The 144179-nt window shown below is 45.1% G+C and overlaps 2 long non-coding RNA genes across 3 annotated transcripts; both read right to left on the reverse strand.

The window, feature by feature from the left end:
- Window positions 1-277: 277 nt before the first annotated feature.
- LOC142072587 (uncharacterized) lies at window positions 278-4668 on the reverse strand. The gene is made up of 2 exons (XR_012669080.1): window positions 3723-4668; window positions 278-795 (listed from the first exon to the last, which is right to left on the reverse strand). It is a non-coding gene; the product is annotated as an uncharacterized LOC142072587 (long non-coding RNA).
- A 12673-nt stretch (window positions 4669-17341) lies between these two features.
- LOC125638314 (uncharacterized) lies at window positions 17342-50599 on the reverse strand. 2 transcript variants are annotated; one of them, XR_012669082.1, is made up of 5 exons: window positions 50510-50599; window positions 38406-38506; window positions 32920-33088; window positions 22165-22286; window positions 17342-17994 (listed from the first exon to the last, which is right to left on the reverse strand). It is a non-coding gene; the product is annotated as an uncharacterized LOC125638314 (long non-coding RNA). The 2 variants fall into 2 exon arrangements; XR_012669081.1 differs by lacking the exons at window positions 17342-17994; window positions 22165-22286 and adding an exon at window positions 29474-31224.
- Between the last annotated feature and the right edge of the window lie 93580 nt (window positions 50600-144179).

A 144179-nucleotide genomic window follows, 5' to 3' on the forward strand; every position in this document is an offset into this window, starting at 1 on the left:
GAGTTACTAGAGGGATTAGTGGGGGGTGTTGTTATAGGGTGGCATTAGGTAGTTCTCCCATCAGACCTTCTCCCTACCCTGCCCCCCTTAGTTCTTCTCCCATTCTGTTTCCTCCCTCACTAGCACCTGCTTTTCCTTCCGTCTCTGTTACCCCCTCTCAGTGCTGGTACCCCATTAACTCCTAATGCTAATGTTGCCGGCACCCAGTGCCGAGAGGCTGAACAACAGCTTGAGTGGTTCGTTACCCGGTGTGCTACACCCAGTAATCACAACGGGGTGGAGAAGCAGAAAAGTTTATTTGCAGCTGCAAAAAGATACAGGGAGAATAAAATCTCAAATCCTGCACAACAGAGCAGGAAGTTACACAGGCTTTTATACATCCTTTTTCTCAGCATACTTATCCAATAGCAAGCTGCCCCAAGTATCCATATAGCCAGCCAATCCAGTTCCCAGCTAGTTCCCTGATTCTCTGTATCATTTGTTAAACTATACATAAAGCTGCTTTATTCAGCATTGTTCTTTCATATCTCCCCTGTTTGGCCTTGCTTAGTTTCAGGCAGTCTGACTCTGCAACATACTGTTGCAGATTCTCAGCATAACTGCTGTGAGTGATGGATCCAGTTCTTGTGTCCCTCGATCTTTGCCGCTGTATGGGAGACCAGCAGGACGGTATAGGGTCCTTTCCACTTTTCCTGGAGAGGCTCGTCTTTCCAGATGCGAACAAGCACAGAGTCACCGGGCTGTAAGGAGTGAACGGGAGAGTCCAAGGGGAGAGGCTGGGAATCCTTGGTATACCTGTGAAGAGACAAGAGAACAGCAGACAGGGAACACATATACTGTGACAAAAAACCATTACCCAACTCCCATTCCCCTGACAGAACCGGGGTGCCATTCATAGGCCATGCCCTTCCAAACATAATTTCAAAGGGACTGAGCCCTAATCTACCCTTTGGGAGAACGCGGATACGGAGTAGGACGAGGGGCAAAGCATCAGGCCATCGCAGTGAGGCTTCTTGGCACACTTTTGAGAGATGCCGTTTAAGGGTCTGATTGGTACGCTCCACTACACCACTGGCTTGCGGTCTCCAGGGCGTATGGAGTTTCCAGGGGATCTGTAAGGAATGTGAGATGCTTTGAATGATTTTTGACGTGTAATGTGTCCGGTTGTCAGATTTCATCCACAGGGGGAGTCCAAAGCGAGGAATGATCTCCTTAACAAACTTGAGGGCCACTGTTCTAGCAGTGCAGTTACGGCATGGGAAGGCTTCTGGCCATCCGCTGAACCGATCCACTATAACAAGGAGATATTTGAACCCTTGGGTCCGGGGAAACTCAGTAAAGTCTATTTGCCACACTTGTCCGGGGCCCGGAGTGGGTTCTAGGGCAGCTGGTGGCACAGGATGTCCCAGTCGGGGGTTATTCTTTTGGCAGACTAAGCAGTCTGCTTGTACCTGGGCAGCCAGGGGTCGGAGTCCGGAAGTGATAAAGTATTTTCCATTAGTTGGATAAGTGCTTCCCTGCCAGCATGAGTGGTTTGATGTAGTTTCTGAAGCACTGGCCGGATTGGGCCCTTTGGTAAGAGGACCTTCCCTTCTGGGGAATGGAGCCATCCCTCCTTTTCCCGGAGACCGAGTTTGTCAGTTAGCTGTCTCTCCTCCCCAGAGTACTGAGGGGTTGGAAGCTCCCCTACTGATGGGATAAGGGCATGCATATGGGCATTCTCAGTCTGAGGGGATGGCAGGGTGGCAGCATGCTTAGCGTCTCTATCTGCCCAAGCGTTACCTCTGGCCACATCTTGATCTTCCCTTTGATGGGCTTTACAGTGTACCACCGCCACTTCCGAGGGGAGTTGTACGGCTTCTAGGAGCCGGAGGATTTGGGGCCCATACTTGACTGGGGAGCCTTGGGCTGTCAGCATTCCCCTTTGCTTCCATAGGCCAGCATGAGCATGCAGCACACCAAAAGCATACTTTGAATCAGTAAAAATGTTGACCCGCTTTCCTTTTGACAGTTCAAGTGCACGGGTCAGGGCTATTAGTTCGGCAAGCTGGGCAGAGGTCCCAGCAGGCAAACCTTCAGCTTCCACAGTGTCATGGAGGGTCACAACAGCATAACCCGCCCTCCTTTGCCCATCTATTACAGTACTGCTACCATCAGTGTACCACTCATAATCTGCATTTGGGAGAGGTACATCCTTTAAATCCGGACGGCTGGAGTACTGGACATCTATGATCTCTGAACACTCATGTTTCTGTTCCTCTGTTTCTGGCAAGAGGGTGGCTGGGTTAAGGGAGGGGCAAGGCTGTAAGGTGACTTCAGAGTTCTCTAACAGCTTAGCCTGGTACCGAGCAATCCGAGCCTGGGTGAGCCAAAGCCCTCCCTTTGCATCCAATAAGGCTTGGACCATATGGGGAGTATAGATTTGCATAACCCCTCCCAATGTTAGCTTCTTTGCTTCCTCAAGCACTAGGGCAGTAGCTGCGACCGCCCGTAAACATGCCGGCCAACCCTTTGCAACCTGATCCAATTGCTTAGAAAAATAAGCCACGGGACGTCTCCATGCTCCTAACAGCTGTGTGAGCACTCCTAGACTCCTAGGACCACCCCCCTTCGTTCATGTACATACAACTGAAACGGCTTAGAGAGATCCAGCAGGTCCAGAGCTGGGGCTTCCATCAATTTTCTTTTCAGGATTTTAAATGCCCTATCAGCCTCTGGGGTCCAACAGAAGGGGTAGAGCCACTCCTTTTACACAGTCGTACAGGGGTTTAGCCCACAGTCCAAACTCTGGGATCCATATCCTGCAAAAGCCTGCCATACCCAGAAATGCCCTGAGCCGCTTACAATTATTTGGAGAGGAACTTGACAGATAGATTCCTTTCTTTTTTTTTTTTTTTTTTTGCTTGAACAGCTGACGCTCCCCTTGCCTTAGCTGTAACCTGATCCCTCTCCACCTCAGACAACAGGGTTCTCAGGAGGATATTACAGTCGTCTCAATCGGCTTGTGACTACTGAGGCACCCCTCAAAGACTGAAATAAACCTGTTTGGGTTCGTTGAGAATTCCCCAGCCTGTGTTTTAAAAGCTGCTAAGTCTATTGAATTGAATGGCACATGGGTTTAAACTTGCATAGTGGTAGCCCGACATCCATCTGCCCCTGGGCAAGCCACAACAGTCTCGGTAAGCAAAGGATAGAGTCCCACCGAGGGGGCAATCTCTGTAACCCGAGGCATCCTACCCTTATAAGGTGGGGGTGTGGGGGCCGAAGGGGACACCGGCTCTGCCATTACAGTGGAGGTGGGGGTCTGGGAACTAACATTAGCTACTACCGAACCAGTTGGAGTCAGATTACAGCGCTGTAAAATATCTGGTCGAGTACATAAAGTCAGAAACAAATGCGCATACATATGTTCATTCCATTTCCTTGTTCTCTGACAGAACAGGAGTAACTGAAGGATCGTGTTGTAGTTAATTGACCCTCCTGGTGGCCATCACCCTGGTCCTCTAGTTGATATTGAGGCCAGTCAACTGTACAGAATCATTTTAATTGGCTCTTAGTCATCGGATCTGCACCAAATACCTTCCAGTTTGCTAGAATGCACTCTAGGGGCGTACACCGTGCCCTAACCTCTGAGCTCTGTCCCTGTCCCATACCTACAGGGTAACTCTGGGCATCCCCAGGTTCCAACAGAGCATATAATCCGGATTTTAAAAGGTTCCTACCTTATCCAAGGGACCGGTTCTTCACCGTGGCCTGCAGCTGCTCCTCCCCCATGTCTAAGGGACCGGTTCTTCACCGCCGTCCACAACAGCTTCTCCACTATATGAGGGCATTGCACCGTTGTGCCCTCTGGGGTCGATCAAATCGCGTCTCCTCCGAGGCCCCCGATGAACTCACCGGTGTGCGCTGGGCGTCGGTTCTCGCCGCAATCCTCGACCTCCAGGAGGGGTCCGGGCAAGGCTAAATTGCAGCCTCGTCGCCCACCCAGGGACGCCAAAAGCTGTTGCCGGCACCCAGTGCCGAGAGGCTGAACAACAGCTTGAGTGGTTCGTTACCCGGTGTGCTACACCCAATAATCACAATGGGGTGGAGAAGCAGAAAAGTTTATTTGCAGCTGCAAAAAGGTACAGGGAGAATAAAATCTCAAATCCTGCACAACAGAGCAGGAAGTTACACAGGCTTTTATACATCCTTTTTCTCAGCATACTTATCCAATAGCAAGCTGCCCCAAGTATCCAATAGGCAGCCAATCCAGTTCCCAGCTAGTTCCCTGATTCTCTGTATCATTTGTTAAACTATACATAAAGCTGCTTTATTCAGCATTGTTCTTTCATATCTCCTCTGTTTGGCCTTGCTTAGTTTCAGGCAGTCTGACTCTGCAACATAGTGTTGCAGATTCTCAGTGTAAGCAGTGTCAGGATGAGCTCCACCCTGACATCTGGTGGTGAGGTGTGGCAAGTTGTGGAAAAGAACTTCAGGGGCCAATCTCATTTGCATAGGCACACCCACCACGCCTAGAATGAGACCATAGCTGCCCAAATGGTCACTTTGGCTGCTGTGGGATCCCCAGTGTCTCTGTTATTGGGGCAGAAAGAATAAATTGTTATTACCCTGATTATGGGAACTGTGCTTGGAACTGTATGTGGCCTTTTGTTATGATGGAGGGATTCACCATCAACTACGTAGCACTCGCTAGGCAAGAGTCATGGGTTCCAAAACTGTGTGACTGGAGAGAGGCTGGGGACAAGTATTAATACTTGGTGGCATAGGCCCCTTGGTGAGGGCCTTACATGCTAATTGCACTTCCTCCTCTCTCCACTGTGGAATATCAGAGCTAATTTTGATTTCATTAGAAGTCTAGTTATAGGCTGCTGAGCTCACTTTGGGCTGACAGTGCACCAGCACTGGGGCTCCCCTACTACAAGCTGAATTCACCTAAGAGCTGAAATCACTGAGTGTTGTGTTAAGTAGTGGGGGAACCGGAAGATATATTGTGGAGCAGTTTGCGGGACGGCTGGTGAAGCAGTTCGACGCAGAGCAGTTTGTGGATGGCAGGAGCTGCTTGTGGTCCGTGGAGCTGAGCAAAGGAGTTTGTGGGGCGGCTGGCGGAGCAGAGCGCAGCTGAGTGAAGGAGTTTGTGGGGCGGCTGGCGGAGCGGAGCGCTGCTATGGAGCTATGGGGCGGTCAGCTTCAGATCATGTAAGGTGCCTCTTACCCCCGTCCCATTTCCACCCAGGTTGGGAGGTAAAGCTCCGCAGATAAACTTTCAAACTCTGGGGCTGCCCTGACCAGGGACAGAGACTTTTGGGGCATTGGACTTTTGGGACTTTGGGTGATTTGGGGTTGCTGGACTCAAGAACCAAAGGGAAAAGGGCATGCCCCAATTTGCTTGGGGGGGGGGGTTTGTTCATGGGTTGTGTTATGAATCCTGTTGGTGGTGTTTCCCCAACATAATGCCACATTGTTTCTCTCTGTTATTAAAAGGCTTTTGCTACACTCAGACTATGTGCTTGCGAGAGGGGAAGTATTGCCTCTTGGAGGTGTCCAGCAGGGGTGGTATATATTTGTCCCAGGTCACTGGGTGGGGGCTCGAGCCGGTTTGCATTGTGTTATTGGAATGGATCCCCTAGATATTGAACCCGGCCCTTGTTGCTGCCAACTCTGATGGGCAGAAGGGTTACATCACCATAACTGCTGTGTGTGCCTCCAGGCAGTGGGGCCAAGGACACTTGGGCCTAGTACGCAGAGCTGCTGCGAGTGCCTCCAGGCAGGAGGGGGAGCCAAGGACACCGGGCCTAGTGTGAGGGGGCTTCATCAACACTCGTGGTCTTCCATCCCCTCGAGTTACCTAGTGGCCATGCCCCAGTGTCCCCAACACTAACAACAGCTCTTGAACCCCTCCTACGTCCCCCTCCCCAGCTAGTTCTCCCTATTAGCCCCTCACATGGGGCACTCACCCCCCATTGGACACCTCCTCTTTCCCTCTCCGCTGCACCATGTGGGCTGGGAACTGGCCAGGGACAGAGGCAGAGAAACTACCAGACTGCTTTCAGTGGCTATGAGGATCAACTTGCTGCTCCCCCCAAGCCCATATGAATGTGTGGAGCTGTCTGGGCTTCGGAGTACACAAGGGGGCCTTATAGATGTGCATGTCACACAAGCTGCCTGGCACTGACAGATCTGAAGTTAACAAGCTGCACCTGCCACAATGAGTCAACAAGATCTCCCCCCACCCCCGTACCCCCGAGTTCCAACAGCTGCTAACAGGGCAGGACAAGAGGAGAGTGCTGCTACCCACTCATGGTTTGTCTCACTGCATCCTGATGTAGTAACAATGTCTGCATTTAGATCTCTGCATCGTGAGCGCTGTGGTGTGTTGTTCTCGCCAGCTCCATCCCTACATTCAGGCTAATTTTGGTGCTGTCAGTTCTTACTACTCTCAAAAGGACGGACACCAGCAGGGCACAGGGATGATTGAGTGAAGAGTTCACTTGATTTGGCACCAATTTCTAGCTGTCACAGTCAAGGTTTGGGCCATCACAGCCCAGTGCACTGGCCCTTGATTGGCTTGATTTTACCAACTCATTCACTGACAGCTTTCCTCAACTCTCCTATTGCCACCCTTCCTTAACCTTCTCCTCAGGTCCCTCTGGCACCAGTGTTACTGGCGGATTCCCATTGTTATCTAAACTTCAACAAGCATGATGCTGATCTTATCACATGTCAAACCGTCGCCCAAATTCAGGCCCCGGCGTGTGTGTGTAGAACTCCCACCAGTTTGTTTCTGAGAATCCAGCAGAAGCGTGACTGTCAAGGTTCCTCCCCCACTCTGAACTCTAGGGTACAGATGTGGGGACCTGCATGAAAAACCTCCTAAGCTTATCTTTACCAGCTTAGGTCAAAACTTCCCCAAGGTACAAAATATTACACCCGTTATCCTTGGAATGGCCGCTACCACCACCAAACTAATACTGGTTACTGGGGAAGAGCTGTTTGGACGCGTCCTTCCCCCCAAAATACTTCCCAAAACCTTGCACCCCACTTCCTGGATAAGGTTTGGTAAAAAGCCTCACCAATTTGCCTAGGTGACTACAGACCCAGACCCTTGGATCTTAAGGGCAATGAACAATCCTCCCAACACTTGCACCCCCCCTTTCCTGGGAAATGTTGGATAAAAAGCCTCACCAATTTGCATAGGTGACCACAGACCCAGACCCTTGGATCTTAAGAACAATGAACAATCCTTCAGTTTTCTACAAGAAGACTTTTAATAAAAAATAGAAGTAAACAGAAATAAAGAAATCCCCCCTGTAAAATCAGGATGGTAGATATCTTACAGGGTAATTAGATTCCAAAACATAGAGAACCCCTCTAGGCAAAACCTTAAGTTACGAAAAAGATACACAGACAGAAATAGTTATTCTATTCAGCACAATGCTTTTCTCAGCCATTTAAAGAAATCATAATCTAACACATACCTAGCTAGATTACTTACTAAAAGTTCTAAGACTCCATTCCTGTTCTGTCCCTGGCAAGAAACAGCATACAGACAGACACAGACCCTTTGTTTCTCTCCCTCCTCCCAGCTTTTGAAAGTATCTTGTCTCTTCATTGGTCATTTTGGTCAGGTGCCAGCGAGGTTACCTTTAGCTTCTTAACCCTTTACAGGTGAGAGGAGCTTTCCCCTGGCCAGGAGGGATTTCAAAGGGGTTTACCCTTCCCTTTATATTTATGACACGCCCCCCAAATCTCAGCTAGGGTGAAACACTGGCTGGGATTTCTTCCTGGAGCTCTAGGAAAACAGAGTTAATAAGACACATGCATCTCTAAATATACTACCAAGTACATAAAGACTAACAATATTTTCCACATCTCAAGGACGATTTTAACCAGTTGATTCTGGGAAACTTTCACGGGAGAGTGCATCAGCCACTTTGTTAGAAGCTCCTGAGATGTGTTGGATGTCGAAATCAAAATCTTGGAGAGCTAAACTCCACCGAAGAAGTTTTTTGTTAGTTTCTTTGACGGTGTGAAGCCACTTCAGTGCAACATGGTCGGTTTGCAGGTGGAAACGCCGTCCCCAAACATATGGGCGTAGCTTTTCCAGAGCGTAGACAATGGCGTAACATTCTTTTTCAGTGACTGACCAGTTGCTTTCCCTCTCAGACAGTTTTTTGCTGAGAAACACTACAGGGTGGAATTCTTGATCAGGGCCTTTCTGCATTAAAACTGCTCCCACACCACGCTCAGATGCATCTGTGGTTACTAGGAACGGTTTGTCAAAGTCTGGGGCCCTTAGTACAGGGTCAGACATGAGTGTCGCTTTAAGCTTGTTAAAGGCCTTCTGACACTTTCCGGTCCACTGAACAGCATTTGGCTGTTTCTTTTTGGTTAGGTCTGTCAGTGGGGCAGCGATTTGGCTGTAGTGCGGTACAAATCGTCTGTAATAACCGGCCAAGCCTAAGAAGGATTGAACCTGTTTCTTTGACTTTGGGACAGGCCACTTTTGGATAGCATCCACTTTGGCCTGTAGGGGGCTGATAGTTCCTTGACCCACCTGGTGTCCAAGGTAAGTCACTCTGTTTAGGCCTATTTGACACTTCTTAGCCTTAACAGTTAGTCCTGCCTCCCTTATGCGCTCAAGGACTTTTTGTAGATGTTCCAGGTGGTCTGCCCAGGAATCCGAAAATATGGCCACATCGTCAAGGTAGGCGACTGCATATTCTCCTAATCCTGCTAGGAGACCATCTACAAGTCTTTGGAAAGTGGCGGGTGCATTTCGCAGCCCAAAAGGGAGTACATTAAATTCATACAGCCCGAGATGTGTGATGAAGGCTGACCTTTCCTCGGCAGATTCATCTAGCGGTACCTGCCAGTACCCCTTGGTTAAGTCCAAGGTAGAGATGAACTGGGCCCGTCCCAGTTTCTCTAATAGTTCATCTGTGCGTGGCATTGGATAGTTGTCTGGGCGAGTTACAGCATTTAGCTTACGGTAGTCCACGCAAAAACGTATTTCCCCATCTGGTTTGGGAACTAGAACCACTGGAGATGCCCATGCACTTTCAGAGGGGCGGATTACACCCATCTGTAACATATCCTGGATCTCCCGTTCTATAGCAGTTTTAGCTTGAGGAGACACCCGGTAAGGTTGGGCCCTAATTGGGTGAGCATTACCTGTGTCAATGGAGTGGTATGCCCGTTCAGTCAGTCCTGGGGTGGCTGAGAACGTTGGCGCGTAGCTAGTGCACAGCTCCTGGATCTGCTGTCGCTGCATACGCCCAAGGGTCATGGAGAGGTTCACCTCTTCCACACCACCAGCACATTTCCCTTCGTAGTAAACACCTTCAGGCCACTCAGCGTCGTCTCCTCCCTGGGCTGTAAACTGACAAACCTTTAATTCTCTGGAATAAAAGGGCTTTAGAGAATTAATATGGTACACCTTAGGCTTCCGGTTGGAGGTGGGGAATGCTATGAGATAATTAACAGCTCCCAGGCGCTCCTGGACCATGAATGGCCCTTCCCACGATGCTTCCATTTTATGGGCCTGGAGCGCCTTTAAGACCATGACCTGGTCTCCTACTTTGAAGGAACGCTCTCTGGCATGTTTATCATACCAGGCTTTTTGCTCTTTTTGAGCATCCTGTAAGTTTTCTCTAGCAAGGGCTAAAGAGGTTCGGAGGGTGTTTTGTAGGTTGGTTACGAAGTCCAGAATGTTAGTTCCTGGAGAAGGTGTAAATCCCTCCCATTGCTGCTTCACCAACTGCAATGGCCCCTTAACCTCACGGCCATATACAAGTTCAAATGGGGAAAACCCTAAACTGGGATGTGGTACAGCTCTGTAGGCAAAGAGCAACTGCTGCAACACTAGGTCCCAATCATTGGAGTGCTCATTTACAAATTTACGTATCATGGCCCCCAAAGTTCCATTAAACTTCTCCACCATGCCATTTGTTTGATGATGGTAAGGAGTGGCAACCAAGTGATTTACCCCATGAGCTTCCCAAAGGTTTTTCATAGTTCCTGCCAGGAAATTAGTCCCTGCATCGGTGAGGATGTCGGAGGGCCAACCTACCCTGGCAAAAATGTCTGCTAGTGCCTGGCACACACCTTTAGCCCTGGTGTTGCTTAGAGCTACTGCTTCCGGCCATCGGGTGGCAAAATCCATGAAAGTCAGTATGTACTGCTTTCCTCTGGGTGTCTTTTTCGGAAAAGGACCCAGAATATCCACAGCTACTCGCTGAAATGGAACTTCAATGATGGGGAGTGGCTGGAGAGGGGCTTTGACCTGGTCTTGGGGTTTTCCCACTCTTTGGCACACCTCACAAGACTGGACATAGGTAGAAACATCCTTGCCCATTCCCTCCCAGTGGAATGACCCCCCCAAACGGTCTTTGGTCCTGTTCACCCCAGCATGGCCACTAGGGTGATCATGGGCTAAGCTCAAGAGCTTGGCCCGGTATTTAGTTGGAACTACCAACTGTCTCTGAGGATGCCAGTCTTCCTGGTGTCCACCAGAAAGAGTTTCCTTGTATAAAAGTCCTCTTTCTATAACAAATCTGGATCGATTAGAAGAGCTGAGAGGCGGTGGGTTGCTCCGTGCCGCCGTCCAAGCTCTCTGGAGGCTTTCATCTGCTTCCTGTTCGGTCTGGAACTGTTCCCTTGATGCTGGAGACATCAGTCCCTCATTGGATTGTGGACCTAGGCTTGGTCCCTCTGGAAGCGATATAGGGGATGGAGCTGTTTCTGTTGACTGTGAACCGCTCTCCGCTGGTGCACTATGTTGGGATTCAGGCTCCGGCTGAGCCTCTTGTGTAGGGTTATCGGCTGCTGCCAGTTCAGGTTCAGTGGGGCCCTCTGGTGTTGAGGTTGCAAGTACTGGATTCAGTGCTGGCACGGGGTCTGGTGTTGGTTGTTTGGCTGGTTCCGGTTCTGGGACTGGTTCCGTCTGGGTCTCTGGGACTGGATCCACTACTGCTGTTGCAGACATTGGCCTGGGGTCCGGGTCCATCACCTCTGACTGGGTCCTGATAGAAGTTTCCGGAACAGAGCTAGGCCTCACGGCTTGTTTAGCCTGGCTGCGGGTGACCATTCCCACCCTCTTGGCCTGCTTCACATGATTGGCCAAGTCTTCCCCCAACAGCATGGGGATGGGATAATCATCATAGACTGCAAAAGTCCACATTCCTGACCAGCCCTTGTACTGGACAGGCAACTTGGCTGTAGGCAAATTGAAAGAGTTGGACTTGAAGGGTTGAATCGTCACTTGGATCTCTGGGTTGATTAAATTGGGGTCCACTAAGGAAGCATGGATAGCTGACACTTGTGCTCCGGTGTCCCTCCACGCGGTGACCTTCTTCCCGCCCACACTCAGTTTCCCTCCGCTCCAAGGGTATCTGGGAGGTATCTGGGCCTGTGGACCTCTGGTGTGATTCCGGTGCAATGAACTGTAATCTGTTGGGGTTCTTGGGGCAGTTGGCCTTCACATGCCCCAGCTCGTTACACTTAAAACATCGTCCAGCTGACGGGTCACTGGGGCGAGGAGGGTTGCTGGAGAACGGGGTGGTGGGACGATAAGGGGTCTGGAGGGTTCTTTGGGAGGTAGGTGGGGCTTTGGGCGGCCCCCGGTAATAGGGTGTGGTCTGGGGTGGTCCCTTCTGCTCTCCGCTCCAACTGCGACCAGTTTTCTTCTTCTCTGCCACCTCCACCCATCTGGCTCCAATCTCTCCTGCCTCGATTACAGTTTTGGGTTTCCCATCTAGGATGTATCTTTCTATTTCCTCAGGAACACCCTCTAAGAATTGTTCCATTTGCATTAGGAAGGGCAAATTTACTGGAGATTCAACACTTGCTCCTGATATCCAGGCATCCCAATGTTTCACAATGTGGTAGGCATGTCGGGTAAATGACATGTCTGGTTTCCACCTTAGGGCTCTGAACCTCCGACGAGACTGCTCGGGTGTTATCCCCATTCTGACTCTCGCCTTGGATTTAAACAGTTCATACTTGTTCATGTGTTCTTTAGGCATTTCAGCTGCCACCTCAGCTAAGGGTCCACTGAGCTGCGGCCTCAGCTCTACCATGTATTGGTCAGTAGAGATGTTGTACCCAAGGCAGGCCCTTTCGAAGTTCTCTAAGAAGGCCTCAGTATCATCACCTGCCTTGTAGGTGGGGAACTTTCTGGGATGGGAAGTGGTACCTGGAGAAGGATTGCTAGGGTTTGTTGGTATATTCTGCTGGGCCTTTATCTTCTCCACCTCCTCCACATGCTTCCTCTCTTTTTCCTTCTCCTCCAGTTCTTTGGCCCTTGCTTCCATTTCTTTGTCCCTTGCTTCCATTTTCAGCCGCATGAGTTCTATCTGTCTTTCATGTTCCCTTTGTTTTTCCGCAGCCTAAAATCTGGCTAATTCCAGCTTTTGTCGAGTCGTGGATTTTGTCATTCTAACCTCTCTGTTTTTAACTAACTTTACACCCGAGGTTTAGAAATAAACAAACAAAACGTGGCTGTAAAATTTTGCTGTGCTGGAATAGAATACCTATTCTCTGATAGTGACTGTCAGCCTACAGAAAAAAACAATTCCCTTGTCTCTGCTCTGGGCCCAAATTAAAGCAAAAAACCTCCAACTACTTGGAAACCTGCTTACCCAGCCCAAAGAAAAAGCAAATGGGTAGAACACACACCCCCTATTTACCTTTAGGAAGAAAAGAAAAAAAAACCTCTGGGTTGGAAGACTGTGAATTTCCCTGCAGGAGTTAAGTACCCTGCCTCCAGGCAAAGAAAACCTGCAATTCACAAGATAATCCCCTTTTGTCTCTGCTTGGCCACAGCAGAGAGAAACCAAGCTGCTTTCAGTTTCAAAGCTGCTTTCTGGACTTCCTAAAAATTCCTTTTTAAAATCTGTATTTCTAGTTCAAAAAATCTCAACTGGATCTCAAAATGATTTCAGGTTAATCCCACCACTGTGCCACCATGTCAAGGTTCCTCCCCCACTCTGAACTCTAGGGTACAGATGTGGGGACCTGCATGAAAAACCTCCTAAGCTTATCTTTACCAGCTTAGGTCAAAACTTCCCCAAGGTACAAAATATTACACCCGTTATCCTTGGAATGGCCGCTACCACCACCAAACTAATACTGGTTACTGGGGAAGAGCTGTTTGGACGCGTCCTTCCCCCCAAAATACTTCCCAAAACCTTGCACCCCACTTCCTGGATAAGGTTTGGTAAAAAGCCTCACCAATTTGCCTAGGTGACTACAGACCCAGACCCTTGGATCTTAAGGGCAATGAACAATCCTCCCAACACTTGCACCCCCCCTTTCCTGGGAAATGTTGGATAAAAAAGCCTCACCAATTTGCATAGGTGACCACAGACCCAGACCCTTGGATCTTAAGAACAATGAACAATCCTTCAGTTTTCTACAAGAAGACTTTTAATAAAAAATAGAAGTAAATAGAAATAAAGAAATACCCCCTGTAAAATCAGGATGGTAGATATCTTACAGGGTAATTAGATTCCAAAACATAGAGAACCCCTCTAGGCAAAACCTTAAGTTACGAAAAAGATACACAGACAGAAATAGTTATTCTATTCAGCACAATGCTTTTCTCAGCCATTTAAAGAAATCATAATCTAACACATACCTAGCTAGATTACTTACTAAAAGTTCTAAGACTCCATTCCTGTTCTGTCCCTGGCAAGAAACAGCATACAGACAGACACAGACCCTTTGTTTCTCTCCCTCCTCCCAGCTTTTGAAAGTATCTTGTCTCCTCATTGGTCATTTTGGTCAGGTGCCAGCGAGGTTACCTTTAGCTTCTTAACCCTTTACAGGTGAGAGGAGCTTTCCCCTGGCCAGGAGGGATTTCAAAGGGGTTTACCCTTCCCTTTATATTTATGACAGTGACAGGATACCGGGGCCCTGGCAATGTGGGGAGAAGCTTCTAGAAGAGCATGGCCATTAGTGGGGCTGAAGAGGTTGAGTGGCAGGGAATGCATTCCTCAGACTGTATAGTCAGGAAGTGCAGCCTGAAACCTCCACTACTTGATAGCTGGAAATCTGGGCCCACTTAAGGGAACTGTTGATTTTAAACCTTTCCTGTGACCTGCCAGTGTCATTTCTGCAGCTGAATGGAGCAATAATTGGCAGTGCTTAAATCTGCCTGAATGCTGGGACAGAGTTGGTGAGAAGAACAGTACTCTAGAGAGATGATGGAAGAGAGAGCCAAGCCTGAAAGACTAGGGCCATACAAGCATTTCACTCGTTAGCTTGACTTACTTCTATTATTTAGTGCTGTTACTCCTCACAGTATCTATTCTGTAACTCAAAGCAGAGAGGCCAATATAACAGTATATTAGAGACCAATGACCAGATTTTGCCTGGCACCATTGTAGGTGCACAAGAGGGTAAGGGCTCAAGAAGACCTCAACTTCCCTCTGATCCTCATGCAGCATTCAAATGCAACTACTGTCCCTGTGCTCCTCCAAGCTCAGGGCCTGCTCCTTCCTAATGCTTCCAAGGGTACAAAACACCCCAATGGGTACAGGGATGAGGTGAGGCCATCGCAGAGCTGGATGAGTGCAAAGGGGGGTTGCCACTTTTGGCTGGACATATTCCTGGAGGTTTCATCACAACATAATCCCTAATTAAAGATTAATCTTCAATTCCTGGAGACTCCAGGACAATCCTAGAGGGTTGAAAACCCTAGATGAGGAATGGTGCAACAGGCTTGCTTCCTGACAACATGATTTGACTGGTTTTGAGGAGGAACTTGTCTAAACCTGAGTCACTTCCAGAGGTACAGCTCCGCATTGGACTCAGCTGAAAATAATTTGTAGCCCAAAACATAGCATAATTCAACCCAAATTTGCAAAGCTGGGAGGACACAGAAATATGCCTTCCTACGGAGCTCTCCTGCTGACCCAACAACACCTTTGTTTTACATTAACATTTTTCTGCAACGAAGACTTGTTTCCTCACCCCATGAGAGAGACTCCAGGCCAAATCCTGTCCTGTGTCTGAGAGCAGAACTGGATTCAGTTTTTTTCCTAGGCAGCATCCTTGCAATGGTTAAAGTATGAGCTCCTCATTGGAGATTTATTTTTTACATTAAATACAGTTCATTTGGGTATCAAAGTGAATGGAGGTCAAGTTGGCCTTTCCCCTAGGGAGGCTCAAACAGCCTTCTGGATTCTCAACCAGTGAAAGAGAAGACAATTTCCTTCAGCTTCTATGCAGTGTATTCCTATTTAAAGGCCAAATTATGCCCTGACTGTGAAAGGCCCTTGACTTGAGTGGGGTATATAGGAGGTTGCTCAAGAAAGACTTTTTCCTGATGTGGCCTTTTTATGTTTGCAAAAGGCTGGAGTCAGTTTAGACATGCACAACTGTTAATAAGTTTCCTGACAAAGTGACATGTAAACAGTGTGGACTGCACAAAAAGGAGCCTATATTTTCCACTTCATTGATACCCTTTGCACCACCACAACAATCAGCTCTTCTGAAAGCTCTGGGTGGAGTGTGCCAGGTGCAGGGGTGGTCCGACATGCTCGTTGTTCTCTAAATAGAGAAGTGAGCCTATTCAATGAGAGAGTGGGAAGCAGAAATACAGCAAAATGGCATCTCCTCTGTGAACTTGCAGTACCTCTCAGTAACTATTGTTTTTGAAAGAAAAACACATCACATATATTGGACTGCCAGGTGAATGTTCTGCAGTACAATACCTCATAGCTCCTTCTTCATATACTGTGTATCACACATTGTCACAAAATCTTGTGGAGTGAGCTCCCATGCTCAGGGTCTAACTGATTGCCATACATGGGGACAGGAAGGAATTTCCCCCCAGGTCAGACTGGCAGTGACTTTGGAGGAGGTGGGGGGTTCCACCTTCCTCTGCAGCGTGGCATGCAGGTCACTTGCCAGGTCCCTGAGTGAATCTCACTTAATCATTTTCCTGCCATTGCCAGGGCCTCAGGCACTGTTGCAACTTGGTTCCTCCTGTTTTCTGCCTGTGGCATGTAATAGCCGAGGCTTCTGTGGGTTGTATTGCTTTGGTCTCATTTCACTTGTTGAGTTAGTGGGTGGGTTCTGGATGGTGGCGGCGGCCTATAATATACAGGAGGTCAGGCTAGATGATCAGGGGATCCTTTCTGATCTTAAACATTCTGACTCTATGAGTATCTCAAGTAGAAAATGAGATAGCACTGAAATAAATTGGACTAGAACAGTGGTCCCCAAACTGTGGGGCACAGCCCCCCTACAGGAGAGCAGAGGAATATTCAGGGGGTGCAGTGGGCCACAGACCAGCCCCCATGGGGGGCAGGGAGGGAGGGCCACACTCAGCCCCGCTCTGCCCCCAACCCCAGCAGCAGCTCCAGCCCCAGCCTCAATCACCAGCTCCTGGCCAAGTAAGGGTGGGGGCGTGACCAAAAAAGTTTGGGGACCACTGGCCTTCATGGGATGCATAATGTGTGCCACACTAGTGAGCTGCACTTCAATGATATGTGCATTTGATAAAAATATGTTTAAAATATCTAGAAACAATATTATTATTAGTAGGCCTAGAAATTTACTGGAAGTCAGGGCTCTATTGTGTCTGGCATCACACAATAAGAGACAGGAGCACTAGAACGGCGGGGTCAGGGAGCCATGGTCCTCCCATTTTTTGGAAGTGGACAGACCTGGCCCATCCACTTTTCACCACGGGTCTGCCCCTGCCCGTCCTCTTCCCCCCGAAGGCCCGGCCCTCCAGCCAGGCCAGCAACTGGAGCCCGGTCAGGGAGCGTGGGCCGCTGCAGACCCTCCACCTGCCCAGGGAAGGGGAGCCCCCAAAAGCAGCCCCCGGCCTATGTCCTCACCCCCAAACCTCCCACCCAGAGCAGATGGAGGGTCTGCAACTCCATATATCTGCCTGGGCGGCTCTTACCATGGCCAGGCTGTGGCTCCAAGGCCCGCCCCCTGGCCGGAGCTGGGTCAGGGTCAGAGCTGCACAAGCAGCTGTGGGGAGCCATGGATCCTCCGCCTGCCCTGCGTGGAGAGCCCAGGATGGGGACATGGGCTGGGAGCTGCTCTCTGTCCCCCCTGTCCTGGGCAGATGGAGGGGCTCAGGCTCCTCAGCCCTGATCCAGGTTGAGGCCTCGGGAGGAAAGAGGAGGAGCGGGGCAGGGCGAGGCGGGGCAGAGTGGGGCCATGGAGGGCCCTGCCCCCCCACTTTTGGGAAGGCTCCACCGCCCCTGCTAAGAGAACGTCCCTATCCCAAAGAGCTTGCAGACTAAACCAGCAAAGGATGGAAGGGGAAAAATAGAGGTAAAGAGGCTTATCCAAGGTCACACAGCAAGTCAGGAACAGACCCTGGAATAGCCAGTCCCCAACCACTAGACCACACCAGCTCCTTCTCACAATGCCATTTTATTTGGCACAACGTATTTCATTCCAATTGCATCCCAAAACGATATACAGATGTAAATAACAGTTACAGAATTAAAGTAAAACCTGATGGCACATAGGGGGGGAGAGAGAGAGAGAGAGATCTTGGCAAGGGAGGAAATACACATTTTCATGAGATTTGAAGAAAAAAAGAAGTGAAAGAATCCATAAGGTGCAGAGCTGCAGAAAAGCTGTTCCAGGTGGCAGGTGCTATGGCAGCAGCAATGAGATTGTTTGATGTACTGTCGTTCAGGTTAGTGATTCTTTAGCAGAGAGAGAGAGAGAGAGAGGCGGCCCGTGGGATAAGCTGGAGCAAGGCCATGGAGCATTTTAAAACAAGGAGAACGAATCTGAACTGGTTCTGGAAATGGATGAGGAGCTAGCAGCATTGTCCGAGCATGGACTATGAAGGAGAAGGAAGGCAGCAGCATTCTGCACATGCTGCAGTCTAGCGCACCGGCACTTTGGAAGAGAGCTGTGAAAGTCAAGGCCTCAGGATAAAGAAGAGATGAGGATTGAAGCAGGAGTACACCAGGGACAGCGGCAATAGGCAGAGCTGATGGGCAGACTGAGCTACAGAAGAGGAAGGAAAACAGAGGAGAGGATACGTTAAAGTTGCAAACGGTGGAAGTGAGTGGGATGTGTACAATGAGATGATCCCCTGGCCCAAGGGAAAGCATTTCAGCCTTTAAAATGCTTTGATTAAGGAAGCCAAGCTGGAACCATGAGTTTACTTGGTCAGACAAGCAAAGAGGATGAACACAGAAGAGTCATTTAGGCCTGATCCAATGTCCATTGAAGTCAGTGGAAGGATTCCCATTGACTTTAATGGGCTTTGGATCAGTTGGTTATGTACAGTTACACTGCTAGTGTGCACAGATAACTTCAGAAAAATGTCACAGGGATCATGCAGCCTTTTGATAAGATCCACAAGAGGGAGCTAAAAGTAAATTAAAACATTTGTACAGACATTGCAACATTCTGGAGACGAGAAGAAAGCTTCAGGCAATACTCTGTCTCCTCTGCCTAGTTAGCGTGCTGAAGGGGTTGCTAAGGTCCCAATCCAGCCATTTAGAACAGGCAGAACAGGGCTCTGCATGCATGCAGCAGCCCACCCTTGTGTTGCAAACTGCAGAATCAGGACCTAAATTTTGACAATAAGTTGGAGTGACTAGAAGAGATATTAGGCCAAATGAACCCTAATGTAAACCCACTAGCTTCAGGGGAGCTCCCCACAGAATCATAGAATCATAGAATATCAGGGTTGGAAGGGACCTCAGGAGGTCATCTAGTCCAACCCCCTGCTCAAAGCAGGACCAGTCCCCAATTAAATCATCCCAGCCAGGGCTTTGTCAAGCCTGACCTTAAAAACTTCTAAGGAAGGAGATTCTACCACCTCCCTAGGTAACGCATTCCAGTGTTTCACCACCCTCCTAATGAAAAAGTTTTTCCTAATATCCAACCTAAACCTTCCCCACTGCAACTTGAACACCTGTCTCAGAGAGCCAAATTCAGACTTGGTGTAAATGGATGCAGCTCCAATAAAATCCAAATTTGGCCATAACTTATTTTAAGAAAAGTTAAATAAGTGATTAAGTCATAATGATTTAGCATGAAATAAAAGAGATTGTAGACATATCTACTGACTTCCTTGGGGCTATACAGCGATGAATTTGGCCCATAATCTTTACTATCAAAGCTTAAAATGGATATGGGGCACTGATCACTTATAGTGTTAGTTGGAAATACCCTTCATTCCCCACTTAAAGCCCTTATTCCTGCTCCCATAATACTCAGATTTAGCTTCATATCTTAAAGAAATGAGACATCACAATAGAAAATTTCAGCATTAAGTAGTACAGGTGCGTTTTCATGTTATTAATTTGTGAGGTTGGTCAGAGATATAAATGTTCCATCAAATTCACAGCATAGCAGCAGGATTGAGTGATGGAAAGAACATGGCACTGTCCAGTGCTTTCTGAGACAGAATTGTTAGGACTATAAGGAGGACCTTTAGTAGGCCACTGAATCCAATCTTTCCCTCTTTGTGTGTGGATGATGAAGAAATTGTGATGAGTGTGACTTGAGAAGGAATGATGGGTGTGAGATGGTCCCAGATTCCTGTGCAGATTAAAGCTGCTTTTCGAGAGCACATTAAAACCAATGGGAGTTTCCATTGACTTCACTGGGCGTGAAATCGGAATCCAGGTAATGAGCCCTCAAGAGCCTATCCAGTGAAGAAATTAAGCACATGCTTAAAGCTATGTACATGAATAGTCCCACTGAAGTCAGGGGGATTATTCATGTGCTGAAATTAAGCATGTGCTATAGTGCTTTGTTGAATGTACAGCCAGACTGCTTAGCACTTTGCAGGACAGGGTCCTATATGTACAGTAGGTAAGGCTTCTCACTTAGGGCCCAGTCCTGTTCCCACTGAAATCCACAGAAGATTTGCTATTGACTTAAATGGCAGGAAGATCATTAGTCATTATGGATCTGATCCTGTAAGGTGCTCAACCCCTTCTGTGAAATAAGTAGGAGCAGATGGCACTTAACTCTTTGTAGGATCAAGGGCCTGTGGAGATGTTTCCCTCTGCATCTAGGTTGAGCCTGAACTGTTACAAATACAATCTGCATTTTTGAAATGTATAAAAAAAGACAAATTCTTATTTGAAGGTAGATATCTGACTTGCCTTTTTCTGCCAAGTATTGAATCACCCGTATACACGGTACCTTTTGCTAGAAGTCTGCTGCCACTCCCTAACATACAGTGACAGACTGGATAAATGAATCATCATCATTTTTCAAACCACTGTGAGGCTCCTTCTCTCTCTTACTAAGGTTGGGATCAATCTAGATAACTCACCCACTACAAAAACTAATAAATAAATCATGGAAATTTTGAAATACCATCTCCTATTCATTTCACAGTGGTTGTCAACCTTTTTAGATAATTCACCCACTACATAAATAAATAAATAAATAAATCTCATTATGTTGAAAAATATTTTGTAGTCCAGTGGTTGTCAACCTTTTTTCATTTGCAAACCCCGAAAAATATTTAAAATAGTGATATGGACCCCTTTGGAAATCTTGCAGAGTCTGCGGACTCCAAGGGGTCCCCGGACCATGGGTTGAAAAACCACTGTTGTAGACAAACATAGCAATTTGGATGATTAATTCAGGCCAGCAGGAATGATAGCTGCTGGCTAGAGAAGGCCTGGATACCAATTACTGCTTCCATGGATGGGGACTGGGAGAACACCTGCTATGCATGAATAATTCTCCCTGAGCTAATATGCTTTCATTCGGAGCTGATTAACTCTATACGACATATGGGGTGATGATAACAATGTGATTAATTCCTTTATTTTTGCAACCCTCTGATAAACTACATTTATTTTTCACCTTTGACCTCCTCCCTTGCACTCTGCCTATTAATCCTTCTCAGTCAGGACTGCTGCTAATATTCCAACCCCCCCACCCCCCAGCAGCCATCAAACAGTTGCCTCTCATTTTCTTTTATAGAGAACCTGCCACAAAAATTTAGGACCCGTGAAAGAACAGATTGCAAATTACAGCTGGAGGACCTTTTTGTAATATGTGCACATAGTGTCAAACATACTGGGGGCCCAATTCTTGATCGGGGACTCTAGGTGTTACCACATTATGTAATAATTAATATATATGCTTGTCCTATTCAGTCCTCGATCAATAATAGTTGTAAGGTGTATCATCTTGCAGACAATCAGGGCTGCAAACACAGGGCCAGACAAACCACTTGAAGAAACAAATATAACCATCGGAATCACTAGATATTAGCCCATGTCATGGAATGGGGGTATTAACCTTTATTTCCAGGCTCCAGGTACCTGACAGGACTCTAGGTTGCAAAGGTTAATGAGTCAGTGTTTATTCTTACACCAGGCCAATTTGAATTGACTGTAGCTATGGGCTGTGATCTTGTCAGCTCTCCTAAGATGAGCAGGATGAGACTTGGTCTGTGCATGGATGGGAGACCTTCAAGGAAAACCTGAATCTGCTGCAGAAAATGTTGCTTGTGACTAATCTGGTGGCATTTCTTCCTCCTAATCTGCACAGAACCAATGTGTTAAAGGCTGGAGGGATCACCTCTGGGTGAGATGTAAGACTGAGAAACTGCCCACTAGTGATCGTTAATGATACCATGACACTTTCCACCTGGGTAAGTGTATTGATCCAGGAGTTCTGATCAGATTCCAATTTGACTAACTATGTATAATCCCCTGAAAATTATAAACATTTCGTTTACTAGTATGCCCTGTATCCTGTTTAGTTTTTATAGTTCTTTCCCCTTGGACAGTGAAAGTAGAGAAGTCAATTTTACTTTTCTGTTTATAGGCAGCGTTGCTTTCCAATTCCCATGTTTTAGCACAAATATTGTTGTGTTTGGATTTCCAGCACTGTAGGCAAAACTTTAAAAAATTCATTTTACGGGATTCTCTCCTAATGGTGAGAACCTGGTTTAGGACCAAAACTATTTGCCATAAAATCTGTAAGAAACCTATTCTTTGTATGTTTGTTAAGTCTTCTAAGCATTCTCTATCCAGTATTAGTTCATATTCATCCAGTTCTTATGGTCTGATATAACAGATTCTCTGATCTATCTTTTAATTCCTATCCCTTCCCCACACCATCAGCTGTGAATTTTTTTTTTCTTTCCATGTTTGTATTACACACAATCTTGGTCTTCTGTGTACTCACCCTAAGGGTAAACTCCTTCTCTGAGTTCTCCTCTGACCATTGTTTGAAAATCTCTAGGGGGTTCAGCAATAGTCTCTATCTTGATATCCTTTCTTCTCATTCAAGGTTTCTGAAAATCTTCTCTAGGAATGAGATAGATAAGTGTCAGTATCTCAGTGTAATTTTTTTAACTCCCCAATCAACTGGTTTTCCTCATTAACCTTGTCAGGCTTAAATGCCATTGTACTCTTCATGTAGATGTTTCAAGGTAGCTTGTAGTCCTCCCTCTTCCAGTACTTCAAACAATATGTCTATTTCCAGGATGTCCTGGGTCTTTTCATATTCTTAGTAAGAAGCTATATTCAGCAGCTTGCTCTATTCATCTTACTTCTTCAGAACCAGAATTATTTTGGATGAGCCAGGGTTGAAGAAATAATTTGGTAAACTGCCAGCTGCCATGGTTGATTACAGTTCAGACACTTCTGTGGCCTCTTCACCAGTATTTCAGTGATCAACTTGTATCAGTCTAATAATAAACTGCTGTGTCAGGGCTTGTTGCACCCCAGCGTGCAGGGAAGTTTGGGGAGGGGTTGGGGAAAGAACAAGGGTGCAAGAATTCAGAAGGAACAAGGGGTTGGGGAAAGGTGCACGTAGATCTGTACGTGTTCGTCTCCTCTGATCATTCTCCACAGTGGAGGTGAAACGTGCCGGCTGCAAGGGTTACTGGAGTCCAGAAGTTGTTCTATCAGTGCCATTCCCTCTTTGCAGGCTGGGGGCAAAGATTCCTTTCCCTCAGGCCCGAGGAAGGTCCCTAGAACACAATCTAAAACACTAGGGAGTGAACGCTCAGTTCCCCAATTTGGCCCTAATGGCCTTTGCCTTGTTGGTTTGTCACATCGCTACGTGATGCCCATCTTTTATTGCTCAACAGGTTGGGCATTACAAATTGCCAGCTTTTCCTTTCTTACTTTCAGTCAATTCATCTCCTTTCCCAGTGTTGACCCCTTTGCCTGGAATGACCTCCCCATCCTAGTTTGCAAAGCCAATATCCTCCCCCTTCATTCAAAACCCACGCCCAAAACCCATCCCTTTTGCAATGCCTATATCGTGCAGGACATAAGTTACCAATAACATTCAGTTATTCCCTCCTCTGGAATCCCCAGTGCACCCTGCCTTTAGACTGGTCTTTGAGATTGTATGCTCTGCAGCACAGTTTGAACCAGATCCTCGGCTGGTGCAAATCAGCAGGGTTCAATTCAATATACCAGCTGAGGATCTTGCCTACGGTTTTTATCTTTCGGTCTTGAACAGCACAAAATCCATTAGTGCTGAACAGCCAACCAGTAAAATAATAGCATACAGCAGTTGGAACAGTTCTGCTCTCTAGATCAAGAGTCAGTAAAAAGATATGGATTTAAATACAAGCGCAAAAGGCCCTTAAAGTGGATTTTATATCATCCATCAATGACAGAAACGGTATGACTGAGAAAATTTTAAGGTAGGGACCATATATAATGTTAGCTAACTGATCAAAGTGGCCTGCAGCATGAATCCATTCAGATTAAACAGCATGTGGCTAATATAAAGCTAAAAGCCTGGCAGGACAAGACGACATCAGCCCATCAAAATGTGTTGAGCTTTTCACTTTAGAAAAATAACATCATTCACCAAATATTTTTGTGAAAGGTGGGTTGGCTTTCCCGGGCACTAATGCTTGTGTTGAAAGAAAGTTGTCAGTTCTGAAAAACATTTACATTTGAGAGGAAACAACTGTCAGTGGAGACAACAGAGCAATCAGGCCCATCAGGGTGGTAATTACTGAGAGTTCAGAAAATATTAAGAGGATAAAACAGCATCTTTGGGGAGAGGACACCCACTCTTCTTTCTCAAATCAACCTGCATATTGGTGGGTTTTTTCCCCTCTTCCTCCTCTTTCTGATTGTGAGTTTGTGATACACATTAAATATGGTTTCAGAATTTGTCTAAGTGGATTTGTCTACTGCAGCGTTACACAGTGTGCTACTGTGGGCGTTACAAATTGCTAAGCAGATTTAAAGTGTTCTTTTGAGTTGCAAACTGCAGAATTTCTGCACATACTGATTATTATTCATGTCTTCCAAGACACTCAGGGCCTGATCCTGCAATCTGCTGCACTCCTATTAAAGTCAATGTTAGGGGAGTTTTGCCTGAGTAAAGTCAGCATGATTAACACCCAATTAGTAGAGCTGTAGGGTATAATTCCATGAATCCTGAGAGGTTCATACACCTCCTCTTGTTTTTATAGGGCTCTGGAATGGGTTTACAAAGACAGACAACATAGATTGCATTTACAATGGCAACATGGTGCAAGACTAAAAATGTTGGACTAAACTGTGCCTTCAAGCGCAGAGATGCGCTATGGGACGTGGTCTCAGTGGGGGTACCTCTAGGCATTCTGACTGCACTTGACAGAGGTCGATTGAATGCCTCAGGAGCCACATTTACTGCCCATACAAACCCATCTCCTCCTAGTGCGCTGTCTGCGCAGGTGCAAGGGGTGGATGGCTCTGGCCCCACTTCTCAGTCACTCCCCTTTTGAGGAGTGCCTCTCAGCCACCCACACTAATGCAGATGGCACTACCTGAGCTACCTAGCTAATCTGATTGATCTCGCTCTCTAGGTTCTTCTATCACCCCCATCACTGCAGTATCTAAGTGCCTCTCAGTTACGAACCCCCCCCACAAATATCAGTCTCTCTCCCCGTTCCCCTGCAGGAAGGAGTAGATTGCTCGCTTTGATTCTAGGGTTGGAAATTAGGTTTGTTTTTTGTTGGTTGATTATTCAATTCTGAAAAAATGGAGGGAAAACTAATTCAAAGGGATGAGTTTCATACGGAGTCCTGATTGGGGTGAGGTCCGTGGTCCTTTTCATCTCCAGGGGGAGGGAGAAAGAGAGCAAGTTCCATAGTCTTGCTCTGGACCATGTGAAAGTTCTGTCTCCTGCACTTATGAGACTCCCCTGCTGGTCAGTTTCATTGTTACAGTGGAATGCAGCTGTTGTGAAAGGTCATGGTTGCAGAGGAGGAAGCTAGGGACAGTTCCATGGAGGGCTTTGAATCATAGAACAAAGACCTTGAACTAGATTTGGTATTGAATGGTGAGCCACTCCAGATAGAGGGGCACTAGCATGTGTTCATGGAAACATGTGCTGCTAAGCAGAGAGGATGCTATGCTTTGTACTAACTTAGATTGTGAGGTTTCATTCTTTGAGAGGAGTTCCAATAACTGAGCATGGAAGTCACAGATATGTAGATCCTATGGCCAGGTCTGAGTATGACAGGATGGGATGCAGTTCCCTTTTCCATCCCCAGCTGGCCAGAGTTTTCCCCCCAGCTAGGGCTGCATCCAATAGCAGGAGGAGTCTGAAAGAGCCTAAACTACACCCTTAGGGTGGGTCTACATTGCAGTTGGGAGGTGTAACTGCAGCACATAGAGATATCTGAGCTAGCTTTGATCTAGGTAGGTCAACGCTAGCTCAAAGTAATATATATCCAGGGTCCTGGGTGGATGGGGCTAGGTTGTGTCGCCAGCCATGCTGAGGTGGCTTCGTGGCTATTGTTACTCGCTAGATTCTTGGTATTGTTACTCACTATTGTTACTTCCTACTAGAACAAAGCTAACTGCGGTATGTCTACACCTGCTGCAGCCACATCTCCCCATTGCAGAGTAGACATGGAGTCTGAACTCAGGGTGTGCTAACAGTGGCAGTTGCATATCTGCTGACTCCTGTGTGGGGGCACTGAGGCCAGAGCAGATCCCTGCAGCATCCAGGTCTCCCCCCAGCCCAGCATGCCTGCATGGAAGAGAGCCTTGATTTCTACCTAATAATCACTTATTCAGAGAACATGTTGCGTGAAATCTTGGCTCCAGTGAAATCAGTGACAAATCTCCCATTGACTTTAATTGGGCCAGGATTTCACCCATTGTGTCAGCAAACACCTGTGAGAGTGAAAAATGCTCAGTCAAAAATGTAAGCAAAGAAGCAACTTTTAAAAGGTCACAATTAGTTACTTTTCTACCATGGGGGTGTTTAATAATGAAAATTGGGAGTGAGGCCATATTAGCCCTAATTATAGCTCATTAATATTTATAGAGCTTAATCTTTTCTAACCTGGCTAATTTTTGTTGCCATATGATGCGTCTGTGCTGCTGACCTATTCCTTCCAACTCACCTGTGTCTGTTCACATTATAGGGTTTTGATCAGCCATCACTCTTGTTTTGAAATGCAAGGGGTGGGAATGCAGCACCGAGAGGAAACCCAAAGAAGTGAGAACACACTGTCTAAAGAAAAACCAAGAGAGTTTATGAAAATTAGTCACCAGCTGTCCCCTTAGGAATCAACTGGGACAACCCAACTCCATTTTCACTGGTGACCTCAGCTAGATTGGACATGTCATGTCCAGAGGTAACAGGCTAGTGTGCCAGCACTCTCTGCCACCTCACCCTTTTTGTTGTTTGTTTCGAACAACTATATTAAATGTACTAGAACTGGAGGGAAGAGAGATAAGGTACACATGACAGGTTTCAGAGTTCCATATGGTTGCTGATACAGAGTTAAAACTGAAGTCCCTTTCCTTAACTTTTTCAAGTCCCCTCTTCAAATACCTATCTTTCAAGAGACCTAGAAACCCTAGTCCTCCTTCCAGAGAATTGCTAACAAGTTAGAGGACTGAAAATCCAAAAACAAAAACTGAAGTAGTAATACAACGAATGCTAAACTCCACTCTTCAGTCACACTGTACATGGACCACTTAGTTTGTGCGCTCTCTAGGACAGAGAGCTTGTATTTAAACAAGCCTGAAAAGCACTTAGCAAATCATGAATGGTATATAAATAAAAACCAAGAAAGAACAGCTAATATTCACAGCAGAGGGTGGGAAGCCCTGTGGTAGTCTTGAGTTGGTCACGTTGAAGGCTAATAGCATATTGGGCTGTATAAATAGGAGCACTGCAAGCAGATCGAGGGAAGTGATTATTCCCCTCTATTCGGCACTGGTGAGGCCACACCTGGAGTATTAAGCCCAGTTTTGGGCCCCCCACTACAGAAAGGATGTGGACAAATTGCAGAGTCCAGTGGAGGGCAACGAAGATGATCAGGGGGCTGGGCAACATGACTTATGAGGAGAGGCTGAGGGAACTGGGCTTGTTTAGTCTGCAGAAGAGAAAAGAGTGAGGGGGGATTTGATAACAGCCTTCAACTACCTGAAGGGGGGTCCAAAGAGGATGGAGCTCAGTGGTGGCAGATGACAGAACAAGGAGCAATGGTCTCAAGTTGCAGTGGGGGGAGGCCTAGGTTGGATATTAGGAAACACTATTTCACTAGGAAGGTGGTGAAGCACTGGAATGGGTTACCTAGGGAGGTGGTGGAATCTCCATCCTTAGAGGTTTTTAAGGACCGGCTAGACAAAGCCCTGGCAGGGATGATTTAGTTGGTGTTGGTCCTGCTTTGAGCAGGGGGTTGGACTAGATGACCTCCTGAGGTCTCTTCCAACCCTAATCTTCTATGATTCTAATATTTTATGTTTCCTGACTGGTTGTTAGCACTCATATTCCTGAACCTGTTATACAGTCAAAGAAATACATCTGTATTACAGGATGCTTCCAACATATTAATCAGTGCTAAGTTGAAAGGTAGATCTGTACCTCCTCTGGCTGGCTCATGAACTTCCCAGGGAAGTGGGAGAAAAGAATAGAGAAGGACTGCAAAATGAAAGCTATTACAATAGCTCAGAAAATGGATCCAACCAGTATTTGTTTTTCCACCACTGGATTTCTATATATTTATAGTTTTTCCTTTTGAATTGGCTTTCATACTGGGGAAAAAATGATCTTCTCTCCTATCAGTTTTATGTAAGAATAAATGACTTCTCTTTTACGATAACAGGTTGCTATTTAATATGCATAGTGGCATCACCAGCAATCATGCTGTTAGCTGAAGGTCTATAGAGAAATAATATTTTCTCTAAAAGCTTGTTCTTTGCCTGACACAGCACATGGATGAATGAGCCGTTGTTAAGTTGAATTCTTTACTTGTTACTAAGCAGCTATCCCAGTAATGCATGCTAAGATAAGGGGGATCAGATCTCATACTTCAGGGTGAAAGCTAATCACTAGACACATGATGAACATGTTTTCCTTCCTCTGATGCATCACGTATTGGCCACTGCTAAAGGATACCATTGCCCCTTTTCAACTTGAGGAGTGAGTCAGATTTTGGGGCCCTGTGGATGTTCCAGTTGAGAGGCAAAATTATTGATAGGTATTTCTTTGATGCACCTTTGTTTATTTACAAAGACATGCAGTCCTGTGTCTCTGCATTCCGAGATAACCAAGAACAAAGGGAGATGCATTTCAGCTTTTAGCTCGAAGCCTCTTTAGCCAACAGACCCAAAGCCCTCTAACTTTTTCCAAGGTCATACTGGGCTTACAGACTCCTGCTTGGAGTTTTTGCTTTGCCTCTTATCAGAGGGGAAGCCATGTTAGTCTGGATCTGTAAAAGCAGCAAAGAGTCCTGTGGCACCTTATAGACTAGCAGAAGTATTGGAGCATAAGCTTTTGTGGGTGAATACCCACTTCATTGGATGCTCTGCCTCTCTGTTCTTATCTGTTCAGTTTCTGTGCATTCTCTCACACACCAACACACAACCCCTACCCAAAACACAATACTGAGCCCAAAGCTCCTATGTTTCATGCACATCTTTTGTCTTAGGTGGGGGCTTATGCTTAGTTATGTTAATTGAAGGGTGAGTTCACATCTCGCAATCTCCTTGGGGATTTAAGTTAACCCATAACAAGTTTCTCCCAACTCCTATCAATGCCATATTGGTTTAATGCAATATAGCAAATCCAACTCTCCTCTGTTCCTAATAATGGGATTTTCTTCACTCTAATAATATGCCCTACTCCTTCCTTATGTTTATTATTTGGATTTTGAACTGGACTCTTTGGTATGTATCATTCATTAAGCAAAGAAATGAAATGACTTTGGATCACCTTTGTTTAAGGGTGAGTAACAATTGAGTTACTTGTTGCCATTTGCCCATGGTTTGCATCCAGTCAACATCTAGCAGCCTCTACCTTGTGAAGCTGAAGTTTCCCCACTTAAATCATGTTGCTTCAGAACAGAGCTGGGTGAATCCTATAAACGTCATTTCTGTGACTGTTCATCTGAATTTTTTTTAATGGCTATGCTTCAACGATGTTCCTGCCCCTTTCGTGTTTGCTTTCCACAAATGTCCTAGTAAATGAGTTTGCTGGTAGGAATAGTTACCAAGAGTGATTTTCATGTGACTATGAAGAAAAAAACTGAATTTATAATCAAAAGTACATGCACCAGAAAAACCAATTCCAAGCGTTACATTTCTGTTCCCTAACTGACAGAGTGTATCATGTGATCTACAGTGAAACAGCTTGAATATCAAATACTCCCAAGGTACTGCTTGCAAATTGCTAAAATAGAGAGTTATTCTCTAAAATTACTTAGCAAGTAATTAGGGCCCTACCAAATTCACTGTCCATTTTGGTCAATTTCACAGTCATAAGATTTTAAAAATTGTAAGTTTCATGATTTCATCTATTTAAATCTGAAATTTCACAGTGTTGTAATTGTAGGGATCCTGACCCTAAAAGGACATGTGTGGTGGTCACAAGGTTATTGTAGGGGTGTGTGATAGGGTGCTGGCTAAGGAAATCTGAGCCAGGTCTCTGTCACATCAGCGCCAATCAAGAAAGGGGAATTGGAGCTGGCTGAGTAAGCCCAAGCCAGATTGACAAACGGGGAGCAACTGCTGGCCTCGTTAGTGAGGGGCTACATAAAGGCTGGCAGGAAAGAAGCTGGGGGGAGAAGAACAGGGAGGCGGTAGAGAATTAGAGGGAGTACTTCTCTGCTGGCTCCAGGAGCTAGCAGTCTCTGAGGCTGTAATACTGAAGCTGTTTCTAGTTAGAAGGTGGTGGGAAAGTATACTGTAAATAAAGAGCATGGGTGATTGCACCAACACAGAGGTCTCTGGCTGGTCTGTGGGTACAGCAGGGGCCCAGTGACACCCTGTTACAGGGAGGTTGTACTACTGCTACTCTTACTTCTGCGTTGCTGCTGATGGTGGCGCTGCCTTCAGAGCTGGAGAGCAGAGGCTGCTGGCCGGGAGCCCAGCTCTGAAGGCAGAACTGCTGCCAGCAGCAGCACCAAAGTAAGGATGGCATAGTATGGTATGGTCAGCCTTACTTCTGCACTGCTCCCTCCGGAGCTGGGCCCTTGATCAGCAGCCGCTGCTTTCCGGCTGCCCAGCTCTGAAGGCAGCAGCGCAGAAGTAAGGGTGGCATGGTATGGCATTGCCACCCTTACTTTGGCACTGCTGCTGGTGGGGTGCTGCCTTCAGAGCTGGCCACTCTCTGGCCACCACTTTGAGAAATGCTGGTCTCCCCCATGAAATCTGTATAGTATAGGGCAGTGGTTCTCAGACTGTGGGTCAGAACCCCAAAGTGGGCCATGACCTCATTTTAATGGGGTCACCAAGGTTGGCTTAGACTTGCTGGGGCCTAGGGCCAAAGCCTGAGGGCTTCAGCTCTGGGGAGCAGGGTTCAGGTTACAGGCCCCCTGCCTGGGGCTGAAGCCCTTGTGCTTGGGCTCACCCACCTGGGGTGGTGGGGCTCGGGCAGCCTCAGGTTTCATTGCCCCCGCCTTGGGTTCATGTAGTAATTTTTGTTGTCAGAAGGCGGTTGCAGTGCAATGAAGTTTGAGAACCCCTGGTATAGGGTAAGAGCACACAAAAGACCAGATTTCACTGTCCATGAGGCTTTTTTCATAGCCGTGAATTTGGTAGAGTCCTACAAATAATTCTCAACACATGAATCTGAGAAAATTGTGATCTGTTCACATATAAGCCATGAACAGGAAGAGAAGCAAAATCAAATACAATATTTGCTACGTGAATAAGTCATAGGAGTACTCAGAAAATAACCAAGAAAGATGCAAAACAATTGGTCTTGGAGAAATTCACCCGTTTAGATGGATTTCTTAGGTTAGGTAGCTTCTTATAGGGAAACCTGGAAGAAAAAAAAACAAAAACACAAAACACCAGAATAGCTACTTCCTGTTGCTCACTGAAAAATTAAACATATTCAGACAACATCCTTGGTTTGAATTTTGGAGTGAAGGAGTAGCAAAGAGTCTCTGATAAACAATAATGATCTCAAATCTTAACTCTATTAATCCAGGCAAAGGGTATGTCATAGTCTAAGCCAGGGGTGGGCAAACTTTTTGGCTGGAGGGCCACATCGGGGTTCCAAAACTGTATGGAGGGCTGGGTAGGGAAGGCTGTGCCCCTCTACCCTACCCACCCCCTCCCACCTGACTGCCCCCCTCAAAATCCCTGACCCACCCAACCTCCCTTCTCCTTGTCCCCTGACCACCCCCTCCTAGTACCCCCTGCCCCAATGGCCCCCCGGGACCCCACCCCCTATCCAACCCCCCCTGCTCCCTGACCTCCCCGATCCCTATCCACACCCCCGCCCCCTGACAGGCCCCCCTCTAAAGCCCCTTTCAGAATGCAGCCTTGCAAACATGGGCGGAGGACTCAGGAGGAGCAGCAGCAGCCGGAGAGACGTGGCTGTTTCCCCTTCAAAGTGGTGCTTCTCTCTGGCCAGCTGCATGGCTGCCCGGTGCTCTTCCCGAGTCCTCCGCCCTCATTCACTGTGCTTTCGCCACCCGCACCGCCCGCCTGCTCCCCTGTGGCTTCAGGGGGGCCTTCCTCCCTGCTCTCCCCTGCCCCCGCAGTGCAGCCCCCTCCCACACTGGCGGAACCGCGAGCTGAGGCTGCGGGGGAGGGGCTGGGGGCTGGTCTGACCGGGAGCTCAAGGGCCGGGCAGGACGGTCCTGCGGGCCGTAGTTTGCCCACCTCTGGTCTAAGGTATACTGAGGCACTGGATGGCAAGTGACTAAGGACATAATCCAAACACTGTTGCCCAAAATTTCTGAAGAGATGCCCAAGACGACATGTACGGTGGGTTTTTTTCCTAGCACACTTAAGCAGTATTCTTGTGCTTCTTCATTTGTTCTCTTGTTGAGCCATGAACTAAATTTCCCTTCTCTTGTACCTCTGCTTGAAGTTAGATCACAGCACCCCACTAAAAGATTGTGTTCACTGGTTCTCTTTCAAACCTCCATTCAAAAGCCTCTGCATGAAAGGCAGAGCGCATCCCCCAGGGCAACTAAGTCTGCCATCTGGTAGGCTTGTTTTTTATAGAGTCATTTGGAAGATATTAAATCTTCTTTTGTGTGCAGTGAATTAGGTGGTAGAGGGACTTAAAGTTCTATTGAAGAAGGAAAAAAAGACTTTGTGTCCAGAGTACAAATTATAGAGGCATTAGTGGAAAGACAAAAGGCAAGCAAGCATCAATCCCTTTGAAAGCTGTAAATCACAAATGCCTCGGGTTGTTGGTTAAGTTCATAGTTTGCTGGGTAATCATTGTCCTGCGTTAGAACCTAAGCTTCCAAATAGTTTCTTTTGAAACTAAATCATTCAAAATGAGCAGCCAGAAAGTCCTAATGGTGTCAAAGGGGAATCATGGAGAAAATAACTTAAAGAAAACCTTTAAGCGAGCCCATATATTCTATTTATGATGCTAAATTGTTTATCATTAGAAAATTAGAATTGTTTCAGGCTGTTCTCTTTGGCCACTGAACATGATGCTGAGGATAGTTGGTTTCCTCAGGGGGAAAAAAGCCTCTTCATAACTTACCTCGTCACTTGCAGTAACTCCATGGACTGACGCTGAAGAGGTTTCCAAGTCAACAGCCATTCCAACAGATGCCAGCAGCTATGTTCTTGGTGTGGTGCCCCTCCAGTTACAACGAAATGATTGGAAGCTTCTCGCAGGTTGTTCCAGAGGCCAAAACCAGGAGGCCCAACTAGAGAAAGAACATTTGGCAAGTTTGTTACAGGAAGTTCAGAAAACTTTGGCAGGGTCTCAGTTTTGAGCAAGTGGCACATCACAATCCACCCATACTATTAATATATAGCAAAGACCTAGACAAGGTGCCTCTTCATGCAAGAGTTCTCATAATATGCACTAGGGAAGTAGTCTCATTGATTCTCCAGTGACTTAGGGTGATATAGTAGCACTCCTGGGTGCTATTTTGAGTGGCCTACCAGCCTGAAACTGCAAAGTTATTCAAGTTTATAAGCATGGGTGGCTCAGTTACTTACACAGGACTGTATACAGCTCGTAACCTCTGCATCATGAGAGGGAAAGTCTCCAAAAAGGAAGGTCTGATTACCCCATGGCAATCATATTGTAGTCCCACAGTTGTTGCAGGACAACATCTTAGTAAAGATACAAGAGGCCTCACAAAATGCTGGGAGTGAGCCTGACAGTTGGTCTGCTGGCTCAGCATAGGGCAGAGCTTAAAATGCAAGAGGGAATCAGGCAAGTCATGCAAAACGACCAGAAAAAGTAAACACAAAGAACCTCTCAGACCCACAGCATTAGTGGATAGAACAGCACTAGAATTAGCAGCAGTACAGCACTCTGAAGAAAAAGGCCATATCTATCTGGCAGTCATGGACTATTTTTTCTAGACCACCTGATTCTCACCAGATCCATGTCAACAGGTCAGAGAAATGTTTAAAGCCACTGTTTTGCCCTTTGGCATTCTAAAGAGGAATAGTCACTGACGGTGAGCTACCATTGGCCAGCTCTGAATTCTAAGCTCTTGGGATACACAGTAGGACTTTAAACATATTGCCTCCAGCCCCTACCACTTACAGAGAATGGACAGTATCAATTGCTAAGAGAAGTCTACAACACGGAGATTCCATATTAGCTCTGCTGAGCTATCGGGCAGTGCCCACATCAGTCACAAGATTAGGCCCAACTCAGCTGCTTGAGGGCCAACAGATCAAATTGGCCATAGTTATAGAATGTGGCTTGAGAGATGCCAGATCTAAGAAGTCTCAGGCTTTCTTCCCTTAATCATCAGAATGCAGCCCAAAATTTATCCAGGGTTAACCCAGGAGACCTATTTCTGATAAGGCTAAATGAAGAAACATATGGGAAATCCCCAGCTTTTGTCACTGCACTGTTGATTTGTTAATGACTCCAATCTGCGGATGTGATTGCAGAACCATTGGCCATTATTTTTGAAAACTCATGGCGATTGGGGGAGGTCCCAGATGACTGCAAAAAGGCTAATGTAGTGCCGTCTTTAAAAAAGGGAAGAAGGTGGATCCTGGGAACTACAGGCCCGTCAGCCTCACCTCAGTCCCGGGAAAAATCATGGAGCAGGTCCTCAAGGAATCAATTCTGAAGCACTTAGAGGAGAGGAAAGTGATCAGAAACAGTCAGCATGGATTCACCAAGAGCAAGTCATGCCTGACTAATCTAATTGCCTTCTATGACAAGATAACTGGCTCTGTGGATGAAGGGAAAGCAGTGGACATGTTGTTCCTTGACTTTAGCAAAGCTTTTGACACGGTCTCCCATAGTATTCTTGCCAGCAAGTTAAAGTATGGGCTGGATGAATGGACTATAAGGTGGATAGAAAGCTGGCTAGATTGTCGGGCTCAATGGGTACTGATCAATGGCTCCATGTCTAGTTGGCAGCCGGTATCGAGTGGAGTGCCCCAGAGGTCGGTCCTGGGGCCGGTTTTGTTCAATATCTTCATAAATGATCTGAAGGATGGTGTGGATTGCACCCTCAGAAAGTTTGCAGATGACACTAAACTGGGAGGAGTGGTAGATACGCTGGAGGGTAGGGATAGGATACAGAGGGACCTAGACAAATTAGAGGATTGGGCCAAAAGAAATCCGATGAGGTTCAACAAGGACAAGTGCAGAGTCCTGCACTTAGGACAGAAGAATCCAATGCACCTCTACAGACTAGGGACCGAATGGCTCGGCAGCAGTTCTGCAGAAAAGGACCTAGGGGTTACAGTGGACGAGAAGCTGGATATGAGTCAACAGCGTGCCCTTGTTGCCAAGAAGGCCAATGGCATTTTGGGATGTATAAGTAGGGGCATTGCCAGCAGATCGAGGGACGTGATCCTTCCCCTCTATTCGACATTGTTGAGGCCTCATCTGGAGTACTGTATCCAGTTTTGGGCCCCACGCTACAAGAAGGATGTGGAAAAATTGGAAAACATCCAGCGGAGGGCAACAAAAATGATTAGGGGACTGGAACACATGAGTTATGAGGAGAGGGTGAGGGAACTGGGGATGTTTAGTCTTCAGAAGAGAAGAATGAGGGGGGATTTGATAGCTGCTTTCAACTACCTGAAAGGGGCTTCCAAAGAGGATGGATCTAGACTGTTCTCAGTGGTAGCAGATGACAGAACAAGGAGTAATGGTCTCAAGTTGCAGTGGGGGAGATTTAGGTTGGATATTAGGGAAAACTTTCTCACTATGAGGATGGTGAAACACTGGAATGCGTTACCTAGGGAGGTGGTGGAATCTCCTTCCCTAGAAGTTTAAGGTCAGGCTTGACAAAGCACTGGCTGGGATGATTTAGTCGGGGATCGGTCCTGCTTTGAGCAGGGGGTTGGACTAGATGACCTCCTGAGGTCCCTTCCAACCCTGATATTCTATGATTCTATGAACAGAGGATTGAAAAAATGGAAAAACCCCAAGGGTAGGATGGGGAGAGACAAAGCTGTTAGAATCTGCTGTTAATAGGGAGACTCTCTCTAGCAAGGAGGGATCAGAGCAGAACCAGAAGAGAAGGTTGTGAAGGAGGGGTGAGGAAACTGAGACAGGGTATTCCATACAGGCATGTAGGAGTGTGCAGTCATCCATTCGCATCAGTCTCTGAGGGAGACCACACCCCTTAACTGTCAGGCCCCTGTTCAGGCAAGGGTTACTGGGGAATTAGCGATCTCAGAAGTGCTGGCTCTCTAAGCGGGGCCAGGCAGCAAGCAGTTCAGGGCTTGGGCCCTCAGGCTCCAAACAGTCTTATAACCTAGCTCTGGCAGACAAACGTAGAACTTCTGACTGAAGGTGGGGAGGGAGCCACCCCAGGTGTGGGGATGGCAGGAGGGGGTAGCAGGACCCAGGCCCACTCCACTCCACTGAGTGCCAGCCCAGGGACTAACAGTTGCAGATGGTTCTGCCACTGCGTCAGCAGGTCTCCAGCCAAACCACACTGACCTGGATTCAAGCAACAACGCAACTGGACTAAAGTCTGGTGTCCCTCGGCTACTTCCTACACTCTCCTGGCTGTGTACCCGGGTCTTGGGGTTGTCTCCCTAGGTATGTTGCCAGCAACAATCACAGCAGCCTCCTCAGCATCCTGGTTGGCTGGCAGCTCTGACGATCCTTGTGAGTGCTCAGCACGGTGGAGGTCCATCCTCTTCAGGTTCCTGCTCTAGCAGCAGGTAGAAGGCATCTGTGTACCTCAGAGTCAGTGGCTCCAGCCCAACTGAGCTACGGGACTCACCTTTTATACTTCCTGTCCCACCCTCTGCTTCTAGAGGGGCAGGTGTGGGTGTCCTGGCTCTGCCCACCAAGGGGTTGGGGGGGGTTCCTTCCTGTCTGTCTCAGAGGGAGGCCATGCCCCCTTGCTACAAGAGACCTGTATATCTCGTGCTTTGTGTATGAGTAAAGTGTGTGTGTTTTAGAAGAGCCTGTGCAAAGTGTCTGTGTTACTTACTTTAACTGTCAAAAAGTCATCAGAGTTAAATTAAGGTATCTCCACGGGTGGAGCTCTGGAGAGGGCATATATCAGCTATTGGGGAGATTTGGAGGGTTCTCACTAGTCTTGGAACCTAGGGCAGCTGAGGCATGTGTCCCACATCACAAAGGGTACCAGCATTGGCATCTTTATCCCAGGAGTGGGCCTGAATGGTCAGACACAGATCCAGTGTCTGGATGCTGCTCAGACTCAGTAAACTTGTGTCACGTGCAAGATTTGGGTCTGATACAACAGCATGAGGAGCATCCACAAGGGGAAACTCAGCCAAGGCTGTAACACACATATCTTGATGGCATTATTAGTTATTATTTATAATAATTGATTTTGATGATTCATTTGTGGCAATGATAAAAGAAGAGGTGATTTAAGCAGGACTGAAGGAAGAAAGGGTAGCTGGGGCTTGGTGACCAGACCTGGATGAGTATCTCCTAGAGCTGTATTATGAAAACAAGGCAGTTTGTTACAAACTTGGGTTTGCAATTTTTTCCAGGGAGGCATTTAATAAATAAATCTAATAAAATAAACAGCAACTTACATTATCCATTAAGGGAAGGAAAATCACCGGGGATGGAAAGATTATTTTATGGTTAAAACACAGGAGTGGAAGTTCAAAGAAGAGGTTTTGTTCCACCCTGTGACCTTGGGCAAATCACTATCTCTGTGCTTTGATTTCCTTATGTGTATTCCTTCACAAGATTGTGTGAGGTTTAAGGCATTATTGTTTGGAAAGCATTTTGAAAGTTTAACCAGGGTAAAGGAGATCACAAACAGCTAGATACTATGAAAGTTGTTTAACCACCACAACCTTCTCCATACTCCGATTTGAAAAGGGAAGATGTGATACTGGCTGATAATTAGCAAGACTGTCAATGCATCTCTTAGACAGAACAGGCTGCCTGTTGCTTTCCAGGAAGCAACAGGCAGCCTGTTCTGTCTAAGAGATGCATTGACAATCTCCACAAGTAAGGAACCCAAGACTTCTATACTGGCCTTCAGTAGCCAAGGAGGACATGGCTCCAAAGCACAAGTTGTGGGACAAAATTCTCCCAGCACCTCAGGGAGCATCACTGGCTGAAACTCCAGCCAAGACAACAAAGCTCTTGTTCCCTCAAGACCTTGCTTTGTCACCACAGAAGTGGACAGGGCATCCCTAATCTGATCAATTTGGACTGTAAAATAGCAAGTAATTTCCTTAGAACGGAAGGGACTCAGACAAGCTAGTGAACTGAGACAGACTGCATTTACCAGACTACCATACAAAACAAATCTGCTCTCTGAGATCTTGCAGATGCTACGGTAGAGGAAAAGAACTTTCTCCTTGCTTCCCACACAGCCACAGAATAAGAGTTTTAAAAAATCTCTATGCTGCAGTCAATCAGGCTTGGCATAAGTCTTCTGCTATTGGCACTCTAATCATCTTCCTTCTCGTTTCATTTATCACAGATAATCAGTAAACCAAAGTGACCATCAAGAACAAAGCCAGTGAAGAGGATGGCTAGGGGACACCTTATCAATAGTACAGAGTATTATAATCACCTACCAACCCTCAAAGGAGCAGTCTGTCAGTGTTCTCAGACAGGGCCAGATTTCCAGTTAGGCACAGTAGGCATGTGGCTAGGGGTGCCGGCATTCTAGAGGTGCCTAGAAGTTAAAAAAGGGTTAAAAGTTTCATTTTTTATGGAAAACACGAAAGTCAGCTGTAGGCCAGGGCGGGGCACTGAAGATGCTGTGGCTAGGGGTGCGTAAGGTTTAAATTCGGCCCTGTTCTCAGAGCTCTCTGGAACATTTCTTGTTTCCTTTAATCTTTAAGGACGGACCACCAAAACAGGTCTCTCATCCTGACTGGAGAGATGAGCCCGAACCATATGTGGTAATGGTAGGTCCATGACACCAGGTTTAAGGTCCAATTTACTAATTGCCAACTCCAGTCAAAAACCATATCCAAAGTGTGACCAGCTATATGAGTTGAGCAAATAACTACCTGGGATACCCCCATGAGCTGCTTCTGAAGATTCATCATCTACATGCAGACTGAAATTGCCAAGAACAGTCAGTATCTGTATTTCCAATGACGAATTTAGTCAACTCATGAAGCAATTTGGCAGTGCAAGCTTTTCAGTATGACCGGTCCCATTTTAGTCCCATCCCAGGACTCAGATATTAATGGACACAACTCTATAAGATCCAGGTTTAGAGAGGGCAGTGCCATGCTGAGGGTGTTTCAGCAATGGTTCAAAGACTCAAATCTGGATCCCCTTTCCCCCACCACAAAAACAAAATGAAAAAAACCCCACCACCAACAGTGCAGTCACCACTAAGTAATACTTTTACAAAGGGGCCTTCCTAGCTTTCTCTAAAGCAGTAGTTCTCAACCAGGGGTCCAGGGCCACGTGAGGGGGTCCACCAAGTATGGCTGGCATTAGCCTCGCTAGGGCCCAGGGCAGAAAGCTGAAGCCCCGCCATGTGGGACTTCAGCCTGGGGACCCGAGTCCCACCACCCAGAGCTGAAGCTGAAGCCTGAGCAACTTAGCTTTGTGGTGCCCCCTATACCATGGGGCCCTGGGCAATTACTCTCCTTGCTACCCCCTAACACCGGCCCTGGCTTTTATATGCAGAAAAACAGTTGTTGTGGCACAGCTGGGCCATGGAGTTTTTATAGCATGTTGGTGTGGGGGGAGGGGCTCAGAAAGAAAAAGATTGAGAACCCCTGCTCCAAAGCACCCCCATTAATTAGCTCATCTCAGTCTATCTGCCTTGCTTCCAAGTCCTCCATAGAAATAACTGCCACAGCCATTGGCGGCGGGTATAATGGGCAAGGGGAGGAACGCCTCTCCTAGCACAGCTGTCCCAGCCCCCCACCCCCAGCCCACCTTTTCCCCTCCCTGCTCTGACCCTTCCGTGAGGCTCTCACAGCTTGCTGCTGCTGCCTGGAGTGAATCTTCCTCCTCTCTTCCACCCCATCCCCTTCCGCCCTCGGAGGTTCAGGCAGCTGCCGCATCTCCTCAGCCCCCACCCCCAGTGGGGCATGGGTATGTGTGAGAATGCAAGCGGGGAGTCAGTGGCAGATGGTGGGGGGAGGGGGGCACAGTTTGAGGAGGTGAGTGGAGGGGATCCTTGAGTAACTTTACACATTGACAGGTTTCAGAGTGGCAGCCGTGTCAGTCTGTATCAGCAAAAAGAACGATGAGTACTTGGGGCACCTTAGAGACTAACAAATTTATTTGAGCATAAGCTTTCATGGGCTAAAACCCACTCCATTGGATGCATGCAGTGGAAAATACAGTAGAAAGATATATATATACACACACAAGTATCTAGGAAGTGGACCTATTGTGTGGACCAGTCCACACTGAGGTTGATAGTAGGGTAGAAATCAGGTGGTAGAGAAGGGAAGTGGGGGAGGGGTCCCAGTTTGCTTCTTGCTCTGAGTCCCAGCCCCTCTCAACCCCTGTGGGTTTCTTACCCTCAGTCCTTAGATACTGGGGGGTAGGGTGTCCCTTACTCCAATTCTCAGGTCTTCTAATTTCGTAACACACCATAAAGGTAAGTCCCCATCCTCAGTTCTCCTCTACCTGCCTGATGCAGGGGGTTTTATTAGGTTCCTAACAGGGCCTTAATTGACTGCAGGCGCTCCAATTAACCTGCAGCCACCTTCCCTAGTCTCCAGGGAACCACACCTTAATTAGCCTTGAGATTATATATCTAGCACTCTCCCACTACTCCCTAGCCCTCCTGTATTATAAAACCCAGTGTAAGTAAATGAGTCTGGTAGGGAATTCTGTGTAAGAAAGGTGATTAAACTTAATACAGGCTGTTAATGGCAAGCACTTTTTCCAAAGGAGAGATTAGGCTTCAGGTCTCTCTATACAGCACACACGGAACTCCCTGCCACGCAGAGGAGACTCTTTCTGGCAACTGAGCTATACCTCTTGTCTGTTCAGTTCCCTTGGGGAATGTTATTAGTGCTTTAAGGTGAAAAGGGGAGAGGGTGTCATGAGGGGGTGCAGCAGCAGGGTGAGGAGGTGAGCGTTGAGCCAGCTGCACAGCAGGTGGTGGTGGTGGGGTCTCATGGCGGTTGGGGAAAGGGTCTGGTGGGGAGGGGAGTTGTGAGGTCAGCAAGCGGGTGGGGGAGGAGGTGGGGAGTGGAGGAGGGAATCTCAGGGAGGGTGAAGAGATGAGTGGCAAGTCAGTGGTGGGGCCTGGGGCAGAGCAGGGGTGGAGTGTGGGTGGGGCTGTGGATGGAAGAGGCAGGACAAAGTGCTTGCCTCCCCCAGGGGAAGTTTCACCCACCAGCCATGGCCACATCACTTAACTTTTCCTGCCTGTGGGGGCTTGGGGCTCTCCTGAGTCTCCAGCAAACCCCTATCCAAGTTGTTCATAATGTCCTTCCTCTGTCTGTAATACACAAGGGGTTCTCCAAACAAACCAAAGAATGGTCCTTTTCTCTCTCTTTCCATTGAGAGAGAGGGGAATCAGAGGAAAAGAAAAGAAAGGCAAAGGTGGTCTGTCTCTTAGGCAGTCTTTTGGGATTGGCTTATCAGCTGATAGTGTATTTAATTAGGTTTCAGAGTAACAGCCGTGTTAGTCTGTATTCGCAAAAAGAAAAGGAGGACTTGTGGCACCTTAGAGACTAACCAAGCTATTACCACCAGGAGAGTGAGTTTGTGTGTATGGGGGGGTGAGAAAACCTGGATTTGTGCTGGAAATGGCCCACCTTGATTATCATGCACATTGTAGAGAGAGTGGTCACTTTGGATAAGCTATTACCAGCAGGAGAGTGAGTTTGTGTGTGTGGTTTTTGGAGGGGGGTGAGGGAGTGAGAGAACCTGGATTTATGCAGGAAATGGCCCACCTTTATTATCATACACATTGTGAAGAGAGTGGTCACTTTGGATGGGCTATTACCAGCAGGAGAGTGAGTTTGGGGGGGGAGGGTGAGAAAACCTAGATTTGTGCTGGAAATGGCCCAACTTAATGATCACTTTAGATAAGCTATTACCAGCAGGACAGTGGGGTGGGAGGAGGTATTGTTTCATGGTCTCTGTGTGTATATAATGTCTTCTGCAGTTTCCACGGTATGCATCCGATGAAATGAGCTGTAGCTCACGAAAGCTCATGCTCAAATAAATTGGTTAGTCTCTAAGGTGCCACAAGTACTCCTTTTCTTTTATTTAATTAGGATCTATCCCCAGCCGTCCTCTTTGTGGGATACCCTGTTTTATAGGTTTCAGAGTAGCAGCCGTGTTAGTCTGTATTCGCAAAAAGAAAAGGAGGACTTGTTGCACCTTAGAGCCTAACAAATTTATTTGAGCATGAGCTTTCGTGAGCTACAGCTCACTTCATCAGATGCATTCAGTGGAAAATACAGTGGGGAGATTTATATACATAGATAACATGAAACAATGGGTGTTACCATACACACGGTAACGAGAATGATCACTTAAGCTGAGCTATTACCAGCAGAAAAGCCGGGGTGGGGGGGTGGTGGAAACCTTTTATAGTGATAATCAAGGTGGGCCATTTCCTGCAGTTGACAAGAATGTCTGAGGAACGGGGTGGGGGGATAAACATGGTAAAATAGTTTTACTTTGTGCAATGACCCATCCACTCCTAGTCTTTATTCAAGCCTAAGTTAATTGTATTCAGTTTGCAAATTAATTCCAATTCAGCAGTCTCTCGTTGGAGTCTGGTTTTGAAGTTTTGTTGTTGAAGAATTGCAACTTTTAGGTCTGTAATCAAGTGACCAAAGACCACTCTGACTGGTTTTATAGCTGGTCCATGCAGTTTCAGTGGCTATGAAGCCTGCTACTGTCTCCCTCTTGGCTGATCTGACAGTCTCTGAGGTACGGCAGTCTTTTTCCTATTCACCACTCCTTCCTGTGACAGGTTTTCCCTTTAAAGTGTCTTCCCCCCTCCTTTCCAGGCAAACCAAGCCTTACTGGTGCACCCTGATAGTGGTGAACAAGCCCAGAAAAGCTTGATAGTCTCCTCTCTGAGTGAGCATGTGCCCCTTCACACTGCCCCATGGACATTCTTAGATAGGTCTTGATTAATTTTAGCTTGGTGAAATTCCTTTCATTAGCAGCCACGGTTACAGGAAGACAGAAAAAAATATGCAGTGCTGTTTTTATGTTAGGGAAACTCGCATCTAAAGAGCTTTTGTGAATGTAGCCAAGGCGATCAATGGGCACCTTTGTTTTTAAGTCATCCTTAAAAATATGCTTGCAAAAACTGGCAAAGAGTTCAGTATTCTTAATACTCTCAGAGTTTAAACCCTCAGGGTAGGTGCTTGCTAAGTTTCGAGGATGCCTCTTTAGGTCTTCCCTGTTGAGAAAGAAAGCAGGTTTGTATACCTTTGTCAATTGTGCAACCCTTTTCCAACCGTTCTGCAAGTTCCATCGAGCGAGGGACTGCCTCCATGTGGTCCTTCGAATGTTTGTGCTGGCATACTCACTCGCTAAATTGGAAATAGTCAGTGAACCCATTTTTATGGTTCACAAAGGAAGATGAGGAATTTGGCTAGAAAAGCAAACAAGTGAAACAGAACAAGAAGGCAGGAGTCAAACCGTATATCAACCAAAATCTCTGGCATAACTCCCTATTAGGAGTTTTGATAAAGAATCACAATTTTAATAATTGCCTTCCTCTGCATTCGTTAGATATGTCTTGTTGTAAATGAACAACAAGACTGTTTTCTACCAAAAAAAACAGTGAACAGAAACCGTCACTTGTGCCAAGTAGTCGTATCTGCCTTGTCCAAGTCAAAATTCTGCCCCACGCTTTCAGTAATCAGATCACTTTGTGTCTAAATCCATAACAGTACTAGCAACCAACAGACAACTTTCTATCCCAGAATCAGACTCTAGGATCAAACAATTTAATGCCAAGCTCTATGCTGGAATCAGGGACTCCGACACCCAAGAAGCCTGACAAACCAAAATCAATGTCCTCATGAGATAAGGAAGGCTCAGAAATGCGAACAGCAGAATTGTCTGTGGCTTGTTCACCAGGAACATGCTTGTATTTCACACATTTCAAGAAACTTTGTAGACCATTCACATTTTTCTGATCTTTTACACAGGCCTGCTGCAGCTTGTGCTTTTGACCACCACTTTTGTGCTTGTCGGTACTCATGGAAGGAATCATGGTTAACTGTAAGAATTCACCCACCAAGCCCTTCACGAATGAATTGCTAGGTTTGGCATGACTGCGGCAGTGTGTGAAAGAACTAATATCTCTGTGAAACTCAGAGAAATCAGGTGAAAGTTCATAATATCTCTGGTTTCAGAGTAGCAGCCATGTTAGTCTGTATCCGCAAAAAAGAAAAGGAGTACTTGTGGCACCTTAGAGACTAACAAGTTTATTTGAGGATAAGCTTTCGTGAGCTACAGCTCACTTCATCGGATGCATACAGTGGAAAATACAGTGGGGAGATTTTATATACACAGAGAACATGAAACAATGGGTCTTACCATACACACTGTAACAAGAGTGATCAGGACAGGTGAGCTATTACCAGCAGGAGAGCAGGGGGGGGGGGGGGGGGTGGAAGAGGGGAACCTTTTGTAGTGATAATCAAGGTGGGCCATTTCCAGCAGTTACCAAGAATGGGTGAGGAACAGTGGGGGGGGGGGGGGAATAAACATGGGGAAATCGTTTTGTGTAGGTTTCAGAGTAGCAGCCGTGTTAGTCTGTATTCGCAAAAAGAAAAGGAGTACCTATGGCACCTTAGGGACTAACAAATTTATATGAGCATAAGCTTTCGTGAGCTACAGCTCACTTCATTGGATGCACTCAGTGGAAAATATAGTGGGGAGATCTCCCCACTGTATTTTCCACTGAATGCATCCGATGAAGTGAGTGGGGAGATCTCCCCACTGTATTTTTCACTGAATGCATCCGATGAAGTGAGTGGGGAGATCTCCCCACTGTATTTTTCACTGAATGCATCCGATGAAGTGAGCTGTAGCTCACGAAAGCTTATGCTCAAATAAATGTTAGTCTCTAAGGTGCCACAAGTACTCCTTTTCTTTTTACTTTGTGTAATGACACATCCACTCCCAGTCTTTATTCAAGCCTAAGTCAATTGTATCCAGTTTGCAAATTAATTCCAATTCAGCAGTCTCTCGTTGGAGTCTGTTTTTGAAGTTTTTTTGTTGAAGAATTGCCACTTTTAGGTCTGTAATCGAGTAACCAAAGAGACTGAAGTGTTCTCCGACTGGTTTTTGAATGTATGAATGGATGTAGAAGCCCTCTACACCAACATTCCACACAAAGATGGACTATAAGCCGTCAGAAACAGTATCCCCAATAATGTCATGGCAAACCTGGTGACTGAACTTTGTGACTTTGTCCTCACTCATAACTATTTCACATTTGGGGACAATGTATACCTTCAAATCAGCGGCACTGCTATGGATACCTGCATGGCCCCACGGTATGCCAATATTTTTATGGCTGACTTAGAACAACGCTTCCTCAGCTCTCGTCCCCTAATGCCCCTACTCTACTTGCGCTACATTGATGACATCTTCATCATCTGGACCCATGGAAAAGAAGCCCTTGAGGAATTCCACCACGATTTCAACAATTTCCATCTCACCATCAACCTCAGCCTGGACCAGTCCACACAACAGTTCCACTTCCTGGACACTACGGTACTAATAAGCGATGGTCACATAAACACCACCCTATACCGGAAACCTACTGACCGCTATACTTACCTACATGCCTCCAGCTTTCATCCAGACCACACCACACGATCCATTGTCTACAGCCAAGCTCTGCGATACAACCGCATTTGCTCCAACCCCGCAGACAGAGACAAACACCTACAAGATCCCTATCAAGCGTCCTTACAACTACAATACCCACCTGCTGAAGTGAAGAAACACATGGACAGAGCCAGAAGAGTACCCAGAAGTTACCTACTACAGGACAGGCCCAACAAAGAAAATAACAGATCGCCACTAGCCATCACCTTCAGCCCCCAACTAAAACCTCTCCAATGCATCATCAAAGATCTACAACCTATCCTGAAGGACGACCCATCACTCTCACAGATCTTGGGAGACAGGCCAGTCCTTCCTTACAGACAGCCCCCCAACGTGAAGCAAATACTCACCAGCAACCACACACCACACAACAAAAACACTAACCCAGGAACCTATCCTTGCAACAAAGCCCGTTGCCAATTGTGTCCACATATCTATTCAGGGGACACCATCATAGGGCCTAATCACATCAGCTACACTATAAGAGGCTCGTTCACCTGCGCATCTACCAATGTGATATATGCCATCATGTGCCACTCTTGTTACTGTGTGTATGGTAACATCCATTGTTTCATGTTCTCTGTGTATATAAGATCTCCCCACTGTATTTTCCACTGTATGCATCCGATGAAGTGAGCTGTAGCTCACGAAAGCTTATGCTCAAATAAATTTGTTAGTCTTTAAGGTGGCACAAGTACTCCTTTTCTTTTTGCATAATATCTCTGTGAAACTCGGCACTATTCTAGGTGAAGCTAATAGCCAGAGCTCAGGAATGCGGATAAAATAAATAAAGGTGAAGAGAAAAGATAAGTTTCAGAGAAGACTAAGGCCCCACGGTGGAAGAAAAAAGCAAGAAGTAAAAAAGGGACCCTTTGTGGGCCCCTAATGGTCCCGGGCCCACTTCCATGGAACCCTCCTTTGCACAGCTGTAGGAGAGAGACCTACACTTTGGGCAGGATGCACTCAATACAGCTGCACCTCCTCTCTGCTGATGCCTCTGTTGGTTCATGATGTATGGCAGCAACTATGCCAAAACTGGCCCAGCAGCAGCATCCAAGCGGTGTCAGTAATAAGTGGGTAAGCCCTGTGGCCTGAAGCCTTAGAGGGAAGGGAGCTCGTCATTGTCACCTGTTTTTGAAATGGGAGAAAAGCGGCCCAGAGCTGCTTAAGAACGGCAGATAGGCAGGGGCTCCACTGGGGATGGAGTTCTCTGCCAGCTTCTGCGAGAGAGCAAGGGGAACTGACTAAATGGGTCTGACTTATTTGCATGTTAGTTATGTGACGGATTGGGGGCATTTTGGCTAAAAAACAGTTAAATTTTGAGTTTGGGGGCAACAAAATGCTTTTGACCTTGGCAGGAAATACGAGGACAAGACATCGACATCAAATGCAACTGGGGCCACTCTGACTGGACTGCTGTCAGGCACAGTTTGGTGAGGGTGCCAGAAGACAGCAGGGGAGGGACAGCTGTGGGAAGTGCCTCTCTGATGGTGAGGACTCTGTTAAGGATCCATCAGTGCCCCGATGCCTCTCTAAAGAGCTGAACGGAGACAGAGGATGATGCAGACTGGCAGTGGCAGCTTTGAAGCGACAGGCAGCACAAAATAGTTGTAGTGGCGGGCAGCAGCTCTGAGGTGATAGCTGACCCAGTGCAGCAAAGGCAAATTGGAGGCAATGGATGGAGCAGAACAGCAGGGGCTGGGATAGATCTGGGGCAGCTTGGCCTGAAGGCACAGACAGAGCAGCAGCCTAAGGATTATGGCCACCCTACCCAGCAGTTAAAGCTGAAATCATCTCAGCTGGGCCAGGTGGTAGAGCCTTCAGAGCAGCCTGGGCCTGCCAGGATCTTTGAACTTTTCCTGTTCAGGACAGCTAACTGAGAGTGGACAGCTGGGAAGGCACACCAACCAGACAAATCGCCAGGAGCACTGAGGTTGATTGTTATGGGCCCCTGGGAGGAGGGAGTCTTACCTCAGATAATTTCTCAATTTATTAATTGCTAGTTTTCCCAAGTTTATTCTGTTATCATCCCCCACCCCCTGGTGCCTCCTTTAATATAGTTTTCTTTATTTTAAACCCCAGACTCAATGCTTGCAAGTGGGGAAGTATTGCTCATCAGGGTGCCCTTGGGACTTGATATAGTTTCCCAGGATTCTGGATGCGAGTTCCAGCTGGTGTTAGTTAAGTCTTTACAGAAACCCCTAGAAAATGGAACTCAGCCCTTTTTGCTGCCGTCAGCACCTGGCACAGTCAGGTGTTTCACCTTTTAACAAACCATAGAAAGTTGATATTTTATTTCTCACTGACTAAGCCTTAATCATCATGAACGGAAGACCAGGATCCTTATCTCTTGACAACTAGACCTCCTGAGAGACCAAAGGAACAGAAATTAAACCTTTTATTCCTGGTTTAGAGTCTCCTTACAAATGTATTATCATCTGATCTCCCACTGCCAGCTACCACAGGGATTGAGGACTCCAAGCCCCCACACCACACCCCATGCTGGGCCTCCATAGTCCCAGTATTGTTCCATTCTCTTGGCCATTTGACAGTGGCCATCAAGGGGATACATCTGGGTGCTCCAAAAGACATCTCAACAAAACCCCTATCACACACACCACATCCTTTCCAACCCACCCCACATCCTTTCCAACCCACCCCACACTCACTATCTCACACTGAATATCCTCCCACCTTACGGTGCCAACCCTCTCAAAACAAGAAAAAAAATCCTCCTAATTTCTATAGTCATTAGGTCTTTCTCCCCATAACCACACTGTCACTGTGGCCAAATGGAGAGGAACATCAAGACAACCACTCACATGCCGCATGCTATCCACATTTCTGATGGCACCATCACCTATAGCCATAATCCCTGCCACAGAAGCTAGCCCATAAATTCCATCCTACAGGCGTCTCATTTTAATGATTTCTTACCCTGCTGGCCTTTCGTCCCACCATTGGAAACCCTCTCAATCACAACAAACTACTCCCAGATCTAAATCTCTCAACAAGAAGAATACACCATAAAAAAACAACAACCCACAAACAGGCCACCACCCAGAAGGTCTGAAGTTTGCTCCCAGCCCTCTGCTGAGTTCCTGGTGGCTGAGAAGAGGCCCCTGTTGCCCTTCAGTAGCAGTCTGCTCAAATGGGACATCAAAACCAAAACTCCCTCCTTAGCAGTGGTCCATCCCGTTAAAATGGGATGATGCTGGACTATAAGGTGGATAGAAAGCTGGCTAGATCATCGGGCTCAACGGGTAGTGATCAATGGCTCCATGTCTAATTGGCAGCCAGTATCAAGCAGAATGCCCCAAGAGTTAGTCCTGGGACCGGTTTTGTTCAATAGCTTCATTAATGATCTGGAGGATGGTGTGGATTGCAGCCTCAGCAAGTTTGCAGATGACACTAAACTGGGAGGAGTGGTAGATACGCTGGAGGGTAGGAATAGGATAGAGGGACCTAGACAAATTAGAGGATTGGGCCAAAAGAAATCTGATGAGGTTCAACAAGGACAAGTGCAGAGTCCTGCACTTAGGATGGAAGAATCCCATGCACCGCTACAGACTAGGGACCGAATGGCTAGGCAGCAGTTCTGCAGGAAAGGACCTAGGGGTTACGGTGGATGAGAAGCTGGATATGAGTCAACAGTGTGCCCTTGTTGCCAGGAAGGCTAACGACGTGCCTTGTTGCCAGGAAGGCTAATGGCATTTTGGGCTGTATAAGTAGGAGCATTACCAGCAGATAGAGGGACGTGATCATTCCCCTCTATTCAGCATTCGTGAGACCTCATCTGGAGTACTGTGTCCCCTTTTGAGCCCCACATTTCAAGAAGGATGTGGAAAAATTGGAAAGCGTCCAGCGGAGGGCAACAAAAATGATTAGGGGACTGGAACACATGACGTATGAGGAGAGGCTGAGGGAACTGGGATTGTTTAGTCTGCGGAAGAGAAGAATGAGGGGGGATTTGATAGCTGCTTTCAACTACCTGAAAGGGGGTTCCAAAGAGGATGAATCTAGACTGTTCTCAGTGGTAGCAGATGACAGAGCGAGGAGTAATGGTCTCAAGTTGCCGTGGGGGAGGTTTAGGTTGGATATTAGGAAAAACTTTTTCACTAGGAGGATGGTGAAGCACTGGAATGGGTCACCTAGGGAGGTGGTGGAATCTCCTTCCTTAGATATTTTTAAGGTCAGGCTTGACAAAGCCCTGGCTGGGATGATTTAGTTGTGGATTGGTCCTGCTTCGAGCAGGGGGTTGGACTAGATGACCTTCTGAGGTCCCTTCCAACCCTGATATTCTATGATTCTATGATGTATAGAATTTTGCACTGTATCTGTTTGCATGCTGTCATGTTTTAGCCCTGGGCAGATGAGTTCAAGCCATGAAATTCAGATCTGAAAGTTTAATGTGAACATCTCAAAGTTTATGGGTGTTTGTACTATGGTTTTTCATCCTGTTTATGATAAAGGTCGTTTGCAGGGTAAGACGACAAAACTCCCTCCAGCCCCAAATCTGGAGGTGTTTGGTCAGTGTCATCTCTAATGTATGAGTAATATAATTTCTCCTCCGCACAGAGGTGGGTAGAAATAGCTTTGCTGCTTCCTTTATGGAAAAGTCCTGTAAAATGTAAAAGATGTCTAAATCGAGAGGGTTTGGTACAAACAGCGGATTTTATTAAAGTTACATTAAATATCCTCTAGAATTTCACAGAGCATGATCTTCCGCTTATGTCTCTCTAAAACCCTGGCACCAACAGGCTACAACAATGTCTGCCTGTAGGCATTTTCAAAAACCATCCCACAAATTTCTATAGCAAAAATATATATATTTTCCCTGTTAAAGTCGACAGGACGGTTTAACACAAACCTGTAGCAAAGCAACCACGTGCTGCTCCGTGTGCTATGTAGGACTTTTCCGTGGGGCCTGCAGTTTGAAAATCACGTCGCTCAGTACCCTCCTGCCTGCCTTCCAAACTCAGGAGCTTCGACACGAAGCCTGGGCGGGGGAGGACGTGGGGAGCTGGGGCGGCTCAGCCCCACTGTTGCCGGGGCCCGTGGCTCCCGCACCGCCGAGTCACGAACTCTGCCGGCACTCAGCCTAGGGGAGGGGTTTCTTGGCCCCGGGAGCTCGTTTGCATGCGAGGAGGTGCGGCGGCCGCAGCAGCGTGGTGCCAGCCGCTGGTCACTGATGATGTGGATGTGCTGAGGAGCTGAGGCTCCCTCTGTTCCTGTGCATGGGAGGTAGAGGGCTGCCTGCCTGCCTGGAGCTCTGCCTCTCTCCTAGCGGCACAAAGCGGCAGCTGCTGGCCATTTCCTCGCAGCTTCCCTGCTGCACCGGGCAGCCCGGGCTGGGACGCGCGGAGGCGACTGGGCGCCTCGCACCGCAGCAGCAGGTGAGCCACCACCCCCCCGCCGCGGGAGCCGCTGCGCTTTCGGGGCTCGCTGGGGCAGCGCAGTGGCGCGGTCCCGGGCAGCGCTGGAGGGCGGGGGGGGAGAAGGTGGGTGGCGGCGGGAGGGCTGGGGCCGCTCTGCCCGGGCAAGGAGCCGGACTCCGGAGCTTCTCGTGCGCTGGGGAACCCCGACTAGGACTGGGGCAGGAACTGGAGTAGGAGGCGCAGGCAGGGAAGGCGCTTGGGGCAGGAAGCCAAGGCAGGGCAAGGGGGCCGAAGCAAGGACAGGACGCAGCCGTGGCGTGGAGGCAGCCCAGAGCAACCTCACTGGAGGGAGAATTCGATTCGATTTCTTGGCAACCCAAAAGGCTATTTTTATTCAAGATAAGGGCACAAAGTGGTATGGTATAAACAGAAAGGGGCAGGCAGCTCTCTTTATTTTCATTCTGTGTAGGAATGATCACGCACAAGACACTTGTGGCTGCGGTCTGCTACCCATCAGTTCACACGGACCTATAATTAAATACATCGGCCACACTTCCCCTCGGTGTATGGTAGATTTATATCTCAAACTCCCATTAATGGGAGTTGTAGTCATAGGTCCCAAATACTTCAAAGGAAGGAGATTACACTTCTAACAGCTCTCTGCAGTGGATATTCTGCACCACCTGGAAATAGAACCCCCCCTAGAAATCATAGAATCTGACAACACTGATAATGGCATCAACAACAGTCAAAAGTTTATACCTACAATTTCTGGGCAAAAAACACTTAAGGAATAATTGTAACCTATCGCTATTCGCAACCGTATGTGGTCTTCTTTAGCTCCAACTACTTAGGAGTTATGCAGTGAAATTTAGGAAGTGTGTATATAGATGAGTGCATATAATATACTGGAACATCTTAGAAAATGTCTTTTACTGCTTGTAAATAGTTACGTGCATCGTAAGTTGTGTGTGAAGGCAGGAATAACAATTGCATGTGCATTGCTTTCCCCCCTTTTAAATATAGTTCTTTTACCCAGCAAAGGAGGTTAAGCAGGATTAACTAAAGAATGGTTATTGTCAGTGCATACTTTTAAAAAAATCCCATTTGGTAGCTGGATGGCCTAGGTTTGAAGGAACCATGATGAATAACAATAGCATCAAGACAGGTTTCAGAGTAGCAGCCGTGTTAGTCTGTATCCGCAAAAAGAAAAGGAGTATCTGTGGCACCTTAGAGAATAACAAATTTATTTGAGCATAAGCTTTCGTGAGCTACAGCTCACTTCATCTGATGCATCCGATGAAGTGAGCTGTAGCTCACGAAAGCTTATGCTCAGATAAATTCGTTAGTCTCTAAGGTGCCACAGATACTCTTTTTCTAATAGCATCAAGAGACTTTGGTTGGTGATTATCTTAGCTACTCATTTATTTCACCATTTGCAAGATGAATTTTGAAAGGTAACAAAATGTAACTTTTAAAAGACTAGGCTTTTACTTGTAGTTTGGATACTCTGATTAAAAGTATCCTGAGTTCTGGTGCTTTCCATTAAATTAGCAAATATCACAATTATAATTTCATTTATAGAAATAATGAGTCTACTATTCCATGTAAGCAGGGATAATGATTACTCTGAGCATGAAGTGTGAATGTTTTCATATGATCCCAGAGATTGCCAAATGAAAAATACCACAAAAGTTTTCATTTATTTGGTACAGAGATCTGTTTGTATTTTTCTGAGTATGGCCTCAGTCACTGGGGGGAGTTAGGCTAAAAGTGTGATAGAATAAACCTTCTAGCTAAAAAAAGCAAGTTGTACTGGACATACGCCTTCAGGGCAGCTTTCTCTTTTTAGTAGGTTTTGTTGGCTGACATCTTTACTAAAATACTATGAACTAGTTGATGTAGTGGATTGGGACACAGCAGAGTGTACTCACATCATAGCCCTAATTTGTCTGCATTACAAATCCGCCCTATAGTTTGGCACTATAAGCAATCTTGAAAGAAGCCCAAGAACAAAATAGCCGTTTTCTGGACTGAAGCGTACTTGGCAGAGCTGGACACGGGGAAGCTTGCACGCTGCATGCCTGCACAAAACCCCTTCCAAAGCCTGTGTTTTATGTCCCTTAGCTTTATGAGCAATACATTTGGTCCCCAGAAAAGAATGCAGCACGTAGCTCAATATTCTAATAATTATTATTACATTTTAAATGCAAGAGTCAATCTTATGATTACAAAGAAGAAAAACAAGGAACTATCTGACACGGTTTCCTTGCTTTCCTGATGTGGCTTGACAATATGTCAATCATGTGGTATTTTCTCCAACTTCTCTGGTACATTACTTTAGTAGAATAATGAATGTGCAAATACAGTCACTATCTTCTCTCTTCCTCACAATGATCTCTTTGTATTGAGCAACATGTTTTTGCATAGATCAGCTATCAGATCTGCAGAGTATCATACACAGTGAAATGACTTCCTTGTCCTTTCTAAAAGTATGTGCATGCACATATGTGTGAATAAATCCACCACCCTTTCCTTTTTCAAATCCCTCCCCAAGACTCCCTTCTACTAGGAGGCCTATAGAAACTGGCAACTAATAATGACTAAATACAAGGAAAGTGGGGTAATTGCCACAACCATTTTTTAATTTGAACAGAAGTATGTCTTCTCCCTCTCCCTCATCCTTTGTTCTTTCTTTGATTGTGAACACTTTGGGGAAGGGATTGCATCTTATTATATGTTTGGAAAGCACCTAGCATATTGTGTGTGCCACCATAATCCAAATAACAACAACAGGAGATCTCTTGTCAGCAGTGTGGGCCAAATTTTGCTGTGCTACAACTTTGCAAGCCTGTTGCTGTCAATGGGGTTGTATGGGTGTACTGACAAAGAATCTGCAGTCACATTATGTTAGAAGTCAGTAAAGTTTTGAAAGTACAGCACATCTGTTCAAACCTCTGTAATATTTGTAACAAATTGCCTGAATTTCCAATTAATGTCTGTCAGTGTGCCCACAGTCTTGAGTGGGCATGTGCATTTGCCCATGCTGACTGAGTGACTAATGTACGTCAAACAGACCTGCAGATCTTTCAGGTGCATGTTTAGAAACTGGTTGGAAGGGTGGCCCTTTGCAGTGTTTAAGCATGTGTGCTTTTAGATTTCATGGCTTATTTCAAGACTCAGGCAGTGTTGTTTTTTTTTAAAAAAAAAAATAGTTTCCCTTCTTTATTTTTTCCATGTGTTGCCTGCTATATGCAACTGGACTACCCCTTCTGGGACAGCACATTGCATTCCCATGTTAGCCGACTCAGAATGTGGCAATGTTTAGTACTTTGGAAATTCAATTTAATTCTTGTTGCTGAGCTTTCGATTTTTAAATCAGAAAGAAAAAACTCCTCTATCCCTAGTGCTGAGAGATGGTATCGTGACACCTTCCATTCTTCTGTTAATTACATTAAGAGCCGAGTCTGTATCTTTGTTCTTGCATAGACTTGCATTGCATAGTCTCCTTTTTAAGGCCAATCTTTTACATTTCTGTTCAAATACTTTGGCTATATTAAACTCTGAACTAAAAGGCTCCTGGTTACAAGATCGTAGTGTAGTGTCTATCGTACCTCATTGCATATATCAGAGATTATATAGGGAATTATACAGAAATACCTAGTTTTCATCTTTTAGGTAACTGCAATTCCATATGTCTAACCTGCTCTTGTCCTAATTCTGTTATCTATAAATCTGCACTTTGTGTGATGGACAAACTGGAACATTCTTTCATGATGCCTTCCAAAAAGAGAACAGACAATTTGGAATCCATCTCAGACTACTTTTCCTTCTACTAATTGCCTAGTCTGTGCTGATGCTCTGACATGCATACATTCTTCTGCTAGTGGAAATGCTATCTAATACTGGGACAATCCAGAAGAATTGACAAGTAGTGAAGTACGGGAATCCAGTTTTCATGCTCTAAAGAACAGAAGAGTCAGCCAGCACAACCACCTGTTCTATTGATCAGAAGCACTAAAATTAGGACCCTGTTAAGTAGAGGAGGCGGAACAGAATCTTGTCTGCCGTCAACTCCCAAAGCTACTACAAGGTGTGGGACAGCCCTAATGCGTGTCCAGTATCCTGCCTCAAACAGTGTCAAAAAAAAGAAGTACCAGCTTCATTCAAGGAAGGTGCAAGAAACCCCATCGTGGATAATTATGGAATTATTGGAAGTTTCTCCCTAACCCCATTTAATGACCAGTTGGCTTGTGCTTTGAATTAGGAGGGTTTATATGCTCATTTGTAAACTGTTTGGTGTGTGACACTTCTTGAACAAACCAGGAAGCCCACAGTGTTCTCTGCAGTGACAAGTGAAGTGTAGGAACATGCTGCTCATTAAGGGCATTTTCAGATTCCAAAAGTAAGTTCTCAACAGAGATGTTATTTGTACAGCAAGTAACAGAACACATATCTGTAAAAATGTATCAACAGCTTGTTGAGGCTTATCTTTAGTATCTATGGGGTTGATTTTTAATGAGGTCCTCTCGCGTCAACCAGTTCCTGTATTGAATGGCAAAAATCCTTCCCTTGGCACAGATCCACAGTTCTATGTGGAGTCTGTGGAGATTTCCATGATACTGAGGCCTACTAACATTCAGAGAAATTCATTTAGTCACTCTTCCCATCTGCTCCATTTCTCTCTCCCTCTGCTCCTCTGCATATTGCTTCCCTGCTGCCTGGCCCTCCTCCTGCCTCTGCTCATGCTGGCTTGCTGCCCTTGCTTCCTCTCTTCCTGTCCCCTGCCCCTGTGGAGTACCTTCTTCAGAAAGCTCCTGTAATTAAGTGTTGAGATCAAGGGTTCACAAACTTAAGTGCCTGTAAAACATCTGGAAAAGAGGAGTATCAAGCGGTATTGCCAATCCTATGTGTTCAAAAACCATGAGTCAGGCCACCCCCAGAGGCCATGAGGTTTTTTAAAATACATTTTGAATTTTCCTTCTGTTTTATTTATTATTATTTTTGAGTGGTTAGGATTCACTTTTCCAGCTTTACTCTGCAACCGGGAGGGCTAAACACTTACTAAAAAAAAAGAAAAGAAAAGAAAGTTCAGATTCTCATGTAATCACAGGACTCCAGGAGCTGAGGCTTTAAGAAAAACACTAAATATCATTAGACTCACAATACAACCACAAAAACTAGTGAGACTGAGTAGAGTGACTTGCCAGCTCTTTGGAGGCCCCAAACCAATACTTTGTAGATCAACAGTGGCAAAACTCTGACCGAGTTGATCTTACACTGCTAGCTGATCTGGAGACTGGTACAGAAAAAAGTAAAAACTAGCTTTTCATGAAGTTAGCAAAGAGAGAGCAGCACACTCCAGAAATAGAAGCCTCCTACCCCCTTTCACTTTCTAGAACTCCATGCTATGTCTCATTCCGAAATGCTGCTCCTCCACATCGAGTCATTTTAGCTTGCTGCTGCTTTTTCAGAGAAATCAACATCTTATACCTAACACAGGAAGCTGTGAAGAGGAAGGCAGCTCTGGACTTGTGGAGAGGAGAACTCAAGTACAGTGTGGGAGGGAAGAGACCAGAGCACCTTCTGAAATGAAAGAATAGAACAGATATCTAACCTCCAGACTCTGACACACATTTCACTTGTCTCGGTTGCTTAGGAAAAATATTTGCATCCAAACAGAAGTGGGAGGTTTAAGCAAGATCTCTCACACATGTGTAAATCTCAATTCAGTGGTCCATGTTATAAGACTAATTTACATTTACATAGCTCCTTGGATCCCAAAGAACTTTATAAAATGCACATCCATCTATCACAGAAGTACAGCCAGAGGAAACAAGAAAACTGTCTAATGTTTCCCACTGTTTAACAGCTTAGGATAGGTGGAGAAGAAGGAAGTGGTCTCCATCAAAACTGTAGGGTGCAGGATCAAAGGTAGGTACTGATTCAACTTGGAAGTTTTCCAGGACACTGAAGCTAGTCCTCCAGCTCCTGCAGAAGTGCCATGAGTTTCTAATAACCACAAGTGGTCAGGAGTTTTTACATCTCATCCACAAGGTGATATCTTAGGCATCCAAGTGCCTAAGATACAGATAAGTACAAATATATAATCAGTGCTGATATGGGGGGGGAAAAACGTATACCCACACTAAACACACAGTACCACTTCCTGCAGAATACCTTGGCGATCTTCCATCCAAATACTACTGCCTAGCCCATCCCAGTCAACTTTATGAGATCAGACAAACTCCCTGCCCAAAGCAGCATGGTTGCAACTGCAAATAGCTTTCTTTGCACTTGTACATCTCCTGAACAACCTCATTGTGAGGATTCTAAAAGACCTTCCAATCAAATACTGTATCTGTCTACAAGCAATACTTGAACAGAAGTGGTGGAATGGTGTCCTGAGCTTGGGGTAGAAACCATTGATCCCAGAAGGGACACGTGATAGTGGTGGGAAGGCCCTGCTTGCACAGCTCAAAAGATGTTAAATTAAAATAAGTAAACAAGGTGCAAATGCAGAATTTCTCCATCTGCAAGAACCAAACCATTGAGTAGGCTGAATTAATAATCTGTTTAGTGATTACAGTACTTACTTACAATGAATACTAAGGAAAAGGGGAGCATTGTTCAAGATTTTAAACAGTGGCAAGGTGTGCGGGAAGAGAGTACAAACACCTGGAAATACAAAGAGCATAATTTGAAAGTATAAAACTGCATTTAGTGCTGAGAGGGGTGGAGATCAGAAACTAGCCCAAAGAAGAAATAGTTAACTTTTTCCAGAGTTCACCAGAGGGGGAATTATCTACTGGTTTCTTTCTTGACATCGGTAGTACACTGTCTGCATTTCTTCTTCCTTTCAAAGCCATGATTTAACATAATCTTCTTGTTTGATGAGACTTAAGAGAGAATTTGAATATTTAAAGATCATCAGTTAAGTGATGGATGGGAAGACAAGAGTGAATGGAAGTTAAAATACTGTTAATAATATTAAGCTTACATTCACATTCAGCTGTCGATAACACGTGTCAACTGAAGTTTTTAGACCTTAGAGGTGGTCTGACAACAACCACTTTTTGTTTCCTGGTCGGTATTGAGATTTTATAATGAATACATTAAGAAAGATGAACTGGGGGAAAAAAGCTTGTATAGCTGATAATGGAAACAATGCTAATGGGAAAAGATCAGTAAACCCAGAAGCTATCTAGGATAATAGCGTAGGATGAATCAGTCTTAAACAAGGCACAAAAGAACTGGCTATGCAGAAACACCTGGCACTAGAAAACTGAATGTACCCTCCTTCTCCTGGATGAGCATCTCATGGTTTTTTTTGTTCTTCATTTGCCACAACAATTGCAACTCAGCCAACGATCACTCCCAGGCTTTGCAAAATTGACAGACTTTACCTTCTGCAGAGAAATCTGCCAAAAATAATGCATCTCCTTCCTTCTTTTATTGAGTAAATTGGTTGATATCCAAATACTCATTTTCAGTCACTGTCCAAAATTCCCTGTTGTTTACTGAGGCTCTCCAGTTTGGACACACTTAGCAGCAAATCATGGCTTCTCCGCTTTAACGTTATATTTCCACATCAGCTTTATTTCAGTTTTCTTCTCAGTCAGTAGCTTTTTGTAATGAAAATGAAGAGAACACCCTGTTGGCCAGAGAAATGCTTGCCGTTCTATAGAGCTGTTAAGTGGGGTAAGGAAGTGGGAGGCAAAGGGCCTAGTCTTGAAATCATTGTGCACTCAAAACTCCATTGAAAGTCAGTGGTAGCTTTGTGTACAAGATAGCAGGATTGAGCTCCAAGATTACATTGTTTACAGTTAAACCATATATGGAGCTACTGTGCACCTTTACAGAAGGGAGAGGGTGTGGAACCCCTGAGTACTATTTAAATAGTCAGTAAAGCTCATGGTATGACAGCACAGTTCCTGCAGTGACTTTTTAAATTATAAAATAAATTTGCATGTCAAATAACTCTATACGGCCAATTTACAGCTATTTATAACAAGGTGAAACTTCAATGCAATATTGTTAGGCTGTTAATATTTCCATTACTGTTATATGGAAGATTTATTTACTTGAGAACCATAAAGAGGACGGAGAAGATGGAAGGGAAATACCTGTCCTGTAAAAGAGCTGTTAATCTGATGTTAAACTTTTATTTATTATTATTAAATTTGTTGGATGATCAGTCTTGCTAATATTCTTACAGGTCACTTCTGTAATAATCATTTTTCTATTGTCTAGGATACCTGGGAAGCTTTTGGTGAGCAGGCTAACAGTTTTGTACTGAGTTGGCTGAGGTGTGGCTGTTACGTGCATATCTAGGTGCCTAAATAAAGGTGGACTGACTTTTAGACATGTCAAGAATCCACAGCTCTCATTGAAATTAGTAGGAGTTGCAGGTGCTTAGCACCTGGCAAACAAGGGCACTTTTACTTAGGATTCCAACTTTAGGCACCTAAGCTTAAAAAAGTTCACCACCTTTTATTTCAATTGCATTGATAGAACATGAGTATTGGGAATTTCAGTTTTGCAATTTTCAATTAATTTACACATGAAATTTCAAGCCCAATAGCACAGATTTTTAATGAATCCATAAACTTTGGGGTCACACACTGTGACTGGAGAATTGTAAATATAGTACCAATATTTAAGAAAGGGGGCGGGGAGGAAAGTGACCTGAGAAACTACAGGCCCATTACTTTGGCATTAATTGTATTCAGGGTCTTAGAACAAATTTTGAAAGACAGAGTAAAGCACAGAGGTAAATGGTAATTGGGATAAAATACAGAATGGTTTTATGAAAGGTAAATCATGTCAGACAAACCTGATCTCTTTCTTTGAGAAGTTAACTGATTTTCGAGTCAAAGGAAATGCAGTAGATTTAATCTACCTGGATTTTAGTAAAGCATTTGATACAGCTCCACATGGGAAATTATTAGTTAAATGGGAGATTATGGGGATTAATACAAGAATTGAAAGGTGGATAAGGTACTGGTTAAAGGGGAGACTATAACGGATCATACAGAAAGGTGAACTCTCAGGCTTGAGGCAGGTTACTAGTGGACTTCCTCAGGGATTGTTCTTGGAACTCATCCTATTTAATCTTTTCATTCATGATCTTGGCACAAAAAGTGGGAGTGTGCTAATAAAATTTGCAGATGACACAAAATTGGGAGGTATTGCCAATATGGAGGAGGACACAAGAAGATCTGAAGGACCTTGACAACTGGAGTAATAGAAATTGGATGAAATTTAATAGTGCGAAGTGAAGGGTCATGCATTTGCAGACAAACAACAAGAACTTTTGCTATAAACTATGGATGTATCAGTCGGAAATGACAGAGGAGGAGAAAGACCTGGAGGAATGGGTCAGTCACAGGATGACTATGAGCTGCCAATGTGATGCGACTGTGAAAAAGGTTCATGCAATCCTAAGATGCATCTGTAGAGATAGGGAAGTACTGTACAAGGCACTGGTGAGACCTCACCTGGAATACTGTGTGCAGTTCTGGTCTCCTATGTTTAAAAAGATTAATTCAAACTGGAACAGGTACAGAGAAGGTCTGCTAGGATGGTCTGAGTAATGGAGAACTTACATTACGGGAGGAAACTTAAGGGGCTTGGCTTGTTTAGCTTAACAAAGGGAAGGATGAGGGGAGCTATGATCGCTCACTATAAATACATCTGAGGGATCAACACCAGTGAGGGAGAGGAGTTATTTCAGTTAAGGGCCAGTGCTGGATCAAGAACAAATGGATATAAATTGGCCATCAATAAGTTTAGGCTTGAAATTAGACAAAGGTTTATAATAATCAAAGGAGTGAAGTTCTGGAACAGCCTTCCAAGGGGAGTAGTGGGGGCAAAAAAACCTAGCTTATTTTATGACTGAGCTTGATAAATTTATGGAGGGGATGGCATTATGGCATATGGGCCATCCATGACTGCTGTTAGCAAGTATCTCCAGTGGCCAAAGACGAGACACTAGATGGGGAGGGCTCTGAGTTGCTACAGTGAATTCTTTCCCAGGTATCTGGCTGATGGGTCTTGCCCACATGCTCAGGGTCTAACTAATCACCATATTTGGGGTCAGGAAGGAATTTCCCCCCGGTCAGATTGGTGGGACCCTGGGGGGTTTTTTCGCCTTCTTCTGCAGCATGGGGCATGAATCACTTGCTGGTTTGAACTAGTGTAAATGGTGGATTCTGTAACTTCAAGTCCTAAATCAGGATTTTAGGATTTCAGTAACTCAGCCAGAGGTTATAGGCCTTCTGCAGCAGAGGATGGGTGAGGATTTGTGGCCTGCAATCTGCAGGTCAGACTAGATGATCATGATGGTCCCTTCTGGCCTTAAAGTTTATGAGTCTGTGAGTGTTGCCAACTCTCACGATTTTTTCATGAGTTATGGAATCTCAGCCGGCAGTCTCATGATGACATGAGAGGCTCCTGCCGCCTTGTGAATTTCAGCCTGGCCGTCTCCACTTGCCTGCCTCCTGGGGAAGAGCAGCCAATCAGAGCTGCTGCAGGATGCAGGCTGTGGTCTCTTCCTCTCCTCAGGAGCTGATGCTATTCTCCCAGAAGGGGGGAGAGTGAACAGAAAGAGCCCAGCATCTCCACACTCTCCTCATCTTCTGTGTGCAACAGGGCGGCTCCTTTGCTCCTGCTTCCCTGCAATGCCTGGCCTGAGAAGGGGGATGGGACCCTCTGCAGCTCCCCCATCCATGGGCCCAGGAGAGTGGAGTGAAAAACCTGTGAAACTGCAGGATAAGCAGATGTGAGGCAACAGGGGTGTCAGAACTGATTGGAGGAGTTGCGGGGGAAGATGTGGGGGCAGAAATGATCAGGAGCTAGTGGACAGACAGATGTGGGGGCAGAATTGATGTGGGGGGATTAGGGGGAGCAGGATTGATTTAGGGATTGGGGCAGAATTAGTTGCTGGGTAGGGGGATGAGCAGATGTGGGGGTGAGATAGGGTGAACCACTTTGCTGAATGGAAATAAGGGAAAACCACATGAAAAATAAGGGAGAATGCTTTTATTTTACACCATTTCCTTTAGCATAGCATGTATTTTTCTCTCAAGTGTAAATTTCTACTGCCCTCAAGTATACAATGCAATTATCATAAGCTTCAATTTACTGTTTGAAATGGTACTTACCAGGTTTAATACATTTCAATACATCTTAAATAAGGGATGGGTGGTCACCCTCGGGGGAAAATCAATGAAATAAGGAACAATCTCTTGAAATAAGGGATGGATGGATGATCGCCCTTGGGGGGGGGGCCAAAATCACCTTAATAAACCTGGGAGAGTTGGCAACACTAAGTTACCCACGCCCTGGGGATGGGCAGGGGGAGTTCAAGAATCAAAAGACGGCCCCAAAAGCACAGTATAATCTGTTGTAAAGATTGAATGATTTTTGGCCAATCTCATGGCATTTTGGTGTCCGGCTCATGACTTTTTGAACCTTCGGGGTTGCCAATACTGTAGTTAATCTGCCACAGACCATCACGGAGCCGCCGGCTCCCCCACATGGGAAGGCCAGCCCTGCCCCCACAGCTCTGACTGGTTAGGGGCGGAGCCCAAAGGAGCAACTGGCTTCCCCAATCCACCTGGGGAGGCTAGAGAGCTGGTTGCAAATCCCACCCCTGCTTCCTGCTGCCAGCTCTTTTCCTTCTGGAGGATGGAAATGCCACTCTAGAAAGCACCATTTGGGACAGCAGGCCCAGAGGCTGAGCTTTGGACCAGGAGACAGGCCCAGCCAGCTGCCTTGCTGTGTGGCCAGAGATGCTTGCTGGGCATTGGACGTACAAATCAGTCATGGCCCGAAGGGAAGGTGGTGACCTAATCTGGGCTAATGAACCAAGGCTGAAGGGCAGAGATGACCCATACCTGCTGATTGGGGGGAGGGGAAAGGGGGGGAGGAAGAGTGAGGGCAGTGGCTTCAGGAGATGTTACTGAGCATGCGCAGTACAAGCCAAGCAGCAAATCTGGTGGGGGGACATGTGACCCCCAAATACTCCCCCACACGTCGCCTCTGCTGAAGGAGCTGTTTGGGCTGTTTGTTACTGAGGGAATCAGGGCTCTTTTGTTAAGCATCCTGGATTGATGTCATTGCACTCTCAGTCACAGTGCCCATCGGGGACACTGTGGTTCAGCTCGCCATGCTGAGAAGGGTGTGTGAATAGATCTGTGCATTGGAGTGGTTCCTGAGTGAATTCCTGCCTCCCCAAAAGTTGTACGAGGGATATCCGCCTGCAGGCAAGGGGAGTTTGGAGTAACCTACCTTTCAGAGAAGAGCTGATTAAATCGTCCCGCTTGGCAATGCTGTAGGCATCATTCATATATTTATTATGTTTCTTGCAGTAGTGCCCTAAAGGCCCCAATCAGAATTCAGGCTCCATTGTGCTAGGCACAATACAACACACAATCCCTGCTCCAGAAATCTTACAATCGCATCTAAGACCCGGCACATGAGTATGACAAACCGCTGATGAGAAAGGGAGGTTGGCGGTAAGGATTACAGGCTCACCCAGTGACATAGCTCAGTTGCTGCACAACTTGGTGTTTTCAGATCAACTGAATTTTTTGGTTTCTTGTGACATAAATAAAATAAAATAGGAGCTATCCCAGACAGCTGCCTAGCTAAGTCATCATCCTTTGGCTGATCCCTTACAGGCATCACAGCAGAAGTTGTCTTGCGGAGGGGCATCAGAAGGGGACGGGAAATGGGTCTGCAGATTAATGCAGGGAGGGCATTCCATGTGCAAGGGGTAGCGTGGAAGAAAGTGCACACTTATTTGTGACAAATATAGACAAATTGGCACTCAAGGCTGGCATCAGTGGCACAGCAAAGGAGGTGCGGTAGTGTAATAAGAGACAAGAGCAGATCAACAGGGAGGGGTTTTATTGGAGTAATTTTCAGGCAGTGCTTCCACATCATTAAAGCTCACCAGGTGGCCTCAATAGCTGTGCCTTGTTTTAAAAGATTAAGCAATATTGCTGAAGGAAGGGTATTTGTTAATGTTTCCTTTAATGTAAACCAAAGAAGATAATCATGTCTATTAGCTGGATGAAGTGAGTATATCTCCACGCAGAGAATAACGGTATTCTGATTCCTTTGTACTTTGGAAGAATTTCCCTCTAAGACTTCTAGACTGAGAGTTTTTTTGTTTTGTTTTGTTTTAAATATGGCTTTGCTGGAGGGTTTGGGTCTCTTTCCACTGGACATTTTTTAGGTTGATTCTTTCTCATTATAATTTTCATGTGACTTAACATCAGAGGTGTGACTTAACATCTCCCTCAGAGAGCAGGTGCTGCACGGGCAGGTGTTATGTAGCCAAGGGGGCTCAACCTTGTTCTGGGCAGAAGTTCAGTGTCCCAGTCAGTTCAATCACTGGCTTCTCTGCTGAGACTGGACAAGTGGTAGTAATGATGGTGTTTTTGGTGAATTGTTCCGCAGGGAGTGGACTGAAGCTACTGGATTCTTATAAGCCACTGAACAGCTATCAGATGATGATAATTTCAGGGAGCTGCTGTCCTGTGCTGGATTCATAGCAATGACCTAGAGGAAAGCAATTCTATAACCATTTAATAATCGCGTACATCATTTACTCTGTCACTGATAGCTGACTCAGTGTATAATAACTGTCCTTACAACATCTAATCTTTTCTAAAGGAGAGATTTAACATAGGTCAGTTCTTGCTGCATTTTCATGGGTTTTACTAATAGCAGGATTATAGTGGTCAGTGGGATTAAAATCTTCCTACCGGTGTATTGGATCACTAGGTTTTGAATGCTGTCCAGTTTCCAAATAAGAGTAAAATATTGAGTACAGTCATGAATTTCTTAAGGGACAGAGTAACAGATTCTCTCAAGTTGATCTGATAATTGGAGAGGAGTGAAAAATCACCTGACAAGAATTAAACAGTTTTGAACTGAATTCTGGGGATATGAGAGGACTGTGTTGACTTGGAGAGAAATGCTAAGGTACGTGGCTTGCACCAGAAGCACACTGAGACTGTCTCCTTCTTTAAAGGCAATAGCCATGGGCTCTAGCAAGAGAAGAAACTTTAGAACACAAGAGGCAATTTTGCCTAGCCACTCTTTTTGAATAAAATCAGTGTGCAGTTAATGCAGGAATATAAATTCTGGCAGAAAGGCCTCCAGAACAGGTAGGTTTGTTTAATCACTTGGGTCAGAATCCAAACCACTGGAGGGTATAAAATGTATACACTACTGCCATTCACGTCAGGGAAAATGCCTTTTTCACGTCCAAAGAAGTAGCTGTGGCTGGCATAAAAGTAGCTTTGGCAAATCATAGGGCTAAATGTATTTCTCAAAGTTTGTTTAGTTCAGCTATGTACTGTTTTTCATCACTGTAACTTTTCAAGCTATTTAGCTAATATTTTACACCCAAAACTAAGTAGAAAAATGGGTGATGCATGTTACTATAATGGGAGCCCTATCTCAGTTCACCAAGCAGCCACTCTGTCATTGTTCAGGGCATCACCTTCTCCTCATTCAGATTCCTCCTAAAAATCACTTCTTCTGTGATGCCCATAAGAATACAGTAATATAGATCTGCCCCCCAACCCCTAAATTATCGCCTTCTCTGGGTTTCCCAGTATGTGTCTTCTATGTTTCTTGATTGATGGCTCTTTGGGCAGGGAATGTCTTTACTTTATGTTTTGTACTGCACCAAGCACATTGTCAATACTAAACTAAATGACTTACACTATTGTTGCTACTTATTAGCTGTTTTCCCTCATAAAACCAAAATTCCTATGTGTAAGAATCAAAGCGTGTCCCAGTTTCAATAACGAGCATGTGGCTTTGCTTCTGATTAGGGACTAAGGTTCTCTAGTCATGAAGAGTCAAATGCAAAGCTATTTGAACCAACAGCCTTTGGGGGGCTCTAGAGTATTAACTGCCTCAGTAATTCACTAGGATTTGCTAATAGCTGTTTCCTAATCAAGATTGATTTCCATTTGGCATTGAAAATTATACAAGCCTCCAAAGTAGGAGTTTCTGCCTCCTCCCTCTGAAGCATGAAGTTTACAGTAGTAATCTTTCATACCGGGCTCTGCCAGCTTTGTCATTTTCATTGCATTTTTTGATTTTCTCTAATGTTGTCTCTTTCAGATACATTTAGGATTTGACTCTGAGAGACACTTCATCACCAAAGTGAACATTGGCAGCAAAGACAGTTTTTGGAAACGACATCCATTCATGTGATTAAAGGTAATATACTACTCATTTCATTGTCCTGTGTTTATTATTTATCACTCCAGTTTAGAAGCTGTTGCTGTTATCTTGCTCTCCCTTCCTTTCCTGTTTTTTCCTAAGAATCAAAAGACCTTCCTGGCATTTATCTCAGGGTCATATTTGCTCCTATCCTGACAGTCTGAAAGCCTTTGCTCTCAATTTCAGTCTTAGCTTTTTGTTAAAAAAAAAAAAAAGAAGAAAAAAAAAAAAGAAAAAGAAAAGAAAAAAATCCTCATTGAGTCAGAGAGTGAACTATATGGTTCTGTCTGTCAACTGCAAAAATTTGGCAGTATCATACAGGGTCTCTTCCTGAAGCACAATGAAATATCTGAAACAGATGACTGTTCACCCTCGAGTTTGTCTGAGTGCCGCAAACAAATGCTCCCAGTGTCGGTACTGTAATCTTCTGGAATGGCTGTGCCGCATCATGGTCCCTCTCTTGAAACGTGTTCTAGTGGCACTGGTATACAAACATGTAGTGGGTCTAATGCTGCTCTTGCACTCTGGTGTAAATCTGGATTAACTTCTTCGAAATCAACGGAGGAAGTGTTGATGCCAGCGAGAGGAGCATGAAGTCTGAGAACTCTACAGTTATTTGAAGATTCACTGGACTGTGACACCCTACATGATACCAGAGAGCCAGATACTCACAGAGTCATGAAATGCAGCTGGGAATTGCAAGGGGAGGCCAAAGCTGATTGATGACAGGTTTATAGAGGGGAACTAAAACCGCCATTTCAGTTCTTCTATCGAGGTACATGCAAGTACAAGTCTCTAGCTTTCATTCATCTTTAATAGAAACGTATAGTATACGTACATCCAATTTAAGAGCAAGGTTCCTGGCAAGTTGCCAGTGATACTGAGCTATTTCTGTCCCTGCCCTAGCTGCAGCCTCCATTAAACCAAGTGTACAACCATTTCAGAATTGTTTAGATCAGAGCAGCGGCCCATCCAGTCTGATATCATATATCCAGCAGTGACAGGTACCAGATGTTTCAGAAGAAGGTGCAAGAAATCCTGGAATGGACAATACCTACTCATGGGGAGATTTAGTCCTAATTTGTGGTGGTTTTTGCCCTGAAGTGTGTTTACCCTGTTTATGAAATATTAACATGTCTTATGTGACTCTGGATGTTCTTATTAGCCATATAAGTGTCTAATGTTTTTGAAGCTGAAGCTCTTCTTGGCCTGAGTGCTATCTTTTGACAGTGAATTCCACAGGTTAACGCCTGTGTAAAAAAGCAATTTCTTATATTGTTTTTAAACATAGTTATGACATTCTCTCTATGTATTCACTCATGTGATAAGAGGCTCATCATTTGTCAAACAGTTTAGTGCTCTTTACCCCACTGACCTTTTTAAGTAGCATCACCAGCAGAAAGACAAAGCTTGTTTGTTTGCTAGTGCCTCCAAAACGAAATTGGGACGGGATTATACCAACAGAGTATGGAATTGTTGCTGTGTCTTCATCACATTTAGTTTAAAATTTGACTGATTGTATTTGAGAGAATGTTCTCTGCATCTAGGTTTTTCACAGAAAAGCAAGAATAGATTCTGCTACTTTTTTAATTAGTACATTCTAGCTCAATTAAAGCCAAGGGAATGTAAATGTATCTCTTAATTCATCGCTAAAAGAATTTTAAGGCTCAGAGTAGGTGACTCATCCATTAGAACAGAATTTATTCCCTTTGTTTGTAAAATGCTGTTTATCACCTTGCTTTGCATTGCTATGGCTACTGTATGTCATTGGTGATGTCAGCACATAGAGTACTGTACATAAAATGAAATCAAGACCCCGTGTAAAAGAGTATGCAGTTCTTATGATAAATGATAAATTTTACGTTAATTACCTGTCATTGTGGTTTAGAGCTACTTATATAAAAGCAGCAATAAAACCCACCAAGATCACCTCAACAATAAAAATTTATTTTCTGTTAATATCATGTCACAGCCACAAAAGGTCTTTCAGATTCAGCAGTGCTAGAAATCATTCTCCAGTGTCCTGCAAGCGATTTCCATCTTTCAGCTGAATTGATGTGCAGCTGCATTTTCAGTTCTCTTATTGCTAGCTATTAATATTAAATACTTAGTTAAGTGTGTTACAAACATCACTGCATTCCCTAGACTATAGAGAGAGCTCTTGCTCTCCTTCAGTGTTTATAACCAGAGCTTGTGAACAATTAATCTATTTCAGTTAAAACCTAATTCCTTGCCAATTCTATGGCCCTACATTCTTTTCTGAAATGCATGAAGTACAATTACTTCTGCCATCCTATTGAACCAAATGCTGAAGGTCCATAGATTTTTTTGAAGGGAATGAACTGGACTTCAACAGCTTGAGTTCTGATTCACTAAGGCATCTTTTGTGACGCTGGCACGACAGTCTCCACTTTCCCAGCCAGAATAATTTATCTTAGTCATTGAGAAACAATGTGCAGGGCTTACCATGGTCTCAGGGAAGTACCAAGTCAGTTATTGACCAATAATGAGATTTCATTATGTCGCAGTGACATTTTTTTGCTTAGACAACTCATTTAAATATATGCATAAGGCTATTGCTCTATGGAACAAGGGCAGGGAAGTGTTTTCAATACTGGATAGCAGAAACAGAGTGAATAGCAAGGTGAAATGTCTGTCAATCTTCCTATCTCCTTAGGATGGGTCCAAGTCCCAGATTAGAGCCCTCATCTTGAACCTCTATCTATAATGGGCAGAATCTGAAGATTCTTGAAAAAACTTGAAGATTTTGATGTGGATTTAGAACATCTAAGCTTAGGAATGCTCAGATTCAGGCTTTTGGTTCTGCCCACTGCAGAGATGATGGGCTTGATTCTGCTCTCATTTACTCTGCTGTCTATCAGAATAAACACCATTGAATTCAACTGAGCTAATAGCATATATTAGATCTAATCTGGCCAAAGAAATTTTTGAAGCCAGAGAATGCTTCTGCGATTTTGGTTCCGGCCCATGTCTAATCTCAAGTTTGTAGCAGATCTGTGGTTTGGTTTGGTTTTAAAAACATGATTCAGTGGGATTTTACAATCCCAAAGATACCATGCTGTTCTGTGCTGCTGTTAATTAAAGTAATTGTGAAGAGTTTTATATTAACTCCAGAGACTGTATGTTTTAGATTCATGGGGCAGTTGGTCACATGGGCCTGAAAAATGTTCTCCTTAAGATGTGTTAGTTTGTTGTTTTGTGTGGAAATAGTCTTAACAATGTAGTCCTCAGTTTGAGAGATGAGACCAATAGGACTAGTGGCATTTCAGAATGCATCAAACAGTCTTTGCTGTAGCAAATAGCAGAACTGTGTAACTGACAGTGCCGGCATTACATATCCTAAAGGAGTCTCACATAGTGAGTAGCTTTTCATTTGCTGAACTCTTAGTAGATAGAACTAAACACACTGGGCCCAATTCATCCAGGGCATAACTCCACTAAAAATAATGGAGTTACACCCAAGATGATTTTAGCCCATTTTGTCGGTAGATCATACATTTAGATAATTAATTGGGAGATTGATGTATCTTTTGATGGCTGCAGTTTTCCTAATAATTTGTGTCATTTTCAGTCACTACCATATTTTTTTTCAGTAGAAGGACAAATATTTTATTTATAAAGCTCAAGTATGGGGAAAATCCTAATTGTATGGAAGTAAGTATAAATAATAGACATGCAGTAGACTAAGTAACTCACTGTAGTGAAGATCATTGTGTGACCATCTCCTTGCCAGTGTCTGGTCCCTCTTAGATCCCTCTATTTTCAGTTATATGTGTGCTAGACAGAATCAGAAGAAAGCTAGGGCCAGATTTGCAAAGGTATTTAGGTGCCTAGAGATGCAGATAGGTGCTAGTGGGATTTATAGCCACACTTAAGCAGGTTAAGCACCTAACACCCATTGGTTTAATAAGATTTGGGGGATCGATTTGTCAAGGTGTTTAGGTAGCTAACTCCCATTGATTTCAACAGGAGCTAGGTGCCCAGATACTACCTTTAAAATCTGGTCCTACAGGCCTAACCAGCTTAGGTGCTTTTGAAAATCCACTAGGTGCCTATCTACACCTTTGAAAGTCTGGCCCCTAGACATCAAAACAATTTGGTTGTATGCAGTTAATGGTTTAGTAGGAATTATTGTGTCATTAATAAATAAATAAATAATAAAGACATCTTGTCATTGTAAGCGTCTGTCATTATAAAATATCACAAGTTAGTTTAGTTCAAGTTTGTTTAGTATTTCTTTGGGTACATATTTGCCTATAGATACAATCTATATGACCATATATTAATAATTAACAGGTCACTGTCAAGGTTGGCAGGCCCCAAACTAGCCTTGATTTCTTGTTATATGTTTCTCCTTCTCTGTTTTCCCCCAACACAAATACTTTGATACTTCTGCTTTGCAAAATGCTGCCCTAATGCCAATTTTTCTATCAAGGAGTGTGGGAATTTGGAGTTTCTTCTCTAAACTCCCATTCAGAGGCAGAAGAGGGTTGACCACATAAACCCAGAGATGTCAGGACTAACCAGTAATAAACAGCTTGTAGATTTCTGCTTTTGGAATTCTGCTCACACTGAAAAGGACCATGTCATGTCTAGCAGCTGTTCTGCCAGCTCTTTCCTTTCCTATCTATCTAGAATCTGATACAATACCTCTCCCCACCTCTGACTGTACCTCCAAGAGCCGTAAGTGCCAACCAGATGGACGGACCTCCAGGGAGTCTGTGGCGTACAAGAGGGCATATTGCAGCCCCCCCGCCCCCCCATAGATTTGGCTCCTAATTTGGCAGTTTAGCAACTTCCTGCACCATATAGCAGAGTGTAGCATGTGGCCCAATCTTAGTAGTCCTGTGACTATGAGCAATAATTGTGTGTACAAAGGAGGTGTCATAAATATAAAGGGAAGGGTAAACACCTTTAAATCCCTCCTGGCCAGAGGAAAAACCTTTTCACCTGTAAAGGGTTAAGAAGCTAGGATGACCTTGCTGGCACCTGACCAAAATGACCAATGAGGAGACAAGATACTTTCAAAGCTGAGGGGGGAAGAAACAAAGGGTTCTCTCTGTCTGTGTGATGCTTTTGCTGGGAACAAAAAAGGAATGGAGTCTTAGAATTTAGTAAGTAATCTAGCTAGATATGAGTTAGATTCTGTTTTGTTTAAATGGCTGATAAAATCGCTGTGCTGAATGGAATGTATATTCCTGTTTTTGTGTCCTTTTGTCACTTAAGGTTTTGCCTAGAGGGATTCTCTATGTTTTGAATCTGATTACCCTGTAAGGTATTTACCATCCTGATTTTACAGAGGTGATTCTTTTACTTTTTCTTCTATTAAAATTCTTCTTTTAAGAACCTGATCGCTTTTTTCATTGTTCTTAAGATTCAAGGGTTTGGGTCTGTGTTCACCTATTGAAATTGGTGAGGATTTTTATCAAGCCTTCCCCAGGAAAGGGGGTGTAGGGTTTGGGGAGGATTTTGGGGGGAAAGACGTTTCCAAGCAGGCTCTTTCCTGGTTATATATCTGTTAGACGCTTGGTGGTGGCAGCAAATAAAGTCCAAGGGCAAAAGGTAAAATAGTTTGTACCTTGGGGAAGTTTTAACCTAAGCTGGTAAAAATAAGCTTAGGGGGGTTTTCGTGCAGGTCCCCACATCTGTACCCTAGAGTTCAGAGTGGGGAAGGAACCTTGACAGGAGGAAAAACACTGTTAATAAGTAAACAGATTTCAAGAGGTTATGTTAAAAGACAGCCTGTAACAAAATTATTTTAACAAGTGCAAAGCTGAATTTATCCAATTTGATTTTAATACTTGCAGCATGACAGAGGTGATGAACACACGGGAACCTGTTATGGAAGAAGGCGGCCCTTCTACCCAGGTAAGTTCAGCTGAATCAGAAAGTATTTTGTATTGCTTTACAAAAAACATATGCAACGTAATACAACTGGTAGCTTTTATACGTTAACCAGCAACCTAGATCAACTGACAGTAAGGGACACAGAAAAACAATGTCTAAAATATACTTGTAATCCCATTCAGTTTTAATTTTAAAAATGTAAAGTCTGTGAGCCTGATCATTCTCCTAGTGAAGCCAATTGCAAAATTGCTATTGACTTGAATGGGAGGAAGCCTTGTTTCATGCAATAATAAATGTTCAGACACTGACAGGGCTACAGTACGGACAAAGAGTGAAGTTTATCAACAAGGCATAACATACTGTTTTTTAAAAAAAGTAGATTTTGCAAGTATGCGTATCATCTATTTCAGGATTAAATTAGGATTAAAGTCCTAGTCTCATCATGCCTGACTCTCTGTCCCGATCTCTCCTGTCTCATTCCTACTCTCCTTGCCCAGTCATTCCCATTTTCTTGTCCCTAGTCTCCTTGCCCAGCCAGTCCCAGTTCATCCCCTCCTGGTTCCTCATCTGATCTCCCTCTCTCCCCGCATACCCTGGCCTCCAGATACCCCACCATCCCACCCACATTCCCTGTCCCCACTGGCTCCCAATCCCAATCTCTTTCACCAAGCTCCTCGTCCAATCTCAGCCTTCCTCCTGCCTTCCAGGATTCCTTGACCCAATCTCTTTGCCCAGCCAGGCCCAGTTCTCCTCCTGCACGCTGGCTTTTAGTCACATCTGTCTCTCCTCACCACCTTTTCCCTGCTCCAACAGCTCTTAGTTCCTGTATCCTCCCCCAACCGGTATCACTTTTTCCCCAGCTGCCAGTCTCCTTGCCCAGCCAGGACTAGACCCCCCACATCCCAACTCCCACTCTTTCCCTCCAGCCAGCCTTTAGTCCAGTCTCCGTCCCCCCCACCCTTTCTCCCAATCTACTTTCCCCACCCCCGCCACTCTGACTCTTGTCTGCTCTGCATGCAAATCCGGCAGCTTCCTTCTCCACACTGGCTGGCCCAAGAAGGGGTCATTGAGAGTACACGAGAGAGACGCATTCTTCCTGCTCCCAGTTCAGATGATCAGACCCAGAGCCAGCACTGCTCACAGGAGCCCAGAACTGCAATTGCAAGGAAAGTTTTGCTCGGCCCCAGGCAGGAGCATGCTCAGTGAAGATGGAATTTAGCAGCTAAAATCCTAAGTCTCTACTAAGCATGTACAAACTGCAGTTTTTCAAAGGTTTAATACTTGGGCAAATTTGGGCAGGTTTTCCCATAGAAGGCAAAAGGCATATGCCTCACACAGATTTCAAGTCCCTGCTCCAACCCATTTATAATTTTTCCCTAGCCCTATTCCCATATACAGCTGAACAATTTTGGCTGAAAATTTTCCAGAAAAATTCAGTGTGAGGCAGACATCTGAGATGGAGAATTTCAAACCAAATGGTTAAAGTTTGGCAAAGTTATAAGCAGCTGAAAATATGGTCATATAATGGGAGGTGTCAGGCAACCTTAGTACTAGGTGTGCTACCAACCCTGATTATAATAAGGAAGGGTCCAGCCATTTAAAGTGCATCTATTTTAGGGGTGGAAAGGTTTAACTAGAACAATTATTAAACTGTTGAGCTAAAACAGTGGAATTTTCTAGTATACTGAAGGCCTTATTTAATAATTTCTTTAGCAGTCTGTCACATTAAGGATGCTGTGTAACACTGCATCTTCAGGGAGCTTTAAAACACTAATTAATCCTCACAACACCACTGTGAGGTAGCGAATTATCATCCTTCCCATTTTACAGATTGGGAGACCTGTACAGAGGTTACAGTTACATATTTTATCTATCATGGCAGTGCCAAAAATGGTGCTTTCCTGACATACAGGAATAGACATCGCCTTCCCCAAAGAGCTTACATTCTAAAGAAGACATGATATGACACATGACAGCTGCCGCAACATTTGGGGTAACTAGGAGCCTGAGTGGATGAGGGTTACAAAAATAAGGTCATGTGGTTACTTAGTTATGCCCACTTTCTGAGTCAAGGCACCTGGTAAAATGCAGTTGTCTTGTGATTCATTTCCAGTTTGTCACGTAGACAGGACCTGAACCACGTTTTCAATGTTTTAGCCTCGTTGGGGAACATGGTAAAGGTCCTGTTTCTACTTCTAACTGGAAATGGGTTATAGCTGGGTCAGATAACAACCATGATGTAACTGGGTTCCCTGATTTAGTTATAACTCTAGTGTAGATGGAGGTGGGGGAGTGGGAGTGGAATTTGTGAGTTGCCCAGCATCACACAGTGAATCAGTGGCAGAGCCTGGAGTTGAATTTGAGAGTTCCTGGCCCCCCAGTCCTTTGCTTCGTCCACTAGTCTCCAACTCTCCTCTAGTGTTATAAAGAGAAATTTAAATGTTGAGAAGAAAATAACACAATACACCTGTACTGACGTGAACATAGAAAAGCTGGGGAAGATCCAAGTGTAAGGCTTCAGCAAAGTGGCAACAATATTAACGTTGTATTAGCATGCTGGAAGCGTTTGTATTTAATTTTCTTACTTTCCTAAGAAAACAAAGGATTCAAAAATACTATATGATCTACAAATGTTGAAAAGCAAAAGACAATTGTTGACAAGTTGTAATATATCCTTTGCTAAGAATATCTAGTTTTCAATTTAATATATGAAGCTTCTTACCTTTAAAAAAAGAAAAAAAGTTCTGTTTCTATCTTTGATTTCTATATAGTGTGTGACCTGGAGATTTAATGGGTCAACTAAAAATAATAACTTGAGCTGTTCTTTGGGCTATGATGGTCTCCATGGATGCCTGTTTTGCATGAATGTGCTATTAAATATTGAATTGTACCTTTTACAAAATAGCTCATCGAAATGTTGGCTTCTAAATAAACTTTCATGGCAAGAAATCATGAATAAATCACATCTGAGCAATAGTAGTGAAGAGCAAAGGATTGAAGATGTGTGATTTAGTAACACAGATGTGGTCTTGTGTCTTACAGTTCCTCCAGTGATTACATATGAATGTTAGACTAGTAGGCGACCTATATTGAAATGGAATTTTTTGCTTAACTCTTTTAATATTTTTATTAAATATGTTGGGTCACCCTAGTGATCACTAATTGCTTGCACAGCATGCTGGAGAAGTGTTGGATTCCTGGGCCCAATCTCTTACTCTTCAGACAATCAAGGATTGTCAGTGCATAGGACAATGCACATAGCACTAACCGGAGGGAATGCTTCTGTGAATCCCCAATAGTGATTACATCAGTCAATTAAGGAGCTGTGTCAATGGCATGCTATCCAGTACCTCTTGACTGGAGGTAGGGTGGATGGGACACAGACTCTTTACAGTATGATGGATATTAAAGTAGAGTGGCAAATGGGGAGGATACCCTGGAGTTAGTTAGGAAGGAGGAGGACCTCTTCCCTATGAAGGCCTTCTGTTGTACTCACCATCACAGCCCGAATACAAAAAATATCAGTGTGTGCTATTCTGACTCACATATAACCCAGTATTTTATTAGGCTTTTCCAGATTCATGTGAGAAGTACCCCAAGCTGTCAAAAAGGTTGCCATCAATTGTGGTAGAGCCAACTGAGTCAGGGGAAGTTGAAAGTGGAGAGCTACGCTGGCCACCTGATGACCTGAAATCCATGGAAGACAAGAATCCCCTTGCTGACCAAAGAGTCTGTGTTCAACAGCAGCAAATGGATCTGGAAAGTATGAATTCATGATCTTCACCCTCCACTATACAAAAATGACATTTCCAGACAGGGTAACATGTTGGAATTCATTGCTGATATACAGAAGCCACTAAATGTGTAGTTAGATACTACAGGGACAGGTGCCTTCGAAATACCTGAGGTGAATATAGATCTGTTTAAGGAATGAACAATCAAGGTTAGCTGCTGAGCATCTGAAATGCCTAAAACTCAAGTTTACCACTGGTCATTCAGCTGGCTAACAGCCAGCTTATTGCACATTATTAGCACTTCACTCTGAACTGGGAAACAAATGTGTCAACAGTCATAATCCCCTTCTATTTATATATATAAAAGCCTAGAAGCAAAGTATTTAATAACTGTATGTTTCCAAAGCATCATTATGTCACTGAAACATGCATTAGTTCAACATACACGCTAACACATACATATATTAGGACTGTTATGACTATGGGTGGTAAATATCTGGCTAAAAGATATAAACGTGTAAGGGTATAGTTCTTACATGAAGTCCTACATTCTGTAGATTGTTATAGATAGTAGAATACTTGAGGCCAAGAAAAAAGGACTGTCTTCTTAAACCTTTATGGAGTTTGCATTTAAATGCATCAACATTGGAATCCCAAACTGCATGCCCTTCTTACCCCAAACTCCTGTTGACTTCAGTAGGACTGCCTGTGAGAAAAATGGTTGCAGGATGGGGCTGCAAAATCTTTCTTCAGTGCACGCAGCCCCCCTTATCTCCAAAAATTGAGGAAGGACAAATAGTTCTGTTCTTGAAATCAATCAAACCATTCACCATGTCAGTCAATATGTTGGGATTTTAGGCTGGAGGCAATAGAAGAATATAATCCTTCTGTCTGCTCCAAGAGGAAATGTGAACATGATCTGTATTCAAAAATCTGGTCTGCACATCATGACCACAACATTTTTCTGACACTTGTACCTGAGGTCCTTAAGTAGTGGAAGGCCTAATACATTGGATTTATAAGGCATGCTCCTGTAGTCCTTACTCAGCCAATACACTGCCATGACTTCAGTGGGCATTATATCTCAAACAAGAGGACTCAGTACTTCCCCATTTGCATAATATCAGTCTTCGGTTTCTGAAGTCACCTGTAAAGTCAAGTCACTGTGTAGTTAGTGTTTCTTATTTTGGATTTCACAGCTGGTTTGCAAGTACAGTTAATTACTAATTGCAAGTCTGAGCCCATAAATACACATCATCTGCTTCAGTGAACACAGTGAATCAAGTAAGGTTATCATAGTCATATGGGGAAATAAACACCAATGAACTGTTTCTTTACAGATATTTTAGCACATCCAGCTCCAGAAGTGGAAGGCAATACAGATAACACTGAAAGCAGAACTGAAAAGGATGACTAGGAACTCCACAGCCTCAGAAGTGAAACTTCATTGTGAATGTTGTTGAAAAGCTAACACATTCTGAAGACATGTTAAAGTAATCTGTATTTAAATCTGCAAAGGTTTTATTTAGTTAGTACATGGTAAGAAGTGTATGGGCTTTAGAACTGTTCTTTTGAACATTTAATTTTTCAGGCTGGGATTCATATTATTTGTTTAAATTTTCCTTAGGAAACAATGGGACACATTAGGAAATACATTCCAGTTACTGTGAGATCACAAAGTGAAAATGCTCACAATTTCAATTAGCACATTTTAGTGGATTCGCCTTATTAGAACCAAGCTGCTTTCAACAGCAGCACAAAGGGTTTGCATTTCTACAGAAGGAACATCTTAAAATCTAAAACCTTTCTTTGTTTTTAGCCATTTAAAACTAGCACTGTGATATTATGGACAATAGATTTAATATAATGTCACTCTTTGACTTTGTAACTTTTTGTATAGAGACACAAGTATAACATTTGCATACATGGCTACACAGAAATTGAAGATGACCTTTACAGGTGAAGAAAAGAGCAGTACTCTCCCTTTGACCAATCTGTGCAAATTCAAATGAACCAGCCTCTTATTAACAGTGTTTTAAACAAGGAGCAAAAGTCTTAGAAATGCTTTGTTGATGTACAATTCTTGAACCGGAATAGCTAGTCACTGGTGTTTGTGAAGTGAGACTGTTTATTGTAGATTTGATGGGGTAGACTGTGCTGTTTGTACACACACTGCAGGGTCCAGATTCAGCCCTGGTGTAACTGAGTGTCATCGCCACCAACACCAGTAGAAATGGCCCCTGCTTACACCAAGGCTGAATTTGCCCCAAGATGTTAATAGGAACTGTTGTGATTATTCTTTCATTCATTATGTTTAGTGTATCAAAAATAAGTAGAGAGGCGCAAACCATTTTGCCTCGACCTGCAAAAGTGGGGGACCACAATGGTATCAGCCTTCCTCTGGACTCTTTGAGGCCTTGCCACATGGTGTGAGGTCTGCGCCAGGGGAGGGAGTGAAGATAGGGCAGTTTCTGGTAGGAATGGGTGGGAGAGTGCTGGGTAAATGCATATCCTCCCCCATCCCGCCCTGTCATCAATCAGCAAAAGTAATATGGGCTGGACCTGCATTAATCTCTTCTGCTAAGCTCTTGGGTGCAGGTGCAGCCAGGGTGAGGCTTTGGTAGCACAGCTCCCATGGAGCCATCTTCTGGAGGCCAGAGCTGGTGTTGGGACACAGGACCTCCAGGGATGCCCTGGGCTCCCCTGGATTCTCCATATCAGCCATGTCTGGGGATGGGCCCTACAGCCTTCTCTGGGGAGCCGGCTTTGCCCCCAACAGAGAGGAGCCTTACAGAGATTCCCTGTCCTTGGGCCCCATCCCATGGGAGGGGATGATCTGGGCCAGAAATATTACCCAGTGGATAGTGTTTGATGGAGGATATGCATACATTCAGCAGGATTCCACTCTTCAACTGACAAAAGCCTTGTAAACTATGGAATTAGAACTGTCCACGTCTCCGTCCTTTTCAGGACTGGATGGGTCCTGTATTTCCAGTTAATGTCTCAGACGGAAAAAGCAGCTTGTTACAGATTTAAAGAAATAATACAGTTTCTTCCAACATTTACTCTGTTTACTTTCAAGTGCATTCTTTTGTCCAGTAATAATTTTCTCTAGAGGAAGCTTTTCAGTGTGTGATGATCAATAAAATTTACTGGCCAGATGTGTTAATAAGATAATTTTATACATTCTTAGCCACCAAATTTAATATATTTACGTACAAAGAATTCTGTGGAATGAATGTTTATTAGTACAAAGGAAAGAGACTATTTTACTTCAAAGCAACATTAATGTATGTATATGTATATAGTTCACTATTTGGGGTGTTTGGGATTTGTGACCATTTTATAAGCAGCGTAGTATAGTTATAATGTAATATTTGGTTGAACTTTGCTCTTCAAACATTTATAACAGTCTGTTTTGCCTTTTGCTGTAGACTTTCATACCTTTTCTTTCACAAAATGAGATTGTTGGCTGGATGGGATTCTGGCTAAAGACTGTCCAGAATTCACAACGGTACCTGAAGCTTTGAGGAGGGCCTCATAGCCCTCTGCAGCGTCTGGCTGCTGACTCTTGTCAGCCCCTTCTGCCTGGTGGTCTTAGTGGCACTGCTCTTACCAAAAAAAAGTGAGAACAAACTCAAGATTTTTGTTTGAGTAACACATTGAGTACCCAGGGAGCAGGCATGGATGCAGTGATAACACAGCACTGACAGGAGCAGGGCAGTGGGGCCTAAGTTGGTATGATCTACATCACTTCCACTATGACAGAAAAAACAAACAGGTAGCCAACCACAGCAGTGAGGCAACTGAGTGGGTGTGTGGCATGCTCTAAAATACTGGACTTTTGCTTTCCTTGTCAAGAATTTTCACAACACCCTGGAAAAACCCTGAGTTTAGCTCTGAGAATTCACTGAAGTAATAACCTGCAGCTTTGCCCAACTGAACTTGGGGTGACTTGAAACATGCCACCTCATTTATTTTTCTTTTCGAAATGGAAAAACTTGATTATTCCCCAATATTCTCTTTCTGCTTTTGGACAACTTACCCTTTCTTACCCCATAGGGGCCGTATCCTGTTTCCAGCTGAAGACAAAGGGACTTTCCCAGGAAGCACAAAAAACAAAACAAAACAAAAAACCCTAGGCATAAATTGGCAAGATAGCCACACAGTATTACTTTTTTCATTGAATTACATAGGACTACAGCCCATACAGAGTTGCTGTACTTTCTCATCTGTTCAACCTAATCATTTTCCTCTTCCCTGTTTCCTCTTTCATATTACTCCTTTTAAGCATTTTAATGGAAGTGAATGGATTCTTAAAATTAAAGCTTTCCACTAAAGCCAAATGGCCTCAGTTTAACAAAACTCACAGAACAAAAAAAAAAAAGTTTGTATTTTCCTGAAAGTAGGCCAGACACTCTAGAGAAAAGAGCAAGGTGGAAAGAGAGAACATTGTTTTTAAAAAGCAAGCCCTATTTCTTCAATTTGTAGGTCTGTGTGTCATTATTTTGTCTCTGTACAACAGTGTTGTCTATCTGAAACTCAATGGTTATTTTGTATTTTTTCTGGATGAAAAAACTTTGTAGAAACTAAAAAAAGACCTTGTCATATTTTTCTAGTCTAGCTTATAGTATAATATTTCATGTAATGTGGAAAAAAAGTTTTATGGAATAAGACATTGTTAGATTTTGCTCTATTTCAGTTCTTTCCAATTTTGTAAAATGTCATCTGTACATAACATTCAACTACTGTATGTCCCATAGATGTATTACACAATTTATTAAAAGCTTATAATAGACCTATTTGAAGACCTGGTACATCAAAGACTTGCTTGAAAAATACAAAATGGCATCTGGGGGGGGGTCTCATTTCCCATTCCGCATATAATACAGAAGCCATTTTAGTTAGTCAGTTAAGCAAACTCATGCCCTGCAAACTGAATGTTCTCACATTGTTTTTTATGCAGTTAATGGCCACTTTCCTCTGTATAAACTATTCTAAATTCAATTCCAGTTCCTTATATACAGTATTGACCATTTCCCCTCTTTTTAATAGAGCTGTTCCCAGACAAGGGAACTCAGAATTCATGGGTTATGTCTTGTCTTTAAAATTATTAAGGTTTGAATTTCTCTTATTCAAGCAACCTTCTTAGTTCTGTTGCCCTGTGTTGCATGACACACTAGCAATAGGCCAGCTGGCTCATTTTCATTCATCTTTTAATACAGTGCACATTTTAAACACTTGTTTGAAAGATTGTTGTAGAGCCCAATAGGGACTAACATTACTGGAAGCTCTGTGCTTATGCTGGAAAAGCAGCATCATACAGCAGAAAAGATGAAAGACTGGGATAATCCATCATGGAACAATGTTTTCCAAAAATGTCATGTTACCAAAAGGATAAAGATCATGAAACTTGAGCGCTGGACTCTGTCAATCATGCTTACAATTATCGAGAGATTCTATTTAAAAAGGAAGCAGGAGAGGTTGTAACATTTTGTGGTATGTAGGTCAGTGAAGCGGAAGATATATAGATATCCTGCAAATGATAGCTTTTCCTTAGAAAAGACTGGGATTTACTTTCTGGCTGTTCTATGCTAGCTTGTGGCATAGCACTGCGGAGGCTGCCTGCCATCTATTTACATGCTTATGTGGCCCCCATCGTGGTAGTACTTCAGCAATTCACAAACTATCTAATTTAGGCTCCAAACAGCTCCCCCCCACCCCCCCCACCATATTCTCTCCAGTTTATAGATAGAAAACTGAAGAACAACATCTATTAAGTGACTTTCCCAAATTCATCCAAGAAGCCTGTGGCTGAGCCAGGAATTGAACCCAGTTTTTTGAAACCCAGTTTATCACCCAGTGCACTAGACCATCCTTCCTACTGCAACACCTGAAAAGCAGGTACCTGAAATGACTCAGCATTGGAGAGCGCGCTCTCTCACTCACTCACTCAGTGGTGTTCATACACTTGAGAAAACTCTATAACCCAGCTTGCTTATCCTAGAAGTATCTGATTTCAGCAGGTGCCCCCAAATGAACTTTATGCAGGTACAAGTAGATTTGTGCTGTGCCATGATTCTTATTGTTACATTTCAATGTGTTGGTCTAAGGACAATGAGTAGTTTACCATTAATTAGGATGAAGCATGAGGACAGCATTATACTTTTACCAACCTACCCAATAGATATATTTAAAAAACTAACTAAAATCCAGCTCCAAGTCTCAAATCTGAAAAAGATTTGGGGGGTCATGTGGATAATCAACTGAACATGAGCTTCCAGTGTGACACTGTGACCAAAAGCGATCCTGGGATGCATGAACAGTGGAATCTCAAGTAGAAGTAAAGAGATTATTTTACTTCTGTATTTGTCACTCGTGCGACTGGTGCTGGAATCCTGTGCCAGTTCTGGTGCCCACAATTCAAGAAGGATGTTGATAAATTGGAGAAGATTCAGAGAAAAGCCATAAAGGATTAGAACACATGCCTTATAGTGACAGAGCCAAAGAGCTCAAGCTATTTGGCTTTAACAAAGAGAATTAAGGAGTGACTTGATTATAGTATATGTGTGTCTACATGGGGAACAAATATTTAATAGTGGGCTCTTCAGTCTCACAGAAAAAGGTGTGGCATGATCCAGAGGCTGGAAGTTGAAGCTAAACAAATTCAGACTGGAAATAGGGTGTAAATTTTTGACAGGGTAATAAACCATTGGAACAATTTACCAAGGGTTGTGGATCACTGACAATTTTTGAGTCCAGATTAAGTGTTTTCTAAAAGCTATGCTCTTGGAATTATTTTGGAGAAGTTCTATGGCCTGCGTTATGCACGAGGTCAGACTAGATCAGTGGTTTCCAAACTGGGGTTTGCAAAATGTGACAGGGGGTTCTCTGGGAAAAATTCCATAATGGCGGACGGAGCTGTCCCTAGGGACCCTGGGCAGCATGGGGCCAGCAGCCTGGAGCTCCTGGACTTCCAAGAGCTAAGCAGATCAAAGCAAGCATATCTATCACACTGAGGAGATTTAAACTTCAAGACTCCTTATAAGAAATGGAAAGGGAGGTGGATATTTTTTGCTGTTTTTAAAATTAAATAGGCAGCTAGTGTTGTTTTTAAAATTATTATGAAGAACAAGTTTAAGCTTTGTTGTAATTTGTGTTGTTTGCCTGGACGGCTCAAGACCGGAATACTTGTGTAGGAGGGAACTCTTTGAGTTGGCTTCTTAAATACTTTCATGCTGTTTCACATCTGATACTCCTTGATGAAACATAGAAGCCTTGTCTTATAACAGTCTTATTCCAAGTGATACAAGCTACAGAAGTGAGAGCTTGGAAGAGTGTTGCCGTTTTCATAATGTAATAAAAATAATGATAAATAATAATTTATAATAAATAGTGTGTAATAAGCATGTCATAAAAACAAATGTTATATTTCCAAGATCACTGCTTTTATAATTTATACTCAGGTAAAGGAGAAAATCCCTGGAAATATTCATTTTTAGGAGGGGGGTTCACGAGCCATATATTAGGAGGGGGGGTTTGACATTTTAGTGAAAGAGGTTCACAGATTGTTAAAGTTTGGGGAGTAGATGATCACAGTGGTCTCTTCTGGATTTAGAATCTATGAAATTAAGTGCTACCATTTTCATGAATATTTATTCAGCCTTCTACTTATTGGTGTCTCCTCTCTGATGTATGCTTCTTGACATTTGTATGTGAAGGCTAAAACACCTCTTTCAAATGAAGTGGCCTTTATTTAAGGCACTGTCAGGAATGGATCATCTGATTGTTGTGATGCATTGTGCTAAAAGGTGCCACTTTTGTATCAAACCACATCCCATTAACCTCCATACAGAAGAGATCTGGCATAAAACATTTGGAAGTACGGGAGAATCCTATGTATCTACAGTCATACATTTTAGCCCAATGTATTTCACATGAGCAACACATCTGACATCCCCTATTTGTTAGAAATTTGTCCTGAGTTTAATGAAAGTTTTTTATCCTATATCATCAGAACCTCATTTGGTGCTTACGATCTTTCAGTCTACAATCCAGCATAAAAGTCAATTTTCTACTGTATGAAAACTCTTATATTTGTTCAGAGGAGTGACTCCCATGATAAACAGCATATTCCTCAGGTTCACAGTATAGAGCTGCTGCTCATATTCTTCTTGCCTGCTACAGCATAGATTGGAAGAACGCTCTTCTTTATACTTTGGGAAAATACAATAATTTCTTACATCCCAGGTACAGTATCTAGATTCCAATGAGCTCACTTGTGCCAACAGGGACTCACTCTGGGGTATGTTAAATGGGCTTCATTGTTTGGTTTTTTTTTTAAGCTCACTCAGTTCTGGACGTTTGGATTTTCAACTAGGGCTTATCTACACTACCAGCCAGATCGACAGGCAGCGATAGATCCAGTGGGGGTCGATTTACCATGTTTAGTATAGACGTGATAAATCGACCGCCGATCGCTCTAGCATCGACTCCGGTACTCCACCGCAACAAGAAGCGCAAGGGGAATCGACGGGAGAACTAAGTACGTTATTCATGTAGTTGAAGTTGCTTAACTTAGATTGATCTTCCCCATAGTGTAGACCAGCCCTAAATGTCTCCTTTCCTCAAAAATTGTCAATTTTTTGTTGAAAAACAAAAAGTTGAAAATGTTTCAGTTTTTCAATAAAAAGTTGAAATTTTCTTAAAATCTTGACGAAAACAAAATTTGTGGAAGAAAAAAAAAATCCCCAATATTTTCCAACTAGCTCTATCAAAAATCTTTGTGATCTAAGAAAACTCCGGCCTGTCTTATATCACATAACTAAGACTGATGAATAGGAATCCAATTACATGGAATCTTCATCCAAGCAGAATTATTATCCCTCACCCCAGTCTCTCTTATACTGTCATGCTCACTTTGAGGCTCTGGACCTTCCATTACAAGGGACATGTGTATGTTTTCACGCCCTCTGACAATTCACACACATAAAGCATGGGATTTGTTTAAAATGCAAGCAATTGTATTAATTCCAACAATTGGTCAGGGATATGAAATCAAGCCAAAGCTCAAGATTGTTTTTGTTAATGGATGTGACAACCTTTTTGTATGCACTGGTGATTTAATTTATAAATAACATAAAATACCAAGGACTTTTCATGTTTTCTAACATACCTGATGCATTCAAATACTATACAGTACATGTTACTTTTTTAATATGTAGTGTTGGCAGGAGAGCTCATGTTCAGCCAAATGAGGTAAATTCAATATGGGCCTGAATGCTGCCCTCAGCTTCTATGGGTGGAGAAGAGCAGAACCCAGCAGATCTTGACTGGGCAGAATGGGTGACAGAGGGGAATTGCCTCCATGGCATGGTCTCCACCTTGCCTGCACTTGCAGGTTTTCAGATGCGATGAGTGTTCACAGCTCCCATTTATTTCAATTGAAGTTTCATGGTCTCAGGACGAAGGAAAATAGACTCAAAGGGCAACTTCCACTGACTATCAGCGTGGCTGCAGCCAGCAAGGTGGCTGCCATTTGCCTAAGTCTATCTGCATATGGGAGCGAGGCTGCTCTTGATAAACCATTTCTCATTGTTTTCAATGAGATTGAAGCCATGCCAATAGGCAAAATGGCTGCCACTCTATAGTTTGTTTGGACAGGATGCAGGGATTGTGAGGAGCAGCAGAGACACTGTGAAAGGTGCATGGGGAAAATGAGGGGGAGCAGGAGGTAGTTTTAGGAGGAATGGGGTACAGGGTGTTGAGGGGTACAGAGGATAGTGATGGGCAGTTGGATAGCAGCTCCCACAGCCTGGAGGTAGTGGTGGGGAAGGGAAGTCCCCTCTGAGCAGCCAGGGAAGGCAGTATTGCCACTCTCACAAACTGAGCGTGAATCGCAGGATTTTGGTGCCTGCAACAAACCTGCCCTGCGACTCAACGCTGACTTCATGTGCAGCCTTAGAGCAGACAGAGTGTCCTGGGGTAGTGGGAGGCAGGAGAGTTGGGCTGTTGGGTGAAGACAGTAAAAGGAAGTGGAGGGAATTTCCACTAGCTTAAGGATGAAAAGCAGGTAAGTAGAGTCTCCATATGAGCAGCCATTTTTGTGTGCATTATAGGTTATTTTTTCAGCCTGAAACAGGCTCATGGGCAGAGGAACAGAGGGGAATTAAAAAGTCAAGAGACAAACTAAAAAATGTGATTTGATTTTTTTAAAAATCATTAATTTGGTGGCCAATCACATTTTTGAAGGTCTGACTCATGATATCTGATTAGGTTGGCAATATTGTGTTTGTGAGGTGCCCAAATGCTATAGTGATGAGTCCCGTAGAAAAGCCTATTAATACATAACTTTTTTTCCAGTGCCTCATGATATACAGTGTAAGTTATTCCAATAACATAAGTTGCCTTGGGGCTGCAGGATATTCCCTCTTTATCAAGGGCCTGGCTGCAGGGGTTGAATTGGGATGTTGAATTGGTATGACTAATGGTGATCAGTGAACCAGTACTTTTGCACATCAGCTACTATCTTGTATTCCACAATCTGTTATTCATTTTTACAAAAACTAAGGTTCTCTCTAAACTTATGGCTAGAACAGCACTGCTGCGATCAATGCAATGGTGTCGATTTAGCAGGTCTGGTGAAGACCCATTAAGTCTATGGCAGAGTGCTCTCCCATTGACTCCTGTACTCCAGCTCCCCGAGAAGAATAAGGTAAGTTGGTGGGAGAATGTCTCCTATCAACACAGCACAGTGTAGACACCGCTGTCAGTCAACCTAAGTTACGTCGACTTCAGTTACATAACTGAAGTAGCATAACTAAGATTGACTTACAGCTGTAGTGTAGACAAGCCCTAAGTCTCTAGTCCTTGTAGTTGTGACAAAATGTGAAGTGCATGTAACAAATACACAAATGTCTGTCTGAATCAGCAGAGAGCCTGAAACAACACCTCTGAGAGATATGAACTGGCATGTTATCATTGGGTTTGAGTTAATTTTCAATATCAGTGTTAATTCTAGCAGAAACAACCAGTAAAGGTGCTTATCCCTCCATCGCAGACATCCTTCCAGGAAACCCAGCTGTCCCCTACACAGCTGCCCAAATCTCAAGCTTCCTCCCTGATAAGTTCTACAAGGCAGTTAGGCCTCGGTAATAGAAAAATGTTGACATGTTAAATACTGAAAATATGGAGCTATCATAAAATAAACTGTATTTAATATCAACAACAACAACAGAGGCTACTGAACTTACTCTGGTCTTCATTTTTGGAAATCAGTCCGTGAAAACCTCTTTAGTGAATTTAGTCCCACTTGCCATGAAATACATTGGCCCATCACAACAGCATAGGTTTCCTCTTCTTCCTGCTTAACAGGAGAGCTCCATCCACTACCCTCCTAATTCCTTCCCCAAACACATACTCCCCAGATCTGAACACAACTACTCAATACCCTTTACTCATTGGACTGAGGTTTTGGGCGCAGGTGGGGGTGGAAAGAAAGTTATGAAATCTAGGACCTTGCCTTCAAGAGGCCACAACCACACAGTCGGTCCCAGATTTGCTTGAACTGGCCCTGGTAGTGCGGACTTGATCAGCAGCACAAAAAAATAGGCCCTCTTTCCCTGCAGGTCCCTCAGGTTAGGAGATCATACTTCCTGCCTCCTTTGCAGCCAAAAATCTCAAGACAACATCGTGGGTATATCTACACTGCAATCAAAGGTGTGGTTACAGCACTGATTGGCACACCTACACTAGATTATGCCTTTGATTGCAGGGTAGACAGACTCCATAAGGCAAATGTGAGGTTCCAGGTTGCTATGGATATCTGCGAAAGATACTGTTTATTAAGAGGTCAAATGTCAAGGAAATGAGGCTTGTTTTCATACTACCTTCATGTAAGATAACATGGGGATGGTCTCAGTTCTGCTGCAGCAGACTTGGGCATGGAAACTCCCTCTCTTGGGGGAAAACAACCCATCAGTTTGTATGACACTCCAATTTTCCCCCGATTCTGTGTTGTAGCATGTACAGTGTTTGCCCAGTAGTAGCACTCCAACAGCATTATTCACATACCCTATGCCATGCCTCCCAGCATGCCATTGAAATAATGGACCTGATCCTGCATGCATTGAAACCAATGGGAATTTTGCTCACAGTTTCAATGGGAGCAAGATTAGGCCCAACTGAAGCCTGGGGTACAGCACCCTCGGGAGAATTCAGTGCTTCATAGAAAAGTGATAGAACTAGGGTGACCAGATGTCCTGATTTTATAGGGACAGTCCCGATATTCGGGGCTTTTTCTTATATAGGCGCCTATTACCCCTCACCCTCATCCTGATTTTTCATACTTGCTATCTTGGCACCCTAGATAGAACAGGAGAAAAAACAAAACAAAGCACTAAAAACAGCACCCCATCAGACTTGAGGCCAAATCCTCCTGTCCATCTCACCAACATAAATCCAGAGTAACTGTTGACTCAATGGAATGACTGGAGCAGAATCCGACCCTAGGTTTTTACATGCTATTTACAAAAAAAAAAAAAAAAAGAAGAAGACATTATGGGGTTTCCCCTCCCCCTCACTACCAATCTCAATTTAAACCTTTTTCCTGCCCCATGTTAGCTGCCATTTTAACACTACAGCTACATTCAGAGTCCTCTGTTACTTTTAACAGCCCAGTTGCATGTGCTCTATACGCACCTCAATTTAAAGCAAAGACTCTGAAGTGTGATTGCAACTGAGGAGACGCAGCTGACTCCAGTAGTTTACATAAAGACTAAGGTGGTGCTACCTATTTTTAGTAAGGCTGGGTTAAATAAAGTGACTTATTCATCTGTGAGGTTTTAAATGAATTCCAAAGAGGACAAAGAGACTTGTGTCTTTTCTCCCACCCATTTTTTCAGCCTAGTTTCTGCATGCAGAGCTAAATCCATCCTGACTTGTTCCAAGAGCGAGTCAAAGTAAGACTAGAAAATGATTTGCTAGATCAGCAGGAGCCACCGTTCTGCTGGAAATTATCTATGTATTTTCATATTCATTATGAGGAGAGAGGAAGTAATTAAAATAATACAAAGCATCAACACACAGGACCAAATGACTTCAGTGGAATTACTTTGGACTTAATGCAGTGTAGCCAAGATACAAATTTGGCCCATTGGGTCCCAAGGAAATAAAAAATGAATAACATTTTATAAGGTTATTTCAAACCCTGCTTTACATAAATGTTGAAATAAGCACAGCACATGATTACTGTTAGCATGGTAAGCCCCTGTCCCAAGGAAGGCAACTCTCTGATAAAGTACAGAGCTACTGCATTTTTTTAAAGCTTTATTTGTTTGTATTAGCAGAGCATTTGCTTGTCCATGCAAAAATAAAATACATTTGGTGAGAAGTTCAACCTGCTGGAGGTTTTTATTGTGCTGAATACTAGATAAACAACATTAGATGTGTAAAATTCATTTCAGTTAATAAGAACTGGTTTCACTCTAAATTTAACCAGATCACATGTTCTTAATTATTAAAATCAATTATGAAAATCTAAAAGGAATCCTACATAAAGTGGAAACATGGACAAATTGCTACGGATGAGTACAAAAGACTAGCATGAATATGTAGGAGCAAGAGCAGAAAGGGTCAGGCACAAAATGAGTTACACCGAGCAAGGGATACAAAAGACAAGAGGTTCTGTAAATACATTAAAAGCAAGAGAAGAAAGAAAGTGTAGGTCCACCACTTAACAGGAAGGAGAGCTAATAACAGATACCACCAAGAAGGCTGAGCCTGGTGTTTAATACCTATTTTGCTTAAGTCTTCTCTAAAAAAAGTTTTTTGTGACCAGATGCTTAACACAATATTAACAAGCGGGAAGGAACGCAAGCCAGAATATGGAAAGAACAGATTAAAGTATATTAGGTAACTTAGATATATTCGAGTTGGCAGGGCCTGATGAAATTCACCCGAGAATACTTAAGGAACTAGCTGATGCAAGCTCGGAACCATTAACGAGAACTCATGGAACAAACTAAGGAAATGTGGTCTATATAAAAGTACTATAAACTGTGTGCATAACTGGTTGAAAAACTTTACTCAAAGAGTTATCATCAGTGGTTTGCCCTCAAATTTGGAAGACATATCTAGTGGGGTCCTCCAGAGGTCCACCCTGGGCCTGGTACTATTCAGTATTTTCATTAATTACTTAATAATGGGGTGGAGAGTATGCTTAAAAAAACCTGTGGATGACATCAAACTGGGAGAGGTTGCAAGTGATTTAGAGAATAGAATTAGAATTGAAAGTGAGCTTGATGAAGTTGAAAATTGATCCGAAATCAACAAGATGAAATTCAAGTACACACTGCTGCATTTAGGAAGGAAAAAGTCAAATGCACAAATACAAAATGAGGAATAACTGTCTAGGCAATAGAACTGCAGAAAAGGATCTCCGGTTTATAATGGATCACAAATTGAATATGAGTCAATGATCTGATGCAGTTGTGAAAAAGGCTAATATCATAGTGTATTATCAGAAGAGTTGTATGTAAGACCTGGGAGGGAACTGTCCTGCTCTACTCAGCACTGGTGAGGCCTCATCTGAAGTACTGTCTCCAGTTTTGGGCACCACATTTTAAGAAAGATGTGGACAAACTGGAGACAGCAGGCCTGCCGACAGCAATTCTGGGCCCCAGGGCAGAAGAGTCAATGGGGCCCCATGCATGCACAAGCCGTGCCCGCGCGGACACAGTCCGCCTGACATTTGGGCCGTGCTGCACCTGTGCTGGCTGGTGCCCAGCGAGCTGCCAGCTGTGCTGTTGGACGCACTCTTCCGGCACGGCCAGGGCATCCACATGCCCACCCAGTCGGGTTGCCTACTGTCTAATTGTGCAAACCCAAAGACCTTTGCCCAACCCCTGCCCTGCCCCTTCCTTGAGGCCACGCCCCTGTCCTGCCCCTTCTCTGAGGCCCCACATCCTGCTCACTCCATCCCCCCGCTCTGTCATTCACTCTCCCTCACTTTCACCAGGCTGGGGCAGGCGGTTGGGGTGCAGGAGGGAATTTGGGTGCGGGGTGTGGGCTCTAGGCTGGGGCAGGAGGGTTGGCGCTTACCTCGGGTGGCTCCCGAAAGCGACTGGCACACGCCTCTGGCAGCGACTCCCAGGTGGGGGGCCCAGGAAGATCTCCGTGCGCCGCTGCATGCAAGCACCAGCCCTGCAGCTCCCATTGGCTGCAGTTCCTGGCCAATGGAAGCTGTGGAGTCAGCACTTGGGGTGGGGGCAGTGTGGAGCCTGCCCTCCCAGGCGCTGTAGGACCGTTCTGGAGGCTTCCGGGAGCGGCACAGAGTGAGGTCAGGCAGGAAGCCTGCTTTAGCTCTGCTGTGCTGCCAGCGGTGGCAGTGGCCGGAGGCCCCTGGGCCCTTTTAAATTGTCCAGGCCCCTGGGCAATTGCCCCCTTTGCTTCCTCTCCTCCCCCCGTCGTCAGCAGGCCTGGGAGACAGTGCAGAAGAAAGCTACAAAAATGATAAAAGATTTAGAAAATCTGACCTATGTGAAAAGGTTAAAAAAACTGGGCATGTTTAGTCCCGAGAAAGAAGATTGAGGGAGGAACATATGTCTTCAAGTATGTTAGAGGCTGTTGTACAGAGAACAGTGATCAGTTCTCCAGATCCACTGAATGCAGGACAAGAAGTAATTGGCTTAATCTGCTGCAAGGGAGATTTAGGTTAGATATTAGGAAATACTTCAAAACTGTAAGGATAGTTAAGCACTGAAACTGGCTTCCAACAGAGGTTGTGGAATCCCCGTCATTAGACGATTTTTAAGAACAGGTTAGACAAATACCTGAGATGGTCTAAATATACATGGTCTTGCTTCAACACAGGGGGATAGACTAGATGACCTCTTAAGGTTCCTTCCAGCGCTACATTTCTATGATTAAGCAATTTATATGTGATCATAATACCCACTAACATCGGGCCTCGGTCACCATAATAGTTTAGTACTTACAGGTAACACAGCTGAACCTTTACGTCAAGTGATTTAGACTCTAAGCTTCTTGGGGCAAGGGCTGTCTTTGTTTATGTTTGCACAGTGCATGCATAATGGAGTCCTGGTCTATCACTAGGACCCTTACCAATTGCTCTGAAGGCAGCACAAAAGTGAGGGTGGCAATCTTGGGATCCCTCTATAACAACTTTGCAACCCCACCCCCAATGATCCCATTTTGGGTCAGGACCCCCAGGGTTACACCACCCTATAATTTCAGATGTAAATATCTGAAAACGTGAACAATTTTAAAACCCTCTGGCCAGGACATTGACCAGAATGGACTGTGAATGGTAGGGCTCTATCTATCACTATCCTTAGGCAAATAAATAACTAAGTGGTAGAGTTTCAGAGGAACAGCCGTGTTAGTCTGTATTCGCAAAAAGAAAAGGAGTACTTGTGGCACCTTAGAGACTAACCAATTTATTTGAGCATGAGCTTTCGTGAGCTACAGCTCACTTCATCAGATGTTTACCGTGGAAACTGCAGCAGACTTTATATACACACAGAGAATATGAAACAATACCTCCTCCCACCCCACTGTCCTGCTGGTAATAGCTTATCTAAAGTGATCAACAGGTGGGCCATTTCCAGCACAAATCCAGGTTTTCTCACCCTCCACCCCCCACACAAATTCACTCTCCTGCTGGTGCTAGCCCATCCAAAGTGACAACTCTTTACATAATCAAGTCGGGCTATTTCCTGCATAGATCAAGGTTTTCTCACATCCCCCCCACCCCCATACACACACAAACTCACTCTCCTGCTGGTAATAGCTCATCTAAACTGACCACTCTCCAAGTTTAAATCCAAGTTAAACCAGAACATCTGGGGGGGGGGGGGTAGGAAAAAACAAGAAGAAACAGGCTACCTTGCATAATGACTTAGCCACTCCCAGTCTCTATTTAAGCCTAAATTAATAGTATCCAATTTGCAAATGAATTCCAATTCAGCAGTTTCTCGCTGGAGTCTGGATTTGAAGTTTTTTTGTTTTAAGATAGCGACCTTCATGTCTGTGATTGCGTGACCAGAGAGATTGAAGTGTTCTCCGACTGGTTTATGAATGTTATAATTCTTGACATCTGATTTGTGTCCATTTATTCTTTTACGTAGAGACTGTCCAGTTTGACCAATGTACATGGCAGAGGGGCATTGCTGGCACATGATGGCATATATCACATTGGTGGATGTGCAGGTGAACGAGCCTCTGATAGTGTGGCTGATGTGTGGTAGAGTGTATATTTGGGGACGAGCATCCTGGGTTTTAACCCTGTTGATGGCTATAGTGTCTGGATGTACTGGACCAGGCTGGGGTTTAGTACAGGAACACAGCACTAGAGAGCAGAATACCCATTGCAGGAAATTCCATTCTTTTAGTATTAAATTGGCGCAACAATTTTCCAATAAACTAAACTGTCAGACTAACTCCCGGCCAGCCCAAGGGAGGAATGTCAGATCAGGGTCTGCAGTCTATGGGGGGGAGAGTGCACTCCCCCATAAAGCAGAGAGCTGCGCCCAGTCCTCCTAAGCCACAGGATGGGTTAGCCCACTGGCGGAACTCTGAGGGGAAAGAAAAAAAAAAGAAAAACAAAACAATCAGCAGGAACCAAGCTGTGGAGAATGAAGCTCAGGCCAGGAGGTGCCTTCTGATCCATCTCCCAGATGTGTTTCCTCCCTCTCTGGTCCTCCTGCCAGAGAGGGAACTGGAGCCGGTCTGTGAATTGCAGTGCTTGCAGGAGATACAGGCCCCTCCAATGAGTGGTAGTCCTGACTAGCTGGTGCGTAAAGGCAACCCTGAATGAGGGACACCTTCCATAAATACTAATGACATTTTTAGTAAACACTCTGCTCCCTGGACCCTACAAAGGCCTCTCCTCTAAGCAGGGCCAGCCTTAGGGGCGGGCCACCCGCCTCCATGTTCAAGGGCGTGCCATGCGGCAGTGCGCCCTGCCAGTGTAGAGTCAGAAACTGCTCCAGGTTGCCAAGGAGCACTGTGTGGGAGGGCACCCAGATTTTTCCCTGCTTCCTCCTCACAAAGGAACATGGGGTGGGGTGGCAGGGGGTTGGAAGGAGGTGTGGGGTGTAGGCTCCGGGTGGCAGGTACTTCAGGTGGCTCTCTGGAAGCGATGACATGTCCCTCAGCTCCTAGGTGCAGGGGCAGCCAGGTGGCTCTGCGCTGTGCGCGCTGCCTCTGCCCACAGGCACTGCCCCCGCAGCTCCCATTGGCTGCAGTTCCTGGTCAATGGGAGCTGCAGAGCCAGTGCTTGGGGCAAGGCAGCACACAGGGTCCCCTTGGCTGCGCCTCGGCCTAGGAGCCGAGGGACATGTCACCGCTTCCAGGGAGCCTCGTGGAGCCAAGTAAGGAGCCTGCCTTAGCCCCGCTACACCGCGGACCAGACTTTTAACGGCCCAGTCAGCATTGCTAACCAGAGCCACCAGGTTCCCTTTTTGACCGAGTGTTCTGGTTGAAACCTGGACACCTGGCAACCCTAGGCGAGACAGGTAATGGGCTGGCCTGTATGTTAACAGGCACCTAGCACTCTCCAACCCAACCCCCAAGATGACTGCAAGAACAAGGCCAAGGTGCACTTTGCTTCTATTACTAAAAGGAGCAACAAAATATGTTGCACATCACAACTAACCCCTAGCCCTCCCAGTAGACTCCAGCCATGGCCTTTGGCACAGGATACTCTGAGTAGTCTCTTTGCTCCTTCTCCTGCTGCAGCAGACAGGAGCAAGTTCTAGTTAGGCAGATGCTGAAGGAGGCCAATATAAACTCAAGTTGTTGGATGTGTTTGCATGAAAGAGGATTAAAAATCAGCAGCCTGGAATATCTTAAACCTCCTTGTCACGTTCTCCTTGTGCTGGTAGGAAACACTTGGACAATATTTCCTACATAAAAGCTTACACGCGTATATCTTAAAATGGAAATGTTTTTGCCACAGAATTCTGCCAAGAGCAGTGCTTATTATTCTAGATTTACAATTAAAATTGTTTTACAACTGATCTAGATATATAGAGTACAGCCCTGAAATGGGGATTTGGCTAAATCCAGCACATACATCAAATAAGAAAATATATACAGGCTTGGGAAAACACCATGTTGTGTTCATAAAAGGCCTTAATATCTAGGTGTACGGAGGATATATCAGACCAGACAGGCAGTACTGGATTGATGCTATAAAGTGATACAAAATGAAGGCTATAAAATCTAGTGGCTAAAGAAAAGAATTGATAGCAAGGAAGATATTGGGCTCTAATCTAGCCTGGGCCACTGAATTATGCCTGAATTTAAGTATGTCATTTGACCTTTTGTTTTTCAGTCACATAACATGGAATATTGGATAAACTGTGGCTCCTCAGTGAGAACTAGATGCTATGTTTGCGTCAAACTTCCCTACTTAAATGAATTATCCATAACTATTCTTACTTATATAGCAATTTACCTCCAAATACACTTCCCCACCACACACCATTCTGCATATAATATATATATATATATAGTCTCAAATATGAGAAGACCTGATCTTGCAGCTTTTAATGGGATTTCATCAGAAAGTCACATAAGTATGGAATGCAGGATTGGGCCCATAATTTGCATCACATGAGTAAATTACCCGTACAATATGATCTCACCCTATAATACATATTCATGTACAACAGATACATTGTAGTAAATGTATACTGAATATGCATTGTTGTAGATATATTTTTATATACTGTGCACTTTTACATACTGTATATTTTATATATGTCCATACAAAGTACATCACATATAAAGTTTTTTCTAGAATCACAGCTAACTCTGCTCAGAAGAACTCAAAAGAGAACTGAGGCTACTTCCACTCCTGTAGCTTCCTGTGATTCCTACTGCACCCTAGCTGCTTGTGTTGGTAAATAATGCTTTTTATGGACTTGCCTTTTATTTTGTTTTATCCCACCACTTTTCTTTTTAATGCATTTTAATAAAGTTTAACGCCGTGATTAAAATTCTCATGTTGAATTCTATCAGGACTGTGCATGCTGGCAGTAAATCAGAAAAGCTGTATATGCCAGCATTTCTACAAGTTGCCAGGAAAACATAGTACTCCATAGACCAACTTATCCTGTAAGTAGCTGTAGCTCCTACTTTTGGATCTATATTTTCTAGCATGACACCATCCCCTGAGTAACACATCAGTAGTGCTTTATTTTACCAGTTCAAAGCAAAGCGCTCTCGACACGGAATTTATAAAGGAATAGGAATATCAGATTCTCTCTTTCCATACTATATTCCTGAGATCCACAATTCATACAACACAGGCATAATACTACAGTACTTTTATTTATGCTTGTGCAGTGCTGAGCATTTGATGAATATGCTCATCAGCCTAGGATTCTCCTCTCATATCAGGTTTACACTGACTTCAAAGGACTTATTCTTGCTGAAAGCAGAGGAAAGCCCCTAGACTCCAAACTGAATTTACCATTACACGTTCTCAGCCTGATCAACCTAATATCAGCTGTTTATTTGGAGAAGTCCCTGCTTACATCACATCCACACTACAGGCCATATAGAACATTCCCACTCACCTTTCTCAGGGCATTTGTCTCTTCCAGATGCACAATCCTAAATCATAATCTTTACACTGTTCCCAGAAAAACAAAAAACAACCTCTCAGTTGAGTTCAAGCTGTTATTTCTGCTTAATTTTAAATAGCTGAATGGTTGTGGCCCAATGCGTCCGACATTCTGTGTTAACCTTCTTGCTGATCTTTCACAGAGGTCAGAAGCAGCATGTTACTTAAGCCTGCCCTGTTCATCATTAAGTTCTCAGGGCCTAAGACTTTCACCAAAAGCCATTCATTGCTTTGTCTTCTTAACATTTAAAACTACAGCTGTGTATTTATGCTGATGCTTTTGACAGTTTTATAAAAATAAAACTTCAGACAATTTAAAGATGTGTGTTGCAAAAGGAAGGCCACTGTCTCCTAGATCATCATCTTACCATTTTCAGGCCTGCTCACCTTTTCCACCCCCCTTTGTTTAGAAATGTATAATGGCACCCACCACCTATGTCCCACACAATGCTGGGATCAAAATCCAAAATGCTGTGGGTGAAGTCAGAGCTCATGAAACAGAGTCTAGAGGGATGGAAGTAGTGTGACCAAAAGTTGTGCATGGTTCTCTTAATACACCTACAGGCCCTGTCTACACTAAGCTAATGATGATATGCATCTACCATATATCTCCATGGTCACCCCTCGACAAGGGCTGAAAACTCTTTGGCTGTTAAGATAGACAGGGACAAACCTAGATAGGAACAAACTATTTGCAACATCCATTGCAGAAAACACCCTACCTTCTGATGGAAAACAAATTCCAGGGATTAATGAGACCACCATATTTTTTCAAGGTACCTAGAATTTGAACTTGAAAGGCTAGTGAACTAACTTTGTACCACAACTGTCTACCAGCACTCATTACATAAGCTGTCTATCTAATCCCTTTGATGAGAGCTGAGGAACATGAAGGGTTAAAAACAAACAGGCATTGGGGAGACATCTGCAACATGCCAGTACAGCACTTCAATTTAGCAGGGAAAAATCTACACCTCTTTGGGGAATTTTTGTATATGGGTAGTTAGGTCTTCCCAGCCTCTCGTATAGTAGAGGCTGGAGAACTTGTCCTAAGATTTGGAGTAAGAGTCAACAGCATTGCACCATTTTGGCACAAAGCTCATTTTCAGTTGACTAATGCATACTTTCAAACACAAGACGTGTAAAAAAAAGCACATTAAAGTTTAATGCACATGGTCCTAAACAGTGGAGCCGCCTGAAAGGCTTTGCACAGCATGACATGGCTGTCTTCATTAACTCATGAGAGCAGAGAGACACCACTGGGAGCCTAACAGTGCAGGAAACTTTCTTTGGCATTTCCTTTTCCAGTCAAATTAATGTGAACTCTGTAAACAAACTGAATATGTCCATAAATGTTTCAAAGGATGACTCATTAACCATTGAGAGGAAGCATGCTCTCATGGCTACAGCACACCTCTGGGAGCCAGCAGGCCTATGTTCTGTTCCTAGCTCGGACACAAACTTGCTGCATGACCTCAGTCAAGCAAGTTACCCTAGCTAGGCCTCATTTTCTCCGTGTTAAAATGGGGACAATGTTTCCTTCTCTCACAGAGTGAGTGTTAGACTTCATTCATTCATGGGTGTAAAGTACTTTAAAACCTTCAGATGTGAGTGAGATAGGAGTGAAAAGTATTATATCTCCAAGTACTCTGTCAGACTAGTGCAATGGTTTTCAAACTTATTTGATCGGGGCCCCCTTCTTTGTCCCAGTCATTTATGCCTCCCCTGCCCCGCCCCCCACTACATATACTACCACCCAGATCTGAAGGCAGAGCAGAGAGCAGTGGCTGCTGGCCAGGCACCCAGCTCTGAAGGCAGCACCACACCAGCAGCAGTGCAGAAGAGTGGCTGGCAATATGAAAAGTGATATTGGTAAACACTTTACACAGCAGACGTAGCACTTCATTGCCACCCTTACTTCTGCACTGCTTCTGCTGCCCCAGGGCTGACAGCTGGAGCCCCACCGCCGCCAGGTGAGGGACTGGGAAGGAATGCCTGAGCCAAGGCTGCCTCCCAGTAAGGGGTTGGGAGGAGGGGTTAGGAGACTCTTCATGTGGAATATGGCTGACATAGCAGGCTGTACATGACCCTTTTCCAATCCCCTCAGTATAGAGGGTGTGTTCAGAGCACAATTCTGCTCCAGTGATCTCCAGCTACTAAAATGACTCCAGGTGCTGCTGCAGCTGAGCACAAACTTGAGCAGCCCAAAGGCTGCACTGTTATAGACTGGGATGGTGGTGGTCAGGTGTAGTGGGTGGAGCAGGCATACAGGTTGGGAAACAAAGCCGAGTGTCAGCACCAGAGTCAACTGCCAATTACCAGAGCAAGGGGGTCAAACCAGAGTCAGAACCAAGAATTGAATCTGAGTCAGAGCCAAGGGCAGATCCCAAATGCCAGAGCCGAAGGTCAAGGTAGGGTCAGAAGTCAGGGTCAGAGGCAGCACTGGTCACTGAGGATTGGAGGCAAGTCATAAAGGCAGGAAGAGAGGCAAAGATCAAGCATGGTGGGAACAGGAGCAAAGGCAGGGGTAAGGCAGGAGCCGAGCAGAAACCAGACTGAGTGCAGGAAGCAGGCACAACAGAAAAACCATCTTGCTACTCAGACAAACTTCCTTTTCCTCCTCCTGGCTTAAATAGTGTAGCTGGACCAATCAGTGGAGCTGGGTGATCCTCCAAACAGAGTTCCTGTGTGTGATGCCTTGGCTATAGCCCTAGTAGCTTCTCAGCCCAGTTAATTTCAGCAGCCATTGGGTGGAGACCAGGAAGTGGCAGCTATCTGGGGGATGCCCAGGCCTGGGTTTAAAACCTAGGACATTGCATGCCCTAGCTTGTGCTAGGGACTGAACTGGGACGCCATAAATGTGGCATATAACCCTTGCAGCTTAACTAGGTCTTAGAATATTGCCTTGATGCACTAGGAAAGTTGTGTATTCAGTCACCATGGATTGTGAAGACCAACCATTTTGCTCTTTACATCCACTACCTCCTCTTCCCAGACAGAACCGAGAGAGATCTCTACCCCACATTAGTCACTCACCTGGGCTATGGAAGACCAACATACAAACTCTCCCACATCCCAGGTGAATGATGTAACCAATGCACTATTGGCTATTCTGGATTGGGTCTCTCTCTCCCTGTTTTTTGGGTCAAATATGCATTGTGGTGTGGAACAAAAGGAGACGCTGAAACCTCAAAAATGTTATGAAACTGCATTTTTATTTTCCAGCCAATCCTACTGCTGACTGCTGTGGAGAGGGGAGATGTTGGGCTAGAACATAAAAATAGCCATACTGGGTCAGAGAAATGGTCCATCTAGCCCAGTCTTAGTATTCTGATAGTGGCCAATACAGGTGCTTCAGAGGGAATGAACAGAACAGGGCAATCATCCAGTGATCCATCCCCTGTCATCCACTCCCAGCTTCTAGCAATCAAAGGCTAATGAAGGCCAGAGGAAAAGAATCAAAAGGCAAATTACAAGATTTCCACCTCCTAGGGATTAGCAAAAGTTACTATGTCCTCTCCTCACTGACTTATTTAAAAGCCTAAATATATATTACATGGCAAACTTCAAATGCCCAGTTCCTCATATTTGCTCTAATACTGCCTTCATCCCATTCCTGTGGTACTGATGCAATTACACAGCACTTCCTATTCCTGTCCATTCGCATGTCATGACAGGCCTAGAATGTTTTCCTGCTTTGTATAGCTGCAGATGGGAGAACTCTGATGGCAAACTCTTCCTGTCTTTCACATGGAGATTCAGGCTGGCTCCTGCTTATGTGGCCAGAGCAATGGTATAGAATGATTGTTAAGAAGACTGTGAAAAACACAAGATGCTATATTGTTTAATTGCAGTGATACTCCTTTCATTTTTCTCCTTTTTACCCAATGCTTAAAAGCAGCAATTTATATGCCTGGCATTTCAGAAATGTTTAAAATTAAAGACTACAAAGTAATCCTTATAATGCCTACATAATGTGACATGGAACATTGCCACTTAGCAAATTAAACAAGAGTCATTAAAGGTGATGCAAGAATATGGATACAATAGCAGTATTATTACCTGTGATTCCTGGAGACAGTTAAGGCTTGAATAAAACATACTGGAGAGGTTGGCATGATTTAGGATTTACATTTTCATATTAAGAGGCGTAGACTTACATATGGCTTAATTAACACTTAGGAGCAGTTATAATTCACAATCATTGATTTCTCTCTCCATTTGGTGTTTGCTTTTGTGTTGTTTCAGGTGCCAAGACTGCATTTTCAACATTGATTCCGAAACATTTCAAATATTTTAAATTCAAACCAGTGTTAACAGATGCCTTGTGCTGAAACTCCCCCATTTCTTGTCTCTGGGACACAGCTGCCCTAGCATGGGCCTAGCTAATGGCTTATCTACACTTAAAACGCCACAGCTCCCCTGCTTTAGTGCTTCAGTGGAGACATTCCCTATGCCAACTGGAGGGATTCTCCCATCAGTGGGGATCTTCCACCTCCCCGGGATACAGTAGCGAGATCAACAGAAGAATTCGGTCAACCAAGTGTTGTCTACATGGGGACTTGGGTCAGCTTAACTACACCGCTCAGGAGGGTGGATTTTTCACAGTCCTGATTGATGTCCTTAAAATGACCTAATTTTCTAGTGTAGACCAAGCTTAAGAGGGAGTTTTGGAATCACACTGGTAATGAGTCAAATCCTGGCCCTTGATTAAGCCTGAACAAAGAAGCAGATTCCCTGCTCCCCCATCCCAGACCACTAGCACAGCTGTCTGAGTTATAGCAGCATCCACCTGCTCTCCCATACTCTCCACATGGAGCATAGGCCAGTAGATCCACATAACTGCGGAGCTACTAGTCACATTTGTGCCCCTTTCACAGCGTACTCCTAGACTTACTTGGTATATCCACAAAGGTATTTAGGCTCCTTAACTTCCATTTAAAATCAATGTAAGTTAAGAGCCTACATTCCTTTGTGGATCTGGGCCCTGGTGCTTTTCCCTTCTACATGAGCTCCCCACCCTCACAGGCACCAGTGAGCTTGCCATTTTTAAAAAGGGCTCCAGAGGTGATCCTGGTAATTACAGGCCGGTAAGCCTGACTTCAGTACTGAGCAAACTGGTTGAAACTACAGTAAAGAACAAAATTGTCAGACACATAGATGAACATAATTTGTTGGGGAAGAGTCTACATGGTTTTTGTAACGGGAAATCATGCCTCACCAATCTACTAGAATTTTTTTGAGGTGGTCAACAAGCACATGGACAATGGGGAATCCAGTGGATATAGTGTACTTAGATTTTCAGAAAGCCTTTTACAAGATCCCTCACCAAAGGCTCTTAAGCAAAGTAAGTTGTCATGGGATAAGAGGGAAGGTGCTCTCATGGATTGGTTACTGGTTAAAAGATAGGAAACAAAGGGTAGGAATAAATGGTCAGCTTTCAGAATGGAGAGAGGTAAATAGTGGTGTCCCCCAGAGGTCTGTACTGGGCCCAGTCCTATTCAATATATTCATAAATGATCTGGAAAAAGGAGTAAAAACAGTGAGGTGGCAAAATTTGCAGATGATACAAAATTGCTCAAGATAGTTAAGTCCCAGGCAGACTGCGAAGAGTTACAAAAGGATCTCTCAAAACTGGGTGACTAGGCAACAAAATGGCAGATGAAATTCAGTGGTGATAAATGCAAAGTAATGCACATTGGAGAACAATCCCAACTATGCATATAAAATAATGGGGGCCAAATTGCCTGTTACCATTCAAGAAAGATCTTGGAATCATTGTGGATAGTTCTCTAAAAACATCCACTCAATGTGCAGCGGCAGTCAAAAAAGCAAACAGAATGTTGGGAATCATTAAGAAAGGGATAGATAATAAAACATACACTGAATACTGCAGCTTCTGTGTAGCTGCATGTATAGATGTGGTAGCCCCACCTCAAAAAAGATACATTGGAATTGGAAAAAGAAGTTCAGAAAAGGGCAACAAAAGTTATTAGGGGTATGGAATGGCTGCCATATGAAGAGAGATTAATAAGACTGGGACTTTTCAGTTTGGAAGAGAGATGACTAAGGGGGGATAAGATAGATGTCTATAAAATCCTTACTGGTGTGGAGAAAGTAAATAAGGAAGTGTTATTTACTCTTTCTCATAACACAAGAACTGGGGGTCATCAAATGAAACTAATAGGCAGCAGGTTTGAAACAAACAAAAGTATTTTTTCACACAACGTACAGTCAACCTGTGGAACTCCTTGCCACAGGATGTTTTGAAGGCCAAGACTATAACAGGGTTCAGAAAAGAACTAGATAAATTCATGGAGGATAGGTCCATCAATGGCTGTTAGCCAGGATGGGCAGAGATGATGTCCCTAGCCTCTGTTTGCCAGAAGCTGGGAAAGGGCAACAGGGGATGGATCACTTGATGATTACCTGGTCTGTTCATTCCCTCTGGGGCACCTGGCATTGGCCACTGTCAGAAGACAGGATACTGGGCTAGATGGACCTTTGGTCTGACCCAGTATGGCCGTTCTTATATTCTGCCATTCCACAAACTGCTGGATTTGTCTCAGTAACTTGCACCTTATAGTACCTTCCATGTGAGGAGGTCAAAGTGCTTTACAGACATAAGTAAATTAACCCTCATGCTGACCCTGTGAACTAGATAGGTAAAGTATCCCTACAGCTTCCAGATGATGAAACAAAGACACAGAGATCAGAACGCAAGTCTGTGGCAGCTCCAAGTCCTCTGCTTTACTCACTAGAAATGCTTCCTGTCATATACAACAAAACTGCATCATCCTCTTGTGTAACAAAGTGAGTTGCATGTCACACACTGGTTTGCAAGTGAAATTTTGCAAAACAACCAAGTTTTCCTTGTTACTTAAAAATTCAGACTACTTTCTTTAAAACTACACCTCTAGCTCTCTGGGAGTTAAAATTTATATCCTGTTGAACAATCTCTAACTAAGGCAATTTAAGCCACATCCTGCTGTGTTACTCAAATTGTTTTGTATTGTAAAACATTCCAAATGTAATAGTCCTGCAGAAGCAATGACCGTCTCTAAACTGTTTTGACTAGCTCTAATCAAGGCTCAGTCTCTTTACTACAGCACAGAAATAAAAATACCCAGCCTACCTACCAAAAATATACCACTCTATAAATTGTGAGCCAAAATAATCCTGATCATGCTGCAGTAAAACATTATTGCTGATTATCTGCTTCAGTAATAAGGATACTGGCAAGACATCAATAGGGCCTTAATCCTACAATTTATGCATGGGCAGTTCCTGACTGAAATAAATGGGACTCCACCCACAAAGAATCAATTGCAAGGTTAGGGTTTTTAAACATACCTTATTCCTCTGTAGCAGTTTAGCTTTTACACCCTCCTGTATGCATCATCATAACCTCAGAAGATCTGCTTGATAGACCCCTCTTCAGGTATGTCTTCATGGAAGCAACCAGTACCAGAGTCTGAGCACTCAGGTTAGCCTAAGCCTGGGGTAAGCAACCACACTGCAAAGACCTACACTAGCTACTGCGTCTTCGCTGATGTTACACTCACCTTCATGTGCTGCTGGGACATCTCAGGACATATCCTATGATGCTTTGTGCTGCAGTAAGCTGAGCCACTCTATGGTTCTTTCCCAGTGAATTGTAAGAGAACTTGTTTGTCCTTCCAGGCACATGGGAAGAACTGTGGGAAGGCACTGGAGGACTAGCAGCACATAAGTAATTTAGCCTGTATTTTCACTGCACAGGGGGTGAATTGCCAGCCCAGGTGAACACATCACATAAGCTCTAACACAAAACCCTGCCTGGGCCAGTTTTAAAGCACCACCAACCTCAGGTAGGAGATTTTTGTGTATGAACAGGAAGAGAGTTAGAGGCAACAACTGAGTAAGAGTCCAGGCTACCTCTGCAATGAAGATATATCCTTTTAACTAGACTTTTGTGTCAGAAATGTTAGGCATTTGTTTTACAGTAGTTTGATTTCTATCTATTCCTATTCAGTTTCCCATGAAAGACCAGAAGCTGCATGTTAGAAGCAAAGTATTCAGTAAATTTATAGTGGACATCCATTCCCTCATCTTAAAAGAAGTTAAACTATAAATTCCACTCCAAATGGACATGATTATCTTTGCAGAACTTAGAATACTTTCCCTTCGCTGATTCACTTCTCTTCCTATGTTTCTCTTCTGAGCCAGAAAATTTAGTATCTGTTTGGGATACCAGCTTTCAAAGTATTAACTAATCAGAAATGTATCACAGACAGCCTTTAGGAAGTGTACTCAGCATTCCAGTAGATGAGCTACCCACATTTGCAACTATACTTACTGTAGAACCTCAGAGTTACAAACACCAAGTTAAAAACTGACCCATCAACCACACACCTCATTTGGAAATGGAAGTATGCAATCCAGCAGCAGAGACCAAAAATAAAAAAGCAAATACAGCACAGAACGGTGTTAAACTACTAAAAAAATAAAGGGAAAGTTAAAAAAAAAGATTTGACAAGATAAGAAAACTGTTTGTGCTTGTTTCTTTAAAATTAAGATGGTTAAAAGTAGCATTTTCTTCTGCATAATAAGGTTTCAAAGCTGCATTAAGTCAATGTTCAGTTATAAACTTTTGAACGAACAACCATAATGTTTTATTACGAGTTACGAACATTTCAGGGTTATGAACAACCTCCATTCCCGATGTGTTCGTAACTCTGAGGTTCTGCTATACTATTCTTGCTATGTGTTCGTAAAGTTGGTCCCGACTAATGTTCCAAAAAAAGACACTCACCTTTGGGCTGAAGCTGCAGCGTAAGAAATGTCAGCCCAAACTCGATTTTTCTCCTCAGGAAAAGGAAACAAGCTAATAAAGAGGAAAATCATCTTGTGGTTCAGACTCAGGAGGCCTGGGCTCAGTCATTCCTTCTGGCACAGGCTTCCTGTGTGACCTTGGGCAAAAGTATAATTGGGTTAAAAAAAGAATGCCTAAAGAATTAGATAAATTCATGGAGGATAGGTCCGTCAATGGCTATCAGCCAAGATGGGCAAGGACACAATCCCATGCTCTGGATGTCCACAAACCTCTGACTACCAGAAATAGGGAGTGGATGACAGGTGATGGATTAATCAATTACCCTGCTCAGTTCATTCCCTCTGAAGTATCTGGCTCTGGCCACAGTCAGAAGACAGGATAGTGGGCTAGATGGGCCATTGGTCTGATCCAGTATGGCTGTTCTTATGTTCAAGTCCAATGGGACTAGATTTTGAAGTGCTCAGCATCAGCACCCAGAATAAGGGCTAGATTTTCAGAAGCGCTCAGGTCTTAGAAACAGCCAGTGTGACGCTTCTGGCCAGATTTTTAAGGGATCAGCCCCTCTTCCTCCCACCCCCATGCTCAGTTTGTTTGAAAATGTGGCCATTTATTCTGGTGCCTAAGTGGGAGGTGAGCTCCTCTGAAAATTGGGCCCTGATCATGGGTACTGAGCACTTGTGAAAATCTGGCCCTTAATCTCTCTCTCTTATTCTGGCCTCTCTTAGCTATTTCACTTTATCAGCTCTTTGGGGCAGGGACCATCTTTTGCTATGTACAGTTAGTGCTAAAACACAAGCCCCAATCTCGCTTGAGGCATATGTAATATACATCATGAAATACACAAAGAATGGTATTGCCTCAACAGTTGTCACTGTAGCAATGCCACTCAGGTTCAAGAGCAACATATTTCAGCCCTGTCTTTTTGATGTGTAAAGGGGATGTTTCCCCCCATCCCTGGGCACACATATGCTGCACGTCAGAATGCAGCAAGGCATGGCCTCTGTTTTTTCTGAAGAATATTTATAAATATTCCATTACCTTTGTTAAGACTCTTTTGAAGGTTCCCTTCCACATACATCTGATAATAAGGGATGTAGCAGCAACTTTGTTCCTCTTGCAAGATTTAGGTTATTATACATTGTACTGAGAAAGTGATCAGAGAAGTCCTGGTGGCACAAAAATAACTCTTTGTTTCTCATGTGGTATATGTAAAATAAGGGCCAGAAATAGCTATTGGATAGTCAGCTTCAAGTGGTGCCGACCTTTCATTTGCACCCAGTGGAAGCCTCCAGCACAGAAATACTTTAGCACAGGGCACACTGTGTCTACTGCATTCCCCAGTCATCCATAAGGAATACAGATATCTTTCAGCTCTAACCTCTTATTAATCTTTGCAGTCAATCTAATTCAGCTTTAGTCACATTAGCTAATGTGCTGAGGAAGGAAGCCAGCTTATCCAGACCTGGGAAGACTTTTCCAAGGAGAGAGACAGGAGAAGCAACAGCATTGTAATAAGGTGGTTACTTGCTATCCTCTTTCTTCTATCATTTTAACTGAGCTATGGCTGAAGCACTGGTGGGAAGCCACAGCTGAGTGGGAATGTGCGTGTGTGAGAGAATGGGGCAGCCAGGGAAGGGTCATTGGTGCTGGGTGATCCAGATGCTTGGCAAGAACACCCACCCAGATGTGAGGAGGCTTACCCAAGCATTCTGAATCACCCCCCAACCCCTACACACACACACACACACACACACACACACGAGGCAGTGTGGTCTAGTACACAGGACAATGAATGGGGGTCAAAAGACCAATTCCCCTAACCATGTGTAAGTCTCTTCTTCTCTCGGAGTGTTTCCCTTCCCTCCTTTGTCAGTCTTGTTTAGACTGTTAGATCTTTGGGGCTGCAAAAGGACGGTGGCCCATCGCTGGGCACTGACTGGGGAGGTCTCAGCCTGCACAAAGCTCCGACAGAAAAACATTTTGGTTTCCCAGAATAAACCAAGTTCTCCTCGAACAGCTGAATCTTGTGATTAAGGGTCTATTATAATTCCCCTTGCCAGCGACCAACCTGCCCCAAACCCATCTCAGGGATTGACTGTATGAGCTCATAAGAACCAGCCAGTTTAAAGCCCTTTGTGATTCACCCTGTTGATGTGGAGTGCTTTTGCAGTCTTCACTCTCCCCACAGATCTCCTACTGACATCAGTGGGAACTCTGCCTGCAGAATATAAACAAAAATATGCACTAGGTAGTCCATTATAGATTAGAGAAATTAAGACCTCCCCCTCCTTAATATTTTAATCAAATAGGGCCAAATTTTGCCTTAATTTATATCTTTGACTTCAACTTCAATTCAGTGGGGTAGCCCAGGTGGCAAAATTTGGCCCAAACAGTGTTAGCATCAGATTTGAATGACTTGACTTTTGTTGGTTCATGTCCCAGTTTCAGCATTATTTAAATATAATTTCATTTTCTATGTAATGAGACAATCTTGCAGAGAGTTAGCATACAAAGGGTAGATTATGGAGGATCAAGAGCTAAGCCTTTTGGGACAATTGTGCAAATTGCAGCTGAGGCAGATAGTATTTAAATAGAAAGTCTAGGCACAATTAGAAATAGAAGAGGGAAGCCACAGAGGAACAGGAATCTAGACTGACAAGATTTTGTAACCTTGGCAACAACTTCTTGTGATTGCCAGTATCAAATGCAGAGGATACAGCAAGAAATAAGTAGCTCATTCAGAGCCATCTTTGCTGATCTGCTTCTTGCAAATTTATCTGTCACTCTGCTCTGAAAAGGTACTTTGATTTCCCTGAGCCCATGGAGAGTCAGTGTAAAATTATGTGGAGAAAGATATTTAATGAGCAGAAAAATATCTTAATACTGCAAAGGAGTTGCAGGAAAATGTGCCAAGTACAGGACAAAGATAAAAGGGACACTCAAAACTAAGTTTTCAAACAGAACTGTCGTCTGGTCTTTTTCTTTGGAAACTTTGTTTGCCTCCACAAAGTTTATAATCCTTCTCAGTTTGTGACTGCAGGAGCAGAACTCAGGTTACACCACTTGGCAGTACGATGTGCCCTAGAGGCCATCAGGTAATCTATAACCATTACTATTAAGAAATGACAGAATGGTACAAAACCAGAGGCAGTCATTTGCAGGTGAGAGAATATTGCCAGATGCACTGCTGTGGAAATGACTTAGGGTATGTCTACACTACGGAATAAGGTCGAATTTATAGAAGTTGGTTTTTTAGAAATCGGTTTTATATATTTGAGTGTGTGTGTCCCCACAGAAAATGCTCTAAGTGCATTAAGTGCATTAACTCGGCGGAGTGCTTCCACAGTACTGAGGCTAGAGTCGACTTCCGGAGCGTTGCACTGTGGGTAGCTATCCCACAGTTCCCGCAGTCTCCGCTGCCCATTGGAATTCTGGGTTGAGATCCCAATGCCTGATGGGGCTAAAACATTGTCACGGGTGGTTCTGGGTACATATCGTCAGACCCCCCTTCCCTCCCTCCCTCCCTCCGTGAAAGCAAGGGCAGACAATCGTTTCGCGCCTTTTTTCCTGAGTTACCTGTGCAGACGCCATACCACGGCAAGCATGGAGCCCGCTCAGGTAACCGTCACCCTATGTCTCCTGGGTGCTGGCAGACGCGGTACAGCATTGCTACACAGTAGCAGCAACCCCTTGCCTTGTGGCAGCAGACGGTACAATACGACTGGTAGCCGTCATCGTCATGTCCAAAGTGCTCCTGGCCACGTCGGCTGGGAGCGCCTGGGCAGACATGGGCGCAGGGACTAAATTTGGAGTGACTTGACCAGGTCATTCTCTTTAGTCCTGCAGTCATTCCTATTGAACCGTCTTATGGTGAGCAGGCAGGCGATATGGATTGCTAGCAGTCGTACTGTACCATCTTCTGCCGAGCAGCCATGAGATGTGGATGGCATGCAGTCCTTCTGCACTGTCTGCTGCCAGCCAAAGATGTAAAAGATAGATGGAGTGGATCAAAACAAGAAATAGACCAGATTTGTTTTGTATTCATTTGCTTCCCCCCCTCCCCCGTCTAGGGGACTCATTCCTCTAGGTCACACTGCAGTCACTCACAGAGAAGGTGCAGCGAGGTAAATCTAGCCATGTATCAATCAGAGGCCAGGCCAACCTCCTTGTTCCAATAAGAACAATAACTTAGGTGCACCATTTCTTATTGGAACCCTCCGTGAAGTCCTGCCTGAAATACTCCTTGATGTAAAGCCACCCCCTTTGTTGATTTTAGCTCCCTGAAGCCAACCCTGTAAGCCGTGTTGTCAGTCGCCCCTCCCTGCATCAGAGCAACGGCAAACAATCGTGCATCTGAGAGTGCTGTCCAGAGCAGTCACAATGGAGCACTCTGATGGGGCTAAAACATTGTCGCGGGTGGTTCTGGGTACAAATCGTCAGGCCCCCGTTCCCTCCCTCCCTCCGTGAAAGCAAGGGCAGACAATCGTTTCGCGCCTTTTTTCCTGAGTTACCTGTGCAGATGCCATACCACGGCAAGCATGGAGCCCGCTCAGGTAACCGTCACCGTATGTCTCCTGGGTGCTGGCAGATGTGGTACGGCATTGCTACACAGTAGCAGCAACCCATTGCCTTCTGGCAGCAGACGGTGCAGTACGACTGGTAGCCGTCCTCGTCGTGTCCGAAGTGCTCCTGGCCACGTCGGCTGGGAGCGCCTGGGCAGACATGGGCGCAGGGACTAAATTTGGAGTGACTTGACCAGGTCATTCTCTTTAGTCCTGCAGTCACTCCTATTGAACCGTCTTATGGTGAGCAGGCAGGCGATACGGATTGCTAGCAGTCGTACTGGACCATCTTCTGCCGGGCAGGCAAGAGATGAGGATGGCTAGCAGTCATATTGTACCATCTTCTGCCGGGCAGGCAAGAGATGAGGATGGCTAGCAGTCATACTGTACCATCTTCTGCTGAGCAGCCATGAGATGTGGATGGCATGCAGTCCTTCTGCACCCTCTGCTGCCAGCCAAAGATGTAAAAGATAGATGGAGTGGGTCAAAACAAGAAATAGACCAGATTTGTTTTGTACTCATTTGCCTCCTCCCCCGTCTAGGGGACTCATTCCTCTAGGTCACACTGCAGTCACTCACAGAGAAGGTGCAGCGAGGTAAATCTAGCCATGTATCAATCAGAGGCCAGGCTAACCTCCTTGTTCCAATAAGAACAATAACTTAGGTGCACCATTTCTTATTGGAACCCTCCGTGAAGTCCTGCCTGAAATACTCCTTGATGTAAAGCTACCCTCTTTGTTGATTTTAGCTCCCTGAAGCCAACCCTGTAAGCCGTGTCGTCAGTCGCCCCTCCCTCCGTCAGAGCAACGGCAGACAATCGTTCCGTGCCTTTTTTCTGTGCGGACGCCATATCAAGGCAAGCATGGAGGCCGCTTATCTCACTTTGGCAATTAGGAGCATATTAAACACCACACGCATTATCGAGCAGTATATGCAGCACCAGAACCTGGCAAAGCGATACCGGGCGAGGAGGCGACGTCAGCGCGGTCACGTGAGTGATCAGGACATGGACACAGATTTCTCTGAAAGCATGTGCCCTGCCAATGCATGCATCATGGTGCTAATGGGGCAGGTTCATGCTGTGGAACGCCGATTCTGGGCTTGGGAAACAAGCACAGACTGGTGGGACCGCATAGTGTTGCAGGTCTGGGATGATTCCCAGTGGCTGCGAAACTTTCGCATGCGTAAGGGCACTTTCATGGAACTTTGTGACTTGCTTTCCCCTGCCCTGAGGCGCATGAATACGAAGATGAGAGCAGCCCTCACAGTTGAGAAGCGAGTGGCAATAGCCCTGTGGAACGCCCTGTGCAACGCCAGACAGCTACCGGTCAGTTGGGAATCAATTTGGAGTGGGCAAATCTACTGTTAGGGCTGCTGTGATGCAAGTAGCCCACGCAATCAAAGATCTGCTGATATCAAGAGTAGTGACCCTGGGAAATGTGCAGGTCATAGTGGATGGCTTTGCTGCAATGGGATTCCCTAACTGTGGTGGGGCCATAGACGGAACCCATATCCCTATTTTGGCACCGGAGCACCAAGCTGCCGAGTACATAAACCGCAAGGGGTACTTTTCAATAGTGCTGCAAGCTCTGGTGGATCACAAGGGACGTTTCACCAACATCAACGTGGGATGGCCGGGAAAGGTACATGACGCTCGCATCTTCAGGAACTCTGGTCTGTTTCAAAAGCTGCAGGAAGGGACTTTATTCCCAGACCAGAAAATAACTGTTGGGGATGTTGAAATGCCTATATGTATCCTTGGGGACCCAGCCTACCCCTTAATGCCATGGCTCATGAAGCCGTACACAGGTAGCCTGCACAGTAGTCAGGAGCTCTTCAACTACAGGCTGAGCAAGTGCAGAATGGTGGTAGAATGTGCATTTGGACATTTAAAGGCACGCTGGCGCAGTTTACTGACTTGTTTAGACCTCAGCAAAACCAATATTCCACTGTTATTACTGCTTGCTGTGTGCTCCACAATAACTGTGAGAGTAAGGGGGAGACGTTTATGACGGGGTGGGAGGTTGAGGCAAATCGCCTGGCTGCTGGTTACGCGCAGCCAGACACCAGGGCAGTTAGAAGAGCACAGGAGGGTGCGGTGCGCATCAGAGAAGCTTTGAAAACCAGTTTCATGACTGGCCAGGCTACGGTGTGAAAGTTCTGTTTGTTTCTCCTTGATGAAACCCCCCGCCCCTTGGTTCACTCTACTTCCCTGTAAGCTAACCCCCCTCCCCTCCTCCCTTCAATCACCGCTTGCAGAGGCAATAAAGTCATTGTTGCTTCACATTCATGCATTCTTTATTCATTCATCACACAAATAGGGGGATGACTACCAAGGTAGCCCAGGAGGGGTGGTGGAGGAGGGAAGGAAAATGCCACACAGCACTTTAAAAGTTTACAACTTTAAAATTTATTGAATGCCAGCCTTCTTTTTCTTGGGCAATCCTCTGGGGTGGAGTGGCTGGTTGGCCGGAGGCCCCCCCACCGCGTGCTTGGGCGTCTGGGTGTGGAGGCTATGGAACTTGGGGAGGAGGGCGGTTGGTTACACAGGGGCTGTAGTGGCAGTCTGTGCTCCAGCTGCCTTTGCTGCAGCTCAACCATACACTGGAGCATACTGGTTTGGTCCTCCAGCAGCCTCAGCATTGAATCCTGCCTCCTGTCATCACGCTGCCGCCACATTTGAGCTTCAGCCCTGTCTTCAGCCCGCCACTTACTCTCTTCAGCCCGCCACTTCTCCTCCCGGTCATTTTGTGCTTTCCTGCACTCTGACATTATTTGCCTCCACGCATTCGTCTGTGCTCTGTCAGTGTGGGAGGACAGCATGAGCTCGGAGAACATTTCATCGCGAGTGCGTTTTTTTTTCTTTCTAAGCTTCACTAGCCTCTGGGAAGGAGAAGATCCTGTGATCATTGAAACACATGCAGCTGGCGGAGAAAAAAAAAGGGACAGCGGTATTTAAAAAGACACATTTTATAAAACAGTGGCTACACTCTTTCAGGGTAAACCTTGCTGTTAACATTACATACATAGCACATGTGCTTTCGTTACAAGGTCGCATTTTGCCTCCCCGCACCGCGTGGCTACCCCCTCAACCTTCCCCCCTCCCTGTGGCTAACAGCGGGGAACATTTCTGTTTAGCCACAGGCAAACAGCCCAGCAGGAACGGGCTCCTCTGAGTGTCCCCTGAAGAAAAGCACTCTATTTCAACCAGGTGACCATGAATTATATCTCACTCTCCTGAGGATAACACAGAGAGATAAAGAACGGATGTTGTTTGAACGCCAGCAAACATACACTCCAATGCTTTGTTGTACAATGATTCCCGAGTACGTGTTACTGGCCTGGAGTGGTAAAGTGTCCTACCATGAAGGACGCAATAAGGCTGCCCTCCCCAGAAACCTTTTGCAAAGGCTTTGGGAGTACATCCAGGAGAGCCGCGAATGCCAGGGCAAAGTAATCCTTTCACATGCTTGCTTTTAAACCATGTATAGTATTTTAAAAGGTACACTCACCGGAGGTCCCTTCTCCGCCTGCTGGGTCCAGGAGGCAGCCTTGGGTGGGTTCGGGGGCTACTGGCTCCGGGTCCAGGGTGAGAAACAGTTCCTGGCTGTCGGGAAAACCGGTTTCTCCGCTTGCTTGCTGTGAGCTATCTACAACCTCATCATCATCATCATCTTCTTCGTCCCCAAAACCTGCTTCCGTATTGCCTCCATCTCCATTGAAGGAGTCAAACAACACGGCTGGGGTAGTGGTGGCTGAACCCCCTAAAATGGCATGCAGCTCATCATAGAAGCGGCATGTTTGGGGCTCTGACCCGGAGCGGCCGTTCGCCTCTCTGGTTTTCTAGTAGGCTTGCCTCAGCTCCTTCAGTTTCACGCGGCACTGCTTCGGGTCCCTGTTATGGCCTCTGTCCTTCATGCCCTGGGAGATTTTGACAAAGGTTTTGGCATTTCGAAAACTGGAACGGAGTTCTGATAGCACGGATTCCTCTCCCCAAACAGCGATCAGATCCCATACCTCCCGTTCAGTCCATGCTGGAGCTCTTTTGCAATTCTGGGACTCCATCATGGTCACCTGTGCTGATGAGCGCTGCATGGTCACCTGCAGCTTGCCACGCTGGCCACACAGAAAATGAGATTCAAAAGTTCGCGATTCTTTTCCTGTCTACCTGGCCAGTGCATCTGAGTTGAGAGTGCTGTCCAGAGCGGTCACAATGGAGCACTCTGGGATAGCTCCTGGAGGCCAATACCGTCGAATTGTGTCCACAGTACCCCAAATTCGAGCCGGCAAGGCCGATTTAAGCGCTAATCCACTTGTCAGGGGTGGAGTAAGGAAATCGATTTTAAGAGCCCTTTAAGTCGAAATAAAGGGCTTCATCGTGTGGATGGGTGCAGGTTTACATCGATTTAATGCTGCTAAATTCGACCTGAAGTCCTAGTGTAGACCAGGGCTTACTGTACACAGAAAGCTTAAAATAACTAAATAGAGTGAAACCTGTCTTAAGCTACCACCTAAGGGCAGACAGAAAGAGACTGCTGAAAAGCTGCAGTCTTATTACGTATTTGTAGTAGCTTCCAAAACATTTTGGCAATTTCCAGAAAAGGGAGAACAGATCCTGCCTGCAGATTAGTCCAGGTGGTGTCAACTTGCACTCAGTACATTTGGGAACACTTTGGGGCAGTCTGGAGGTTGCTTAAAAAAGAAACCCTTTGCAAAGGTTTCATTGCTTTTCCAGAGTCATAGTTATAACCATCTACAGGTGTTTGAAAGGTGCATAGCAACCTCAAAGAGGTTTAGGAGGTCCCTGAAGCAGTCCAGGCAAGCATATCTAGAGCTCATTGTTAGGAAATTTATGAGTGCCTGATCGTGCAAGTTGACTTGGTTTGCAAGTACTCAACGCTGAAAATCAGGCCATTTTGTTAAGTGCCTAACTATAGATTTCACTATCTAACTTTAGGCACTCAAGTTTGAAAAAAATAAGTGCTCCTTATGATTTCTGGTTTTACAAATTCTAGTTTCCATTTAAGAAAAAGAAAGAAAGAAAGAAAAAAAAACCTCTCTCCACTGTTGCTTAGCAAAAGACACACACAAACGAGGCAAATGGTTGACAATACAGAAGAAACAGAAAAACTGCCTGTAAACAAAGTGATGTCAAAAAGCACACAGCAAAAAAACGGGAAACAATAAAGAAATACTTTCTGTCTAATCTCTCAGGTATAGACATGTAGGCATTATCTGGACCCCAACAGGTTAAAAAATGCCAGAGAAGTGTAGAGAGCATCCCTTTAATTTTCAGAATATTACTGTATATCTCAGGATCAGCTAACCTCGGTATGTAAAATTCACAATTTTACTTTAATTCAAAGTGTTTTCTTAAAGCTTTCCCTCTTGAAGAACCTAATGAACCAGCAGGTTAACATGCTAGTATAAGCTAAGCTCATATGACCATGGGATTCTCGGATGAGTAAACAAAGAGGAAAGTATTACTGCTAAAATAAATTCTCAGGCACAGTGTACAAATGGGGCTGGAATGAAGCTCAGCAATGTGGGAAAAGGGTTTGTCTCTCTTCAGAACCATCTTTAGCTTACGTGGGTTCAAATCAGTGTGACAAGGGGGAGGGACTGACTCAGATCATGATAGCTTGGACAGTTGTACTCATAGAATCGTAAGACTGGAACGGAACACAAGAGACTATTTAGTCCAGCCCCCAGGTTAAGGCAGGATTAAGTATACCTAACCCATCTCTGACAAGTGTTTGTCTGACTCGTTCTTTAAAACCTCCAGTGACGGGGATTCCACAATCTCCTTAGATAACCTGTTCCAGTACTTACTAGCCATATAGTTAGAAGGTTTCTCCTAATATCTAACCTAAATTTCTCTTGCTGCAAACTAAGGGCTTGCCTACACTGGCAATTTACAGTGCAGCAACTTTCTCACTCGGGGTATAAAAAAAACAACTCACTCCACCCTCCTGAGCACAGCAAGATTCACAGCTGTAAAGCGCCAGTGTAAACAGTGCACCAGTGCTGGGAGCCGCACTTCCAGTGCTGGTAGCTACACCTCTCGTGGAGGTGGGTTTTATTTTTGTTGTTGTTTGTTTTTTTAAGAGCACTGGGAGAGCTCTCTCCCAGCACTCTGCTGTGACTACACAAGCCCCATTAAAGCTTTAGCGCTGTCAGCATAGACTAGCCCTAAGCCAATTATTTCTTGTCCTATCTTCAGTGGCCCTGGAGAACAATTGATCACCATCCTCTTTATAACAACCTTATATGTCCCCCCACCATGTTCTGTTCCATTCCGTTCACTAATCCAATACATCACACGAAGCTGTCTATCTCTCAAAAAGAAAAGGAGGACTTGTGGCACCTTAGAGACTAACCAATTTATTTGAGCATGAGCTTTCGTGAGCTACAGCTCACTTCATTGGATGCATACTGTGGAAACTGCAGCAGACATTATATACACAGAGACCATGAAACAATACCCCCTCCCACCCCACTCTCCTGCTGGTAATAGCTTATCTAAAGTGATCATCAAGTTGGGCCATTTCCAGCACAAATCCAGGTTTTCTCACCCTCCGCCCCGCCCTACCCCACCCCCACAAATCTGGATTTGTGCTGGAAATGGCCCACCTTGATTATCATACACATTTTAAAGAGAGTGGTCACTTTAGATAAGCTATTACCAGCAGGACAGTGGGGTGGGAGGAGGTATTGTTTCATGGTCTCTGTGTATATAATGTCTTCTGCAGTTTCCACGGTATGCATCCGATGAAGTGAGCTGTAGCTCACGAAAGCTCATGCTCAAATAAATTGGTTAGTCTCTAAGGTGCCACAAGTACTCCTTTTCTTTTTGCGAATACAGACTAACACGGCTGTTACTCTGAAACCTGTCTATCTCTGTACCTCTGCCGTTGCTACATTCCACCATGTCCTGGATAGTGTGGGGGGGAACCCCACCCTCATTGCTTTAGCTTTACCTATTGTTTGTGTCACCTACTATGATTGAAGCTGTACTTATCTGCCTTTTCTCCCCATTGAAAGATGAATTCTGTTATCAGCAGAGTGAATGAATGAGTTCAGTGTTCTATAGCAAGTCCCAAACCGGGAGTCCTTGTTAGCATCTGAGGTAGCACTCAGCCACAGTCTTTGATGCTCGGTCTCTCTTTGTACTAACCTTTCTGTACCTCCTCAGGAGCCTCCTGCAGTTTTGAGTTTCACAGGTGCCTAAAGAGATTTTGGGATGCTCATATTGGTAATAACCCCTGCAGAGAAACAGTCGCACTTTAATCTTAGAGCCATGCTGGCTTCAAACAAGCCCTTTAAATCTTTGTTAAGAGCCAACGTGGCTGTAAACAACCTTTTTGCCTTTACTAACTGTTGACACAGCTGTGCTTTCATGTTGTGGCCTATGCAATTGAAAAATCATTTAAATATGAAAAGAATGTTCATTAGCTATCTTTCCCCCTCACTAGCCTGTTATGCACATTTTAATTATCTCCAGCATTAGAATTTAACAAGGGCTAGCTCCCTGTGTCTGGAGATCAGAAGAAGCAGGTACTTTTACTTTAGGTGAGGAAGATGGCAAGTAGGAAAATCAGCTGAAGAGGAATCTCTTGGAGGGACCAGTGCTGGGAAGCACCCTACTGTGCTTTAAGGCTTCATCCACATACAGCTGCGTGATGTTGTGCAGACCAGCTATATATGGGGATACTCTTAAATCCATTTAAACCTGGCTTAGAGCAGTTTAGCTTGGCTCTGATATGGGGCAAGCTGCGGCTTTGCCTACATGGAAACTGGAACCATGACTTAATGCATATTGAAATAGAGTGCTCTTATTGAAAAAATAAGAGTGTCCACACAGGTTTGCATTGAAATAACTGGAGAGGGGAATTACAATTGATTCAGTTATTTCTGTCCCTGTTTTCATACATATCCGTTTGTGTGTAGACAAGTCCCAAGTGGAAAAGTAAGAAGTTTATGAGGCAGCAGGGGAGGGTGATGATCAGACTTTCGTCAGATCTCCATAGAGCAAAGACCTGTTTCACCCATTTCTATTCCTCCTTTTCTTTCCCTATTAGTTTACTCTTCTCAAGCCACCATCATGCCCAGTAACCTTCAGTCACATCTCCCCAGCCATGCATACCTTCTTCTTCAATTGCACATCCATTCTGTCAGTATGGCTAGGAGATTTTGGATTGATGCACCTCATGATATGGTATATGTGTGCATGTATGTACAACCTATGGTGAGCAAAACAAAAATCTAAGTTCCTTGCAGTTGATGGAAAACAAAAGATTCAACCAACAAACGCCTTTACTGAACGATTTAGGCATCCAGCTTTAGTTTAATGTTTAGACCATATTTCCATAATAATACCCAGCTGTTATATCACACTTTTCACCAGTAGCTCTCCAAGCATGTTACAAAGGTAAACATAATTATCTCCATTTTACAGATAAGGATACTGAGGCATGGGCCCGTGAAGTGACTTGCTCAAAGACACACAGTAGGGTAGGGGCCAAGATGGGAATAGAACCTAGATCCTTAGACTCAGTCTAGTGCACTAGCCACTAGGCAACACTGCCATCCCAAAGAGTGCATACTAACAAAAGACATTTTCTTAATACCTTTTAGATCATCATCATCATCATTTGTCCAGAGAATGTATTTTATTTTGCACAGGTCTGAAATATTCTTGGTGGAAATTCATATTTCCTGGAGATAATCCAACATATGTTATAGTGTTTAGAAAGGGTGGATCCACCTACATTATGCTTCCTTCAAGTAGATAACATTGGCAACACAAGAAGCATCAGGGAAGGCCCATGTGCCCTGAGATACCTGCTCTCCTGTGGTTGATATTGATTCCACCCTATTTTTTTTCCACACGATCCCCTCCTTCAAGAACAAATCTAGGTTTGTCTCCAATTGTTTCACTCCCTTTGCTTTCACCATCTGTCTATCAGAACTGCCTGGAGCCTAAATTGACGATAACTTCCTTTGTTTTCAAAGCAAAGGCCAAATTTGGCACATAAATTGAAGCTGCAAAGGAAACTCACACCCATTATAGTGGTTTCATCCCTGCCCAGGCTCCCGCTGCAGCCAAGAGCCTCCTTCCTGCTTTTATCAGCCTTCTGCTCTGCCTCAGAGCTGAGAGAGGTTATGTCTCACAACAGAGATGTAGCCTAGAGCCAGTGGCGGATTAAGGATTTTGCCGCCCCTAGGCCCAGAAATAATTGCCGCCCCCGCCCCAGCTCACCTCCGCTCTGCCTCCACCTCCTCCCCTGAGCGCACCGCCAGGGCCTGCTTCTCCCCGCCAGTGATTGTGCGCAAAACAGCTTTGCGAAGGAGGGGGGAAGGGGGGTTGAATGCGGCACGCTCAGGAGAGGAGGCGGGGCTGGGGCAGGGATTTGGGGAAGGGGACCAATAGGGACAGGGAGGGGGCGGGGAATGAAGGTGGGGAAGGGGTGGAGCTGGGGCAGGGCCGGAGGGCTCGAACCAGCACCAGGGGAAGCAGCCCTGCTGTTATAAATTTGCCGCCTCTGCAAATTTGCCACCCTAGGCCTAGGCCTTGTAGGCCTAGGCATTAATACGCCGCTGCCTAGAGCACAGTCTTCCCGGTGCACCCATGGCCAGAGACTTGGACCTCTGGCTGAAGTGGTATAGGGCAGTACACTAGTTATCTCTCCCTGGCCATAGAGGTTTGTAAGTAGTAACCAGGGTGCAGCAGCCAGAGCCCCCATAGCAAGGGAGGAAAGAACAGGGAGCAACCACACTAAACACTCAGGTAGGGCCTGGCAGCCAGAGCACCCCAAAGTGATGGCTGGAAGCAGCCAGATCCTACTCTGAGCCTAAGGCAAGCAGCAGCCAACTCCAGAGCCTCTGCCCTCCATTCAACCCAGGACAAAGAGCACAGGACAGTCCCTAGAGGATGGTTCAAGGGGAGGTTCTTAGAGAGCCATGCTCCCAGGAAGCTAGGCTGCAGTGCAGAGGAACAGGGCCTCTGAGGGTATATCTACATTGCATTTTAAAAGCCCACAGCAGCAAGTCTCAGAGCTAAGGTCTGTGGGCTCGCGCTACGGCACTAAAACCAGCAGTGTAGACATTGTGGCTCAGGCTGGAGCTTGGGGTCTGAAACCCTCCCCTCTCTGCCGGCTTCAGAGCCCAAGCCCAAACATCTGCACAGCTCCTTTCTAGTGCCATAGCACAAGCCCCGCATCTGTAGATCCAGGCTCTGAGCTTTGCTGCTGCAGGTTTTAAAATGTAGTGCAGGCTTTCCATGAGGGGATAACCCTGTGTGTCAATGGCTCTTCAGGGAGCCATACACACCACAGGAATGTAAACTTCCTGCTTGTTCCACCGGGCTAAACTCCAGTGCCCAATGTTAGTAGGCTAAAGAAAACACCTGGGGAGAAGAGATGCTTGCCAGTGACCTAGGCTTGTTATTCTTGCACAGGGGATAGTCAACCCTTTCATCCCCATGTCACTGAAACCTTTCAGCGGTGCATTAACTTCAATAGATTTATTACATTATTTTGAGAACTATGAGGACACCCTGCTGACCTCCCTTTTCTGAGGGGAATAAGCCCAATTCCCTTAACCATCCCTTTTAAATTTAGCCTAAAACAAACCAGCGACAGTAAAATGTATTCCAACCTGGTGATATCACCACTGTTGTGCCCCCAGCCCCATTGGCTTCAGTCTGTCCACCAGATCACAGGACCCTTTTTCAAATTTGCCTCTCTTGGTGTCATCACAGCCACTCTTGACAATTTAGTACTTGTTGATACCCACTACTGCTTCCCATACTCAGGGTGGGCCAGGGGGCCATGGCTCCATCACTTTTTACTGGCCTTAAAGGTGAGCAACAGGAGGAGGGGTGGAGAAGAGTGAGCAGGGACAGGGTCTTGAGGGGAAGAGGCGGCGTGGGAGCAGGGCTTCAGGGGAAGAGGTTGCGCGGGGGGCAGGGCCTTGGAGGAAGGGGCAGCGTGGAGGCAGGGGCTTCAGGAGAAGGGGCAGAGAGAGGGGCAAGGCCACAGTCTGGGCACCCATGGTCCTCCCACTTTTAGAGAGCTTCCAGTGCTCTGGTCCCATACAGCAGGTTTTATGGTATTGCCAACCACAAGCTTTCAAAAATCATGTCAGGCCCCACAAAATCATGAGACTGGCTTAAAAGTAATGACATTTTAAAAACATAAATTTGGGTTTATTTTTATTTTCTCAGCAGTTATGGGGGCTAGAAATAAAGCTCAGATTCTCAGCTCCAGGAGCTGGAACTTAAAAACAAACTATCATAAGCGTCACAATAAAATCATGAGTGTTGTCATAAGGACACCATAAATACATGTGTAGTCAAAGGGACAGATTCTGATCTCAGTTACACAAAGTGTAAGGAAGGAATAACTTCACTGACTTCAATGCAACTTACCCAAAGAGTCTTCCAGATGCACTGTTTATGGCTCAGTGGGGAGGAAGGATGGTTTTGTGCTCAAAAACACTAGACTGGGGAGGTCAGGAAATCTGGGTCCAGTACCTGGCTCTGCCACAGGAATTCGGGAAAGTCACTCTCACCCTGTTTGTGAGTCAGTTTCTGCATCTGAAAATTAAGGTGATCAGCTACCTCACAGAGGGGCTGTGAAGCTTACTCTGTTCATGTTTCCACAATGCTTTGAGATGGCTATAGAAGTGCAAAGCATTTTTATTTACTGCAGCCCTTTCGTGAACCAAACATTACAGTTCTTCTCATGTTATCACTGATTGTCTCTGACATGTTATTCCCTCCCCACCCACTCTTTTTTTCAGAAAACAGCCTCAAAATTCTGCAACCGAGCGACTCAAAATGTAATTAAGATGTACATTAAGTAATATCCTGCAGGAAGATTGCAATTATAACTCCCTTATTGTCTAGTATTACATCCCCTGGTACCAATAGGTCTGTGCAACAGGTGAGCCAGTTAAAGATAAGAAAGACATCCACAAAAAACACTTAACTTTGCAGTCTGTTAGGTTATTTAATGGACTTTGCTTTGTATAATTATTAGACAAACACCCAGTCCCAAGCTACATTGCAGTTATTACACAATCAGAGAAATTCAGTCAGCTCCACAACCACCCCCCGCCACCCAATAAAAATCCCCCACAGATAAATCTTTAAGAAGAAGTTTCCACAAGCTAAACAGATTGTTGGCATGATAGTTAAGAGGCAGTAACTTTATGAACTGTAGCTCACGAAAGCTTATGCTCAAATAAATTGGTTAGTCTCTAAGGTGCCACAAGTACTCCTTTTCTTTTTGCAAATACAGACTAACACAGCTGCTACTCTGAATCCTACCTTATCACTGTTTTTTAGCAACTCTGGTTAAGAACAGAGCAGCCTTCCCATTATAAATCCCCAGTTAGAGGGGTCAGAATTCTACATTAAAAATGGGCTCTAGGCTGAAAATTACATACAAGGTATTTTTAAAAAAAATCTTAATAATTAACTTGATTGCATTGAATTAAAAAAAAGAAAAAGTAAAGAGAAGGTAGGTGGCTTCAGATGACTTCTCAAGTTATCTAGAAATAAAAATAAAGAGCTTTTTTTTAAAAAAATGAAGAAAGCATTAAGGCATAATGTGGATCTGGGCTAGTTTTGAATCATGCCATACACGCAAAGTAATAATCGTTGCTGCTACTAATAAAAAATAACAAGGTCCTTTTGTAAAGGAAGGTGACAGCTCTGTATGCAAAGTCACTTTGTCAACAAATTTCATAGCTATTTTTAGCACTCACCCTTCACTTGCTGTGTACTAGAAAGGGTGGAGCAATACCGGTCAACCCTCCAAGTGGAGAGACAGCTTATACCAGGAAATGGGTTCTTTTGTGGGTATAGCTTATACCAGTTCCCCGAACAAAATAAGCTCTGGGTACTTTTTTTCTGGTATAACTTACCTACACGAGGTCTTTTGCCCGCACAGCTATGTCAGTTTGGGGAGGGTGATATTTTTCACACTTCTAACCAACATAGCTATGCTGGCAAAACTTCTAAATGTAGCCCAGGTGGAGCCAAACAGACCAGAGAGTCACCAAAGGAGCCTTTACAATCTAAGGAATGAATCAGTCTCCACAAGTTAAGTAGTCTTTAAGTACACTTATCACAAAACGTGTAATGGCCCTTTAGTGCTGCTACGGTCCCCATTTTAAAAATGCCTTGAAAGTGGACTTCTAGAAATGTTTGCAGTGTTGTGGTAGCTGTGTTGGTCCCAAGATATTCTAGAGGCAAGCTCAAAAGCTTGTCTCTCTCTCACCAATAGAAGTTGATCCAATAAAAGATATTAACATTTCTATAAGTCCAGGTGGGTGAGGTATTTGCCCAACAGACTTAACGTCTCTGTGTTTTAAAAAATGAAAACCAAAGGAACACATTTAAGAAAAGTTAACATACATGAGAGAAGAGAAACGGAGATTGTTCTACTTTATATATTAATATATTACTGGTCTCAGAGATCAATGCATGTTACCTACCTTGGGTCAAATTCTGTACCATGTAGGCCTCTTTCAGACCCTGGAATTCCACCTCCCAAAATCCCATGGAAGTTAGGTCTCCAGAAGGAGTCAGTCAATGGCTGCATGCAGCGTAAATCAGAATTTGACCCATTGGAACTGGTGTGCATCCAAAAGCAGAATACTGTTGGTGGTTTTGTTTAGTTAATTTAATATCATTTACACACAAACATCCATGCTCCTGAGACAGGAGGAGATTTGTGTGTTTATGGGCTTTGAGCTTCAAGGGACCCTCTATTTGTGTGAGTGGAAGGCAGCAGAGCCCAGCAGGCCTGGCCTGTGTTTTGGGGCAAAGAGGGGAGTATCAGCTCTGACATATGCTCTTGTGTGAAAGCCCCTACTGAGGTGTCCATGGTGCAGCTCTGAAGTGGTTGGGCCAGAGTGGGGGAAGGCCACCCTTCATGTCATTGGTCTCCCACAAAACCTGGGGGTCAACCTGAGGCAAGTTAATAAGGCACAGAGACTGCACTATCTTGAGTGCTGTGAATCCTTCTGGGTGGGGTGGGGGGGCAGCTGGAGTCCCCCAAAGCACAGCTCCCTAGAAATAAGGCTGCCATGCTGCTGGAAAAGCTGATGGTGTGTGTGTGAAGCGGTCTGGTAGCACTGCAGAGGCACCGGACCTCTGGGCAAAAGGGCACATCCCTCCAGCTCCTTCCCACTCCCCTCAAGATCTGCAAGGGGGGGAGGGGAGTGCAAACCTCCTTCCACTTCCAGCCGGGGCAAATTCTGCTCCGCCAGGGGAAGAATGAGAAGGAAATTGTGAGAGTATCTCTGTGGCCCCCTAAATGGGAATAAGATTTATACATAGATCAGGCATAAACCAACCCACAGAGAAAGAAAATACCTGTTAGCCAGAGTAAGATGCTCTGGTCGCATGCACGGACTTCCAGAGCCTGCATCAATATATGGTTTCAGAGTAACAGCCGTGTTAGTCTGTATTCGCAAAAAGAAAAGGAGTACTTGTGGCACCTTAGAGACTAACCAATTTATTTGAGCATGAGCTTTCGTGAGCTACAGCTCACTTCATCGGATGCATACCGTGGAAACTGCAGCAGACATTATATACACACAGAGATCATGAAACAATACCTCCTCCCACCCCACTGTCCTGCTGGTAATAGCTTATCTAAAGTGATCATCAAGTTGGGCCATTTCCAGCACAAATCCAGGTTTTCTCACCCTCCGCCCCCCGCCCCCACACACACAAACTCACTCTCCTGCTGGTAATAGCCCATCCAAAGTGACCACTCTCTTCACAATGTGTATGATAACCAAGGTGGGCCATTTCCTGCACAAATCCAGGTTCTCTCACCCCCCTCCAAAAACCACACACACAAACTCACTCTCCTGCTGGTAATAGCTTATCCAAAGTGACCACTCTCCCTAAAATGTGCATGATAATCAAGGTGGGCCATTTCCAGCACAAATCCAGGTTTTCTCACTCCCCCACCCCCATACACACACAAACTCACTCTCCTGCTGGTGAAAAGAAAAGGAGTACTACTGGCACCTTAGAGACTAACCAATTTATTTGAGCATGAGCTTTCGTGAGCTACAGCTCACTTCATCGGATGCTGGTAATAGCTTATCCAAAGTGACCACTCCCCCTACAATGTGCATGGTAATCAAGGTGGGCCATTTCCAGCACAAATCCAGGCTTTCTCACCCCCCCCCCCTTTTCCGGGACACACACACACACACACAAACTCACTCTCCTGCTGGCAATAGCTCATCCAAACTGACCACTCTCCAAGTTTAAATCCAAGTTTAACCAGAACATCTGGGGGCGGGAGCGGGGGTAGGAAAAAACAAGGGGAAATAGGCTACCTTGCATAATGACTTAGGGTATGTCTACACTACGGAATAAGGTCGAATTTATAGAAGTCGGTTTTTTAGAAATCGGTTTTATAAATTCGAGTGTGTGTGTCCCCACAGAAAATGCTCTAAGTGCATTAAGTGCATTAACTCGGCGGAGCGCTTCCACAGTACCGAGGCAAGCGTCGACTTCCGGAGCGTTGCACTGTGGGTAGCTATCCCACAGTTCCCGCAGTCTCCGCTGCCCATTGGAATTCTGGGTTGAGATCCCAATGCCTGATGGGGCTAAAACATTGTCGCGGGTGGTTCTGGGTACATATCGTCAGCCCCCCGTTCCCTCCCTCCCCCCATGAAAGCAAGGGCAGACAATCATTTCGCGCCTTTTTTCCTGAGTTACCTGTGCAGACGCCATACCATGGCAAGCATGGAGCCCGCTCAGGTAACTGTCACCTATGTCTCCTGGGTGCTGGCAGACGCGGTACGGCATTGCTACACAGTAGCAGCAACCCCTTGCCTTGTGGCAGCAGACGGTACAGTACGACTGGTAGCCGTCATCGTCATGTCTGAGGTGCTCCTGGTCGCCTCTGTGAGGTCGATCAGGAGCGCCTGGGCAGACATGGGCACAGGGACTAAATTTGGAGTGACTTGACCAGGTCATTCTCTTTAGTCCTGCAGTCAGTCCTATTGAACCGTCTTATGGTGAGCGGGCAGGCGATACGGACTGCTAGCAGTCGTACTGTACCATCTTCTGCCGAGCAGCCATGAGATGTGGATGGCATGCAGTCCTTCTGCACCGTCTGCTGCCAGCCAAAGATGTAAAAGATAGATGGAGTGGGTCAAAACAAGAAATAGACCAGATTTGTTTTGTACTCATTTGCTTCCCCCCCTCCCCTGTCTAGGGGACTCATTCTTCTAGATCACACTGCAGTCACTTACAGAGAAGGTGCAGCGAGGTAAATCTAGCCATGTATCAATCAGAGGCCAGGCTAACCTTCTTGCTCCAATAAGGACAATAACTTAGGTGCACCATTTCTTATTGGAACCCTCCGTGAAGTCCTGCCTGAAATACTCCTTGATGTAAAGCCACCCCCTTTGTTGATTTTAGCTCCCTGAAGCCAACCCTGTAAGTGCCCCTCCCAGCGTCAGAGCAATGGCAAACAATCGGGCATCTGAGAGTGCTGTCCAGAGCAGTCACAATGGAGCACTCTGATGGGGCTAAAACATTGTCGCGGGTGGTTCTGGGTACGTGTTGTCAGGCCCCCGTTCCCTCCCTCCCTCCGTGAAAGCAAGGGCAGACAATCATTTCGCGCCTTTTTTCCTGAGTTACCTGTGCAGACGCCATACCACAGCAAGCATGGAGCCCGCTCAGGTAACCGTCACCTTATGTCTCCTGGGTGCTGGCAGACGCGGTACGGCTTTGCTGCACAGTAGCAGCAACCCCTTGCCTTCTGGCAGCAGACGGTGCAATACGACTGGTAGTCGTCCTCATCGTGTCCGAGGTGCTCCTGGCCGCGTCGGCTGGGAGCGCCTGGGCAGACATGGGCGCAGGGACTAAATTTGGAGTGACTTGACCAGGTCATTCTCTTTAGTCCTGCAGTCAGTCCTATTGAACCGTCTTATGGTGAGCGGGCAGGCGATACGGACTGCTAGCAGTCGTACTGTACCATCTTCTGCCAGGCAGGCAAGAGATGAGGATTGCTAGCAGTCGTATTGCACCATCTTCTGCCAGGCAGGCAAGAGATGGGGATGGCTAGCAGTCGTACTGTACCATCTTCTGCCGAGCAGCCATGAGATGTGGATGGCATGCAGTCCTTCTGCACCGTCTGCTGCCAGCCAAAGATGTAAAAGATAGATGGAGTGGGTCAAAACAAGAAATAGACCAGATTTGTTTTGTACTCATTTGCCTCCTCCCCCGTCTAGGGGACTCATTCCTCTAGGTCACACTGCAGTCACTCACAGAGAAGGTGCAGCGAGGTAAATCTAGCCATGTATCAATCAGAGGCCAGGCTAACCTCCTTGTTCCAATAACAACGATAACTTAGGTGCACCATTTCTTATTGGAACCCTCCGTGAAGTCCTGCCTGAAATACTCCTTGATGTACAGGCACCCCCTTTGTTGATTTTAGCTCCCTGAAGCCAACCCTGTAAGCTGTGTCGTCAGTCGCCCCTCCCTCCGTCAGAGCAACGGCAGACAATCGTTCCGCGCCTTTTTTCTGTGCGGACGCCATACCAAGGCAAGCATGGAGCCCGCTCAGCTCACTTTGGCAATTAGGAGCACATTAACCACCACACGCATTATTCAGCAGTATATGCAGCACCAGAACATGGCAACGCGATACCGGGCGAGGAGGCGACGTCAGCGCGGTCCCGTGAGTGATCAGGACATGGACACAGATTTCTCTGAAAGCATGGGCCCTGACAATGCATGCATCATGGTGCTAATGGGGCAGGTTCATGCTGTGGAACGCCGATTCTGGGCTCGGGAAACAAGCACAGACTGGTGGGACCGCATAGTGTTGCAGGTCTGGGACGATTCCCAGTGGCTACGAAACTTTCGCATGCGTAAGGGCACTTTCATGGAACTTTGTGACTTGCTTTCCCCTGCCCTGAAGCGCATGAATACCAAGATGAGAGCAGCCCTCACAGTTGAGAAGCGAGTGGCGATAGCCCTGTGGAAGCTTGCAACGCCAGACAGCTACCGGTCAGCTGGGAATCAATTTGGAGTGGGCAAATCTACTGTGGGGGCTGCTGTGATGCAAGTAGCCCACGCAATCAAAGATCTGCTGATATCAAGGGTAGTGACCCTGGGAAATGTGCAGGTCATAGTGGATGGCTTTGCTGCAATGGGATTCCCTAACTGTGGTGGGGCTATAGATGGAACCCATATCCCTATCTTGGCACCGGAGCACCAAGCCGCCGAGTACATAAACCGCAAGGGGTACTTTTCGATAGTGCTGCAAGCTCTGGTGGATCACAAGGGACGTTTCACCAACATCAACGTGGGATGGCCGGGAAAGGTGCATGATGCTCGCATCTTCAGGAACTCTGGTCTGTTTCAAAAGCTGCAGGAAGGGACTTTATTCCCAGACCAGAAAATAACTGTTGGGGATGTTGAAATGCCTATATGTATCCTTGGGGACCCAGCCTACCCCTTAATGCCATGGCTCATGAAGCCATACACAGGCAGCCTGGACAGTGGTCAGGAGCTGTTCAACTACAGGCTGAGCAAGTGCAGAATGGTGGTAGAATGTGCATTTGGACGTTTAAAGGCGCGCTGGCGCAGTTTACTGACTCGCTTAGACCTCAGCGAAACCAATATTCCCACTGTTATTACTGCTTGCTGTGTGCTCCACAATATCTGTGAGAGTAAGGGGGAGACGTTTATGGCGGGGTGGGAGGTTGAGGCAAATCGCCTGGCTGCTGGTTACGCGCAGCCAGACACCAGGGTGGTTAGAAGAGCACAGGAGGGCGCGGTACGCATCAGAGAAGCTTTGAAAACCAGTTTCATGACTGGCCAGGCTACGGTGTGAAAGTCCTGTTTGTTTCTCCTTGATGAACCCCCCCACCCCTTGGTTCACTCTACTTCCCTGTAAGCTAACCACCCTCCCCTCCTCCCTTTAATCATTGCTTGCAGAGCCAATAAAGTCATTGCTGCTTCACAGTCATGCATTCGTTATTCATTCATCACACAAATAGGGGGATGACTACCAAGGTATCCCAGGAGGGGTGGTGGAGGAGGGAAGGAAAATGCCACACAGCACTTTAAGCACAGCACTTTAAAAGTTTACAACTTTAAAATTTATTGAATGACAGCCTTCTTTTTTTTGGGCAATCCTCTGTGGTGGAGTGGCTGGTTGGCCGGAGGCCCCCCCACCGCGTTCTTGGGCGTCTGGGTGTGGAGGCTATGGAACTTGGGGAGGAGGGCGGTTGGTTACAGAGGGGCTGCAGTGGCAGTCTGTGCTCCAGCTGCCTTTGCTGCAGCTCAACCATACACTGGAGCATACTGGTTTGGTCCTGCAGCAGCCTCAGCATTGAATCCTGCCTCCTCTCATCACGCTGCCGCCACCTTTGAGCTTCAGCCCTGTCTTCAGCCCGCCACTTACTCTCTTCAGCCCGCCACTTACTCTCGTCAGCCCTCCATCTCTCCTCCCGGTCATTTTGTGCTTTCCTGCACTCTGACATTATTTGCCTCCACGCATTCGTCTGTGCTCTGTCAGTGTGGGAGGACAGCATGAGCTCGGAGAACATTTCATCACCAGTGCGTTTTTTTTTCTTTCTAAGCTTCACTAGCCTCTGGGAAGGAGAAGATCCTGTGATCATTGAAACACATGCAGCTGGCGGAGAAAAAAAAAGGGACAGCGGTATTTAAAAAGACACATTTTATAAAACAGTGGCTACACTCTTTCAGGGTAAACCTTGCTGTTAACATTACATACATAGCACATGTGCTTTCGTTACAAGGTCGCATTTTGCCTCCTCCCACCGCGTGAACGGATTTTGGTTGAATGCCAGCAAACATACACTGCAATGCTTTGTTCTACAGTGATTCCCCAGTACGTGTTGCTGGCCTGGAGTGGTAAAGTGTCCTACCATGAAGGACGAAATAAGGCTGCCCTCCCCAGAAACCTTTTGCAAAGGCAGAACCGCAAATGCCAGGGCAAAGTAATCCTTTTACATGCTTGCTTTTAAACCATGTATAGCATTTTAAAAGGTACACTCACCAGAGGTCCCTTCTCCGCCTGCTGAGTCCAGGAGGCAGCCTTGGGTGGGTTCGGGGGGTACTGGCTCCAGGTCTAGGGTGAGAAACAGTTCCTGGCTGTCGGGAAAACCGGTTTCTCCGCTTGCTTGCTGTGAGCTATCTACAACCTCCTCATCATCATCTTCTTCGTCCCCAAAACCTACTTCTGTATTGCCTCCATCTCCATTGAAGGAGTCAAACAACACGGCTGGGGTAGTGGTGGCTGAACCCCCTAAAATGGCATGCAGCTCATCATAGAAGCGGCATGTTTGGGGCTCTGACCCGGAGCGGCTGTTCGCCTCTCTGGTTTTCTGGTAGGCTTGCCTCAGCTCCTTCAGTTTCACGCGGCACTGCTTCGGGTCCCTGTTATGGCCTCTGTCCTTCATGCCCTGGGAGATTTTCAGAAAGGTTTTGGCATTTCGAAAACTGGAACGGAGTTCTGATAGCACGGATTCCTCTCCCCAAACAGCGATCAGATCCCGTACCTCCCGTTCAGTCCATGCTGGAGCTCTTTTGCGATTCTGGGACTCCATCATGGTCACCTGTGCTGATGAGCTCTGCATGGTCACCTGCAGCTTGCCACGCTGGCCAAACAGGAAATGAGATTCAAAAGTTCGCGGTTCTTTTCCTGTCTACCTGGCCAGTGCATCTGAGTTGAGAGCGCTTTCCAGAGCGGTCAGAATGGAGCACTCTGGGATAGCTCCCAGAGGCCAATACCATCGAATTGTGTCCACAGTACCCCAAATTCGAGCCGGCAACGTCGATTTAAGCGCTAATCCACTTGTCAGGGGTGGAGTAAGGAAATCGATTTTAAGAGCCCTTTAAGTCGAAATAAAGGGCTTCATTGTGTGGACGGGTGCAGGTTTAAATCGATTTAACGCTGCTAAATTCGACCTAAAGTCCTAGTGTAGACCAGGGCTTAGCCACTCCCAGTCTCTATTTAAGCCTAAATTAATAGTATCCAATTTGCAAATGAATTCCAATTCAGCAGTTTCTCGCTGGAGTCTGGATTTGAAGTTTTTTTGTTTTCAGATAGCGACCTTCATGTCTGTGATTGCGTGACCAGAGAGATTGAAGTGTTCTCCGACTGGTTTATGAATGTTATAATTCTTGACATCTGATTTGTGTCCATTTATTCTTTTACGTAGAGACTGTCCAGTTTGACCAATGTAAATGGCAGAGGGGCATTGCTGGCACATGATGGCATATATCACATTGGTGGATGTGCAGGTGAACGAGCCTCTGATAGTGTGGCTGATGTTATTAGGCCCTGTGATGGTGTCCCCTGAATAGATATGTGGGCACAGTTGGCAACGGGCTTTGTTGCAAGGATAAGTTCCTGGGTTAGTGGTTCTGTTTTGTGGTATGTGGTTGTTGGTGAGTATTTGCTTCAGGTTGGGGGGCTGTCTGTAGGCAAGGACTGGCCTGTCTCCCAAGATTTGTGAGAGTGTTGGGTCATCCTTCAGGATAGGTTGTAGATCCTTAATAATGCGTTGGAGGGGTTTTAGTTGGGGGCTGAAGGTGACGGCTAGTGGCGTTCTGTTATTTTCTTTGTTAGGCCTGTCCTGTAGTAGATGACTTCTGGGAACTCTTCTGGCTCTATCAATCTGTTTCTTCACTTCCGCAGGTGGGTATTGTAGTTGTAAGAAAGCTTGACAGAGATCTTGTAGGTGTTTGTCTCTGTCTGAGGGGTTGGAGCAAATGTGGTTGTATCGCAGAGCTTGGCTGTCGATGATGGATCGTGTGGTGTGGTCACGGTGAAAGCTGGAGGCATGTAGGTAGGAATAGCGGTCAGTAGGTTTCCGGTATAGGGTGGTGTTTATGTGACCATTGTTTATTAGCACTGTAGTGTCCAGGAAGTGGATCTCTTGTGTGGACTGGACCAGGCTGAGGTTGATGGTGGGATGGAAGTTGTTGAAATCATGGTGGAATTCCTCAAGGGCTTCTTTTCCATGGGTCCAGATTATGAAGATGTCATCAATATAGCGCAAGTAGAGTAGGGGCTTTAGGGGACGAGAGCTGAGGAAGCGTTGTTCTAAATCAGCCATAAAAATGTTGGCATACTGTGGGGCCATGCGGGTACCCATAGCAGTGCCGCTGATCTGAAGGTATACATTGTCCCCAAATGTGAAATAGTTATGGGTAAGGACAAAATCACAAAGTTCAGCCACCAGGTTAGCCGTGACATTATCGGGGATAGTGTTCTTGACGGCTTGTAGTCCATCTTTGTGTGGAATGTTGGTGTAGAGGACTTCTACATCCATAGTGGCCAGGATGGTGTTATCAGGAAGATCACCAATGGATTGAAGTTTCCTCAGGAAGTCAGTGGTGCTTCGAAGGTAGCTGGGAGTGCTGGTAGCATAGGGCCTGAGGAGGGAGTCTACATAGCCAGACAATCCTGCTGTCAGGGTGCCAATGCCTAAGATGATGGAGCGCCCAGGAATTCCAGGTTTATGGATCTTGGGTAGTAGATAGAATATCCCAGGTCGGGGTTCCAGGGGTGTGTCTGTGCGGATTTGATCTTGTGCTTTTTCAGGAAGTTTCTTGAGCAAATGCTGTAGTTGCTTTTGGTAACTCTCAGTGGGATCATAGGATAATAGCTTGTAGAAAGTGGTGTTGGAGAGCTGCCGAGCAGCCTCTTGTTCATATTCCGACCTATTCATGATGACAACAGCACCTCCTTTGTCAGCCTTTTTGATTATGATGTCAGAGTTGTTTCTGAGGCTGTGGATGGCATTGCGTTCCGCATGGCTGAGGTTATGGGGCAAGTGATGCTGCTTTTCCACAATTTCAGCCCGTGCATGTCGGCGGAAGCACTGTATGTAGAAGTCCAGTCTGCTGTTTCAACCTTCAGGAGGAGTCCACCTAGAATCCTTCTTTTTGTAGTGTTGGTAGGGAGACCTCTGTGGATTAGTATGTTGTTCAGAGGTATTTTGGAAATATTCCTTGAGTCGGAGACGTCGAAAATAGGATTCTAGGTCACCACAGAACTGTATCATGTTCGTGGGGGTGGAAGGGCAGAAGGAGAGGCCCCGAGATAGGACAGCTGCTTCTGCTGGGCTGAGAGTATAGTTGGATAGGTTAACAATATTGCTAGGTGGGTTGAGGGAACCATTGCTGTGGCCCCTTGTAGCATGTAGTAGTTTAGAAAGTTTAGTGTCCTTTTTCTTTTGTAGAGAAGCAAAGTGTGCGTTGTAAATGGCTTGTCTAGTTTTAGTAATATAATATAATCAATATATATAATGTAATCAATATATGCTATTCAATAACAGAGTTGGAGCGATAGCACTCTTAGAAAAAATCAAAGTTTGTAATTTTTAGTATTGTCTATATTGCGATACAGCCCAGAGGCCCCAGTCAGAGATCATAGCTCCACTGTGCTATGCACTGAATACACATAATAAGACAGTTGCCGCCCCCACATAGTTTACAATTTAAGTATGCAGTGGGAGAGGGTAGGTGAATACAGGAGAAGTGGGGATTGCAGTGTAATAGCAAGACGATTAGTGTAATGAGCAGTGGTCAGAGCATTCAGCTGCCCAGCCACTGGCAAGAACTTTGTAGGCATCACGGCCTAAGGAAGGAGAGATCTGGAGGAGGATAATTCAGTGGCTTTATGGATTTTCACAGGGAGCTGCTCCTATGCATAAGGATTATTTTTTTGTAACCTCACAGTGTGCTCAGTTAAATGCTACAGGATGAACACAATGGGTTAAATTCTGCAGTCTGTTACACTAGTGTAAAACTGGAGTGGCTCTTCTGGAGCCAACAGACTGACTCTGATTTACATCAGTGTAATGATTGCAGAATTTAACTCACTAGTCTGAGTTTTACCATCTTTTCTCTCTTTATTATTATTTTTTGCTATGACTGGGAATAGCTTTGATATAAGGAGCTTCCCTGATCTCTTATTGCTGTACTATGGAAAGGGACTGAAGATGAAAGTATACGCAGGAGCATAAACAATCTAGCAGTGAGACTAAAATAAATAAATAGTTAGCTGCTGTGGGTGACAAGCCTCACACATCCTAAAACAGGTGTGTTCGCCACATTGGCACTGAGCTGATAGTGACATGAGAGTGCTAGACCACTGCCTTTCGTTCCACTACCCATGTGTTACAGATGACCAAAAATACTCCATTTCAAAAGGAGTTTGCAGGTAGACGCAGTATTTTAGCAGCAGTGCTCTGCAATACTGGATTACTGTTAATTATCTTAAAGGGCCGACATTGTGGAAAACACTATCCAAGACACAAATAAAACTGCTGCTCCAAGGAACTTAAAAATCTTACAGATACTGGAGAACACCAAGAGTCATGGAAGGCCAGTTCCAGCCCCCACTTCTGCAGCTCTGGGAGTGTCTCATGGTAGAGCATATTAGGGTCTGCTGTGTAGGAGGCCTAGCACACTGAGAAAGGGGTGGGGTTCAAGAATAGCTCAGTGATCCTCCAACTTCCCCTCTAGGACAGGGGTGCACTGGAGTAACCGAGATGTTAGAACCTGCAGAGCTGGAACCTGGGGGTTGTGGGCTGCTGATGCCTCCACATCACCATGGGAGTCTTAGGCTGGGCTCCCACGGGAGGACCCTCTGAGTCTAGGCTCAGCAGGAAGTACCACCCAGCAGGACCTGGTGGCAGCCTCTCACAGCCTGCTGATTGGATAGTACCAGTACTTAAACCAGGAAGCCATGAAGGGCAGCTGTCTGAACAATGTAGACTGTTTGCCCATCTCTGCTCCACGCCAGCTTGCAGTAGATCCTAGACTCTGGTTTTTGACCCTGGTTTGTCCTCACCTTTGCTATTCAATTGCTGTCTGTAACCTGGTGCCTGACCCTGATCTTCTAGTAATCCGACCCTGCCTGCCTGCTAACACCTGACTCTCAGTTCACCCAGAGCCTGGCTTGGACTCTGACCTCCCAGTAACTTGACTCAGCCTGACTCCTGCTCCAAACTTTAGGTCTGGCCACCCACATCCCGGTTGTGATAGGAGAGCTACGTCTACCTATCTATGTTTTTTATAGCACACACTGTAGTATCTGAGCACCATGGGTTCTGTAGAGACAGAGACTCCAGCTGGGCCCTAATTGAGCTGGCCACACCTATGGTCAGCTACTCCCTCAGCTGCCCTCACTTCCTGTATCCCAGCTGCAGCCCTCTCCTGGGCTGCTTTTAACTCTGATTCTACTGGAGTGGGGCAGGAATAAGGTGTACTGAGGAATAAGCTATACTGAGACAAAATTTGCCTGTGTATACTAGGGGTTTGCGTCAGTGCAGTAATATGAGTGGCTAGCTACTGATTTCCCAGTGTAGACAAGGTCCTAGTTCCAGTCTGTCTTGAAGTGAAGGTTGGGCATTTGAATTTTTGCCAAATCGTTTTAACAGCCTTTTCAATTTCCTTTTGCGCTTGATAATAAGGTTTGTCGTTTCAGAGTTCTTTTGGCCACACGTGTATTCACAGCATCCTAGTGAACAGAACAGCATACAAAATTAGTTAGCCTTGCCAACAGCAAAGGATTAGGACCACATTTTCATTGGCCTCCAAAAATAAGCTTGCAATATTTACAGGTGCATCCATTTGTGGGAGTGAAATCAGTGTTTGCGCCTCAGAAGTACCCAGTCGTGCATGTAATTATCCAGTTTATACATGTTGGCAGACCTATTTTTGTCTGCCTGCTGGAAATTTGGCCCTTAATTACCACCTTTGATAGCAAGTGGGATTGTTTAGTGGATGAAATTAGCAGCCCTTTGCTTTTTGGTCGTTAAGGCTGACCAAGGGGATTCCATGGTCAACAATCCTTTTCTGAACCATATCTTGTGACCTCTCCAGGAGTAACAGTACTGTTTTTTTACATTTACAGGAGAACTTATCCCTTCTATGTTGCAGCCCTTTCTTGGCTCTTTTCCTGTAATGGTAAATAATAAAAAATTGTTTTTAAGATTGGCATTTATACTGGGAACGTGTTTAGGCCTCTGGAGAAGGAAGGAGAGACACATTTAGGTCATGCAGTGGCAGGCCAGTTCAAAGATTTCAGGCCTCTGTGTTAAGCAGAGCTGGTTGAAAAATGGAAAAAAGTTCATGAAAAATTTTCAAAATGGAAACAAATTCACAATTGGAAGGCTTCAAAATGGGGGGAGGGGATCCTTTTTTTCAGCATTTCCAAAAAATCTGGGAACTTTCCAGGTTTTTCTTTGCCCTTTCTCCTTTGCTTTTTGCCACTGAAGGTGATAACAAGCATAAGGTCCAGTGTTGTGTGTGTACATAGTTTGCACACAGATGGGCTTCCAAAAATATTTTTATGTTTTTTCCTTTTCCTACTCTGTAACTTGTCCAAAGTTACACAGTGGAAAATGGAGGAATCCCGCCCCCTCCTCCCCCAAACACAAAAATTAGAAATTAAACCCAGCTCTTGTTCTTTCTTTAGTGGGAAACGGGAGGGACAGGGGAGAAGAAAAGGGAAAAACAAAAATCCAATTTTTTTTCAGTTTTCAAAACACTAACTGGAATATTGGAAACATTTTTGTTCTGTTTTGAAGTCTTCAATCACATTAACAGAAGTTGAAAACTGACAATTTCTTGTGACTTTTTCCCCACATTTCTCAGCGGGATAGTTTTTAAGCTGAAAAATTTAGATCAGTTCTGGTGTGTAATGTTTGTGCTCAGCCTGTGCAAAAAGACCAAATACTAAATATAACTTAGATGGAGCTACTATAAGGTGGGTGCATAACTGGTTGGAAAACTGTTCCCAGAGAGTAGTTATCAGTGGGTCAGAGTCAAGTTGGAAAGGCGTATCGGGTAGGGTCCCACAGGCATCAAGTCTGGGTCTGGTTCTGTTCAACATCTTCATCAATGATTTAGATAGTGGCATAGAGAGTACACTTATAAAGTTTGCGGACGATACCAAGCTGAGAGCTCTTACAAGTGCTTTGGAGGACAAGATTAAAATTCAAAATGATCTGGACAAACTGTAGAAGTGGTCTGAGGTGAACAGGGTGAAATTCAATCAGGACAAAGTACTCCACTTAGGAAGGAACAATCAGTTGCACACATACAAAATGGGAAATGACTGCTTAAGAAGGAGTACTGCGGAAAGGGATCTGGGGGTCATAGTGGATCACAAACTAAATATGAGCCAACAGTGTATCACTGTTGCAAAAAAAAGCAAACATCATTCTGGGATGTATTAGCAGGAGCATTGTAAGCAAGACACGAGAAATAATTCTTCTGCTCTACTCCGTGATGATTAGGCCTTAACTGGAGTACTGTGTCCAGTTCTGGGCGCCACATTTCAGGAAAGATGTGGACAAACTGGAGAAAGTCCAGAGAAAAGCAACAAAAATGATTAAAAGTCTAGAAACGTCTAGATAAGTCTAGAAAAGTCTAGAAACTTCTAGATAAGTCTAGAAAAGTCTAGAAAACATGACCTGTGAGGGAAGATTGAAAATTTTTTTGTTTGTTTAGGCTAGAGAAGACTGAGAGGGGGACACGATAACAGTTTTCAAGAACATAAAAAGTTGTTACCAGGAGGAGGTAAATTACCTGTTATCGAGGTAAATTGTTCTCTTTAACCTCTGAGGATAGGATAAGAAGCAATGGGCTTAAATTGCACAAAGGGAGGCTTAGGTTGGACATTAGGAAAAACTTCCTACTATCAGGATAGTTAAGCACTGGAACAAATTACTTAGCGAGGTTGTGGAATCTCCGTCATTGGAGATTTTTAAGAGCAGGTTAGACAAAAAGCTGTTAGGGATGGTCTAGATAATACTCAGTCCTGCCTTGAGTGCAGGGGACTGGATTAGAAGACCTCTTTGGGTCCTTTCCAGTCCTACCCTTCAATGAGTTGTGAGTCAAGGGCTTGGCAGCTTCTGGGACAAATTGGGGAGCTAGCCCCCCTTGGGGAGGTGGGGGTGTCAGGAGAGTTTGCCAAATAGAGGAGGGACCAACTGGAGGTGGGGAAGGGGTTGAAGCTACCAGGAAGGGTTGGGACCCTATGATCATCTTCTGAAATTGTAGGTGCACAGGAGGTCGGCTGGTGAGGTAAATCAGACCACCAGTGGTCGCTGGGTGGGAGTACCATTATAATGGGTTCACACCCCTCCAAAGTACAGAGCTCATGCAGGTGCAAACTTGGTAAGTTTTCAGAGCCGACCATGCTGGGAAGTATCATTGTTAGGCTCCAAATAAAGCCTCACCTCATTCATAGCTATAAAGACAGTAGTTATGATTAAACCTAAGTTTTGTCATGGATATTTTTAGTAAAAGTCATGGACAGGTCACAGGAAATAAACAAAAATTCATGGCAGCCCATGACCTGTTCCTGACTTTCACTAAAAATATCCCTGACAAAAGGGATAGGTGGGTTCAGCACCCACTGCTGCTGGGGCTCCTGGTCCCCTACTGCTGTGGTGCATGGGTGCTGTGGGGTCCCCCTGCCGGCAGGGCTGGGTGGCTGTAGGGTCCCCTCACCTGGGCAGCTGGTAGCTGCAGGGTCCCCAGCCACTGGCCCTGGCTGAAGCTGGGCAGCTCTGGGGAGTCCCCGCTGCCACTGGGCAGATGCAGGAGGTCTGCCATGGCTGGGCAGCTGTGCAGGGGTCCCCCCCGTCAGGTTGCAGGCTAAGAGCTGTGAGGGCGGGGCTGACTGGGACCTCCAGCCACTGGGCAGAAAATGTCACAGAGATCAATGGAAGTCACGGATTCCGTGACTTCTAGGACATAATTGTAGCCTTAGTTATGATGTTCATGCCCAAAAGTGTGATAAGGGACGTGATCTTTGGGGCTCTGACAGGGACTTGTGCTGTATGATCCTAGACTAAATATCCCCTTTAACTGTTTCCTTAACAGAACAGCTCAGCAGATCATTATTTTAAAATTATTTGGAGTCTCAATTACTTGGAGTCTCATCCTGTGAGCCCATCCTCATGTAAGGGTCCTTTCACCAGTAGTTCCACTGACTTCAGTGGTACAAGGGTTTGCAGACTCAGGCTCTTATAAATATAAATGAATGCTCAGGTTCAAACATTTCATTTACCTTCCAGGTATAGTCAGAGGATTTAAAAGCCACCATTCGGCAACCTGTAATGCTTGCTCTGCAGTAGGTAGCGCGTTCGAGAAATAATGACTGTGTTTTCAGCAGAAGATAATTCTAGCCAATATTTAAAGTTCCCTAGAAAACATCTGTGTTTTTGTATAGGAGGTGTATTTGAAGCCTACCTCCTTCAAACTGCCCTTGCTCAGCAGTGAGCACACAGCAATACTCCACTCTTGACATTTCTAAAAGACTTCTGATGTTCTTTTCTTCCTGTAACAATGGGACCAATTTTCCCATTCCTGGCTGTGAGCTTGACCTCTGTTTTTCATTTACCACCTCTTGAAATTACCTTGCCCTCACCTTTAAGAATGCTTTTCTATGGGACGCTGAATTCTGAAGCGTGGTGCGTGAGGAGGGTTGTTGCTGACAGAGAATTAAAAGATTAGACGCTCGCTTAATGGTGAAATATTATCTGTGTTCCCAATTTACTGTCAAAATGCCCCAGCAAACACCCCAGGGCCATTAATATTGATCTACCTTCAGAGCCCTCCTCTGCGACCTAATGATTCCCATAAGTGTCACCCAGAGAGTCATGCTGAGAACACAGGAAATTAGATACCAACTATATACTTCACCAGGGCCTAACTGTGAAAGAAAATGAGCAGAATTTAAAGGTCTTTGTCCCTGTTAGCTTATGACAACTCTTTCTATTTTCTTCACGAACCCTATTATTTTGTACAAGGAATGTTGACTGGCTAGAATACATCCAGGAATCTTGTGGGGTGCAGAAAGAATAGAAGTTAACCAGATTAGCTATTAATCCATCCTCAGATATTATCTTTTGTGAGCATGCCACATGAAGAAGGAGACAAAAGCTGGCTGTCATCAGTGGGCAATCGTCCTCACCTGAGTGGAAGAAACCTTTCCTCAGTCACAGCTGGAAAATATGCCCTCTCATCACTTAAAGGGACAGGTTATTTTTAGATGCTTCCCATTTTAAAAAAAATATCCATATTTAGAATGAGTGAGATCATAAGCATTTGCCTAACATCATTCTACTTCCACAGGGAGGTTGAGGGGAAAGCATTCCCATGTCACAAACCTTGTGATCAGAACGCTTACAGCTTCTGGACTGCTGCCCTTAATGCTTCATTATTTAGATCACCAGCCTTTTCTACAGTCTCAAACTGAATTGCCAAGAGATGTTATAACGGTGGGGTACTCCCGTCTTGAGCGCCTCTTGCTGCTATGTGCGATACTGCAGTTCTTTTCACATTCTTAGTGCCCCCTGTAGGCTGTCAACCTCGCTTGGTGTGTCTCAGTGGCTCAGCCCTCCAGCTGGGTCACACAATCAAAATGAACCCCTTCCAGGGTAGCAAAACTCCAACAAAGCTGTCTATCTGCCCTTGCCATGGTCTTCAGCCCCAGCTCTGGGCCCTTTAAATTCAGCCCTTTGCTTGGGTTTCCAAACAGGCCTGGTCCCTTTCTCAGGGTTTACACTACTTCACTAGTGGAGGAAAGTGGGCTCTTATACACAACAGCCACGTACTGCTCACTTCAATTCATCGCTGCTCGTTCCCTGGGCCTCTTCCCTCCTGGCCCCTTTGTCTTCAGCCCTTACTTGAGCGTTAAAGTTCTTAGGTCCCCTTTCTCCTAGCTTACACAAACACAGCCAGACCCAAACACTGGCTAGCCCTCAAGTGCCTGTGGCTGGGTGTGGTGTGGTGTGGTGTGGTGTGCCGTGCCCTGCCCTGCTCCCAGTCAGGAACTGGGCTAAGGCCCTGCAGCTTCTTTTATCTGAACCTCCCGTGCTGTGATTGGCTGCTTCTAGGAGGCCTCTCTAGGCAGGCTTGGAGAACCCACCTTCACTGTTCCTTTTCTGGGGCAGGATGTAGGGAGCCCCACAGGCTAGATACGGCCCATGACAGATGGGCACAGTTACAGCTAGATGGGCTAGCCTAGCCTGGGCCACAAGGAGTCATGCGCCTCTACAGGGGCAAAGCACAGAGTCTTGCACGCCCAGCGTGTAACAGTAGACATACCCGCAACTAGCTTTAATATAGCCAGCACAGCTAATAACAACAGGGAAGACATAGCGGCCCGGGCTTGAGCATGGGCTGTACAAGCCCACCTGGACCCTGTATAAGTACTGATGTTGCTAGCCTAGGCCAGGGTCTGTTGCCATGTGGTCACTGCTCTTTTTAGCCACACTAGTCAGACAAAAGCTAGAGCAAGGGTGGCCTGCCTGAGCTGCAGTCACACCTCTGGTTGCAGTGTTGACATAAGTTTTGTGTAGCTCTGTGTGTGACATTTCCTGCAAATTATATTTCATTTGCATATTTGTAACCATTTGCATATAAACAAAGCTTAGCTTTAAAAGATTCTGTGGATCTAGTGCTGGTGAAAGGCCTCTGCTTGTCAGCTCTGTAATGAATGAAGCTCTCTGCTTATCTATAGACGAGCAGAATTTCCCTACCCCCTGTCCTGTTGGCATCGCTCAACCCTGACCAGCTGGCGGACTTTCCCCAGGAACAGCAGTCTCCATGGCCCAGGCAATTCTTGGCATCTCTGCTAAGCCTGCCAATTAGTTCAAAGCATGATGGTTAGTTTGTGATGCAGGAAACCAGAACTGAGACCCACCAAATATCCACTCACTACAAACCACTTTTCAGCTCTACTGAACTGGTCTGGATTCTTCCTGGTGACCTACAGCTGAAAGGCTCTGCAGCTCATTAACAATGCCTTGAGGCATCCAGTCCCCCCCCCTCACCCCCCCCCCCGGTAAGCCCTAATGTTAAACCTTCAGTGATGCTACTCTCTGAAGGACAAGTAAAATAAAGTTCTGACTTTTTGGAGCTTACACAGGCAGGATCTTCCACGCTCTAGCCACACTGGCCAAACCTCCCACACCGAACACAGTCTTCTCAAACATGCTGTACAGGCAAGTGCCCTGTTCTTAAGTGTTCTTAAGGCGACAGTTCCCTTTCCCCGCAATCCAAAAGCTCAAAATACAACAACAAAGCCCCATTCTCCAGATGCAGTTCTCAATACGGTGCTTTGCAACATAAAATTATGTCAATATTCCTGGGTCCTCAAACTCACTTGAGAGGGTTCTACAACTATGCCAAAGGCACAGCTATGGTGGGAGAGAGAACTGGAGTGCATGTTCCCATTATTTCCTCCCCCACAATGTGGGCAGTGGCTTAAAGCCTTAATCTTGCCCTTTCAATGTGCTGTTTCCATGATTTATTATCATGGGAGAACTGACTCTTAAGAGCAAGCGAAGGGAGCAGCTCTTTGGGGCTGTACTATCATGCATGTCATGTAGCTCCCACTGCTAAATGAACTGCTTGTAGAGATCATGAGCCTGATTCCCCTCTTTCTTACACCAGTGTAAATCAGGACTCATGCCATTGACTGATGTCAAAACTATGAAATCAAAACCGGTTCCCTTGAGTTTAGGGAGCCCAATAGCCCATGCTTGCATCCTGTGACCTTTCCTTGTTATGCTGTGTGTACAGAGGCATGGATCATGACATTGTTATACCCTTATTGTCTCCTCCTCCCCACATTATCTTTTTTCAACCTAGTACTGCCCTGCATGATATTTTCTTCAAAGATTCAGCACCGGTGATACATATGGTATGTACAGTGCGAGTAAGTACACTTGGTTTCAGTGAGCATAAACTATACCAGGTTAGATACTGCTTATAGATGTAAATGTTTTCATTTTAGCTAGAACACAGTGACATATTGGTTGGAACGAGGCTGCCTTTCTTAGAATAAAACTACTTCTACAGCATCTTTTATCAGAGGAGCTCATAGTGTTTTACAACCATGAATGAAGTAAGCCTCACCATACCCTTGTGTGGTAGGCTTTCAATCCCCATTTTACAGCTGGGGAACCAGAGGTACAGAAAGAGGTTATGTGATTTATCCATGGACATACAGGACATGTGGAATAGAGAGAGGAATTGTACCTGGATCTCCTGGCTCCCAATCTTGTTCTGTAAACACAAGGCCATGCTAATTCTGCTTATAAAAATGAATATAAACTATTTTAAAATTAAGCACTTTGAGATTCCCTACCCTGAAGGCGATATAGTTGAGTAGGGCTCAGCACAGCTGCCTAACAAGTTTCAGAAATGCTGTGTCTGTTATTTTTCATTAGTGCAGTTCAAATGAAAGGGCTTAAGCCAACAAGTCAGCAGTGGGGACTAGGCGAGCAGTATCCACCAGTGCTTGAGACAGCCCTTCAATAGTAGGAAACTGATCCTGGGGGACACATGCTCTTATTGCTAATGGACTCCTGATCAATGCTACAGGGAAGGGAACAAACAAACAAAAAAAATTAGGTCCCTGCCAATATAGCAATTCTTTTCTGACCAAATTCACCTGTCCATTTAAACCTATGCACATGAACAAGAATCACTATCATTAAAGTATCTAATCCCATTTGTCTCCCCAAAATATACTGTGCTCAAATAAACATCCATTTTTATTCCTGAATCCTAGTAAGTGGAATCCACCAGTACTGCCAAGGACAAAATGACCATGAGCTCCTTTAAGCATACCATACCCATTGCAAACTGGTTGCATTCTTGGCATACAAAATTTCAGAAATTTTGAGAAAATTTGAGGAAACAAGTTGATCTGTTCCAGCAACATATCCTCCCAGCTGTGGATCTAGAACTAGTGAAAGGCCTATGCTCGGCAGCACCGCTGACTGAAGGCCTCTGTTTATCTATACAACAGCAGCAGAGCAAGTTCCCCCCTCCCCACACTGCCCCCCTGTCAGCATGGCTCACCCCTGATCTGGAGGACAACTGGGGTGCAGTATTATCTCAACCCCCAGAAGAAGTTTACTACCAAACTTGCTTGCTTACAGGCTGCATGGCCCAAGCTAGAAATGGGCCTGAACTCAAACTCTGAATCTAACCTTTCGTAGGGGGAGCTGCAGGGAGAAAAGGGAAGGGCAGGTTCAGAATCCAAACCCAGATACGATTTTCACAGCTGCATCATTATTACTTATAATACACTCAGCACCAGCAATGCAGTCCCAGGCCTAAAAAGTTGGCCTGGTTTAAGGGCTTGTCGACACGTACAGTACTGCAGCTGCACCAGTGCAGTTATGCTGTGTAGCACTTCAGTG

The sequence above is a fragment of the Caretta caretta genome, chromosome 6 (assembly GCF_965140235.1).
Source record: "Caretta caretta isolate rCarCar2 chromosome 6, rCarCar1.hap1, whole genome shotgun sequence".
Lineage (NCBI taxonomy): Eukaryota > Metazoa > Chordata > Testudines > Cheloniidae > Caretta > Caretta caretta.